General features: G+C 37.4%; 7 protein-coding genes and 1 non-coding gene across 17 annotated transcripts; 4 read left to right on the forward strand and 4 right to left on the reverse strand.

Annotated features, from left to right (window-relative positions):
- Window positions 1-7,697: 7,697 nt before the first annotated feature.
- Window positions 7,698-46,233, reverse strand: LOC127837551 (receptor-type tyrosine-protein phosphatase S-like). Of its 3 annotated transcripts, none has more exons than XM_052364743.1 (17): window positions 46,156-46,233; window positions 44,711-44,773; window positions 41,261-41,356; window positions 36,524-36,619; window positions 26,131-26,280; window positions 24,952-25,089; window positions 24,423-24,549; window positions 23,757-23,980; window positions 21,344-21,400; window positions 20,886-21,087; window positions 16,430-16,572; window positions 14,997-15,231; window positions 14,260-14,357; window positions 13,782-14,008; window positions 12,524-12,697; window positions 9,837-12,377; window positions 7,698-9,403 (listed from the first exon to the last, which is right to left on the reverse strand). In XM_052364743.1, exons 2-17 carry the CDS (start codon window positions 44,757-44,759, stop codon window positions 9,242-9,244), a joined length of 4,719 nt encoding a protein of 1,572 aa, XP_052220703.1. In that variant the 5' UTR covers window positions 44,760-44,773; window positions 46,156-46,233; the 3' UTR covers window positions 7,698-9,241. The 3 variants fall into 3 exon arrangements, with proteins under 3 accessions (XP_052220703.1, XP_052220702.1, XP_052220704.1); XM_052364742.1 differs by lacking the exon at window positions 46,156-46,233 and adding an exon at window positions 45,129-45,356; XM_052364744.1 differs by lacking the exon at window positions 46,156-46,233 and adding an exon at window positions 45,209-45,319.
- Window positions 45,623-66,004, forward strand: LOC127837552 (deleted in malignant brain tumors 1 protein-like). Of its 2 annotated transcripts, XM_052364745.1 has the most exons (13): window positions 45,623-46,014; window positions 48,938-49,106; window positions 51,861-52,111; window positions 52,580-52,736; window positions 53,546-53,745; window positions 54,118-54,311; window positions 54,624-54,832; window positions 55,220-55,402; window positions 56,698-56,757; window positions 59,548-59,735; window positions 60,644-60,772; window positions 61,039-61,137; window positions 64,174-66,004. In XM_052364745.1, the coding sequence occupies exons 1-13, from the start codon at window positions 45,939-45,941 to the stop codon at window positions 64,332-64,334; spliced, it is 2,076 nt and encodes a 691-aa protein (XP_052220705.1). In that variant the 5' UTR covers window positions 45,623-45,938; the 3' UTR covers window positions 64,335-66,004. The 2 variants fall into 2 exon arrangements, with proteins under 2 accessions (XP_052220705.1, XP_052220706.1); XM_052364746.1 differs by lacking the exon at window positions 56,698-56,757.
- A 3,525-nt stretch (window positions 66,005-69,529) lies between these two features.
- LOC127838080 (mucin-2-like) lies at window positions 69,530-100,753 on the forward strand. 2 transcript variants are annotated; one of them, XM_052365647.1, is made up of 10 exons: window positions 69,530-69,700; window positions 71,412-71,525; window positions 73,867-74,002; window positions 74,269-74,444; window positions 75,670-75,786; window positions 80,589-80,721; window positions 81,304-81,497; window positions 81,752-82,240; window positions 84,757-84,892; window positions 100,149-100,753. In XM_052365647.1, the coding sequence occupies exons 1-10, from the start codon at window positions 69,661-69,663 to the stop codon at window positions 100,336-100,338; spliced, it is 1,725 nt and encodes a 574-aa protein (XP_052221607.1). In that variant the 5' UTR covers window positions 69,530-69,660; the 3' UTR covers window positions 100,339-100,753. The 2 variants fall into 2 exon arrangements, with proteins under 2 accessions (XP_052221607.1, XP_052221606.1); XM_052365646.1 differs by having other exon boundaries at window positions 69,531-69,700; window positions 74,269-74,459.
- On the reverse strand, window positions 90,301-90,390 carry Trnaf-aaa (transfer RNA phenylalanine (anticodon AAA)). Its single transcript is given in 2 exon segments — window positions 90,301-90,336; window positions 90,354-90,390. It is a non-coding gene; the product is annotated as a tRNA-Phe (tRNA).
- Window positions 100,754-106,166: 5,413 nt separating the features above from the next.
- Window positions 106,167-109,597, forward strand: LOC127838774 (uncharacterized). Its single transcript, XM_052366763.1, has one exon. It carries the CDS (start codon window positions 107,484-107,486, stop codon window positions 108,417-108,419), a length of 936 nt encoding a protein of 311 aa, XP_052222723.1. The 5' UTR covers window positions 106,167-107,483; the 3' UTR covers window positions 108,420-109,597.
- Window positions 109,598-111,469: 1,872 nt separating this feature from the next.
- On the reverse strand, window positions 111,470-122,686 carry LOC127839307 (DBH-like monooxygenase protein 1). Of its 2 annotated transcripts, XM_052367606.1 has the most exons (12): window positions 122,290-122,686; window positions 121,179-121,323; window positions 117,912-118,061; window positions 117,430-117,606; window positions 117,030-117,116; window positions 116,562-116,747; window positions 116,088-116,190; window positions 115,502-115,674; window positions 113,695-113,904; window positions 113,238-113,297; window positions 112,300-112,560; window positions 111,470-111,744 (listed from the first exon to the last, which is right to left on the reverse strand). In XM_052367606.1, exons 1-12 carry the CDS (start codon window positions 122,421-122,423, stop codon window positions 111,664-111,666), a joined length of 1,767 nt encoding a protein of 588 aa, XP_052223566.1. In that variant the 5' UTR covers window positions 122,424-122,686; the 3' UTR covers window positions 111,470-111,663. The 2 variants fall into 2 exon arrangements, with proteins under 2 accessions (XP_052223566.1, XP_052223567.1); XM_052367607.1 differs by lacking the exons at window positions 121,179-121,323; window positions 122,290-122,686 and adding an exon at window positions 118,974-119,055.
- Window positions 122,687-128,764: 6,078 nt separating this feature from the next.
- LOC127838112 (monocarboxylate transporter 4-like) lies at window positions 128,765-137,736 on the reverse strand. Of its 5 annotated transcripts, none has more exons than XM_052365682.1 (9): window positions 136,035-137,736; window positions 134,204-134,503; window positions 133,825-133,941; window positions 133,410-133,553; window positions 132,685-132,949; window positions 131,792-132,387; window positions 131,158-131,393; window positions 130,457-130,565; window positions 128,765-129,089 (listed from the first exon to the last, which is right to left on the reverse strand). In XM_052365682.1, exons 2-9 carry the CDS (start codon window positions 134,466-134,468, stop codon window positions 128,947-128,949), a joined length of 1,875 nt encoding a protein of 624 aa, XP_052221642.1. In that variant the 5' UTR covers window positions 134,469-134,503; window positions 136,035-137,736; the 3' UTR covers window positions 128,765-128,946. The 5 variants fall into 5 exon arrangements, with proteins under 5 accessions (XP_052221642.1, XP_052221646.1, XP_052221645.1 ...); XM_052365686.1 differs by lacking the exon at window positions 136,035-137,736 and adding an exon at window positions 135,777-135,897; XM_052365685.1 differs by lacking the exon at window positions 136,035-137,736 and adding an exon at window positions 134,994-135,522.
- On the forward strand, window positions 137,386-138,479 carry LOC127839853 (tigger transposable element-derived protein 4-like). Its single transcript, XM_052368243.1, has 2 exons — window positions 137,386-137,582; window positions 137,711-138,479. Exons 1-2 carry the CDS (start codon window positions 137,386-137,388, stop codon window positions 138,477-138,479), a joined length of 966 nt encoding a protein of 321 aa, XP_052224203.1.
- Window positions 138,480-144,179: the final 5,700 nt, after the last annotated feature.

Raw genomic sequence — 144,179 nt, forward strand, 5'->3', positions numbered from 1 at the left:
CTTATGTGCTAGATACAATTTCTGACCAGATAAAGTAATCGGTCTGTATTGATACTTTTTTCTTTGGAAAATTAAGGTAAAATATAAAAAATGTGATTATTTCTGGCTGAATTACATATTGCTGGTGTATTTGAATTTATAAAACTGATCAAATATACCTTTGAATTTAAGATTGTTAATACTTAACGTTTATGTCAACATCAATTGTTAGATTTGTGTAAGTTTCAATGCATTACAACAATAAGGTTTAACTAGTTTGCCAAGTTATGAAAAATATGGTCAAAAGCAGATTGAGCTTGACATTGTCAGGTGTGTTCCACATTGGTTTGACATTGTCAGGTGTGTGTCTTCCACATTGGTTTTGACATTGTCATGTGTGTTTCCACACCGGTTTGACATTGTCATGTGTGTTTCTACATTGTTTTGATATTGTCAGATATATGTCTACATTGAGCTTGCCATTGTCATGTATGTTTCCACATTGCTTTACATTGTCAGGTGTGTTTCTACATTTGTTTTGACATTGTCATGTGGTTTCCACATTGGATTGAATATTGTCACATGTGTTTCCACATTGGTTTGACATTGTCAGTTCTGTTTTCAGATTGGTTTGACATTGTCATGTGAGTTTCCAAAATGGTTTGACATTGTCATGTGTGTTTGCACATTGGTTTGACATTGTCATGTGTGTTTCCACATTGGATTGACATTGTCATGTTTGTTAACACATTGTTTGACCATCGGCAGATCTGTTTCCTCATTTGCTTGAAATTGGCAGGTGTGCTTTCACATTGGTTTTACACTGTCATCTGAGTTTCTACATTGGTTTGACATTGTCATGTGTGTTTCTACATTAGTTTGACATTGTCAGGTGTGTTTGTACATTGGTTTGACATTGTCAGGTGTGTTTCTACATTAGTTTGACATTGTCAGGTGTGTTTCTACATTGGTTCTACATTGTCATGTGAGTTTCCACATTGGTTTTAAATTGTCTGGTGTGTTTCCACATTGGATTTACACTGTCACTTTGAGTTTTCCACATTAGTTTAACATTGCCAGGTGTGTTTCCACATTAGTTTGACATTGTCAGGTGTGTTTGTAGATTAGTTGACATTGTCATGTGTGTTTGCACATTGGTTTGGCATTGTCATGTGTGATTTCCACATTGGATTGACATTGTCATGTTTGTTAACACATTGGTTTGACATCGGCAGATCTGTTTCCTCATTAGCTTGAAATTGGCAGGTGTGCTTTCACATTGGTTTTACACTGTCATCTGAGTTTCTACATTGGTTTGACATTGTCAGGTGTGTTTCTACATAGTTTGACATTTTAGGTGTGTTTGTACATTGGTTTGACATTGTCAGGTGTGTTTCTACATTAGTTTGACATTGTCAGGGTGTGTTTCTACATTGGTTCTACATTGTCATGTGAGTTTCCACATTGGTTTTAAATTGGTCAGGTGTGTTTCCACATTGGATTTACACTGTCATTTGAGTTTCCACATTAGTTTGGACATTGTCAGGTGTGTTTCCACATTAGTTTGACATTGTCAGGTGTGTTTGTACATTAGTTTGACATCGTCATGTGTGTTTCCACATTGGTTTGACATTGTCAGGTGAGTTTCCACATAAGTTTGAAATTGTCAGGTTTGTTTGTACATTAGTTTGATATCGTCATGTGTGTTTCCATATTGGTTTGACATTGTCAGGTGAATTTCCACATTAGTTTTGACATTGTCAGGTGTGTGTGTGTACATTGGTTTGACATTGTCAGATGTGTTTCCACATTGGTTTGACATTGTCAAGTGAGTTTCCACATTGGTTTTACATTGTCAGGTGTGTTTCCACATTGGTTTGAAATTGTCAGATGTGTTTCCACATTGGTTTGACATTTTCAGATGTGTTTCCACATTGCTTTGACATTGTCAGATGTGTTTCCACATTGGTTTGACATTTTCATGTGTGTTTTCCACATTGGTTTGACATTGTCATGTGTGTTTCCACATTGGTTTTACATTGTCAGATGTGTTTCCACATTGGTTTTACATTGTCAGATGTGTTTCCACATTAATTTGACATTGTCAGATGTGTTTCCACATTGGTTTTACATTGTCATGTGAGTTTCCAAATAGGTTTTATATTGTCATGTGAGTTTCCAAATAGGTTTGACATTGTCCAATGTGTTTCACATTGGTTTGAGAATGTCATGTGTGTTTCCACATTGGTTTGAGATTGTCATGTGGGTTTCCACATTGGTTTGACATTGTCATGTGAGTTTTCAAATTGGTTGGAGATTGCCCTGTGTGTTTGAATGTTGGTAAGACATTGTCAGGTGTGTTTTCACATTGGTTTTACATTGCCTTGTTTGTTACCACATTAATTTGAAATCGTCATGTGAGTTTCCGAATTGGTTTGAAATTGTCATGCGAGTTTCCGAATTTGTTTGACATTGCCATGTGTGTTTGCACATTAGTTTGACATTGTCATGTGTGTTTCCACATTGGTTTGACATTGTCATGTTTGTTTCCACATTGGTTTGACATTGGCAGGTCTGTTTCCTCATTGGCTTCACATAAGCAGTATGTTTCAACATTGGTTTTACATTGTCAGGTGTGTTTCCACATTGATTTGACATTGTCAGTTGTGTTTCCACATTGGTTTGACAGAGGCAGGTGTGTTTCCAAATTGGTTTAACATTGTCATGTGAGTTTCTACATTGATTTGACATTGCCATGTGTGTTGCCACATTGGTTTTCCATTTTCAGGCAGGTTTCCACATTGGTTTGACATTGTCATGTGTGTTTCCACATTGGTATTACATTGTCATGTTAGTTTCCATATTGGTTTGACATTGTCGGGTGTGTTTCTACATTGGTTTGACATTGTCATGTGTGTTTCCACATTGGTTTTACATTGTCATGTGAGTTTCCACATTGGTTTGACATTTGCAGGTGTGTTTCTACATTAGTTTGACATTGACATGTGTTTCTACATTTGTTTGACATTTGCAGGTGTGTTTCTACATTGATTTGACATTGTCATGTGTGTTTACACATTGGTTTGACATTTGCAGGTGTGTTTCTACATTGGTTTGACATTGGCAGCTGAGTTTCCACATTGATTTAACATTGTCAGGTGTGTTTCCACATTGGTTTGACATTGTCATGTGTGTTTCCACATTGGTTTGACATTGACAGGTGAGTTTCCACATTAGTTTGACATTGTCAGATGTGTTTCCACATTGGTTTGACATTGTCAAATGTGTTTCCTTATGGGTTTGCAATTGTCTTGTGTGTTTCCACACTGGTTTGACATTGTCATGTGAATTTCCACATTGATTTGACATTGACAGGTGTGTTTCCACATTGGTTTGACATTATCAGATGTGTTTCCACATTGGTTTGACATTGTCAGATGTGTTTCCTCATTGGTTTGCCATTGTCTTGTGTGTTTTCACATTGGTTTGACATTGGCATGTGTGTTTCCACATTGATTTGACATTGGAAGATTTGTTTCCTCATTGGCTTGACATAAGCAGTATGTTATAACATTGGTTTGGCATTGTCATGTTTGTTTCCACATTGGTTTGACATTGGAAGGTCTGTTTCATAATTGGCTTGACATAAGCAGTATTTATCAATATTGTTTTTACATTGTCAGGTGTGTTTCCACATTGATTTGACATTGTCATGTGTGTTTCCACAATGGGATGACATTGACAGGTGTGTTTCCACATGGGTTTTACATTGCCAGGTGTGTTTCTACATTGGTTTGACATTGACATGTGTGTTTCTACATTGGTTTTACATTGGCAGGTTTGTTTTCACATTGGTTTTACATTGACAGGTGTGTTTACACATTGGGTTGACATTGTCATGTGAGTTTCCACATTGATTTTACACTGTTAAGCGAGTTTCCACATTGGTTTTACATTGCCATGTAAGTTTCCACATTGGTTTTACATTGTCATGTGTGTTTCCACATTGGTTTTACATTGTCATGTGTGTTTCCACATTGGTTTGACATTGTCAGGTGTGTCTACATTGGTTTGACATTTTAATGTGTGTTTCCACATTAGTTTGACATTGGCAGGTGTGTTTCCACATTGATTTGACATTGTCATGTGAGTTTCCACATTGGTTTTACATTTTCAGGTGTGTTTCTGCATTGGTTTGACATTGTCATGTGTGTTTCTACATAAGTTTGACATTGTCATGTGAGTTTCCAAATAACTTTGACATTGTCAGGTGTGTTTCCACATTGGTTTGACATTGGCAGGTGTGTTTCCACATTGGTTTTACATTGCCAGGTGTGTTTTAACATTGGTTTGACATTGTCATGTGTGTTTCCACATTGACTTGACATTGGCAGGTGTGTTTCCACATTGGTTTTACATTGCCAGGTGTGTTTCTACATTGGTTTGACATTGACATGTGTGTTGCCATATTGGCTTGACTTTGGCAGGTTTGTTTCCACATTGATTTTACATTGTCATGTGCGTTTCCACATTGGTTTGACATTGGCAGGTGTGTTTCCAAATGGGTTTGACATTGGCAGGTGTGTTTCCACATTGGTTTTACATTGGCAGGTGTGTTTCCAAATCGGTTTGACATTGGCAGGTGTGTTTCCACATTGGTTTTACATTGTTAGGTGTGTTTCTACATTGGTTTTACATTGTCATGTGTGTTTTCACATTGGTTTTACATTGACAGGTGTGTTTCCACATTGGGTTGACATTGTCATGTGAGTTTCCACATTGGTTTTACACTGTCAGGCGAGTTTCCACATTGGTTTTACATTGTCATGTGAGTTTCCACATTGGTTTGACATTGTCATGTGTGTTTCCACATTGGTTTTACATTGTCATGTGTGTTTCCACATTGGTTTGACATTGTCAGGTGTGTCTACATCAGTTTGACATTGTCATGTGTGTTTCCACATTAGTTTGACATTGGCAGGTGTGTTTCCACATTATTTGACATTGTCATGTGAGTTTCCACATTGGTTTTACATTTTCAGGTGTGTTTCTGCATTGGTTTGACATTGTCATGTGTGTTTCTACATAAGTTTGACATTGTCATGTGAGTTTCCAAATAACTTTGACATTGTCAGGTGTGTTTCCACATTGGTTTGACATTGGCAGGTGTGTTTCCACATTGGTTTTACATTGCCAGGTGTGTTTTAACATTGGTTTGACATTGTCATGTGTGTTTCCACATTGACTTGACATTGGCAGGTGTGTTTCCACATTGATTTTACTTGTCATGTGTGTTTCAACATTGGTTTGACATTGTGACAATTTGTCAGGTGTGTTTCCACATTGGTATGACATGGCAGGTGTGTTTCCACATTGGTTTTACATTGACAGGTGTGTTTCCACATTGGTTTGACATTGTCATGTGAGTTTCCACATTGGTTTTACATTGTCAGATGAGTTTCCACATTGGTTTTACATTTTCAGGTGAGTTTCCACATTGGTTTGACATTGTCATGTGTGTTTCCACATTGGTTTTACATCGTCATGTTTGTTTCCACATTGGTTTTACATTGTCATGTGTGTTTCCTCATTGGTTTGACATTGTCAGGTGTGTCTACATTGGTTTGACATTGTCATGTTGGTTTTCACATTAGTTTGACATTGGCAGGTGTGTTTCCACATTGATTTGACATTGTCATGTGAGTTTCCACATTGGTTTTACTTTTTCAGGTGTGTTTGTACATTGGTTTGACATTGTCATGTGTGTTTCCACATTAGTTTGACATTGTCAGGTGTGTTTCCACATTGATTTGACATTGTCATGTGCGTTTCCACATTGGTTTTAAATTGTCAGGTGGGTTTTTACATTGGTTTGACATTGTCATGTGTGTTTCCACATTCATTTGACATTGGCAGGTGTGTTTCCACATTGATTTGACATTGTCATGTGAGTTTCAACATTGGTTTTACATTGTCAGGTGTGTTTCTACATTGGTTTGACATTGGCATGTGTGTTTCTACATTAGTTTGACATTGTCATGTGAGTTTCCAAATTGATTTGGCATTGTCAGGTGTTTCCACATTGGTTTGACATTGTCAGGTGTGTTTCCACATTGAATTGACATTGTCATGTGTGTTTCCACATTGGTTTCACATTGGCAGGTGTTTTTCTACATTGGTTTGACAATGTAATGTGAGTTTCCGCATTGTTTTTACATTGGCATGTGAGTTTCGACATTGGTTTTACATTGTCGGGTGTGTTTCTACATTGGCATTGTCATGTGTGTTTCCACATTGGTTTGACATTGGAATGTCTGTTTCCTCATTGGCTTGACATAAGTAGTATGTTTCAACATTGGTTTTACATTGTCAGGTGTGTTTTCACATTGATTTGACATTGTCATGTGTGTTTCCACATTGATTTGACATTGTCAGGTGTGTTTCCAAATTGGTTTGACAATGTCATTTGTGGTAACATATTGGTTTTAAAAATTAAATAATCATGTGAGTTTCCAAATTGGTATGACATTGGCAGGTGTGTTTCCACATTGGTTTGACATTGTCATGTTAGTTTCTACATTGGTTTGACGTTGGCAGGTGTGTTTCCACATTGTTTTGATATTGTAATGTGTTTTTCAACATTGGATTGACATTGGCATGTATGTATCCACATTTGTTCAACATTTTCATGTGTGTTTTTACATTGGTTTGACATTGTCAGGTTTATTTTCACATTGGTTTGGCATTGTCATGTATGTATCCACATTGATTGGACATTGTCACATGTGTCCACATGGGTTTGATATTGTCACGTTTCCACATTGGTTTGACATTGTCACATGTATATACATTGGTTTGACATTGTCACATGTATCCACATTGATTTGCCATTGTCGTGTGTGTTTCCTAATTGGTTAAACATTTTCATGTGTGATTCAACATTGGTTTGACATAAGGTGTGTTTCCGTAATGGTTTGATATTGTCACATGTTTCAACATTGGTTTCACATTGTCACATGTATCCACATGTGTGTTTCCACATTGGTTTCACATTTTAATGTGTGTTTCCACAATGGTTTGACATCCTCATGTGTGTTTCTAGATTGGTTTGTCATTGTCTTGTGAGTTTCCGCATTGGTTTGACATTGTAATGTGAATGTCAACATTGGTTGACGTTGTCATGTAAATCCACATTGGTAGACATTGTCACGTGTGTTTCCACATTGGTTGACATTGTCATGTGTGTTTCCACATTGGTTGACATTGTCACATTTGCTTATTTTAACTTTTTTACTGTTTCAGAAAGGTGACAACAAGAAAAACAAGTGGCACAAGAGACAGAAAAAAGCTTGAATGGACATAATCATACAAGAACCTGATTCAAGTGCGTCAGGGATAGTACAGAATATGCTGACGACCATCATGCTTCAGTGATATAACTGAGTATGCCTAAGGCATTAATGCATCAGTCAATTTTAACTTGGTTAATATTGTTAAGTATAAAGTTAAAAGTAACATGCAAGGTGTCCCAAGACAAAGGAACCATTTAGATTTGAATAGGATTGCACTTTAATGAAATTCAAAATTTAAGTAAATGAAATTGACCTGGTTTTATGTTCAGGTTATTGTTAACATTCTCTGTCTTAGTTTTCCGTAAAAAAAGTCAATTATAGGCATGATATATTTCACATTTAAAAAAAATGCACAAAAGCATATACTTGCATGTTGTAAATGTATTTATTTTGCTATAATTAACAACAAATGCTACATGAATAATTTTATAAAACTGCAATAAGACACACAGTAAACAGTTGTACTATATACAATGTTAATGACCTCCTTGTAGAGGAACATAAAACGTATGCCTTATGAGATTGGTCCTTACAACACATCAACAAAATGTATGCTGTACTCAATCAAAATATAAAAATAAGGCAGTTTAAATGCCATCATAATGTGGATTTAATTTCAAATAGTAAGACGTAAATGTACATACGGAAGAGAAATTGAGTTACTTTTTGCGCTTAGCAAGTATTTAAATATTGTATTTTTTGTCATCAATCGCTTTCTATGACAATTGATATACTACACACTGTCACTGTTTTAAAGGTTGGTTATAAACTGGGTTCATTAATTTAATGTGTTACTTGTATTTACAGCAACCGTTTGATAAAGCCCCAAATATGGGAAGAATAGTGTTAGTTTACATCATTTTCTGATGACATTATTATAAATAGTCCAGATAGCATGGTATAGGGAATAGGGAAAATAGCTAGCAGCAAAATTCAAATTTAAAGTATGTTTACATGTATTTTAATGATTGAAAAGCATGTATTTTGTGATTATATTCTAAAACAGGTTTAGAATAAAACTTAAAAAGTATTTATACTTTTCACTGTTATTTGTCACTGTTTGAAACAGTTTATCACCAGTTTTAAATCACTGATGTTTCCTTATAAACCACAACAACGAATAATAATCATTGTTATACACCACTTTGGATGCTTCAACTCATTTTTTACACATACAACAAATTGCTAAATTTTATTAGCACCATATTTAACGCAACAAAACAAAGTGAAAGTATGTTTACTAAAAGGCGAACCCTTTTCAGAATTAGCATTCAAGACAACACATGCATACAGTACACATAGTAGACATATACATATCTAGTTCCACAATTTATGTAGATTAGTCGCCAAATATCTACAGATCTATTTGCATAATATATATGATACAGTTGCTAAATTTATATAGATCTAGCTGCAAAATATATATATATTATATTATATATATGGCACCATGTTAAACCAAGTTTGTAAATGACCATAATACATTTGTTCAAAAAAAGAATCATTGAGCAAATCAAGACTGGAAGCAATTATCGTCACTATATTGAACAATAGCATAAATATGAACTGATAGTTTATATTTGTTATTCTACTCAACTATGAACGAAGATATGTAACATGTAATCATTAAGTTAACTAGAATGAACCTATCTTTTAAGTAAATTAACACAAATCCTAAAATTCCAGAGTGTTTTCAATTGAATGATTTCTTTTTATTATTTGATTTTTAAAACAAACAAGCATTTACATAATTTTTATGCAAAAAACCCTGCATTAATTATTTTTTATCTGTGCATAATGTTAAAAGGAGTTCTTTATATTGTCCGTCATCCGTGATAATTCAGTCGCCTTATACGCGCATTGAACACTCTATGACAACAGACATCCAAAATATCGATGACGTTAACCATTCAGTAAGGCATGTGTTCTGCAACAGATTGGTATGACGTCAGACTGAGGCTGTTGAATGGCCTGTCGAACTTCGTTCTACTCATCTGATCCGTAAGCGTTCCGCCGGGCATGCGCATGTTGATAAAGTCCCACAATGCCTTGTAGCAGAACCGGAACTGGTCCTGCAAAAAAGAAAACATTCGTGTCAAGTAAAACTAAAACAATGTTAATAAAATAGTGAATAAGTTATTTGTCTTTTCATATGACATAAATAATTAAATAGGGTTAATTAAAAGCCGTACAGTGACGTCAGCATATTTGCAAAGAAGACGGGGGACTCTTTCATCGAATTAGTGTACGAACTTTGGAATTAACAGGAAACATCAGAATTCTAGTAATTGTCAAAAGTGCCAGAATCCCAAAAACAATTTTGTATGTCAACAACTTAATTTAAGATTACAAGGATCATTGCGTATTTGGCCCGACTATGGGATCCGACGACATAATTGAATTAATACTATGTATTTATACTATGCTAAGTGACTAACTGTTGACTACTGATATGCGATCGCATACGCTGACTTTTACACAAACATAAAACTGAAGTATACTTACTAAGGTGTCGACAATCTGATTACGGCGTCTCTTCAAGTGTTTCACAGTATGCAGGACGTCCACTTCGCTCTCGTCCTGTACCTTCTCGCAAAGAACGCTGACGGCTATAAATAGACCACCGTGCGTAGCGCCATCTTTACAGTGCACGAGAATAGGCGTGGTGTCATTGTTATTGACAGTCTGCCAATCATTTACCAGATCTATCACATCCAGAAGCATGGATTTCGATTTTGGTACAAACTCCGAATCAGACCAAGCATTGAACTGAAACTGACGAATATGGCGCCGATTGCTGACATCGTTCATGTAGGTGAGTTTCAGATTTCTAATCGTTATGTTTTCTTGCTGGTAGACGTCCACAGTCTCAACAAAGAATGGCTCGAATTGCTTCATATGGTCTTCCGGCCAGTATTCCGCGCATGTATCGTCTTCGTGCATCATGGGCTCCATCATGACAATGGTGTATATTTCGAGGTCATAGACGAGCCTCCAAAAGTCGATCACTGTCGTATGCAGAGGTGTCTGAGTAATCACAAAATGGCCGGTTTTTCTGTGACTATCCAAAAACACCGCATTTATATAATCGCTTCGTCCCGGTGTGGTCAATACTGGTCTGTGAACGTCCGGAGGAACTATTTCAATGTAGCGGTTTGTGTTGAAATTAACGGGTAGAAATGCAATTGAACATGAGGTTTGGAAGAGTTTACGGGTGAATAAGGACAGACTTTTGAACTGACCATGCAAGTAGGAATGACCATTAGACGGGTTTTTCATAGTAAGTAAATGATAGCGTTCCTTCAAGTCATCGGGGCCTGTCCACGTATCGCCAGCATGCATAGCCTCGAAAATTGTCTCGTAAATAAATAAGTATTGCTTCACCGTTCGGACCATACATGTTCGATTGTTGCGCATCTTTCTCACGAAGGAAAACACACTGATTCTCCCTTCATCTGCATATTGGGACATCAGCGAGTCGACAGCGATGAAAACTCCGCTGCGACTTACCCCCGTACCGCAGTGGACAACGACCGGCGTTTCGTTCTTGTTTTGGTACAAGCTTACTTTCCTGCGCATTTCTATCAGCGGGATAGGGTCGTCTGGAACGCCGTGTTCCGGCCAGTAAGTGGCCTCAAACTGGTACACGATCTGCCAATCCTCGTCTCCCTCGCGCTTGATTCTAAGCTGACGTATAACGTACGATGCGTACTCCTGTACATCCACGCACTCCAGCAGGAACGACCCGTAGCGCACCCGTCCGTGTTCGGGCCAGTACTGGGTACACTTGACGATGTTGTCCTCCACAATATGGGACATCATGACAATCACCTGCACTTCATACTGGTACACCATCCGCCAGAAGTCAAGGACCGTCTCGTCGTCGAACGGGCTCTGAGCCGCGATATACTCGTGCTGATGCCTGTATCCCTTCACGAAGTTGGCGTTGATGTATGTCGACGATGAGTCAGGGTCGGGGTCAAGAATGACTCGGGTTTGATCGTACGGTATCAGATGACTGAATCTGTTCTTGGTCCGGTTTTCTCGCCGCTCCGCGATCTCACAGGCTTGCGTCAGTCCATGCGGTAAGTTGGCGAATTCGTCGTGAAATGTGATGGGCGCGCCGTCACTTGCGATGACCACAGAGCTGTTAATGTTGGGGTGATTGTCGACGGGAAGGTACTCTCTGCCGGCGGTGATGAACCTGCTTTCTCGCAGCGAATATATTTTGTTCCAAAACTTGTGCGGGTCGTAGTCATCGAATCTGTACACTTTCAGGTTGAAGTCGTCTGCTTCGTTTATGAAGGGATCAAACTTAGGACCCGCTTGACGGCGACGAAGCACCAAGCATATAATTATTGTTATAATTATTGCAACTAATATGATCACTAACACTATGATAGGAATGATCCAGTTCAGATTGGAGGTCGCAAGTACCTCTTTAGGCGCGATTATCGGCAACACAGTTTCCGCTTTAATCGGATTAAGCGTGTTGGAATAATTGTATTTGCAAATATCGCGAAAATAAATAGTGATTATAAAGTATATGCTATATAAGTGATTTTCTGTCAGTGCCCCGTTGGTGTATGGTTCCCGTTCGTACGTTTTGTCACCAATCACGAATACAGTTCTCCTCAGAAGCTCAGACTGGGTAAAATTCCTTATTATTTTGCCCGGAATTTCATTAATCCCAGGGCACGTACTGTTACTATTACTAGTAGCGCGAGCAGGACGCGCCGTAACGTCATCGATTGCGAGCAGGTACCCGTACGCGTAGGCCGTTGACGTCATAACCTCCGGTTCTAGCGCGACGGTTATTGTTGAGGCGGTCGTGTTGAGCACTTCCGGTACCTTTGGCCTGGGAGGATCAGGCTGCTCGGTGGAGAAGGTCAGGATAACTGGTTCCCCGTATCCGGCAGTGCTCCAAGCGACGATTGTGAAATCATAGAAAGTACCGGGCTTCAGATTACACACTAACGCTGAAGTGTTATTTGTCTGCAGAGTATTCTTTGTTTCAGATAGCACTCCCTTTTCTTCATAGCTCACCTGTAAATTAAAGAAACAGAAATTATAGGTCATGGAACATTCGTTTTAAATACGTACATATGTGTGAACATCTGCTTGCAATAAAGACGTATGCGGGTATGTCAGATTTTAAGTAAATACGATGTACAGCACTGAAATGACCGTACGTTATATGACGTCACAGAGTCGTCGGCGTTTTGCCACGTCAGTTTCAGGCAGGTCTCATTTCTGACATCGACGTCGGACGTGACGTTGGTTGACGCTAAGGGAACAGACTTCAGCGTTGTCAGCGACTGGACGTTTGTCGTGTTTCCGGCGCCTGCACGGGTGCTTGCCGTGGCCTGAAAAGTGAGCAAACATTGATTAAGTTCGGGCGACTTTAAAAAGTTCAATTTTACTTTAGTCAATCTTATGTTTGCCTGGTTATGTATACAAACGAAAAAGCAAGCATGTGGTATCGCTTTGATTATAATTATTGGTAGATTGGTATACTTCAAAACAACGCAAACTTAAAAAAAAAATGATATAGTATTTCCACACCATGAATCATTGCATGTCACAGTACATTTAAGGAACATTTACACAATTATACAAAAACATATACTTGGATCTTACAAAGTTGCTTTTGTTAACACAAATTATAGCATTGCTGTCAACATTTGTTGAGATGCTTTTGACATTAAAATCACATTTCATGTTTAAGGATGCTTCTTCAAAAAACATTGAATAAATCAAGCTCTTTAACATTTCTTGACTAACGCATAAGCATTTATAAAAATCAAAGCGCTGAAGGCACTGATTTTTTTCTCTGTTGTATAATCTTAGACGCAACTCTGTTTTCAAAATTATGTTATAGCTTTTTATATCGCAAGTTTGAAATGACCACAACCCATTCAAATTTATAAAGAGTGTCTTAAAGCACAGGTCGAGATGTGTTTTTTTTTTTCAAATCATTGATACAGATAATCAGTGTGCACAGGCTAATCTTATTTGACATGCATTAAGCCCCGTTTTCCCTGAAAGCAGCCAATATGTACAGATTTCAACGATAAACACTAGGCTGGCCAACGTTGTCTTACAAGCTGTGAAATACTTTTGAATACATACACACTATGTAGTGTACCAGTGGGAATTATAAACAGGCAGATGCGGTGGTTAGAGCAGACGCTCCTAGCATTCGTCTCTGCTCCTAACATTTGTCATCTGCTTAATTTTACTGCAGTTATCTACACAGGCAGTCACGGGTTACGGTTCCTAGCGTACTTAACGCAGACTGACTTGCAAAATTGCTTCTACATTATTTGTGAGCTAACGCTCACAAATAACAAACCATACGATGAGTTAAAAAAAATTATAAGTAAAAGTTTCAACAACTCCACCCACGGACTGCCGTTGGTTTCCGACGCGACTCCGAACAAGGCGTACCTCTATGAAATACTCCGTGAGAGGTTCCAATCCAGGCACTGTGAACGTGTAGGAAGTGACACCGGACTGGAAGCTTTGGCTGCGACTCACACTTCCGGTTTCATTGCGCTTAAACACGCGCACGGACAGCAGCGTCAGTACGCCGTTAGTTACGTCAGGAACGCGTACAGTGACGGTGATTGACGTCGCCGCTTCGGTAATTTTCTCGATACTCGGTGGCCCCGGCACTATAGCATACACATTTGCTACTTAAACGTTGAATACAAGAATTCTCAAATGGCTTATATTGCTATACATATGGACAATTGTTTTTAGAAAGTATTTACACAAGTACATGTACTACGAATTTACTCTGTTAACATGTTCGCATTTTAATTGTTATTCTGACACAAATATACCAACCGAGCAATACCACACGGAAACAGGATCACGTCCACAAGTGAAAGGCACGCATTCGTTAGTTGTGACTTAAACATACCTCCTTCTGCAGTCGTGAACTCGGTCAGGTTCGACATGTTGGGGCCTGCACCAAGGCTGTTCTCGAAGACCACGTTTATACCGTACTTCGTGTAAGGCCTGAAAATGTTCGTCTTCAATCTTAGTACAAAGTACAGTATTGCTATTTTCAAGCCAGGAAATCTACCATAAAATTATATGAACAGCCAAAATAAGTATGCAAAGACAACAATATAAGCAAAAATAATAAACTACATGTACATGTTAACTTAACAGACACATTCCATATATTGTGATTAAAAATAGGCAAACCTTCGTACTATTTTTCTAATACAACTAAACAAACTTTTCAATCACGATAGTTTTTTCTCTACGAAGCCGAAAGATAATTCATTAAAAGGTTGACTTTACATAGGTTCATGTACACCATTGCAATTTCTTTTACAACATTCATATAATTTATTAACAAGAGCACCACATAACGGGTGCCACGCTTGGCTGCAAAAGTTTGTCAGATTTTTTAAGAGGTTACCGTGACCTTGACCTAGTGACCAAAAATGGGTGTGGAGTGTATAACTCATCAAGGTTCATCTGCATATGAAGTTTCAAAGTTGTAGGTGGAAGCACTTTTATTTTAGAGCCAATGTTAAGGTTTTAGCACGACGCCGGCGGACGACACGACACGACACGACGATCTGGCTATGGCAATAGCTCGGGTTTTCTCCGAATACAGCCTCGCTAAAATTTTAATAAACGCACTTTAATGCATTCGTCTGGTAGATGAATATATCGCCGGTTGTTGATGTAAACCTCGTGATTGACGTGTCGTTGAGCACAAGCTGGAGTGACGTCATCATGTTGAACACGTACACGCGGTATTGCCGCAAGCTTCCGTGACGTAAGCTGCAGTTTAAGGGCGACCATTGGATGACGCCACCTGTCTTTGTGACGTCAACAACGCGGACATTCTCTACTTTTCCCAAAGGGCTAGGTACTAAATGAAGCAACAATTCACCAGTTATAAAGAGTTGATTCAAACACAGCATGGAGCTTTAGGCCAAAGGCAATGGCAATCTTTTGGGCGATATTGTGTTTTCAATTTAAAGAAGTTGCAATTACATCTCCAAATAGAATATGATGTTTAAAACATCAAGATGTGTTTCTATCGAACAAGCGATAAATTTGTGTTAAAATAAGATAGATTCGTTAGCTGTCGACATTCACTAAACACTATTAGCACAAGACAATTCAAATGATTATATTAAAGGGGCCTTTTCACAGATTTTGGCTTTTTTTTTAACTTATTCATTAAATGCTTTATATTAATAAATGTAAACATTGGATCATAAAAGCTCCAGTAAAAAATCAAGAAAAAAAAATAAAAAAAGGAAAAGAACATTGCCCGGAGCAGGTTTCGAACCAGTGACCCCTGAAGTCCTGCCAGAGTCCTGAAGTAAAAACACTATAGCCTATTGAGCTATTCCGCCGAGTACATATTCTTGACGTATTTTATACCTTATATAAGCAATCTTCGTAGTTTAACAAAATTTAACGACAAAAACAGAACTCTCCAAATTATTCAATCGTTTCGCGTTGCAACGCTTTATAATTTTTAGGTTTTAAAATCGTCAAAAGATGCATATAATGGCTATATTAGAGCATGGTTAATGTTCAGTATTACTGTTTCCTCACAAATATCATAACTAAAACGAAAACTTACGAATCTGAAACAACTTTTTTCAATTTTGTCAATTTACCAAAGCGTGAAAAGATCCCTTTAATCAATAACTTCAACACACAGAATAATAAATGAGCCTCGATCTGGGAGGACGGGTCCTAATGTATGTGCGTAATGTATCGTCGTAATGTCCCAGATTAATGGATGTACGTAAATTGCATTTTCAGATTAGCATGTGCAGTCCGCACAGGCTTATAAGGGACGACACATTCTGGTTTTATGATATTTTTCGTTTAATGGAAGTCTCTTCTTAGCGCAGATCCAGACGGAAAGTGTCGTCCCAGATTAGACTGTGATGACTGCACAGGCGAATCTGTGACAACACTTAACGCACATGCATGAAGCCGAGTTTTACCAGAAATAAGCTTATATACTGAATACACATTTCTCTCGATAGTTAATGGTATTTATCAGACGCCAACTTACAAGGTTCTCTACCCTACAGCACAATTACCGTCTTCAAGAGTTGTCAAAGAGTAAGTCCGGAAGTCAGATATGTTGAGAGTGGAGTTGCTGGCTGAAATATTCAGACTGTACTCTGTCCACGGGGTAACGCCTTCCGTTATTAACTGGGTCCCTTCTCGCGCCAAATCCCGTCTGTATTAATGAAGAGAGGGAATTCCATGTGAGTTACGCTATACATATTTCAATGATTATTAAAACAAAAAGAATTTAGTCAGAAATTTTACCTGGATGGTTTTCAGACGAAATTAAACATGCAATTAAAATGCGAGACAGGTTGAAAAAACATCACAAAATCAACGAGTACAAAAAACAAAGCAACCATGTAACGTTTCTTATAAGGAAATATAAACAACAATTTTATAATAACTCAGTAAAGGAAAATGTGTCAACAAAACATATATGGAAAACAATTAATTTCCTTGCACATCCAAATCCTTCCCTCAATCTGCCATTAACACTTCACGTATATAATACAACCGTTGACAGCATTCCTGAGATCTTAGACACATTCAACACACATTTTACTAACATATCCGATTTGATCACCAAAACTAAATATAAACCATATTATTATAAAAATTTCAAAACATATCTCAATGATAAACTCAAAACACATTTATTTGAAATAGCACCAATAACAGTATTCGAGGTCCGTAAAATAATCGACTGTTTACAAAACAATAAAGCACCTGGCCTTGACAATTTTGGTCCTGATATACTCAAACATTTTGGAGATACTATTGTCGGCTCAATAACATCAATAATAAATAAGAGCATTCAAAGTGGATTTTTTTTCCGGACAGGCTTAAGAATGCATATATATTGCCTGTGCATAAAGAATCAGATAAAAATGACCTTAACAACTATAGACCCATTTCCATACTCCCTACTATTTCTAAGATATTTGAAAGACACATTTCAAATCAAATCAAGTCATTTCTTGAAAAAACATCAATTGTTGCATACTTTTCAGTCTGGCTTTCGTCAAAATCATTCTTGTAAGTCCTCATTGATTCGACTTATAGATTCTTGGCTACAAAACAGATTCTGGACAAATTGTAGGGTCAGTATACGTTGACCTCAAAAAAGCCTTTGACTTAGTAGATCATGATATTTTACTTAAAAAACTTTCTATGTACCATTTCTCTGAGAGTGTGCTTATCTTAATGCAGTCGTACCTATCTAACAGACAACAATGCGTCAAGTCGGAACACAAACTATAAAATCCGGGGTACCACAAGGATCTATTCTCAGCCCTCTTCTCTTCCTTATATATATTAATGTCATGCCGTTTTTCCTTCAAAAGTTAGAGCTATATCTTTATGCAGATGACTCTACCTTACATGTAGCTAATGTTGACATTAAAATCATTCAAAGTACTTTGCAAAATGGCTTAGATATAATAACAAATTGGTGCTCTTATAACAATATGTTAATACATCCAAACAAAACTAAATGTATGATATTATCCAGTCTTCAAACACCTTATTACTTAAAATCAACAACATTGTTATTAAACAAGTTGAACATCATAATTTACTTGGTATAACTGTTGACAAACATCTCACTTGGCAACTGCATATAAATAACGTCTGTCGAAAGCTCAACTCAAAGCTAGCCTTATTAAAACGTATTAAACCCCAGGGTCTTCCCCAGGCCATTTAAGCGCCCCTTGCCGGGGCGCTTGAATTTCGAAATCAGAGTCCCCGGGGCGCTTGAAATTTTCCGATCAATATATTCTTCAGTAAAAGAAAGTGGAGATTGACCAAAAAAATCAAGGTTTCCCTATCAGTGTATCAATATTCCCTGTTTTAAAAGAGCACTCGGTACCTACTTTCACAAGTAATCGCCATAAACACCACATGGGGTAATGGATAATCCACTGATAAGAGAATAGCATGACGCGCGTAACGATTATTCTAGCCACATTACACGGTCATTTAAATGCTGACAAGGATGTATCTGGTAACTTTCCAGTCGTCAAACTGTGAAGTTCATCGTCCAATCGGTTACGCGAATGCTTATGAGGGCGGGGTTAACTATCGACCATTATTTTTGATTGACGTCGGGCATGAAGTAAGAGTTTATCGCAGCTTGATTAGCAAGAAGTTGTACCATTTGAGTAATATAAAACCGGTAATTAGTACAGTACAGAACATTAAAGACGGTTTCGGGCATCATCATCACACCTTTTAACTGTAAACAAGTGTTACCTATGACTCATAATTAATACGAGAAATTAATTGCAAGTGGTAAACAGTTAATTATTATAGCGAGTAAGTTGTGCAAATGACTCCCGGTTACAATTATGTGATAACAGTTTATTTAATTCCAGTACATGTATATTTCAACATGTCCATTTATAGAACTGATTCACCTCGTTTTTCTGACATTTATTCGACACGTAATGCGCTTTAACAAATTTTCGTTGAATTAATTACGCACACTTGTAAATGTTTCGTCCGATAATCGATAGTTAGAACACTGATGATGGCAACCGGCCGTGATCCTCGTGGACAACGTGAATTTCATGCATAATTCCGTCAAAACATTTATTCGACTCGTAAAGTGTGTAAACAAATTATCGTTGAAATTATAACGCAACGGTTAATATTTGTTGAAATCTCAAATGGGAATAATTAAATTTGTAATCCGAAACCCATTACCGTAAGTCGATGTTGACGCGTTTTTAATCCGAAACACACTTCCGAATGTAAATGTTACCGCAACGTTAAATATTTTGCTTCAAATTAGCAGTGCAAATTTATTTTGTGTCGAATCTTTTTCTCAATTAAAAAGAGCGCGAAAATTATGCAGCATGTACACCGTCGCGTCTATTGCATACAAATGGCGTGTATTGAGCGTTTTAACAAGCACACAACAGGTCAGGGGATTGACGCATATTCAGAGGCAATATTTCATCAAATCTATAAATAGTCACTTAAAAATGGCAAGGTTTGTGTTAAAGAAATAACTGAAAGCTTTTATCGTAAATATTTACCAGAAAGAGATTAATAAAAACGGAATAAACGGGATTATCGGGTAATAAATAGAAACTTGAAAAATAGTAAGTATACAGTAATAGAGTCGGGTTGAAACGGATGTATTGGGGAATCGTTCGAGTCGGGATTTTACTATCTGTGCGGAAAAGTTTTAAAACAATTAAACAATATAAAAAAGTATATTTTTAAATGACTGGGGATTTCTTTGAAGCGTCATAGCGCACCAAACGACGTCTTTTGACGCTGTTTTTTTTTAGTTATAACGCACCACAGAACGTGAAATGACACGTTAAATTTAAAAAAAATCAACCCACCCCCGGGGCGCCTGAACAAATTCCTGGGGAAGGCACTGAACCCTATCTAAATTATGAAACAATGAAGTTGTTTTACAACTCATGCATCTTGCCACATAGGGACTATTGTTGTACAATATGGTGCTCAGCTGTGGCTCAAATTTAAAGAAGGTAATTTCGATACAGAAACGAGCTGCAAAAATAATAATGAATAAGCCGTTTTCCTCTATTTCAATTCCGATTTTCAATAAACTGGGCTGGTTGTCATTTGAAAATAGGTGTAAATTTCTTGTTGGGACTTTAGTGTACAAAGTTTTAGATGGCTCAATGCCTACTTATTTTGATGCCGTTATTTTTGTATCGAATAACAATTCATACTCTCTTAGGTCCACCACCCACAACGATTTATCATCTTTTGCATTTAAAACGAATTACGGAAAGCGTACTTTTTCCTGTTGTGCGAAAAATATATGGAACTTTATTCCAAACAATATAAGACAAGCACCTACAATTATTTCCTTTAAACGGCACTTTAAAAATCATTTGCTACAAACGCAAAACTTGTTTTGATATTGTGGATTGTATGGATTAAAATACCGCTTTTGGGTATTTTTATTCTTCTTCTTTATGCTTCGTGATTGTCTGTTGTTATGAAAGAATGAAATAACCGTTATTATTATTATTATTTATTATTATTACTATTTATTATTATTATTATATTTCTATTATTTTATATTATTATTATTTGTATAAGTATTATTATTTTCATTATATATTGCTTTTGTAATTATTTTAAGGCTGATTGCAGTATGCTAGACATAGTTGAGTGATATTTACATATACTGTTATTTTGAAGACCACATTGTAAAAAAGAAATGTTATTTCTTAATGTGTTATCTTCGTGAAATAAAGTAATTATTATTATTATTATTATTATTATTATTATTTCAAGTACTAAACTAATAACGACCCATTTTCACCATGCAACTAGTATCGTATTAGAGTCTCTATAAGATCTATGTGTATGAAATAATTTTACTTTAATAGAACACCATACGTTGTGCACAATAGCTTTATACTTCAAATGTGCAGCATCATTCTTTTAAGTGACTGGGGATTATTTTGATGAATTTATTACGAACTAGCTTACCTGATAACAGCGGTTCCGTTTTCGAACAGCGCACAATCGATGCCCGCGTACTTCACTCTTGAAAGCGTCAAGGTCACGATCACGCGAGTCTCGTTGTTAACCGCGTCTCTAAGACCCCATGTGACAGTAATTTCGTGACGGCCGGAGATGTTGTTACGAAACACTTGGTAACGTATTTTCGAGTCGTCAAGTAAATTTGAATCTAAAAAGTTAATGCCAACCGACAATTAATAAAACCGCTCATTTTTTTTTCAAATTTAAACTTACATTTGAAAATTTACACATTCGGTTATATATATATTAAGAATAATACAACTTGAATGTATCATCAATAATATCAATAAACGAGTTAAAAACATGAACCATAACTCTTAAGTTAATAAAAGAATCAATAAATGAAAACAAACATTTAGCTGAACGATCTTTAAATACACATTATCTTTACATCTTTGATTTACCTGGTGGCTTTTTAGTAGTAGTGGTTGGTTCAGGGGTGGTTGACGTGGTAGTCGTTTCTATGGAAACATAATGTATATTTTAGTCACAATTTGCATTTTCCTGGAATGGCACACATCTTAACGGTCAGATTAAATGACCATGTGGCCTCTCGGTTTAATGTTCATTATATAACCGCTGTCTAACAGACGTTCGCGTACATTTATATCACCTATATCTATCGAAATGCATGCGTGATCGACAATAGCGAGTTCAACGTTCGTGTCCATGTGCACCAAATATATAGCTGTAAGTTATCTTGGACTTTAAAACTACATGTATATAACATAACATGTATATAGTATAATGTCGTAAATGGGAATGATGATTTGTTTAAATTTTATTGAATAACTGGACTGTGTTAAGTAAACAGTATATTCCAATATTTTGGATTTATAGTACATTATATGTTAAACATTGTACTATGAAAAGTATGTAACAACCACCTTGAAAATGGTAGATAAGCTAAAATAAAATACCTGAACGAAAACTTGCATTTTAATATATGGATAATATGTTAAGTGGTTAAATTTTAAGCTATAAAACAACGAAAACATCGCAAGTACCAAACCAAACAACCGCGCCCAAAATATTTGAAAAACGCCACAACTAACTATATGTTGAGCAAAACACTTGTACCTGATATAGCATTATAGCGCAGATAGACCAGTATTTTGCGCAATCATCATGAATATGCTATAAACACAAACTGCCCACTTCATTCCCGGTCCACAGACATTCAACTCGCAAATAAATCAATAAATGGCATTACATTTATGAGCTAGCGATCTGGAGACTGCGATTAAATGTTCACATAAAATGACGTCACATGGAAAGACGAGGCTGACGATCGATATTTGAAGCTCTGAACAAGGGAATAAATACATAAATGGCATCATCGAAATAACCATGTTACGATACTCCACCATGAACACACAAACATGGATTTATAGACGTTATTAAGCAAACATGTATAGGCGGACAGAATGTTTATAAGCCTTCATTCTGTTCTTTAATTGAGGTAACCGTAAAACATAGTGAAAACACATGTAGGTAATGGTAAAATGTATTAGGTGGTTCACTTTTTAGACAATTACCTCAAAAACATTATTAAAAATAGTGTTTACCAGCCAGGTCTGTCCGCAACAGACCTTATTCCTCGGCACAATTTTATATGTGAATGAAAAAAAAAAGATACGTCGAATCAAGGTCGACAAATTACAATAATTGTACTATAGTTTTGTTTAGATTTTGTCAATCTACGTCTGGCATCTTGACCAAAAACGTCGGATGTTTGAAAAATGCCACTTAATGAATTAACTACTAATATTAAAATGCTTGTAACAGTGATAAGATCTGTTTAAACAAATAAATGTACCGCATATTTAAACTGAAAGTGAAACGCATGTCAAACTATATGAATGAGTCGTGTTCTGAGAACACTGGGCATAATGCATGTGCGAAAATTGTCGTCCCAGATTAGCTTGTGCAGTCCACACAGGCTAATCAGGGACGACACTTTCCGCCTTAATTGGATTTTTGCTAGGAAGATACTTCATTTAAACGAAAAATGTCATAAAAGCGGAAAGTATCGTCCCTGATTAGCCTGTGCGGACTGCACAGGCTAATCTGGGACCACACTTTACGCACATGCATTATGCCCAGTTTTCTAAGAGCACGACTCATATAATGGCGTGACATCAACGTAGCATTTAAGTCAAAAAGTTCAGACAATGTAAGTGCCCACCACCAGTCTGCAGTGTTAGTGTGAGTGAAATCTGTCACATGATCAAAACTACACACTCTTAATTGGTTAGCCTGCAGTCCCCGGAAGAAAACTTAAGTACCGGGGGCTTGGCGCTTTAACAAGACGACAACGGGTGCTGAAAGACAATATTCACGATCTATATGAGTATAGATTGACCTACTGGCGCTTTGTACTTGGACATGTAATTTCATAAATATTGTATAAGTTTGAACACATAGTGTTTTTTTTTGTAAAAACAAGCAGTTTTTGGACTTTTTTTATTGGATTGGATTTACAAAAAATGTTTGTTAAAGATATTTCTCAAACTGTATAAGATCCACAACAATCAGACTTGTTTTTATCACCGCCGTCAAAAACAAACAGTTTTAATACATAAAGCATGCAATCAATTATATATTACAAAAACAATAATCGTTTTTCCCTCTATGGCGTTGACAAAAGGTCTTACCACATTAAATGAAGCTAGTCGAGTGCTAGGATGCCATATTACACAATCCTTTCACGTTTGTTTCCGTAATATATTATACTGCAACAAGATGAATTCGGTATTGGGATCTATACAAATCAGGAAGAAAGGACATTACTGATATCTACTTTTCTCGCCTTACCTGTGCATAGGATAAACACGGGCGTAGAATTTTTTCCTGTCATCGCTGGCATATCTTTCCCGCCCGGCGCCTCTTGTATGACGTCAACACGAAATTTATAATCCACGTCTGGTACGAGATTTGTCAGGTTTATTTGATAGGAACCTGCTGTCTTGTTGTGAGTGACGCTGGCTACAAATTTCCAGGGCTCGTAATGTTCTACGGGACGGTAAGTTGAATATAATCTGCAATTCCAATATGTTATATTTTTGTGCGATGGTTAAAAATACATATTGCCGAGGTATGCAGCCACTTTGAGTAAGCTTAAATGTTTTGTTTCTCTTTTTTTGCTGGTATTCGTATTCTACATCTACTAATATATCTAGACGGTGTTAAATATACAATACTTCAGAACGAATATACTCTTTACAAAGCCTTTTTTAACACTCAAAGTTAAAACTAACATTCAACTAGCAGTTCAGTTGATAAATTGTGTTGAAGTTATTTAACATTTGAGCTTCATTGTGAGAAAACTGCACTTAATGCATGTGCTTAAAGTGTCGTCCCAGATAAAGGTCGACACTTTTCGCTTTTTTGCAATATTTTGTTTTATGGATGTCCATTCTAAACGACAATCGAATTAAGGCGGTAAGTCTATCACCCACGTTTGGTCTGTAACTTTCTTACTCATATCTCTTGATAGTTGCCGTGGTCTCGCCCCTGTCCACCCCGCTCCTCCACCCCAACCACGTGACCGTTACGTTTGCGCACGACACGTCGACAGCATCCGGTGGATTGTCAAGTTGCGGTAACTCTTAATGATACAATGTCAAAAGCACATGGTGAATACAAGGTAGAACTAGACAAATGCACAGCATCTTTGGACATTGACTTATTTTTATTGAGATTGGACTTGAAAACAGATACAAATCAATTCTGCCTCGTAATCTATGTGAGATCGTTAATTTTATAAAAGCATAAAAGAAATCAAATATTTTAAAAGCTTATTTTTTCCAAACAATCTTTAAAAAATAATTTATCCGGACAAAATGCATTATAATTATCTGACGGGGGTAAAGATAAATAATTAAAAGCCAAGTCGCCGTTGAACAAATGTTGGTTTAAAATTCATTTCTTACAAGAACATAAAGCGCTCATATACACATTAAATCCAAGCCAAAGTCAGACAGAAACCCTCACAACCGTTTCGACTCACCGTTCTGACATCCTGTACTGGCCCAGCCTATCGCGCATGCTCCGCTGGAGCAGAGACCGTTGACGGGGGAGCAGGTATCACCAGGGGGGCAGTGGCATGCCTGCACACAGCCCGAACCAAACGAACCTTCGCTGCATGCTGCGTAGTAGACGAATGGAGGGCGTATTACCACGGAAAAACCAAACCATTACATGGCACAATGTCAAACGTATTTTCCTCGCTCTGGAAAAATGTGGTTTAATGCATGTGCGTTAAGTGTCGTCCCAAATTAGCATGTGTAGTCCGCACAGGCGAATCAGCGACGACACTTTCCGTTTAAAATGGATTTTCGTTAAGAAGACTTCCTTTAAATAAAACAATATATGAAAGCGTTAAGTCTTGTCCCTGATTAGCCTGTTCGGAATACACAGGCTAATATGGAACGACAATTTCCGCACAGTCATTAAGGCAAGTTTTCCCAGAACGAGGCTCATTTAACATCAAATTACAATGTGATGTAATCATTGCTTGTAGATATCACGTACTGAGCAATCAAGGCATTAAAACAACACGCACGGATGATGTTTTTGATTTCAAAACTAAATCAGTACGAGGTGATGTTTGTAATTTTTGATAAATGAAAATAAATTATTTAACCATAGCAAAGAGTTAAAATATTGGTGTCAAAATCCGAACTTATTATAAATCAGATCTGCGGAAAAGTGCAATTTACATATTGAAAAATGATTGAAAAACACATATGTTTCTACATCTGTTGGTATAGGAATTTAAAGTTAATAAATTAGTTGGTTTATGAACTATACCGCTGAATTATTAGCTAACCAAGTCACTTCTATAGACGAGTCGCACCTACCCAAATGCATAAATGGTTTGAGGTCCGGAAGGTAGCTAGTATTTAAAAAAAACGACTTTGATATTCGTTAAACTGATTTGAAATGAGTCCGCTCATAATTGTTAAAGATTAAAAAATCTTGCAAATTGCTAGGCAGTTGAAGGAAGATAAAACACATGATTTATTGCATCGGCTGATTTTACTTGTATTAGCCATGCACAAGTAACTATTCAATGATGTACACGGGCACAAGTAATTTGTACCAAAACACAAGTGTGTTCGGGCATTGGTGCTTGTACAGATCCGTTTGTGAATAAAAGTCTGGCTACCAGACATGTGTAACGTACGTGTCTGACAGGTGGGTACGCCCTGCCAGCCCTGGGCGCACTGGGAGCTTGCGCAGTGCCCGTTGGCAGGGTCGCACTCAGCGGGGTCTTGGGGGTTCAGGCAACGGCACGTGGACGCACAGTCTGGACCGAAAGTGTTCGGCGGACACACTGTAAACAGGGAACAATAATAATAATGATGATAATAATAATAGTAATAATAATACAATTATTATTATTATTATTATTATTATTATTATTATTATTATTATTATTATTATTATTATAATGTGTTCAATTTTAAATCCATCTTTCAACGTATCGCTGAACAGAACGTCTTTGTACTTTATATATTTAACGTAATCGGGCACTGTCTGTACATGAGGCCGTGTGAGCCAAAAGTCATTTGCGTGGTAAAGCTTTCACTTAGTTTTAAAATATGCTCAAGATTGGATTCATTCACAATGGACTCTTCACTCACGCAGGCACTTGCTTAGGTTCCATGAAGAAGGAGTCATTCGCAGTAGGAGAGTCTGTACTTACACTGATTTGTGACTATGATCCAGACAGGAGTCATTCGCAGTAGGAGAGTCTGTACTTACGCTGATTTGTAACTAGAAATGGCGCGGCAGAGGCCGACGCGTATCCCCACGCCGCATGTTTGACCCAGGGGCGCCCCAGGGTTGGTAATGGGGCCATGCATAGTTGAGATTGACCGTATTGTCATAAGAGAAGTTCAGTATCAATTAGAAGTGAATCGGTGTAGAAATGAAGAAATTATAGTAAAAGACAATTTTGGGTGGGTTTGGCCTATTATGGGCGGGGCGCCCCAGGGTTGGTAATGGGGCCATACATAGTTGAGATTGACCGTATTGTCATAAGAGATGTTCAGTATCAATTTGAAGTAAATCGGGTAGAAATGAAGAAATTATTGTAAACGGCAATTTTGGGTGGGCGTGGTCTCTGTCGGCGGGGCGCCCCAGAGTTGGTAATGGCGCCATGCATAGTTGTGATTGACTGTATTGTTATAAAAGAGATTCAGTATCAATTTGAAGTGAATCGGTGTAGAAAAGAAGAAATTATAGTAAAAGGCAATTTTGGGTGGGCGGGGCGCCCCAGGGCTGGTAAGGGGGCCATGCATAATTGAGATTAACTGTTTTGTTATAAGAGAGGTTCAGTATTAATTTGAAGTGAATCGGTGTAGAAATGAAGAAATTATAGTAAAAGGCAATTTTGGGTGGCGTTGCCTATGTGGGCGAGGCCAACGTGGGCGGGGTGCCCCAGGGTTGGTTATGGCGCCATGCATAGCTGAGATTGACCGTATTGTCATAAGAAAGGTTCAGTATCAATTTGAAGTGAATCAGTGTAGAAATGAAGAAATTATAGTAAAAGGCAATTTTGGGTGGGCGTGGCCTATGTGGGCGTGGCCTATGTGGGCGGGGTGCCCTAGGGTTGGTAATGGGGCCATGCATAGCTGAGATTGACCGTATTGTCATATGAGAGGTTCAGTATCAATTTGAAGTGAATCGGTGTAGAAATGAAGAAATTATAGTAAAAGGCAATTTTGGGTGGGCGTGGCCTATGTGGCCTGGGCGCCCCAGGGTTGGCAATGGGGCCATGCATAGTTGAGATTGACCGTATTGTCATAAGAGAGGCTCAGTATCAATTTGAAGTAAATCGGTTCAGAAATGAAGAAGTTTATGTAAAAAATGAGTGAAAATCTCTGACCCTGCCAGCCCCAACCCCCATAACTTTTGACCCAAGGGTCAGATCAAAATTCCGTCACTGTCACCGTCGCACATATGCTCATAGCTACCATGTACGTAAGTTTCAAGGTTCTAGTGCTAATAGTGTAGGAGGAGCAGGTGGCCAGGACTGACGGACGCACATCACCACAATATCCCCACTTTTTCTCCGAAACAAGTGGGGATAACTATGTCCCAGACTGGATGCATTCGCAGTAGGAGAGTCTGTACTTACGCTGATTTGTAACTATGTCCCAGGCAGGATTCATTCGCAGTAGGAGAGTCTGTACTTACGCTGATTTGTAACTATGTCCCAGGCAGGATTCATTCGCAGTAGGAGAGTCTGTACGTACGCTGATTTGTGACTATGTTCCACACAGGAGTCATTCGCAGTAGGAGAGTCTTGACTCACGCTGATTTGTAAGTATGTCCCAGGCAGGATTCATTCTCAGTAGGAGAGTCTGTACTTACGCTGATTTGTGACTTTGTTCCACACAGGATTCATTCGCAGTAGGACAGTCTGTACTTACGCTGATTTGTAACTATGTCCCAGACAGTATTCATTCGCAGTAGGAGAGTCTGTACGTACGCTGATTTGTGACTATGTTCCAGACAGGAGTCTTTCGCAGTAGGAGAGTCTGTACTTTCACTGATTTGAGACTATGTTCCAGACAGGATTCATTCGCAGTAGGAGAGTCTGTACTTACACTGATTTGTGACTATGTTCCAGACAGGAGTCATTCGAAGTAGGAGAGTCTATACGTACACTGATTTGTGACTATGTTCCAGACAGGAGTCATTCGCAGTAGGAGAGTCTGTACTTACACTGATTTGTGACTATGTTCCAGACAGGAGTCATTCGCAGTAGCAGAGTCTGTACTAACACTGATTTGTGACTATATTCCAGACAGGAGTCATTCGCAGTAGGAGAGTCTGTGCGTATGCTGATTTGTAACTATGTCCCAGCCAGGATTCATTTGCAGTAGGAGAGTCTGTACTTACACTGATTTGTGACTATGTTCCAGACAGGAGTCATGCGCAATGGAGTGTCTCTACTTACACTGATTTGTGACTATGTCCCAGACAGGAGTCATTCGCAGTAGGAGAGTCTGTGCGTACGCTGATTTGTGACTATGTCCCAGACAGGATTCATTCGCAGTAGGAGAGTCTGTACTTACGCTGATTTGTAACTTGAAATGGCGCGGCAGAGGTTGACGCGTATCCCCACGCCGCATGTTTGACCCAGGGGCGCCCCAGGGTTGGTAATGGGGCCATGCATAGTTGAGATTGACCGTATTGTCATAAGAAAAGTTCAGTATCAATTAGAAGTGAATCGGTGTAGAAATGAAGAAATTATAATAAAAGACAATTTTGGGTGGGTGTGGCCTATTATGGGCGGGGCGCCCCAGCGTTGTTAATGGGGCCATGCATAGTTGAGATTGACCGTATTTTCATAAGAGATGTTCAGTATCAATTTGAAGTAAATCGGTGTAGAAATGAAGAAATTATTGTAAACAGCAATTTTGGGTGGGCGTGGTCTATGTGGGCGGGGCGCCCCAGAGTTGGTAATGGCGTCATGCATAGTTGTGATTGACTGTATTGTCATAAAAGAGGTTCAGTATCAATTTGAAGTGAATCGGTGTAGAAAAGAAGAAATTATAGTAAAAGGCAATTTTGGGTGGGCGTGGCCTATGTGGGCGTGGCCAACGTGGGCGGGGTGCTCCAGGGTTGGTAATGGCGCCATGCATAGCTGAGATTAACTGTATTGTCATAAGAGAGGTTCAGTATCAATTTGAAGTGAATCAGTGTAGAAATGAAGAAATTATAGTAAAAGGCAATTTTGGGTGGGCGTGGCCTATGTGGGCGTAGCCTATGTGGGCGGGGTGCCCTAGGGTTGGTAATGGGGCCATGCATAGCTGAGATTGACCGTATTGTCATAAGAGAGGTTCAGTATCAATTTGAAGTGAATCGGTGTAGAAATGAAGAAATTATAGTAAAAGGCAATTTTCGGTGGGCGTGGCCTATGTGGCCTGGGCACCCCAGGATTGGTCATGGGGCCATGCATAGTTGAGATTGACCGTATTGTCATAAGAGAGGCTCAGTATCAATTTGAAGTAAATCGGTGCAGAAATGATGAAGTTAATGTACAATAACATAAAAAATGAGTAAAAATCTCTGACACGGCCAGCCCCAACCCAGATAACTTTTGGCCCAGGGGTAAGATCAAAATTCCGTCACTGTCCTGTTGCACATATGCTCATAGCTACCATGTATGTAAGTTTCAAGGTTCTAGTGCTAATAGTGTAGGAGGAGCAGGTGGCCAGGACTGACGGACGCACATCACCACAATATCCCCACTTTTTCTCCGAAATACGTGGGGATAACTATGTCCCAGACTGGATGCATTCGCAGTAGGTGAGTCTGTACTTACGCTGATTTGTAACTATGTCCCAGACAGGATTCATTCGCAGTAGGAGAGTCTGTACTTACGCTGATTTGTAACTATGTCCCAGGCAGGATTCATTCGCAGTAAGAGAGCCTGTATTTACGCTGATTTGTAACTTTGTCCCAGACAGGATTCATTCGCAGTAGGAGAGTCTGTACTTACGCTGATTTGTGACTATGTTCCAGACAGGATTCATTCGCAGTAGGAGAGTCTGTACGTACGCTGATTTGTGACTATGTTCCACACAGGAGTCATTCGCAGTAGGAGAGTCTGTACGCACGCTGATTTGAACCTATGTCCCAGGCAGGATTCATTTGCAGTAGGAGAGTCTGTACTTTCGCTGATGTGTAACTATGTCCCAGGCAGGATTCATTTGCAGTAGGAGGGTCTGTACTTACGCTGATTTGTGACTTTGTTCCACACAGGATTCATTCGCAGTAAGACAGTCTGTACTTACGCTGATTTGTAACTACTAGTATGTCCCAGACAGTATTCATTCGCAGTAGGAGAGTCTGTACGTACGCTGATTTGTGACTATGTTCCAGACAGGAGTCTTTCCCAGTAGGATAGTTTGTACTTACACTGATTTGTGACTATGTTCCAGACAGGATTCATTCGCAGTAGGAGAGTCTGTACTTACACTGATTTGTGACTATGCTCCAGACAGGAGTCATTCGCAGTAGGAGAGTCTGTACTTACACTGATTTTTGACAATGTTCCAGACAGGAGTTATTCGCAGTAGGAGAGTCTGTACTTACACTGATTTGTGACTATGTTCCAGACAGGAGTCATTCGCAGTAGGAGAGTCTGTACTAACACTGATTTGTAACTTTGTTCCAGACAGGAGTCAGTCACTCGCAGAAGGAGTCTGTACGTACGCTGATTTGTAACTATGTCCCAGCCAGGATTTATTTGCAGTAGGAGTCTGTACTTACACTGATTTGTGACTATGTTCCAGACAGGAGTCATTCGCAGTAGGAGAGTCTGTACTTACACTGATTTGTGACTATGTTCCAGACAGGAGTCATTCGCAGAAGGAGAGTCTGTACGTTCACTGATTTCTGACTATGTTCCAGACAGGTGTCATTCCCAGTAGGAGAGTCTGTACGTACGCTGATTTGTAACTATGACCCAGACAGGATTCATTCACAGTAGGAGAGTCTGTACGTACGCTGATTTGTGACTATGTTCCAGACAGGAGTCATTCGCAGTAGGAGAGTCTGTACTTACGCTGATTTGTAACTATGTCCCAGGCAGGATTCATTTGCAGTAGGAGAGTCTGTACTTACGCTGATTTGTAACTATGTCCCAGGCAGGATTCATTCGCAGTAGGAGGGTCTGTACTTACGCTGATTTGTAACTATGTTCCACACAGGAGTCATTTGCAGTAGGAGAGTCTGTACTTACGCTGATTTGTAACTATGTCCCAGGCAGGATTCATTCGCAGAAGGAGAGTGTGTACTTACGCTGATTTGTGACTATGTTCCAGACAGGAGTCATTCGCAGTAGGAGAGTGTGTACTTACGCTGATTTGTGACTATGTTCCACACACAATTCATTCGCAGTAGGAGAGTCTGTACTTACGCTGATTTGTAACTATGTCATAGACAGTATTCATCGCAGTAGGAGAGTGTGTACTTACGCTGATTTGTAACTATGTCCCAGGCATGGTTCATTCGCAGTAGGAGAGTGTGTATTTACGCTGATTTGTGACTATGTTCCACACACAATTCATTCGCAGTAGGAGAGTCTGTACTTACGCTGATTTGTAACTATGTCATAGACAGTATTCATCGCAGTAGGAGAGTCTGTACTTACGCTGATTTGTAACTATGTCCCAGGCAGGATTCATTCACAGTACGAGAGTCTGTACTTACGCTGATTTGTGACAATGTTTCAGACATGAGTCTTTCGCTGTAGGAGAGTATGTACGTACACTGATTTGTGACTATGTTCCAGACAGGAGTCATTCGCAGTAGGAGAGTCTGTTCTTACACTGATTTGTGACTATGTTCCAGACAGGAGTCATTCGCAGTAGCAGAGTCTGTACTAACACTGATTTCTGACTATGTTCCAGACAGGTGTCATTCCCAGTAGGAGAGTCTGTACGTACGCTGATTTGTAACTATGACCCAGACAGGATTCATTCACAGTAGGAGAGTCTGTACTTACGCTGATTTGTGACTATGTTCCACACAGGATTCATTCGCAGTAGGAGAGTCTGGACTTACGCTGATTTGTAACTATGTCCCAGACATGATTCATTCGCAGTAGGAGAGTCTGTACTTAAGCTGATTTGTAACTATGTCCTAGACAGGATTCATTCGCAGAAGGAGAGTCTGTACTTAAACTGATTTGTGACTATGTTCCAGACAGGATTCATTCGCAGTAGGAGAGTCTGTACTTACGCTGATTTGTGACTATGTTCCACACAGGAGTCATTCGCAGTAGGAGAGTCTGTTCTTACACTGATTTGTAACTATGTCCCAGCCAGGATTCATTCGAAGTAGGAGAGTCTGAACTTACGCTGATTTGTAACTATGTCACAGGCAGGATTCATTCGCAGTAGGAGAGTCTGTACTTACACTGATTTGTGACTATGTTTCAGACAGGATTCATTCGCAGTAGGAGAGTCTGTACGTACACTGATTTGTGACTATGTTCCAGACAGGAGTCATTCGCAGTAGAAGAGTCTGTACTTACGCTGATTTGTAACTATGTCCCAGGCAGGATTCATTTGCAGTAGGAGAGTCTGTTCTTACGCTGATTTGTAACTATGTCCCAGGCAGGATTCATTCGCAGTAGGAGGGTCTGTACTTACGCTGATTTGTAACTATGTTCCACACAGGAGTCATTCGCAGCACAGGTGGTTAGCGTGTGGCTATGATATTAATTAGTGAAAACATCATTTTGAATGATAAATAATCATATTATAACGAAAAATTAACTTTTCTGAAAAAAAATATTTCACTATCAAATATATATATAACAAGGTATGCAACTCAAAATCACCCCAAAACGGGGTGCATCGCTTTGAACAGCCATATCTTCATCAATTGTGCAGCGATTTTCACGATCTCGGTCTTATTCAACGCAGAAATGAATTTCCTTTCTGGAAATGTATATGTCTTGCAATATTTTTACAAATGCTGGGTCAACTTTTAAGAAATAACACGATACACAACACGCATGACCCAGTTGACAGTGATCATGTATTCTTTATGAATGAAATCTCCAGTCGTAAAGACACACCTCCGCATTGGACCAATGAAATCACTCGTATGTTTAAAATGTCAGTTAGTTGAAATGTATGTAAACAAAGGTTTCAAACGGCGCTGGACAGTTAGTCTTGATGCAGAATGTAACGACAAGAACGGTAATAATGTTTTTTCATACGTTTTATTGAATTATGGTATCGAATTACATGAACTTTGTAGGGAAGTTGCCCTTTACTCCGTGAAGATTTCAGTCTTAAAGACAGCATGATCACTGTCAACTGGGTCATGCGTGTTGTGTATCGTGTTATTTCTTAAAAGTTGACCCAGCATTTGTTAAAATATTGCAAGACATATACATTTCCAGAAAGGAAATTCATTTCTGCGTTGAATAAGACCGAGATCGTGAAAATCGCTGCAAAATTTATGAAGATATGGCTGTTCAAAGCGATGCACCCCGTTTTGGGCTGATTTTGAGTTGCATACCTTGTTATATATATATTTGATAGTGAAATATTTATTTTTTTCAGAAAAGTTAATTTTTCGTTATAATATGATTATTTATCATTCAAAATGATGTTTTCACTAATTAATATCATAGCCACACGCTAACCACCTGTGATTCGCAGTAGGAGAGTCTGTACTTACGCTGATTTGTAACTATGTCCCAGGCAGGATTCATTCGCAGTAGGAGAGTCTGTACTTACGCTGATTTGTGACTATGTTCCAGACAGGAGTCATTCGCAGTAGGAGAGTGTGTACTTACGCTGATTTGTGACTATGTTCCACACACAATTCATTCGCAGTAGGAGAGTCTGTACTTACGATGATTTGTAACTATGTCATAGACAGTATTCATCGCAGTAGGAGAGTGTGTACTTACGCTGATTTGTAACTATGTCCCAGGCAGGATTCATTCGCACTAGGAGAGTCTGTACTTACGCTGATTTGTAACTATGTCCCAGGCAGGATTCATTCGCAGTAGGAGAGTGTGTACTTACGCTGATTTGTGACTATGTTCCACACACAATTCATTCGCAGTAGGAGAGTCTGTACTTACGCTGATTTGTAACTATGTCATAGACAGTATTCATCGCAGTAGGAGAGTGTGTACTTACGCTGATTTGTAACTATGTCCCAGGCATGGTTCATTCGCAGTAGGAGAGTGTGTATTTACGCTGATTTGTGACTATGTTCCACACACAATTCATTCGCAGTAGGAGAGTCTGTACTTACGCTGATTTGTAACTATGTCATAGACAGTATTCATCGCAGTAGGAGAGTCTGTACTTACGCTGATTTGTAACTATGTCCCAGGCAGGATTCATTCACAGTACGAGAGTCTGTACTTACGCTGATTTGTGACAATGTTTCAGACATGAGTCTTTCGCTGTAGGAGAGTATGTACGTACACTGATTTGTGACTATGTTCCAGACAGGAGTCATTCGCAGTAGGAGAGTCTGTTCTTACACTGATTTGTGACTATGTTCCAGACAGGAGTCATTCGCAGTAGCAGAGTCTGTACTAACACTGATTTCTGACTATGTTCCAGACAGGTGTCATTCCCAGTAGGAGAGTCTGTACGTACGCTGATTTGTAACTATGACCCAGACAGGATTCATTCACAGTAGGAGAGTCTGTACTTACGCTGATTTGTGACTATGTTCCACACAGGATTCATTCGCAGTAGGAGAGTCTGGACTTACGCTGATTTGTAACTATGTCCCAGACATGATTCATTCGCAGTAGGAGAGTCTGTACTTAAGCTGATTTGTAACTATGTCCTAGACAGGATTCATTCGCAGAAGGAGAGTCTGTACTTAAACTGATTTGTGACTATGTTCCAGACAGGATTCATTCGCAGTAGGAGAGTCTGTACTTACGCTGATTTGTGACTATGTTCCACACAGGAGTCATTCGCAGTAGGAGAGTCTGTTCTTACACTGATTTGTAACTATGTCCCAGCCAGGATTCATTCGAAGTAGGAGAGTCTGAACTTACGCTGATTTGTAACTATGTCCCAGGCAGGATTCATTCGCAGTAGGAGAGTCTGTACTTACACTGATTTGTGACTATGTTTCAGACAGGATTCATTCGCAGTAGGAGAGTCTGTACGTACGCTGATTTGTGACTATGTTCCAGACAGGAGTCATTCGCAGTAGAAGAGTCTGTACTTACGCTGATTTGTAACTATGTCCCAGGCAGGATTCATTTGCAGTAGGAGAGTCTGTTCTTACGCTGATTTGTAACTATGTCCCAGGCAGGATTCATTCGCAGTAGGAGGGTCTGTACTTACGCTGATTTGTAACTATGTTCCACACAGGAGTCATTCGCAGTAGGAGAGTCTGTACTTACGCTGATTTGTAACTATGTCCCAGGCAGGATTCATTCGCAGTAGGAGAGTCTGTACTTACGCTGATTTGTGACTATGTTCCAGACAGGAGTCATTCGCAGTAGGAGAGTGTGTACTTACGCTGATTTGTGACTATGTTCCACACACAATTCATTCGCAGTAGGAGAGTCTGTACTTACGATGATTTGTAACTATGTCATAGACAGTATTCATCGCAGTAGGAGAGTGTGTACTTACGCTGATTTGTAACTATGTCCCAGGCAGGATTCATTCGCACTAGGAGAGTCTGTACTTACGCTGATTTGTAACTATGTCCCAGGCAGGATTCATTCGCAGTAGGAGAGTGTGTACTTACGCTGATTTGTGACTATGTTCCACACACAATTCATTCGCAGTAGGAGAGTCTGTACTTACGCTGATTTGTAACTATGTCATAGACAGTATTCTTCGCAGTAGGAGAGTCTGTACTTACGCTGATTTGTAACTATGTCCCAGGCAGGATTCATTCGCAGTACGAGAGTCTGTACTTACGCTGATTTGTGACAATGTTTCAGACATGAGTCTTTCGCTGTAGGAGAGTATGTACTTACACTGACACGGGCTTTTCACAAGGTTCCACATATGAGCTATTCGCAGTGGTTACTCTATACTTACGCCCACACGTGCCAGACACGTTCCTGTACCCCAGCTTGCATTGCAGACAGTGGTTCTCGCCGTACGATGTACAGTTTGTGCAGGAGATGTGACAGTCTGTAAAATATTATTATAATGTCCTATTTCTGTAAAAAATAAATCAGTATTTAAAATATAATTATTTTCAAAATCAAGTTGCACTAGGCACTCGGCTTACGAATAAATACTAAATGATTTTTAAAATACGGATTTCTGTACCACGCTGCCGAAAATTTATTTTGTCCCAAAACATTAAAAAGCGGGTGTTTATTTGTAAAACAAAGTTGAAAATGAAGTATTGATTAATAATTTTATAGAGAACCTGGAGGACTTACAATAATAAAAAAAACGAGTTCGATTGAACATTTATTTTGACAATGTATGCGTTTCTGAAAGTGATATTATGGGCATTTTTCACTGTTGAATTGAGCTGAAAAGAATTAACAGGTCAAAAGAGTAAGTTAAAATATGGTTACTGACCAATATCTGCAACTCATCTTGCTTCCAGTTGTTTATAAAAAATATATATTATATTCGATATTTTACGTGACTGGTGAGTTCTCTAAGCCGAAATGATCCGTAAAACAAAATAGTGTCCTTGTGTCGTATGAACGAATCGTGTATTTGCCCAGTCCCTGTGATATTTCCTCTGTGATCAGTTGTGGATCAGTTATTAATTAAAACAATTAGCTTTGCATTATTGGCAATAAATGTTGTAATAAATGTAATAGGCACAAATCCAGTACTTATTTACACTAATTTACAAAAAATCACCACTATGCAAGATATTCTTAAAACATAAATATATACATTGATCCGTAAAATAACTTCTCCTCCCATAAGCGAAAAAAACATGCATTACATATATAGTCGCCGCACTCCAGTGCGACGCCAATAAATGTTAACAATTTTTATCCAGTTTTCCTACGGTAAATAATGAAGTGACAACGGATTAGATATAAATCACGATTTGCACATATCTCATTGGAGTTCTAGACGACGATGTTATAGTTATTCAAAAGCATCAGTGTTTAATCAACTATTGCCGGTGGGTATAAGTGTTTAAGATTATTATAAGTAAACGCAAATTGTTTATTGGAAATGCTTTTGTTTTGAAATAAGTTGAACGGTCAGTCTCCAAAAGCTGTGCAACAATGTGTGAATGTTCACACAGCCGCTCGGTGGCAATGTTTTTTTTTATATATTTTTATTTTTTATTTTTTTAGTTACCCGTTTTTTTGTGTTTTTTTCTTTTTTTTTTAAACATTTTTTATTTCCAAAATAGTTACACAACTACAGAACATATATAGAAATACAACTGTTTTGAAAAAAGGGTAGGACCTAAAGTTCTAACAACATTATTGGTGGTCTTTCCCTGTTCTGTTATTTACATTGCATATATTCGTGACGAAAGCGTGATTTTGTAAAGCTATAAGTTACATGGTCAAGATTACATTTGTCTTAAGAAAGCAAAATACAAGTGCGCAAGTAAAATACAAAAGAAAATCATGGTTTGTAAAGCATTGGAAATAAAACATATAGTACAACCTTGAGATAGTGAAGTCCTATCCAGGAGAATAAACATAACTATGTGCTACAACATCATTATGAAAAACGCTTTGTCGTCTTAATAAATATCTGAACATTTTTAAATATGAAGCAGTTGTTGTCATTATCTAACATGTCATTACCAAAAAGCATTGTATTGCAATTTATTTGTTCAATTGCGTGTAGGGTTTCAAAAAGAGTAGTACGTTGATCAGAAAAGCGTGGACAAATAAAAAAGAAATGATACACTGATTCAACTTCTCCACATACGCATAAAGGTGAAGGTTCTAAGTGATTGATGAACAAGTGCAATTTCAAATCGCTTCAGTTATTCCTTAGTCGAGCATGTAAAATGGACGATTTTCTATCACCAACATGAAAATATAAAGGAGTTTCGACATTTGGGAGAAATAATTGTTTTAATTAAATTTTGAATATTGATAGAGAATCTAACAGTCTTATGTCGCGAGGTAAGTTGTTCCATAGATCTATAGCCGACGGGATAAATGAACGTGAGTAAAGTTCCGTCCTTCTAGTAACGATTACATAATCATTTGCGTTCCTCAGGTTCCTAGCAGATTGTTGATAGACAGTTGCTGGTAGTAAATTTTGTAAGTAGTCTGGACATAAGCCATTGTGAATTTTGTACATATGTATAAGTTTTAGATACTTCCTACGCTCGGCTAAACTATGCCAGTTGATTTCTGAATACAAGTTGGTCTGTTTCTGTGTAAATTACATGTACTGTGTAATATGTATACGCATAATCATGTATACGGCGTGAGTGGTGACACGTGAGTTTGTTCGTTATTCACCAATGTTGATTATATAATTTTCTATAAAACGTTTTTTTTAAAGAAAAAATGAACAACACCATTTAAGTTTAATTTATTTCCTGTAGTTTGTTTCACCCATGAACAGTGTAACACAATGTTTAGCCAAGGGTACTGGTCTTTTTGTGCAACCATGAAGTCACGTGTTTCCTTTTTTGAATAATACGTTTCGGTATTTGGGACAACTGCTGTCAACGTTTAAGATAATTTTTAAAATATCAGGTATAAATTAATACAAGTTTACTGCATGTGAAAAAGCAAGACTTATTCAAGTTGAAATCAAAGATTTTCGTTCAATAAATAAATCGTTAGAAAAGTAGTTAGTATACCGTTGTACAAATATATATTCCAAGGAACTAGTTCGCAGATTTTTGTATTTAAAAACAACAACATGGCAGTATTTGGAAAAATAAAATTAATTCTCATTAACAAAGAAAAATATAAAGTAAACAATGTGCCTGCCCTGGGGATCGAACAAGGGAAAGCCAATGCTAATTCGCTGCCTCTATAGCACGCATTAGTTTTAAGGTGCACTGTTATAAACATCGTGATGTACGTCGTTTAAACACATTTATTCTTAAATTATAGACGAAAACGTAACGAACGCTTGTTATTTATTACGATTTGAATTGATGATTATCAATAAACGAATATACGTTTGTAAAATTGTAATATTATTCTTAGTAAGATTTGTTTTAAATTTGTTTTGAATGCATGCGTGCTTATTTTTAATATATGAATTTTTGTTGCAAACTGTCGTGATGTAAAACTGTTAACAAGAACCTTTAAAATCAATACTATAATAGTTCTTTATGTAATTAGTAAAATTAATACCGTTGATCGACATCCAACGTTTAAAAAGCATATACTAGATTGTGACGATGCAGTATATTATATCTAGCTTTGATACGTTGAGTTACTTAGGGTTATTGTAGTAGCACTACTGTACTGAATAATTGAACAAGTCACATATCGATCGATTTTCAAACCAAATGATGTAAATATTGGATTTAGTTAAATTTAATTGGAAATCAATTGGAAAAAAACATTCTTTCATTGAGACTAAGTATTCTGTATAATACATGGACACCAGCATGTAAAGAATACCAATAGGACTTGCGTAAATGCATTTCAATTGACCATGAACGATAAGAATTAATGTAATCACGACTTATGCAAAGCAGTCAGAAATGTACCTGTACTTTAAAGGTAGTACCAACGGCAGTAATTTCTCTGTCGATTCGTCTTTAAACCAACACTATTATTACATCATCTTATTGACTTATCAAATATTTAAACGATTCAAGTTATGTGCTCTTATTTTAGGGTATGACATTCTGTTCCTAATGGTGTGACGCCCATACATTCATCCGATCTCAATGCGTATTCGTAAGCACATTTCCAACATTTCAGAGGTGGTCTTAGAAATAGTCCGAAAAATATAGTATGAACATATCGGTATCTATAAAAAGCATAATAACTAGCATTTTTATGAAAAGTCGTGTTTTGACTTGTTAACGTTAACATTGTATTAACTTAAAGGGATCTTTTCACGCTTTGGTAAATTGACAAAATTGAAAAAAGTTGTTTCAGATTCGCAAATTTTCGTTTTAGTTATGATATTTGTGAGGAAACAGTAATACTGAACATTTACCATGGTCTAATAGAGCCAATATATTCATCTTTGTGTTGTATTCACAAAATCTGTGAAAAGGCCCCTTTAAAACACTGGGAAAAGGGTGTGCTTATACATGTATGTGCAATTAAATGTGTGTACCTCAATTGACATGCAGTTTTAACCATCACTTAATACGTACACATGAATATACATTTGATATGAAACATTCTATAAAAAATCATTTAAATAACGAACATAGCGAATGTATGAACATAGTTACGCATTACATATGGTCCACGGGTTAGATGAGAAGCGGCACAATTTGGTTATGGAGGAAACTTTCTCAAACGCGGCTTTATATTAACGGTCTTTAATATCATCTTACAAGTTGTCGGAAATACTTTGTTATACTAATTCTCCGATTTAAAATGGCTACATTTCAATGTTATTTAAAGTACCCAGACTTATATTAATGGCATACGATATGTATTTAGTTGTATGGCGAATGTTCTTGTTTTCTACTTGAGAATTTAATTATGTCGAAAGTATGTTTTTGGTTTTCTCTTTCAACTTAAAAAATCAAAAACTATATTATTAAAGTTTAAATTCGACCTAAATAGACCTGCATTTGTGTTTATCAGTATTTCATTTTTTTACGCATGCAACTCTGTGATTAAAATTCTATACGAACAAGAAGACCATACTCGCCGCGTCTCTTACCAAAGCAGGCTGGCGTATTAAGAGGACAGTACTGATTGACGCGGCATGTTTTACAGACATCCGACGCAGGCTGCAGAGTTGTGGAACCGCCGACGGCTGGAAATAACATTCAGCATAGTTCGTAATCATACATATGTGTCGCGTTCTGAGAAAACTGGGCATAATGCATGTGCGTAAAGTGTCATCCCAGATTAGCCTGTGCAGTCCGCATAGGCTGTCCGCACGGGCTAATCAGGGACGACACTTTCCGGCTTAATTGGATTCTCGTGTAGAAGAGACTTCATTAAACGAAAAATACTATACAAGCGGAAAGTGTCGTCCCTGATTAGCCTGTGCGGACTGCACATGCTAATCTGGGATGACACTTTACGCACATGCATTAAGCCCCGTTTTCTCAGAACGCGTTACATATTGTTTTCCCAATCAGTGAACTGTTTGCTATGACACAATACATGTACATGCGAGTACCCACAATCCAGCATTGACAGCCACACAATGGCAATAATAACAAGCCGGACTTCAAGTTTTATGTATAGGATGTTCTCATTTTTTATCAAGGTTTATAATATTATGGAAACTAAGCATATGTCTCTCTGTTTGCAGAGAATTTTTTACAACTAAAAACCCTACGGAACGGCGTTTTTCCGTTACAAGTCTGGATCAACTGTTGGATGTAAGACTACCTGTACAAACGTTATCTGTTATTTTGAAAATATTCTTGCGGATTTAAGTTTCAAACTTGTTTACTCCGAAATATAATTATGTGGTTTGCTACATAACCATACAACAGGCCATTGATCTTTCTACCTTATATAATATTATCTGCAAAATACCAGATAAACAAAATACTGCACACTAAGGCCAGTTGGCGCATAAAATCGATTAGTTATAAAAGCAGCTTAGACGCGTACTGTGTCATTAACCTCCTATAGATAGCTTATTGAGAATAAATCTGAATTGTGCATACAGAAGTGTGCATACATTTCATTCAATAACGTGAATATATTTCAAAACAACAGGGCCACAAAACTATGGTGGCTAAGTTCTTCCATATCGTTCTGGCGTGTTGGCGGGTCCGAGGGGTAACAACAAGAGAACATGCAAGAATAACAACAAAGATACCCGCCGAAACGATGTATGAAGGTGTCTGTCGGTTTTTTAATGACCGCGTGATGAGTACGGTACTTAAAAAACATCTCGCCAGAACAACACGTTTGCATCCGCTTGCACGACACTACAACACAATATATCATTATTTTCCCATTTTGAGTGTGTCAGAACAACATGTTTGTACCCGATTGAACGACAATACAACACAATATCGTTCTTTTATCCATTTTGAGTGTGTGCCAGTGTTTGCGCCCCTAACTTGTCGTTCTGGTGTGTCGGCTTCACACGCATCATCACGCGGTCACGCTAAAACGACAATTTAGTAGTTCCAGTGTGTATTTTTATGCTTCCCCAAAATTTTTGGGGGGAGCATATAGTCGCCGCTTCGTCCGTCCGTGTGTCCGTCCGTCCGTGCACAATTTTTGTCCGGGCTATTTCTCTGCAATTAATGACCGGAATTCAACGAAACATTATGGGAAGCTTCACTACCAATAGGAGATGAGCCTATTATCAGTCGGTTATGGTCGGATGATTTTTCACAGAGTTATGGCCCTTTGAAATTTTCTATAAACTGAACATATAGTGCAATTCTTGTCCCCCCCCCAACTACTGACTGGAATTCAATGAAGCTTTATGGGAAGCTTAACTACCTTGAGGAGATGCGCATGTTATTTGTGGGTTCTGGTTAGATGATTTATTTAGAGAGTTATGGCCCTTTTAAATTTTTAAGTTGCTAAACCATCCGTCGTATTATTTTGTCCAAAGTTATGCCCCTCAAGACGTTTCCTTTTATCTGAATATATAGTGCAATATTGTGACAAAAAAACCTTTGGGGAGCATCATCCGTCTCCGACGGTTTCTTGTTTTTTTCTGGTGTGTTTTTTGCCGCCCTTGAAATCCGCCAATCCGCCTGAACGATATGGCAGAAGTAAACAAGCCAGGGCCCTTGCTACACTTTAGGGGATTGGGGTCGGGGCCCTTAGAGGGGGAATTTCGCGTCGTTTCGGGTGAAAAGGGGAATATTAGAAGATCTTTCCACCAACCATTCAACAGTTAAAATTGCTATATTTTAATGTAATATACATAAATATACATATAATCTAAGGTTAATAGCACGATACCAGCAGCTGGCAACTTTTTGGAGGGGGGGGGGGATTTTTAGTTGAAATAGGGGAAAAAAAGTATACTATTTTAAGGGGGGAATGGGCCGAATTTCGGCCCCAAAATCGGCCAAAAGAGGGCCCTGCAAGCGCACAAGACGTTTGCGGACTTTTAATTAAAAAAATACGCGTAGTAAAAGTGCCGTGCGAAATGTACGACAGAACAATACCGCATGTTTATTTCAATTGTCATTATCATATGGCACGTTGTTAAACAAAAAGTTATAAAATCTCCCGTTGAATATTTGTCGTGTAAGCTGCACTGATTAGGTTTTCATAGAAAATTTCAAAATATCTAGTGAAGTTACGAATTCTGAGCATGGCTTGTTTTTTTAAGTATGGAGGTCCTGGAAGAACAAGCATACTCCAAAAATCAGTTGTAAACTAAAATTTTATTTCCGACGTAAGTTAATAAAAACGTACAAACTGTGCATTTTGTTCTACAATCGGAACACGCGGGGATGAATCGGTGGGTGGAATTGGTGGCACAATCAGTCGGCACAAATCGGGCTATTTTAGCGCTGAATCGTAAAATGTCCGACTGAAGTTAAAATGAGTAAATCTAACTTCTTTTTGTGTCATACACGCCTTTAGCTGTAAGATTTTTTTTTAGAATTTGCACATTTAACTTTTTTTTTCTATGTTTTTATTATATGTTTATTTAAGTCCAACAAAAGAGAATATTTGACTCAAAATTGCGGAAACAAAACAACCACAACGGCAGCAGCAATGGCATTATTTTTTCCGGTTGTGAAGTACACTTCCGCTTAAATTCAAACCGCGTTTTCTTCAGCACACAGGCAATGAAGAAAGAGGATTCCAGTATTGTCTTAAAGCAACCGCTTCATGAAGATTATAGATTTAAAGTAAATAGTGCAGCAATACTAATACGCTTTTGGATTCTGAGGCACCGGGTTCCTCGGGAACAATTTCGTACATTTTCTTTGTTTATTATTTTACTTACTAGCGTTTTACTTTCTATCTGCTTAGGTCTCCACATTTAAGGCACTGAATTGAAACGTTTAAAAACAATACGTTTACATGTCCCTTTAAAGACACACCGAAAATGGTTAATAACGGTATGGACAGCCAAAATACATACATGTACTTCGAATTTCATAATAAATGGAAACAATATTAAACAATATCGCGTACAATGCAATCTAGACAGTAATCTCACCTTGAATATGTAGTACTATCACAATCAGGAACCCAGCAAGTGTGGCCATATTCCGATGTAATGCTGAAAACGACATTTACATATTTATTTTAAATGCAACCTTGTTAAAATGACGATGTTTTTAAATCTGCTCACTCAGCCTTTACAATAGAAAGGCGCTTATCTTTAATTTAAATATTTATCTCCCTCATGAAACCAACGTCGATATTGCTCTCAAGTCAATATTAAGAGTGCATTAGCGTGAACATTCATTGTTTACAGTTTATATAAAGACGCCTGCGTACATTAAACACATGCCTTGGCACAAACTGAAAAATCTCTTTCAATAAAACTTCTTTTCTTACAAAGCTGACATTAATAACTAACGGATTCCCTTACGCAAAATAAAATCAACCATTCCTTAATATAGTTCTATTACCTATGCAGCAGTTTAGATCCACTACCATTTAAATTAACACATTATTCAAAAGATCCTTGCTAAACATTAAGAATATCTACTTCACTGTACATTCACACAGTAGATCTACTGTTTACCATAGTCTACGATATGGTTTCATTTAAAGACACAAATCAATATCCGTGCTAGGATTATAAACTCGAATGCAAATTAACAAGTATTGGTTATTCTATGCGACATCTTATTTCAAGAACGGGCATGTTTAATTCGTCATGAAATGGGCGGGTCTGCATTCCGTAAAACATCACGCATTTATTCATCAAAATGAAATGTGGGTACGTAAAGGAGCGGGGAAGTGGAGAGCTATTGATATTTCCATACTCGCAATAATACCAACATCTACATATGACAGTTCATATTGCATTGATAAAAACTAAATGAAACGGCCTTTGATCGATAAGTATTCAAGATGTGACATTTCCTTCTCGCACATGTTTATCGGTTTCCACGTGACAACGGTGCGATAGTAAACATTTCTCCCTTTAATCGCTTATGTCAATATTTTATTTTATAACGCTTAAATCGCGTTTGGTTAGCCTATATCGTTTTTCGATTATACAAAAGTTAATTGAATAAGTGTTTTACGAGATACATTACAGATTTGACGTTGATTGAGCAGAAAAGGAATTAACACTATAGGTTTAACAGGAGAAACGTTCGCTATAAAACTTGAAGCGGTGCGCGGCCGCGGGTACCTTTTGTCAACCGTTTATTGACTTTTATCGCATATTTTGGAAATGATTCGGATTTATATTTAATGGATATACTACAATGATGAAAATGGGTCGACTGAGTTTGTATTATTCATCAATGCTCATCATTGGAATTAAAATCATACAAGAGTGTGGTAAGACTATGAGTTTTGATCTACTGTAGAATTTATCAAACACGTTTGTTATTTTTTTTTTAATCATTTGTTTACATTGTACTGTAGATCTAAGTCGACATAACACTAGATCTTAAAGTCCAAACTGTATTGATTACTTACATCTGCATTTAATCCTTCTTTTTTAGAAATAGACTTTTTGTTTTCGTCATTATTTGCGTATTATGTGAATGTGTTGTAATTCCAAATCATACATTATGACGTCATGATTGTGTTATGCTATATTTTAAATGACGTCGTTGATACTGTCTATTTACTATGGAAGCGTATATGGTAGACCCTGATGCTGTGATGATGTCAACATTCTATGACGGCATGATATGAAAAAGGTGCCATGGCGTAAAAAAATAAATCATCATGCCGACCAAAACTATGATGGCAAGATTTTCACAAGAGCACGACGCCAAAAATTATGTTGATTTGTCGACTTAGGATAAGATTTCAAGACTTAAAGAACCCGCATGTTGGCATAACTATGGAAGCGTATATGGAACACCCTGATGCTGTGATGATGTCAACATTCTATGACGGCGTGATATGAAAAAGGTGTCATGGCGTAAAAAATAACTCATCGTGTCGACTAAAACTATGATGGCAAGTCATTTTCACAAAAGCATGACGCCAAACATTATGTTGATTTTTCGACTTGGATCATGTTGACCAAATATTTTTTCGGGAAAAGCCGGAAACAATTACATTTATTGAAAATTGCATCAAACCAAGTTTCATAGCTTAAGCGCGGACCTTATAAGACCCAGACAATTTCTTTAAACAGATGCAAGTTTCTTCGAGTTGCTAGTTTACTTTAGTTTAGACATTTCTTGCTATTTCTTTTTTTTTTTCGATACATGTTGCCCAAAAGTGGAAGGCTACACCCTTTTCCCAAAAATGTTTGTTTCCACTACCCAATAGACATGTTATTTCATGTATTTTGGCGCTGAACCCATCGTGGTTCGTAAAATTATAACGGAAAGAAGTATGATACATCTTCCCTGTATTGTTTGGATATAATAATAATTAATAAAATAATAACAACTTTATCAAAATATTTTACTTTTTAAGTAGACACATTTAACGACAGACACTTTAGTCCCATTAATGTTCTTGACAAATTACCTGCATGTATTGTCTAACGACCTCGCCCTGTTTAATCGATTAAACACGTGCATTTCCTTGGGTGGACGCCTTGTTGACAATATGAAAGAAATGTTTAAGGCGTCAATATATTACGCGTATATCTAAATTGCTAACGATAAATAGTTATAAATCTGCCACGGCAGGATGATTAGTTTGTTGTAAGTGTTTTGTGTTTTTATTGTCCATCATAAACCCTAATTATATACATTTATTATTAAATGCGATAACTCAAACATCTTTTTTTTTAAATTATACATAATATCGAGAGGCAGACAGCGATTGAACAGTCCATTTTTCCTTCCGCCTGTCCGTCTGTGCGAGGTTAAGACGTTTCGTATAACATCAATATTGCTTCATACAAACCTTGGATACATGAACAGATGTTAATTAAGACGGTCCAACCCCTTGGTTAAGCCAGCATGACACGTTTAGTCTTTGATTAATACCGCCTTCTACAAAGTGTTGATACTTACTGAAATATGTGGTATGTTCTTAATATATAGTACTGAAATATGTTGTATGTTCTTAATATATAGTACTGAAATATGTTGTATGTTCTTAATATATAGTAACTTCGACATCGCAAATAACCCTATTGCTAATATCTATCCATGACAAGCTAGTGCTCACTTGCATAATTTTCTTTTTAACAGTGTAAATGCGGACAATCAATCACTTTTTAATTCTCAAATACCGATATATTAGATATAAGACTATTTTTGGTGTCCAGTCCATTTCTGGTGACGTGAATCCCCGATCGTCCTATAATGACATTGTATGAAAATATCATATCTAAGTTTCTGGAATTTAATCAGGTGTATTCGATAAAACAAATATGAATAGTTTTCTATAATAATGCTTTTCAGTTTTAAAATACATGTTTAATAATGAATTGCATGCAGATGCTGTTGAAAAGAATAGATAATTACTTTTTACCTAACCTTGTACGGAAACCAAATGTTTCCTATCGACAAAATAGCTCAAGCCCTTAATGCTTTCCCTTGCCGGACCTGCAAATGGCGTTAGCTACCATCTTGGTTTAAAGTGGTATCGCCCTTTTTGTGGTCCGTGAAGCACGATAGAGTCGATTTGTAAGCGTGGCTTTTTATTACCATTTCTGGATAAACTCAGGAAAAAATATTTTAACCCGGGCGGGTCGGACCCCTTTTAAATTCGATGATGATGATGAAAATGCTTCTGATAATGATCCTAATGACGAAGACGACGACGATGATGATGATCATCACCATCATGATGGTTATGATGATGCTGATGATGATCATGATGGTTATGATGATGATGATGATGATGATGATGATGATGATGATGATGATGATGATGATGATTATCATGATGATTATCATGATCATGATCATGATGATGCTGATCATGATGATGATGGTCATGATGATGTCGATGACGATGACAACGATAGTTATAAGGATGGTGATGATGATGATGATGATGATGATGATGATGATGATGATGATGATGATGATGGTGATGATGATGACGACGAAGACGGCAACGCAATGATGATTTGAGATACATTTTGAGTCACTTTTAAAATACTGGTAATCCGGCTTTGTATCTTCAAATTGGAAATTGTGAAGGAACATGAACTTGAAAGCATTCTTGTTTGCACAGAGTAAAACACAACATACCCACTCTAAAATGAATTATGAAGTATGTAACCTGCGCTTTATTATTTTTTATTATTCTTACATCGAATGTTTTTCGCTCACAGTGGGTCAATCATCGAACGGTGACATCCGGTTGATCGACGGCGGGAGGCCGTCTCAGTCCCAGGGTCGCGTGGAAGTGTTCTACAATGGCACGTGGGGCACTGTGTGTGACGACAACTGGATAGACCAGAATAACGCCATTGTCGTCTGCCGCCAGATGAACTCGCCCTCGTGAGTACCCATTATAACTCGCCACCATTAGCCTGGCAATGACCTGTATGCATTCAAATATTAAAATGATGTTACGATGAATACCTAAGTTTAGGATTTGGTAAAACTATACAAGAAATATCTTTTTTAAAAGTAATATTGCGTTGATGGTGTCTGTGTTCGAAATTAATAGTAAATTAAATCATTGAGATCAAAGATCACGGATGTTTTTTTAAATATATATCTGCACAGTTCTTACCTGTATTACTCCCAATTACATCAATTACGGGATGCAGCGCCGGTTTTGGTGACTTATTTTTCATTATTAGATATTTTTGATTATGTTTAGTTGGAGAGAAAATAATCATTTTACATCGTTGCAAAACGCTGTGCTGCATCCTAACAATCAAATAAGCCCATGCAGAAGGGGAATTGTGTTTGCGCTATACTGCACAAAATACGTAGTAAATTCAATTATATGATAATGTAAATGAGTCAACATTTCGGAGATTGCACGTTTTCTAGTTCGCGCAGTTTTTTTTTGTATTTTTTTACAAATACGGGAATTCTATTCATTCCTTCTCACCGACTGACGGATGTTTTTTTCGAGAATTCATTGGACAATTACAAAGATTACGAAGGTCAAACATGGGTTAAACAGCTTTGGCGAAATATTCCCTAAACTTACTGTTATGATGTCATTTATCTCGCGAAAGACGTGCACAAACAAAACCGAGTTTCAATATACGACACAATTCATGCGTTTAATTTATGATTATATATTTCACAAAGATCAGGCGAACGAATATGGTCGTGATTTTTGTGTTAAAGCACATATCATTGGGGATGGAGCGAAGGCAGCGCACACTTATACTATCGCTGAACATGGCTTTTTCTAATTGGTTTGTTGATATGATCTACAACCGTGAAATTAGGAATTTAAGCGTCAATTTCCCTTAAATTTGGAGAAAAGTTGTGATTTGGTTTAAACATTTCTAATTATAAGTGATGAAGCTTACATAAAAAAGAAAATACAAAAGATAAACATAAGACATTTATAGGCAAATCATTTCTCTTTCTAAACATCAAAACAGCCAAGCCATCAACTGGGAATGTGTCGACTGAATTTGGGAAATAATACTTTGTGCCATCGGGAATATGACCCAATAACAGGTATACAATCAGCAAAAAATAGTTCTGCTTATCCAAGTCAAATAATAGACCATATTGACTTAATCCCCGACAGAAATAGCCCTGCTTAGCCAAGTCAAATAATAAACCATATTGCCTTAATCCCCGATAGAAATAGCCCTGCTTAGCCAAGTCAAATAATAGACCATATTACCTTAATCCCCGACAGAAATAGCCCTGCTTAGCCAAGTCAAATAAAAGACCATATTGCCTTAATCCCCGACAGAAATAGCCCTGCTTAGCCAAGTAAAATAATAGACCACATTGCCTTAATCCCCGACAGAAATAGCCCTTCTTAGCCAAGTCAAATAATAGACCATATTGCCTTAATCCCCGACAGAAATAGCCCTGCTTAGCCAAGTCATAATATACCATATTGCCTTAATCCCCGACAGAAATACTATTGAACACGCGGACAACTATCAAAACACAAGATGTGTTGGTGAAACACTATGTCCCCCATATATTTGATCTTTGACCTTGAAGGTTGACCTTGACCTTTAACCACTCAGAATGTGCAGCTCCATGAGATACACATGCATGCCAAATATCAAGTTGCTATCTTCAATATTGCGAAAGTTATGGCCAATGTTAAAGCTTGACGCAAACAAACCAACAAACAGAAGGGGCAAAAACAATATGTTCCCCAGTATAGACTGGTTGACATACAAATCAACAAACCAAATGACCCCATAAAAATCACAGTTATCGAAGATTGGCCTTCTAATGGTCGCGACTCTTAATCGTCAATATCCAGTCGGTAATTAACATAAATATAACTTTTAATATAAGAGGGGTTATATCTGTTTTACAAACAGGTCTTGATATTGTTTTTCTTATTTTGTGCAACTATAGCATTTTATAGAGTTATCCCGCTGTGTTAAGGTACACGATAAATAGCAACTTATGTGTACGCATTCGTATTCATACGAATTTATAATCTATTTTCCTGTAGACTCGTTCTGACTTTCCTGTAGCCTCGTTCCGACTTGATGTTGAAAATTGTGAGACCTCTTAATTCAAAACTACCACTAATAATTCACTTAACAATAATCGAACATGGTGTTTGAACATGATGTTTGAACACTTACTTGCTGAATGCAGGAAAAAAAACCTTTAAACTCACGTTTATCATTAACTAATTAGATTTACCTATTCACTATTCAAATTGTATCTTTAGTTCATCATATCACCCGTGTATTGTAGACGGTGTGAGACTCGGAACATCCTGAGAATCGCAGGGTTGTGTGATGTTTCTTCTACACTGTAGAGTCATATCGCCCTTGTGGTGCAAAAGGTACCATGTGACATTGAAATTGGAAGGCACATGGTAACTTTTTGCACCAATGGGGCGATATTATCATACGCATGTTATTGATTGTTTGAGGCACACCAGATAATAATCGTTAAGTCATTTGATTTTCTTTTACAAAAGGAAATTCGCAAAAATTATTCAGACATAGTGTGGATTCTGTCCCATAAACAATAGCCCAGAATCCCCCCCCCCCCCCCCCCCCGAGTTCGTTAAATTATTGGGACTAATGTTGACCCTATATTTGTGAATACGTCCTTGATAACTTACAGACCGAACGGCGGCGTGTGGGTGAACAGCACGCGGTTTGGTGCCGGAAGTGATCCCATCTTGCTGGACGATGTGGGGTGTGCGGCCACCGAACAGCGCCTGGCTGACTGTCAACACAGAGGTTGGGGTCTCTCGAGTGGTTGTGACCACAGCGAGGACGTCGGTGTCATTTGTCCCGTCAGCGCCGTCACTTCCTCCGGCACGCCCTCGCCCACCACCACCAAGGCGCCCGTTATACCGGATACGGGAAATTGTACGACGTCCCGTTTTTTCGTGATATTTTAAGTGGCGTTTATTTGTTCGAGTGTGAAGCGTCGGTAATCGCTCAAAATATTGACATGTTTAAACTCTTAGTTGAACATTTTATATACAAAGTTTCTTATAAAGGTAAATGCGAAATAGTACTAGAATGTATTTTTTCTATAGTTTCACTTACCACAAATAAAGCAAGGTTATAAAAACATAGTAAGTCGATCATATCATATAAGGATGCTTCTATAAGAACAAAAACTTATAATGAATTTCCTCAGATTTCAAATTCCATTTCAACAACGTTCATTGTTGGGAACACTCTTCTATACTCTCCTTTGAAACAAATGAGTTGCTCAACCTTAGAGGTACCTTTGTTTATGAGCACTGATTCCCTTCAAAAGAACCACTACAAATGATACATCGAGCAGTTTTGAAAGCATAAATGTAAAGGTACACATTGCTGTTCAAGGTACCACTCCGGACCGAACGATCCGGTTGAAAGGTCCGTCCAATATGCCCGGGGTTGGTGTGGTGCAGCTTCTCCGGAACAACACCTGGGGCAACATCTGTGACAACGGCTGGGGCTTCAACAATGCCAAGGTCGTGTGCAGGATGCTGTGCTTCAAGTGAGTAGCCGCGATGCGTCAGTGTGTCGTGTGAGTAGCCGTGATGCGACAGTGTGTCGTGTGAGTAGCCGTGATGCGACAGTGTGTCGTGTGAGTAGCCGTGATGCGACAGTGTGTCGTGTGAGTAGCCGTGATGCGACAGTGTGTCGTGTGAGTAGCCGTGATGCGACAGTGTGTCGTGTGAGTAGCCGTGATGCGACAGTGTGTCGGGAGTGAGTAGCCGTGATGCGACAGTGTGTCGGGAGTGAGTAGACGTGATGCGACAGTGTGTCGGGAGTGAGTAGACGTGATGCGACCTTGTGTCGGGAGTGAGTAGACGTGATGCGACCGTGTGTCGGGAGTGAGTAGCCGTGATGCGACAGTGTGTCGGGAGTGAGTAGACGTGATGCGACCGTGTGTCGGGAGTGAGTAGCCGTGATGCGACAGTGTGTCGGGAGTGAGTAGACGTGATGCGACCGTGTGTCGGGAGTGAGTAGACGTGATGCGACCGTGTGTCGGGAGTGAGTAGACGTGATGCGACCGTGTGTCGGGAGTGAGTAGACGTGATGCGATCGTGTGTCGGGAGTGAGTAGCCGTGATGCGACAGTGTGTCGGGAGTGAGTAGACGTGATGCGATTGTGTGTCGGGTGTGAGTAGACGTGATACGACCGTGTGTCGGGAGTGAGTAGACGTGATGCGACCGTGTGTCGGGAGTGAGTAGACGTGATGCAACCTTTTTCGGGAGTGAGTAGTAGAGTGAACGTTACTTATCAAACCTATTATCATTTCTTATCAAATTGTCCATTTTAATATCTTCTTCATGATCGCAGCCCCAACACCGCGCTCGCAGGGTCTGTTAACTTTGACACGAGCACCATAACCGAAAAGATGGTCATCAAGTCAGTGACCTGTACCGGAAACGAGGCCAACATATCCGCGTGCACGCAAGCGCCATGGGCCGACGGAAGCTGCTCCACCAGCGAGATGGCGAAAGTCACGTGCACACCTTTGGATAACTCCGCTCCAACCAGTGAGTCGCAAACAGTTATTTAACATGAAAACGTGCTGTCACTGCTTAAGAATAACAAATTTTACCTGCGTTTATTAAAAATACAATTTCATCCTTTTCATATAAAATTTAAGACATGACTGCACTTTTAAATTTTCTGTTCTTGTAAAGCTGTCATAATAAAAATTATAATAATAACAAATGTACATGTAATTCAGGAAACTTGAGGGGCTCACAAGTGTTTACATTCTGGTTAAAATAGGCGACATAATTGATTTCCTTTGTGCATCTGAGTACATAAGAAGTACACGTGTTTTGTTGTTTCTATCGGGCGGGGATCAAGAGGGGAATGGCTTTATAATGTGCTTACCATTGCGACCGGCTGCGTTTCAGGACCGGAACCGATCCTGGAGTGTTCCAACGGTCTGCTGCGCGCGAGCTTCAACAAGTCACGTGACGTGCACCTAGAGCCTAAGCACCTGCAGGTTGCCAACAGCACGGGATCCTCGTGCACTGCCAGCACGGACGAGAGCGACCAATACGTCTCCATCAGCATCCCCTTCGACGAGTGCAACACGCTGAGAACGGTATGCACAAAATAAGACTAACGCTATCGAGCGCCGCTAAAAGGGAAACGTCTGCCCGCGACATCTTATGCGTTTAGATTCACGTCAATGTCGATTTACACATGAGGATGTCTAGTTTAAATTTTCGCAAAAACAAAGCGAAGTATAGCTTATATTTTCGGATAATTTTTTTAAAGTATATAATTTATATATTCCTATCACACACGCATCATCTTCACGAGATTATAACGATTGTTGTGAAACTGTCAAAACGCGTAAGTTAAAATTCGATTTGTTATAAATGCAATAATAATTTATTTTATGACGTTCAAGTACAACGCGACGCACATTATCTACAAGAATGTGATCATGTATCTGCCCACGTTTACGAGCGGCGCCGTGAGCAACACGAACACGTACATGGTGCAAGTGCAGTGCGAGCTCCCACGTGACCCGATAGCTGATAAGCCTATTTTGCCCCTCACAGAGACCGTCACACAGGTTGCGCAGGGGCAGTTCATTGTTAACATGCACTTTTTTAGGTAAGGACGTGTAAAAGTCGGTTGTGCTATTGCACAATGTGTTTGAATTAGACTGAAAAATTTGCAATTTTCTCAGGAGGAAAATGTGAATTGATTACCCCAAAACAAAGCTTCTTTTTTTTATTTGAAGCTTGTTGAGAAAATGTATTACATATTCTTAGTCACTTGTTGAAGCTTCAATGGCGTGGTTCGGCGTTTCTTGGATAAATAAAGCATCATCAGGAAAAGTGACATGTAATAACTTACGAGAAATTCATATTAAAATGTTCCTAGTTTTTTTACGGGAATGGTCATTTATAGAATGGAATATTTGATAAAGAATATCATGCAAAATGTTTTTATTAGTTTTTTCTAAGCTTGCAATTAATCTGAAAATAATATTTTCAGGAATAACAGTTTTGTGACGGCAGTGACCAATTTCCCCCTAGAGATCCCCCTGGGAGAATGGCTTAACTCCGCCCTCTCGCTCGAGGACGTCGACAAGAACCTACACATGGTGGTGCCCAACTGCTATGCCACGCCCTCTAGTAGCAGGAATGACCTCACGCGCTATCCGCTCTTCACTGACAAGTAAGTCAACGAGTTTTGTATCTTAGCCTCGCTCTGGGAAAACGGAGTTTAAAGCATGTACATAAAGTGTCCTCACAGATTAGGATGTGCAACCCGCACTGTCATTTTTTTCTAAACGAAAAAGACATGTGGAAAGTGTTGTCCCGGATAAGCCTTTGAGGATTGCACAGGTTAATCTAGAATGACTAAACAAAACTGCATTAGACCGGTTTACCAAGATCAAGGCTAAATCGCTCTTGATTTATGAAATTCTGCTACAAGGGAGGCAATCGATGTGTGAGCAGCTTGATACACATGCGAGGCACATGCATACTTTCATTTTGGTATGTAATGCTTATCTATAAATAAAGTACATGTATCTAGTAAGTATACAGCTGCCAAGCCTAAGTAACATTTGTGATACGATAGTTGTAAACACTTAAATATGCAATGCCTCATCTAAAACAATTGTACTATGATTGTATCTATGATATAATAGATATCTATGTATACCCCACGCTATTGAACTACAACATGCTTGTCATGTGTTTTGTTATTCAATACAGTAAGAGAAACGTTCAAGCTCATCGATTGTCACTCTCGAATTGTGTGTCATGTTTTTATCCCGTGCACAAGACGTTATCTCCAATGAATCTTAGTTGATTGTACTTTCATTGCACTTGAGACAAAAATTGGCACGAACGAATACTTTTTCTAGCCTTTATTTGGAAAAATGTATTCGTGTTATCGAGTGTTATTAATTAATATAACATTTGATACTGTATTAAGTTCATAGCGCGACCTTGTATTGTAGGCTGAGAGCTCATCAAGAGGTAACCAGCAAGGCATTCAATGTTGCTCATTCATGTTATGTCTGTGGATTGGTGATTCAAGAGTGTTGCGGGATTGTCCTTGTAATGCAAATGAGCTGCACTGCATTTACTAACTTATGGTGCCCTATGTGTTTGTGAACTATTGTTAACTAACAAAACGCAAACTTTTCTTCCGCTTGGTGTTATAATGTTTGTTTTTTTGCAATGGATGCATGTCCAAAATGAAATACGTGATGTTGCTTTTTACGAACAGAAAAACACGAATTTAGCCGTGCTTGCACAGTTGTAAATAAAATACACAATTCAATGCATGTGTGACTTAGTAAAATTATTATTATCATGCCTTTCCTTATATTTGGCACATCCATATGCATATTTGGTGGCCTTTACATGAATTTAAGATTGAAACTATAGATGACATTCATAAGTCGCGAGGCAATATCTACTAGTATTTGAAGGCGGCTTTCCTTACTCTGTTTGTAGGCCCTGCAATGTATGTGAAAGCGCTTTAGGTGGCAATGCATCTCTTTCGTCTCTTGAAAGGTGTGTGGCACAATGTGTGTTTGGTGCAGTGTTTACTTTTAGTCCAGTTGATCATGTTCTTAAAGAGAGATAATCCCGATATGTATATTAACACATTTTATTGTATATTTTAGAAAACAATGTAGTTTTGACATGTAGCAAATACATATTTTCCTTTAACACTCATTTAGAAAAGGATCGGCAGTATCTCCTTTACACGTTTATTTAGTTTGTTAACTTGCTCGTACATGTAGACGTTTCTTAACCTGTTTCCGTTATACCTCTTTCCCAAAACTAGGTATCTTTCTTCGCGTAACCACGAGTGATGCCCCTAGTGCACATCCGGTGAATTGTATAGCTTCTTATGCATATACATGTTATGATACACCAAGTATGGGTCAATAAATGAGCCGAACTTTGTGAAAATGGGGTTTAATGGATGTGCGTGATGTGTCGTCCCAGATAAGCATGTGCGCACAGGCTAATCAGGGACGAAACTTTCCGCCAAAACTTGTTTTTTGCTAAGAATAGACTGTTTGTGAACGAAAAATACAATAAAAGCGGAAAGTGTCGTCCCTGATTAGCATGAGCGGACTGCACAGGCTAATCTGGGATGACACTTAAAGCACATGCATTAACCCCCCTTTTCACAGAGAACGGCCCAAATATTTTAGCAAGCATATGTATTTTTACGTGTCTCCAAATTCATGTAGTTTAATTTCGTACAACGAGCTTTTTTCAAGCCGTTTCATTTGAGTGATCTTTTACTGAAAATTATCTTAAATGATTGCGTGTGCTCCACAATGTTTTAACTTGAATTTAAAGTTAAAGAAGAATAACTGGATAGCTACAATTTCTTTCTATAAACATGATCACGATGACAACTTTTCGCAAGGCACTAATTCATTTGGAATCTATAGATTGTGCTAATCTAAAATTGTTACCTATTACATCATGTAAAACACATGATAATTTTTAAATTAAATAACGCTTTATTGTCCGAAATGCAAATGTTAATGTCAAGTTTTAGGATAAAGTTGCAGAATAACACATTTTATAAGTCAAATCCCAAGTTTCATAGTTCGTAAAATGTCTTCTTATAATGCGCACATTGAAAGAACTCTTTTTTTTTTCGAAAAATACAAGTGCTCAGTGAAAAAACTTCAACACTGAAGGAAACTACAGTTTGTTTGATATACAATCATTTTAGACAGACATATTGGGGACACTATTTGGCTTTTTAGTTGTCGCCAAATGCGGAACCTTATCATTATAATTATCTGTATAATGCAGTTGCATTGGATTAGTGGCATCAAGCACATATAACACTATGTACTTGTTATGTCTAACTGTGGAGTGTAACCTAGCAAATATGCCGATGGGTAATGAACGCACTTTATGGTTACAGTATACTAAATAACCGTTTTATGAAGGCTGTACTCTCTAAAAAAAATATCATAGTTGATTCGAAGGAATGTTGTACACTTTAAACTATTGTTCTGGCTTTATCATTTGGAGAAAGTAGTAAGGCATCAATAGGTGTTCACTACTAAATACCTGATATATGATAAACTTAGAGACAATACTAAAACATTGCACTGAAAAAGGTTACATTCCACTAAAAATTGGCCGGAAAAAAGTTGCAAGAACAGTCGATTTTCACTTTTGACAAGTTCTTTCTTGGTTTGTACATGACATATCTTTTTTTATTTCACAAATCGACTCCGCCTTTAAGAAAAGGTATGGTTATGGGGGTCTCTATGTGCAAAATGTTGCATTTATTTTCGCTTAAAGATGTCGCTTTTACATTGAATTAAATAGGGAAACTATTTAGAATATTGTGACCTTATAACTTTGTTCTTCTGTGTGTAAATGTAAGTTGTCAATTGGGATCTCGCGGATTATCGCGGGAAATCAACATGTTTTCCGGGCTCTCACCGGTTCATTCTATAATATACTTTTTAAGTGTGATTGTAACTATTAAGATAGGATAGGTATTTGTTTTATTGGTATGTGCCACACAATTTCGCTCGTTTGATACTTATTTGTTAAATACTAGTAAGTCCCTTCACACAATATATTTTAAGCGTAGTCACCTCCCCCTTCTCCCCGTGAAATGTCAAATATTCATTCGACTAAACATGTTTTACTGAATGACGGCAATGGCCCATTCTGTAACGAATGTTTTACTTGCAGAACTGTATATAATTTTAACACTGTAGCGGAATTATGGGTTGATTGGCTAGAAGCGTGTATCTGTAAACATTTTAGTAAAATAAAGTTAAGTAATTGTCTACATTTTCCAGGTGTGTGTACGTTTTACATAACACATTATTGTCTCTACCGGTTTCACCGGAGGGGACTTATGGTTTGCGCTCTGTGCGTCTGTCTGTGAGTCTGTCACACTTTTCTGGATCATTTAAAAGTTCTTCATATTTTTTTCATAAAACTTGAAACATGGATAGATGGCAATATGGACATTATGCACGTCATTTCATTTTGTTCTTACGTCAAATATTCTGGTTGCTATGGCATCAAATAAAACAAAAAATATGACAATGGTGGTGCCGATAGGGGACATATATTGCTTGGCAATAGTCTTGTGTTACTCTGGCATCTGAAAACCTACGACCACGACTACGCGTTACAAGCATTCAGAAATGCTATGGTCGTACGGGAAGGCTCAACCTGCAGAACTTACATCGTGTTCGTTGTTCAAAAATTGAACTCGCTATACTAAAGTATATTACACACATAACATCGTAAACACAGAATTGAATCGCACTTGAGTTTGACGTCATATATGCACAGGTGCGTTAACGACCAGACGGTAGGGTTCTTTCCCATCAACGACACATGGTTCGGCTATCGGTGGCAGACGTTCAAGTTCGTGCAGTTTCCGGCAGTTCACATCCACTGTGACGCATACGTGTGCGCGAAGGACGACCCGTCCCCGGAATGTGACCGCAGCTGCCTGCCTGCCAACACCACCACGCCCAGTGAGTCAGAGATAAGCATATACCCGTACTCGATGCGTAGATATGTGGCTTAGTCTCTTACACGTTGCGTTCACATGTTCACGTTGCATAAACAAGTTTACGTTGCGTACATAAGTACATGTTTCATACACACGTAGCCATGGCTTAGATATGTAGCAGTTGAATTCATACTTAGCCGTGATGTAGATATACAGACGTTACATAGATACGTACGCATTACAGTTATACGTGCCTCAGGCGTAGATATTTTTACGTTAAATAGATATACAGTGTTACATTTCTACGTGCCTCTTGCGTAGATATGTTTGCCTAACATAGATACGTACGCGTTACAGTTGCCGTACGTAATTTCGATATGTAAACGTTGTGTTCATGTGTTTTAAAGGTACAAGAAAAAAAAAACAGCTTTGAATAGTGATTGAAAATTTGTAAATTGTAATTTTTGTCTGAAAAAATGTGTCTGGACAATTTTATTTTATCTTTATAAAATGCGGTGTGTAGTTTATTTTGCATGGCCATTGAAGAGAACATTCGAATTAAACATTGTTCTGCATACAAAGATAAAACGTGTATGGCAGTTATACAACACGTTTTATTTTGTAAGCATTGATTATTTGTTAAATTAATTTGATGTAATTATGGAGATCACACAACTTGTCACTTTCAAGTAGTGTACTGTTGTATGTTATGTAGCTTCTGATTTGATGTAGGAAAATACTGTGTTGTCATTTAAAATTAATATAATTCAAAAATACACACAATCACTTATATTTTACACGCATTTATATTTTGGTTTACATTGAATTTAATTACTTTTTACATACCGATACAACAGCAATAAATTCTCTGTTCATATACTCAGTCTAATCAACTATACAGTCCGCTGATTTATGTTTTCCATTCCGCAGGTTCTGGCCGCCGGAAGCGAGACTGGAACGCCATGCCCCCCACACTGGTTCACGTGAGCAGCGGTACTCTCCTCGTGTACAAGACTGAACAGCCACCGCTGATTGAGAGGCCACCACTTCCGGTGCAACGTAAGTTAATGTCTATTAACGCACATTCTCCACAAGTAATGCGAATAATAATTATTATTTGAACTGTTGTCATATCCAGCTTCTGTTATACTTAATTGTGGTCAGAGCCTGTATGCTGAAGAAAACAATAATATCATGGAACTTTATACGACACGGTTTCATATCTTTACATAATTTCAAATTCATGTGAGGTTTATTGATAACACATTCTCAAGCTTTGCATTGACGGGACAACCTACATGTAGCTATTATTATTCAATTTTCAGCTTCAACCACTCAACGACCGGAAACAACCCCTGCGCCTGGGTCAACCGTTGCTCAAGTGGAACACAGCACTGCTAGATCGTCAACCTCATCGACTTCAGGTACAGTTATTACGAAAAAACTATAGTGCTAACAATTTGTTTTTTTATATTAATAGTAAATACATGCGCCTAATTTTGACTGTAAACATAGTTGTTTGTGTGTATTATTCGTAAATAAATGCATCTAAGTTTGACTGTAAACATATTTGTGTTATATTATTAGTAAATACATGCATCGAATTTTGACTGTAAACATAGTCCATTTTGTCTCCAAAGAGTGCACTGCAGCATTTGTAAAATATAATTGCAATATACGTACATTTCCAGAAAGGAAATTCATTTCTGCGTTTAATAAGACCAAGTTAATGGAAATCGCTGCACAATTGATGAAGTAATGGCTGTTCAAAGCGATGCACCCTATATTCGGGTCATTTTGAGTTGAATACCTTGTTATATATATAACGTTATGAAAAATATGTTTTCGGAGAAATCGATTTTTCGGCGTAAGCTGTATAAAGCCAGCTTTTCACCTCTCCTGACCTTTGTAAGTGTCCAATAAAATTCAAATAAAATATCCCGCGGCTAGGTACGAATGAATACACTTCATTTATTCCATTGGCTGATTTGAGTATTCCACCAGAACATTGGAAACATATACGCGTCTTTGTAACACTGTCTTACTGCATGAAACAATTTTATTATCCCTCGCCAGAGGCGGATGGATATTGTTTTGGGATTGTCCGTCCGTCCGTCCGGCTGTCCGTCCGTCCGTCCGGCACTTTTGTGCCCGGAGCCATATCTTGGAAGTTCTTTGGTGGATTTCATTTAAACTTGGTATGAGTATATATATGCATAAGAGGATGATGCACGCCAAATGGCATTGTACACCATCTGTTAAAAACAGACTTATGGCCCTTTGTATCTTGAAAAAATGCTTTTTAGTGTCCGGAGCCATATCTTGGAAGTTCTTTGGCGGATTTCATTGAAACTTGGTATGAGTATATATATGCATAAGAGGATGATGCACGCCAAATGGCATTATACACCATCTGTTAAAAACAGACTTATGGCCCTTTGTATCTTGAAAAAATGCTTTTTACTATAGGCACTTTTGTGTCCGGAGCCATATCTTGGAAGTGCTTTGGCGGATTTCATTGAAACTTGGTATGAGTATATATATGCATAAGAGGATGATGCACCCCAAATGGCATTGTACACCATCTGTTAAAAACAGAGTTATGGCCCTTCGTATCTTGAAAAAAATGCTTTTTATTATAGGCACTTTTGTGTCCGGAGCCATATCTTGGAAGTGCTTTGGCGGATTTCATTGAAACTTGGTATAAGTATATATATGCATAAGAGGATGATGCATGCCAAATGGCATTGTATACCATTTGTTAAAAACAGAGTTATGGCCCTTTGTATCTTGAAAAAATGCTTTTTACTATATGCACTTTTGTGTCCGGAGCCATATCTTGGAAGTGCTTTGGCGGATTTCATTGAATCTTGGTATGAGTATATATCCCCTGCAAGAGGCGGAGGGATATTGTTTTGGCGTTGTCCGGTTGTCCGTCCGGCTGTCCGTCCGTCCGTCACTTTTGTGTCCGGAGCCATATCTTGGAAGTGCTTCGGCATGATGTTAATGTCTCAACTGCCAGTAAGTAATCCATTAGTCCGTCCGTCCATCTATCATTATGTTCATCCGTCCAATTTGCACCCATCCTCAAACAAAGCATATGTTGCGGGGGATACCTTGGGCCTTTCAGGCCCTCTTGTTTCTAATGAAAAGGCTTAATAGATAGAACAGTTTTACACTCAATTCTCGACATCAATACAGTTTGCGCGTGCACCTTTTATTTTCAGAGAATTACCAGCGCAACGCGTTTATATTTAAAGGATATGTTCTCATATTTAGTACTTACTTTCATATTCTTGTCAACATGTTAACATGTAAAAGTATAAAGAGCAGTGGAAGCGAGGCCTCACTTTAATACATTGCATTTCAACCCGGGTCAATTCGCGGCCAGTGTATGAATGCCAGAGTTTATACAGGTCATCACCGGAGTTCGCGGCCAGTAAAATAATAGTTATATAATAAATACGCTATCCGTGAACTAGGTGACCTGGAATTTTCTTTAGACCAGAAATATGTAGATTCTTAATGGGTTTTCAACAATACAATGATAAATATTATTTTTGATTAATTTAACAATAATTATTCCACCATATTGACCAATGTATTAAGCATGAGCGCGATGATAATCGATACTGTTAATAATCGAATCAAATAGCAATGCCCGACAAACCACTAAAACAGGTTTGTTCGAAGAACGCGCCTATAAATACGGATACTTCTCGTGTGGCCGGTTGACTCGTATGTTTTAATTTCACTTCCATTCTTCTTTTGGTTTTCTGTTTTATATCTATAGGTTTATGACCAGCAATATGTAATAATGTAAAATAAGCCGCGAAACTCCGCGTAACATCCCGTACTGCGTGTGATGCAGCTGAGAACTGCACAGAAAAAAGACATTCGCTATCCTTGATCTCATTCATTGAACTATCAACGCCGTATATCTTTTTTAAAGATATTTCTTGTTCGTTATAATTTGATTATTTTTTATTAAAAATGATGTTTTCATTAATTAATATCATAACCACACGCTAACCACATGTGTATTGGACAACTTCAATTGAGTTTATATTTATTTTGAGACAATCCCGACATTCCTGAATATGGGTCACCACATGTCCGTTATTCACTAAATCCCGAGTTGCAGCTTTCATGCTTATTTTATATGGTACGCCTCAATTTGGTTTCTGAGCATTCTTACTTTTGTAAAGGACACATAATACTAAAATATTACGTCAATGAACATTATGTTTACCAAACAAAATCTGCAAAATTCAAGAGACCATTCGTCTGCACTTTACCTGTCGTCACAAAAACGGTGCGTACATAACGTGACCTTGTTTTGCTTTCGAAAAAAAGAAACAGTTCTAAACATAGACACACGTCAACAAAAAAATAAATCGACTTAACAATGATAGGCTTTTTGTATTCAATTCATAGAAAATGTATTTGTTCTCTTGCAGACAAACCGGAGATCAGCAACGCAGCTCACGTGACCACACCAGCTGACCGTCCATTTAATGTCCCCTTAGTTGTCGAGAGTGGTGCAAGAAAACTGAGTTCTTCCGTTAATTGTGTCACCATATTTTCATCGTTTGTCATTCTTACATTGATACTAACCTAGTCTCCCTGTGATTCTAAGCGCTTTACGGCTCAGTGATTGTCAATGTAAGAACGAAATTTATGTTATGTGGAAGGTATGATAAGAAATTTATTTTAATTGTTTCCCTATTGTTCGGATGTATCACTAAAAAGCGAAACACGGAGGATTTTCTATGTGCTACTGAGTATTACTCCCAATTTAAAGTGGTTTTCTTAAGTTCACTCCAAAACATAAAATAACTGCTTTTTACATTGTAAAAAAAAGTAATCGATCTCAACGTACACTAAACTGACGGACAAATCCCCTACGACCTGTATCACGTTTATTGAGATGTTAGATCAACACCGTGTTGTAACAGCTTTCAACGACGTGTGTCTGTAAATTTAAAGTTAATCCATAAAGTCGTCTTTGTGTGTTGCATATTTTTTGATTGAGCCACGATCTGGGAAAAATGGGCTTAATACATATACGTAAAGTGTCGTCCCAGATTAGACTGTGCAGTCCGCTTTGGGAAATCTGCGACGACACTTTCCGTTTAAAGTGGATTTTCGTTTAGAAGGTACTTCATTGAAACTAAAGATTCAATACAAGCATAAGTTTTCGTCCCTTTTTAGCCTGTGCGAACTTCAAAGGCTCATGTGGGTTGATTCTTTACGCATTTGCATGAATTTCGTTATTCGAGAGCGCGGTTCAATGACATTATTTTGCTTTAAGCGACCATTATTTATATATATATATATATATATATATATATATATATATATATATATATTTGTATGAGATCATATCCGTGTGTTATGTTATCGCGCACACAGAAGGTGTATGGATGTTAACAAAACTGCATTCTGCACAGTTTTAAACCACATACTACTTAAACAAATGCCATTGTAAGTATAAGACATATAACGACGATTATTTTAATTCCATTTTTTTCCAGAAAAGAATACATACTTCGTGTTTAAAGGTTTATATTTAGGTAAAAATTATATTGTTTCATTTTTCAATTAATGTTGGTGAAATATGTGTACATATTCATAATAAACAACAACATTAACCTAGTCCAAGCTGTACTTTCTGTAGTGGTGGTTTTACTAAATGCTTCGTCTTAGCATACACGTTTTAATCGTGCCTGTCTAGTTGTTTCCGCTGCTCAAACTGTTATAGCGCAACTGATCTAGTGTCTTATAAATGTACATATTTTTACATGCTTTATATCTATGCAGTTTTGATTCATAAGTCATTTGTTTTGTTGTTTTTATTTGTTGCTAACTTTTACTTATTTATTATTGTGTAAATTCTAACTTTCTTTTTGAAGTATATTTTAAGTATTTTACTATTGTTTTTTGTTGGGATTATGGAATTAGTTATGTCTCAGTTAAGTTAAATGTTAATTTGTTATATATTGACATGTTCATGTAATGTTTTTAATTCAGCTGTTTGTTCGTTTTTAATTTTGATTTCAGCAAGTTGACGCTGAAATAGATTGGCGTAAAAAGGCAAATTAAAGATAAAAATCAGATTATATATGTCGTATTTATTTGCACATTTTGAAAAATTGTTTTATAAAGTTTACATTTGAAAAAATACATTTGTTAACCTAAGTATTAATTTTAGTTTTGACTTTATTATCTAGTTGGTTGCCTTAAGTTTATATTGCAGCGTAACTAAGCTAATAAAATACACCATCAGTCCTCAAAGTGTTTATCTTTTGGAATGTTTTTACCGATTTTAACTTGAACCAAATTTTAATTTGACAAACACGTGTGTGTTCAGGTATACCCGCATGTGCGTTAATTTTGGCTAAAAACGAGTTTTATAGACTTACACATTAAACCGTTTTCCGAAATATGACCTTTGTCCTATGTTTATATTTCAGACAACATAATGCCTTTGTACTGATCCGCGGAGGTTTAATGGATTGTAGTAAAATTGTGTTAAACAAATTACTATGGGAAAACCGCAGAACGTGTGGATGTGTATTTGTGATTTCCCATCAGATAAAATAGAATAAATACATTTCTCCACCTTTAAATAATTTACATATGGAACGACCGTTAACTGCTCTATGTTTTCATCTTTAAAAAAAACTTAATATTAGTACCTTTTGAATTTTCTCGAAACCATTTTGTAAAACAATTTGTCGGGAAAATTAACACACAAAAACAACAGTACATATTATTTAAAATAATAAATACTACTTATTGGTAGTAATGCAAACAAGTGTATTCTTGCTAAGCTCGAATATGAATAAGAATGTGTAGAATTACGAGATGTATATTATGTAGTCAATTTAATAGAAAATATCAACATCAGAGATTTGACAGCATCTACTGGAAATGATGAAAGGCTCGCTTGTTAATTATACGCAATTACACGCGACCGGAATTCAAGTTAAACAAACATGCAAATTAAGTTTTAAGTACAATATCGCAAATTTTAAGCACTATTGTAAACCGGGAACTGAGCTTAACTTAAATCAACATTTACCTAGTATTACCGAGACGCTAGCTAAACTGACATCAACATTGGCCTGGTATTACCGAGACGCAGGCTAAACTGATATCAAAATTGGCCTGGTATCTCCGGGACGCAAGCTGAACTGACAACATTGGTCATGTATTGCCGGGCCGCAAGCTAAACTGACATCAAAATTGGCCTGGTATTGCCGAGATGCAAGCTAAACTGACATCAACATTGGCCTGGAATTGCCGAGATGCAAGCTAAACTGACATCAACATTGGCCATGTATTGCCGAGATGCAAGCTGAACTGACATCAACATTGGCCTGGTATTGCCGAGATGCAAGCTAAACTGACATCAACATTGGCCATGTATTGCCGAGATGCAAGCTGAACTGACATCAACATTGGCCATGTATTGCCGAGATGCAAGCTGAACTGACATCAACATTGGCCATGTATTGCCGAGATGCAAGCTGAACTGACATCAACATTGGCCTGGTATTGCCGAGACGCAAGCTGAACTGACATCAACATTGGCCTGGTATTGCCGAGACGCAAGCTGAACTGACATCAACATTGGCCTGGTATTGCCGAGACGCAAGCTGAACTGACATCAACATTGGCCTGGTATTGCCGAGACGCAAGCTGAACTGACATCAACATTGGCCTGGTATTCCCGAGACGCAAGCTAAACTGACATCAACATTGGCCTGGTATTGCCGAGATGCAAGCTAAACTGACATCAACATTGGCCTGGTATTCCCGAGACGCAAGCTGAACTGACATCAACATTGGTCTGGTATTCCCGAGACGCAAGCTAAACTGACATCAACATTGGCCTGGTATTGCCGAGACGCAAGCTCAACTGACATAAGTCTGATAATGCGTTGACGCGAGCTTGACTTACATCGAAATTGGCTTGGTATTACGTATACGTGAGCTAACTGACATCGATATTGTTCTGGTATTGCGTTGACGCGAGCTTAACTGACATCGACATTGTGAGGTACACCGAGCTTAACTGACATCGACATGTGCCTGGTATTGCGTTAGTCAGATGACAGGATCTGATGACTTCACATACAAGGTCACTGTCAGATGCGGCGATCTTTGACTTCACATTAGAGGCTATAGTCAGATGACGTGATCTGATGACTTCATATAAGAGGTCACTGTCCGATGAGTGGATCTGATGACTTCACATATGAGGTCACGGCCAGATGAGTAGATCTGATGACTTCACATTAGAGGTCACGGTCAGATGAGTGGATCTGATGATTTCACATTATAAGTCACGGTCAGATGAGTGGATGTGATTACTTCACATTTGAGGTCACGGTAAGATTATTTGATCTGATGACTTCACATTAGGGGTGACGCTCAGATCACTGGATCTGATGAATTCACATTAGAGGTCACGGTCAGTTGAGTGGATCTGATGACTTTTCATTAGATGTCACAAACAGAAGACTGGATCTGATGACTACACATTAGAGGCCACGGTCAGATGTGTAGATCTGATGACTTCACATAAGAGGTCACGGTCAGATGAGTGGATAAAATGACTTCACATTAGAGGTCACGGTCAGATGACTGGATATGATGGCTTCACATTAGAGGTCACGAACAGATGACTTGATCTGCTGACTTCACATTAGAGGTCACGAACAGATGACTGGATCTGATGACTTCACATTAGAGGTCACCATCAGATGAGTGGATCTGATGACTTCACATCAGAGGTCACGGTCAGATGACTGGATCTGTTGACTTTACATTAGAGGTCACGGTCAGATGAATTGATCCGATGACTTCACATGATAGGTAACGAACAGATGACTGGATCTGATGACTTCACGTTAGAGGTCTTGGTCAGATGACTTGATTTGATGACTTCACATTAGAGGTCACGCTAAGATGAGTGGATCTGATGACTTCACATTAAAGGTTACGAATAGATGACTGGATCTGATGACTTCACATTAGAGATCACGGTCAGATGAATGGATCTGATGACTCGATCTGATGACTTCACATTAGAGGTCACGAACAGTTGACTGGATCTGATGACTTCAAATTAGAGGTCACAAATAAATGACATTATCTGATGACTGCCCATTAGAGGTAACGAACATATGACTGAATCTGATGACTTCACATTAAATGGCCTTCAAAATGTTGTGGTATAAACCATAACAAGTTTAGAACGAAAAATCACTTGAGCGTTTGTTTTAGTCATATAATGTACCTCTATTCAATAGTTATACACCTGGAAGTTAACTGTACATTATTCATTCGGAATGATATATTGATATATTGAATCAGCATTACCTTTTATATAATTCTGTGTTTTTAGATTTGATTTGCAATCAATTTTATTGCACGCAGCTAGACCGAGATTTTTAGTGCTCGGAATGTTTGTTTCTTTATCCCATATCAAAGCACGATCTTATTCAATTGCACGTTTCACTGATTGCTCTAAAGTAATTTCTACATGATAGGTTCATTTTGGAAATATCTCATATGATGGATGGCACGTGAAGATTAGTATGTACCTCGGCTATTATCAGCATCCTCCAACCCGATATGTTGATAACTTTCATTAATGTTTAAACAGTGTCAATAGAGATTAATAAATTTTATGAATTCGGTGCACACTTGTCAGCACATCTGATAACAGAAATATTTGGTTGTTAGTCATTGTTAGATACGGATTAGATAGTATTTTTAGAATTTAGTGTAACACTGGCGTATCTGCAAAGCATTTCTATAGAAGGTGCATCGGTGTCAACACGCTATCATCGATTAACATTAAATTTGCTGTATAGTATTATTATACAAAGTCAATAGCGAACCGATAGCTGCTAAATATATAAGGGGAAGGCATGCATTCTGCATGGAATATAATTTGGATTTTACCAATCGGTATGGGATAGAATGTTTGCTAATATAAATTTGTTTTGTTTTTCACATTAAATATATCACTTTTATTTAAGAATGTTTTAAGTGTTACAATGAGTCATTGAAATCATTACATAAATCATTCAATACATGCATATTAAATAATCAAAATGATCCGGGGCATTGTTAAATAAAAACATATCAAAGTTATATGTTTAAATTTCAGAAATGTTGTGCCCTTAAACTTGGTCTCAGTTACTAAGCCTGTCTTCATTTCCATCTTTTAATAGTCGTTTTCATCTGTATTCTTCCTGTGTTTACACGTATTCATCTGTATTGTATCCGTGTTCACATGTGGTCGTTAGTATTTTACTTGTGTGTACACGTGTTCATCTGTATTTTACTTGTGTTTACAGGTGTTCATCCGTTTTCTACTTGTGTTTATACGTTTTCATCTGTGTTACTTGTGTATACAGGTGTTCATCAGTATTATACCTGTGTTTACATGTGCTCATCCGTATTCTACATGTATTCACATGTGTTTATCTATTCGACTGTGTTCACACTTGTTCATTTATATTCTACTTGTGTTCACACGAGATCATATGTATTCTTCTTGAGCTTGTACGTGATCTTGTGTATGCTATTTATGTCCACATATGTTATTCTGTATCATACTTGCGTTTGTCCGTATTCTGTGTGTTCACGCTTACATATTCTGTGTTTATTGCACGAATGCGATATGTATTTTCAATGAGCGAGTGTTAATATAAATTGTACCGGCTTTAATGTACAAAGTACCAAAGTTCATTCGCAATTTATCAGTGTTATTTAATTTGTACATATGTTCATCCGAGATGTACGCCCTATTATCTAAACTGTACCACAGTGCCTTTACAAGTAAGAGAGTAATCCACAATGACGAGTGTTCGTTTACAATTTACTATGTTTACCTATAATGTACCCGTGTTCATCTAAATTTACCAGTGTTTATCTACATGAACCAGTGTTCATCAACACTTATCCGTGTTCATCTACATGCATCAGTGTTCATCTACATGCATCATTGTTCATTTACATGTACCCGTGTTCATCAACACTTACCCGTGTTCCTCCACACACATCATTGTTCATCTACATGAACCAGTGTTAATCTGCATGTACCCGTGTTCATCAACACTTACCCGTGTTCATCCACACGCATCAGTGTTCATCTACATGAACCAGTATTCATCTACATGTACCAGTGTTTATCTACAATGTAACAGTGTTCATCTACACGTGCCAGTGTTCATCTACCTGTACCAGTGTTCATCTACATGTACTCGTTTTCATCTACATGTACGCGTGCTCATCCACACGCATCAGTGTTCATCTACATTCACCAGTGTTAATATGCATGTACCCGTGTTCATCTACATGTACCCGTGTTCATCTACATGTACCCGTGTCTGCATATACCTCTACAATATCTGGACTGTAACTCACACCGAATCGAAGGATTCGGAAATAGATTGGCACACAATTAATGCGCGCAAGAATCGTATCAATATCTTCATGATCAAGGTCAAATGTCAAAATACAGCACTGTTTTGCTTAAACAGTGCGTTTTGAGTTTTCCGTTCTTAATTATAAGACTGCGTATCTCGCGCAAGATTCAAGAGCTACGTTCAAGGTCGGGTCAATATAGAACGTTTAGTTTTTAGTTCTTGATTTCTCTTGATTTCTCTTGAAGCCTGGTTGGTTACAGCCGGGAGCGAGGCTAGGTACGAAGGCGGCGACACCAGAGCGCACTCTTCCGGCGAATCTGTTCGTGATCTATTCCGAAGAGATGTATCAAATGTCACAAGTAAATACCTATTTTATTGGTTTCTTTTTTATAACAGAGACAGAAATGTACCTATCTAAATCTAATGAGACATTTTGATTTATTCACATCCACGTAACGTCTCTGTCACAGACATTGTTCATATTTGAGCTACACTATTAAGATATATAATTTCTTGCAAGTTATTTCAATATTTGATTTTTAATGCTTTTCACTACCTCTTTTCATTTTGTATGGCGTTCTTTGTTTTCAAAACTGCTTTTGAGTAATCTGCTACATGCCAGATTGTTCAGTTTACCCGGGCTATACTTTCTGCGTGGAATACAACCATATATAGATACATAGACAGCCATTACGAATACACGTAACATCTTAAACATGCTAACGATAACATTAAGAAAAGTTTCATTGTTTATTATTTATTTTACTTACCAATCGCACGGCGTTAATTTGGCGATCTGAATTCGTCAACGTCAAATGACCTTATGCCAGTAATGATTTGATAATAATTATTTCTTTTTTTAAAGCAATGGATCAAATTAAAGATATATTTCTTTTAATATGAGCAGTGTGTTTAAAACATTTTTTAGAAGATTTCGATTTTGTTGGATTCCATTAATTTTGTTCTACTATTTATCTTCAGAACATTCTATTGACTACATGCTAATTTCTGTGCTGTTGTTTTTCTGTGACGACAGTGCATTACAAAAATTGCTTAGTAACCACTGCTTACGTCGGTGTCACTAAAAATGTTATTAGTGAGTAGTTCGCACATAACATCTTGGTCGCTACACAACGCAGGGTCGCAGAGCAAGCCTGCCTGTTTGTTTTTGCGAGCGCTAGCATAGCAAGTCATATAAATAGCCGTCCACAAAACTGGCGGTTGCTTGAAACATTTCACATCCTTTTTAATGGACTAGAACACCAACGTGTCTATTCGCTATTTGAGCATGACCCTCAGTAGCTGTGCATGAGGGATGATATACGAAACGTTGTCTCTATTCATATTGTCCGTATGTCTCCTCTTTTTTGGCGAGCATCCATCTGCATAATATCAAGCTTTCACTTACGTAGCTGCATCTTGAGATCTCTTGTGTGGTCGACAATCTCTTTGCGCTGTTATATTCGTCGGAGACGAAAGGCAATACCGCAAGCTAGCCCCGTTTTAGTTGAGGACCGATGGCACAAGGCGTGGTGAAGATACAGATGGATTTATTTTACAACTTATATAGTGTTCCTAAATTCGATCTACTTTTGATTATATCTGTCTAAATCTGTCTTGTTTTATGAATAGGGCTGACTTTTTATGAAAACTGTTGTTCATTCTCCAAAAAACAAGCTATGAGCAAAATCAATTTTTGTTTGGGGTGTTAACTCGTTTCATTTCCTTCGTTATTCACTAACAAACCTTTCCCGTCAATCTGAGGTTAGAGTTTATGTTCTAAAATGAAGATGTTGTCATCCAATACTGTTTCAATCAATTTTATCATCGATGTAACGTTTAGTTGTTTCTATATTCTCCCTGAGTTCCAATGCCGGTTTAGATATTTTTGCTGTGTTGTCGTACCATATAAAAACGACCTTCTACGATTCCCATATGCGTCTGTTGATCTTATGATTGCCTTATACCATTCTAGTGTTAGTATAGCTTTTAAGCCTTTTTTTATATATATTTGTACTGTCTTGAGGCTGTCAATCTCGATGCATGTGGTTGTTTCTACACAATATTTTCTTTGCCCAATCGCTTCCTGAAGTAACTACGTACTTATCTTTACATACAACAACTTAACCCAAGCTCGTGTCTGCCTGTCGTATAAAATTCTTGTCATCTTTCACAATTTCCTAAAAAAAAGTTCTGCTTTTCTTCGGGTAGGTAAAATGGTATGCTTTTCTTAACATTAGAGACAACATCCGTCTTTAAAAGGTAAATATATAATTCCAAGCTGAAGATACGCTTTTATTTTGTATAAACATGCTTCGTTTAGTTATACTTAAATTTCCTGCTATGCCATTTTTCTCACTCCAAGTTCGATATGTTCCTGACCGAAGGTGTCTTCATGAAGCAAATGTTTTCCATTTTGCTTGGTCTGTTAGTGAATTTGCATTTTTACATATGTGTCTTTTTCTGTGAAATCTGGGCATAATGCATGTGCGTAAAGTGTCGTCCCAGATTAGCCTGTGCAGTGCGCTGGTATTTTTCGTTTAAAGGAAATCCCTTTTTACCAAAAATCTAGTATAAGAGGAAAGTGTCGTCCCAAATTAGCCTGTGCGGACACTTTGCGCACATGCATTATGCCCAGTTTTCACAGAACACGACCCATATATTCCTGATGCCTTTTGTTTGAGTTCGTTCTATTTCTAGTGTGTTGTAACTGTATGGACACAGAGGAAAACATCGCCTTCTGCTGCCGCGGTACCAAATCGGATCAATGTATCGCCCCGGCCATTTGCTCCACCACCGTGTACAACAACGGTACAAAGATATTCTTAGCTAAGCAGTAAGTACTTTTCGGTAAAAGAGAAGACATTTTCACAAAACACATTTTTTTATACGAAAATCAAGTCTAGCTGGAAAGTGTAGTCACTGATAAGGCTGTGCGAACTGCACCGGCTAATCTGGGACGACACTGTACGCATATGCATTTAGCCCAGTTTTCCAAAAACTTGCTTATCTGTGACGACATTTTACATTGCTCAAGACCAGTTTTCATAAAACGAGGCTAAAATGTAATTGATAGAATATTTGTCCGTTTGTTATTTTTAGATGCCTGCCGAAAATAGAGTGTATAAATCAGTGGGTGAACTCATCAACTACAACCGAGGGATGTGTCCTAAATGACAACTCACAGATACCCGTGGGCAAATACTGCACCTATTGTTGCGAGAATGAAAATCCGTTTGATGTCGATTTTTGTTTGAAACATACCTTGAGTTTCTCAGGCCAGCAAAACTACAGTATGTTTGATTCAATTATATATACGTATATTTTTAGCTCGGCTGTTTTCGGAGAAAACCCGAGGTATTGTCATAGCTAGCTCGTCGTGTTGTGTCGTCCGCGTCGTGCTAAAACCTTAACATTTTGTCAAGGTTTTGAAGATTGCTACCACCTAAAACTTTGAAACTTCATATGTAGATGCACCTTCATGTGTTCTACACGCCACACCCATTTTTTGGGTCACTAGGTCAAAGGTCAAGGTCACTGTGATCTCTAAAAAAAAATCAAAAAAATCTGACATGCTTTCATTTATTCCAAAATGCACCCGCAGCCGAGCGTTGGCACCCGTGATGCGGTGCTCTTGTTGTTGATACATGTTTATAGTAAGTTTGGCATTCTCGCATATTTAAAAAACTGAAAACAATCATTTACTCTCAATTCAATAACTTCATTGAACACGAATATTTCAACTTTTAACTCGAAAGACAGACCCTTTCCGAATGCATAAACTAAATTAACCAAACCTATTACTGCAATGCAATCGGTTTAACTAGTTATGAATTTTTAAAGGTAAAATTAGATTGAAAGAAAATGAGCCATTAATCCTTTCAAACACATGGCTTGGCTTGAAACACATGGCTTAGCTTGAAACACATGGCTTGGCTTGAAACACATGACTTCAAACACATGGCTGCAAACAGTTATAGTGCAAGTAAAAATATTCGTGTTCTTAAATTATCAAATATAGGCTTGCAACAGTTCATTTATTCCTTAATTGTATCGATAAGCTACTAGAAGTGGTAGTGGATGACTGTTTATATACTCTCAAGACGTTTACATGGGTTGTGTTGATCAAATGAGCTGCGTTCTAAGGAAACTGGGCTTAATGCATGTGCGTAAAGTGTCGTCCCTGATTAGTCCGCACAGGCTAATCAGGGACGACACTTTCCGCTTGTATGGTATTTTTAGTTTCAAGGAAGTATCTCCCTACCGAAAATCGTTAAGGCGAAAAGTGTCGTCCCTGATTAGCCTCTGCGGACTGCACAGGCTAATCTGGGATGACACTTTACGTACATGCATTAAGCCCAGTTTTCTCAGAACAAGGCTCAAATATTGGTGTATTGTGATTCTCCGAGAGTGAGGATCGAGTTTTGGACTTCCTGACCACAAGGCGGACACTAAATTCACTTTGTTTCCTTTGAAAATGTGTATGTTGTGTGTTTCTTTCAGGTTTCACTTCGATCAGCCCTTCAACAACGACCAGCCCTTCAACAACGACCAGCCCTTCAACTACGAGCAGCCCTTCAACTACGTCCAGCCCTTCAACCGGAAGCAGCCAAACCACTCGTGAGCTTAGCGTTTTCTTGTAATTAATCGTGGCCAAACCAAGCTATTTTAAAGTGAAGCGCTGAAATCATTCATGTTGTTACGGAACTGTTAAGTGTTCAATTTATGTAAAAAACAACACTATAAATAATTTATGTATAGGTTGAGCATAGAGCATTATTTTCATGTTGATAATAATAATAAGATTTAACATGAAACCCATTTTTGAATGTTAGGTAGATGTTTGCAATATGTTTATGACAATTCCAGAATTTGTTTTGAATTGTTTTAAATTTGGAACCTCTATTTTCCGCCTGTTTACAAAGCGCGAGGAATGCGCACAGGTTCGGGACTTTTTTGCGTAGTAAATGGGCAGTCTTGCAACCATAATTCATTCTCTATTAAAAGATAAGAGAGTGCCGTGTTAAAATTACAGTTATTTAACAACAATCATTGATAAAAAATATAAATTGAATATAGACACACCATTTTAACGTATTTGAACAATCGTACAAAACTGACATATGTGGGAACCTCTATCATGCGTACATAACTGACATATGTGGGAACGTCTATCATGCGTACATAACTGACATATGTGGGAACCTCTATCATGCGTACATAACTGACATATGTGGGAACGTCTATCATGCGTACATAACTGACATATGTGGGAACGTCTATCATGCGTACATAACTGACATATGTGGGAACGTCTATCATGCGTACATAACTGACATATGTGGGAACCTCTATCATGCGTACATAACTGACATATGTGGGAACGTCTATCATGCGTACATAACTGACATATGTTGGAACCTCTATCATGCGTACATAACTGACATATGTGGGAACGTCTATCATGCGTACATAACTGACATATGTGGGAACCTCTATCATGCGTACATAACTGACATATGTGGGAACCTCTACCATGCGTACATAACTGACATATGTTGGAACATCTATCATGCGTACATAACTGACATATGTGGGGACGTCTATCATGCGTACATAACTGACATATGTGGGAACGTCTATCATGCGTTCACAACTGACATATATGGGAACCTCTACCATGCGTACATACCTGACATATGTGGGAACCTCTATCATGCGTACATAACTGACATATGTTGGAACCTCTATCATGCGTACATAACTGACATATGTGGGAACCTCTATCATGCGTACATAACTGACATATGTTGGAACCTCTATCATGCAAACATAAGTGAGATATATGGACAATCTATCATGCGTACATAAATGACATATGTGGGAACCTCTATCATGCGAATATAACTGACATATGTGGACCCTCTATCATGCGCACATAACTGACATATGTGGGAACCTCTATCATGCGTACATAACCGACATATGTGGGAACCTCTATCATGCGTACATAACTGACATATGTGGGAACCTCTACCATGCGAACATTACTGACATATGTGGGAGCCTCTACCATGGGTACATAATGACATATGTTGGAACCTCTATCATGCGAACATAACTGACATATGTGGACCCTCTATCATGCGTACGTAACTGACATATGTGGGAACCTCTATCATGCGTACATAACCGACATATGTGGGAACCTCTATCATGCGTACATAACTGACATATGTGGGAACCTCTATCATGCGAACATAACTGACACATGTGGGAACCTCTACCATGGGTACATAATGACAAATGTGGTGACCTCTATCATGCGTACATAACCGACATATGTGGGAACATCTATCATGCGTACACAACTGACATATGTGGGAACCTCTACCATGGGTACATAATGACATATGTGGTGACCTCTGCCATGCATACATTATTGACACGTGGAAACCTCTACCGTTCGTACATAAATGACATTTATGGGAACCTCTACCATACGTACATAACTGACTTATTTGGGAACCTCTATCATGCGTACATAACTGAAATATGTGGGAACCTTTACCGTGCGAACATAACTGACATATGTGGGAACCTCTACCATGGGTACATAATGGCATATGTGGTGACCTCTATCATGCGTACATAACCGAAATATGTGGGAACCTCTATCATGCGTACATAACTTACAGATGTGGGAACCTCTATCATGCGAACATAACTGCCATATATGTGAGACCTCTGTCGTGCGAACATAACTGACATATGTGGGAACCTCTATCATGCGAACATAACGGACATATATGAGACCTCTGTCGTGCGGACATAACTGACATATGTAAGATCTCTGTCGTGCGAACATAACGGACAGATGTGAGTCCTCTATCATGCGAACATAACGACATATGTGAGACCTCTGTCGTGCGGACATAACTGACATATGTAAGATCTCTGTCGTGCGAACATAACGGACAGATGTGAGTCCTCTATCATGCGAACATAACGACATATGTGAGACCTCTGTCATGCGAACATAACTGACATATTTGAGACCTCTGTCATGCGAACATAACTGACATATGTGAGACATCTGTCGTCCTAACATAACTGACATATGTAAGACCTTTGTCGTCCGAACATAGCGTTCATATGTGAGACCTCTTTCGTGCGAACATAACGGACATATGTGAGTCCTCTATCATGCAAACATAACTGACATATGTGAGACCTCTGTCGAGCGAACATAACTGACATATGTGAGACATCTGTCGTGCGAACATAACTGACATATATGAGACCTCTGTCGAGCGAACATAACTGACATATGTGAGACATCTGTCGTGCGAACAAAACTGACATATATGAGACCTCTGTCGTGCGAGCATAACTGACATATGTGATACCTCTATCATGCGAACATAACTGACATATGTGAGACCTCTGTCGTGCGAATATAACGGACATATGTGAGTCCTCTATCATGCGAACATAACGACATATGTGATACTTCTGTCATGCGAACATAACTGACATATGTGAGACTTCTGTCATGCGAACATAACTGACATATGTGAGACCCCTGTCGTGCGAACATAACTGACAAATGTGAGACCTCTGTCGTGCGAACATAACGACATATGTGAGACCTCTTTCATGCGAGCTAAACTGACATATGTGAGACCTCTGTCATGTGAACATAACTGACATATGTGAGACCTCTGTCGTGCGAACATAACTGACATATGTTGGAACCTCTATCATGCGAACATAACTGACATATGTGAGACCTATGTCATGCGAAAATAACGACATATGTAAGATCTCTGTCGTGCGAACATAACCGACATATGTGTGACCTCTGTCGTGCGAACATAACTGACATATATGAGACCTCTGTCGTGCGAACATAACTGTCATATGTGAGACCTCTGTCGTGCGAACATAACTGACATATGTGAGACCTCTGTCTTGCGAACATAACTGATATATATGAGACATCTGTCGTGCGAACATAACTGACATATGTGAGACCTCTGTCGTGCGAACATAACTGACATATGTGAGACCTATGTCGTGCGAACATAACTGTCATATGTGAGACCTCTGTCATGCGAACATAACTGACATATGTGAGACCTCTGTCGTGCGAACATAACTGACATATGTGAGACCTCTGTCTTGCGAACATAACTGATATATATGAGACATCTGTCGTGCGAACATAACTGACATATGTGAGACCTCTTGTGCGAACATAACTGACATATGTGAGACATCTGTCGTGCGAACATAACTGTCATATGTGAGACCTATGTCGTGCGAACATTAACGACATATATGAGACCTCTGTCGTGCGAACATAACTGTCATATGTGAGACCTATGTCGTGCAAACATAACTGTAATATGTGAGACCTATGTCGTGCGAACATAACTGACATATATGAGACCTCTGTCGTGCGAACATAACTGACATATGTGAGACCTATGTCGTGCGAACATAACTGTCATATGTGAGACCTCTGTCATGCGAACATAACTGTCATATGTGAGACCTATGTCGTGCGAACATTAACGACATATATGAGACCTCTGTCGTGCGAACATAACTGTCATATGTGAGACCTATGTCGTGCAAACATAACTGTAATATGTGAGACCTATGTCGTGCGAACATAACTGACATATATGAGACCTCTGTCGTGCGAACATAACTGACATATGTGAGACCTATGTCGTGCGAACATAACTGTCATATGTGAGACCTCTGTCATGCGAACATAACTGACATATGTGAGACCTCTGTCGTGCGAACATAACTGACATATGTGAGACCTCTGTCTTGCGAACATAACTGATATATATGAGACATCTGTCGTGCGAACATAACTGACATATGTGAGACCTCTGTCGTGCGAACATAACTGACATATATGAGACCTCTGTCGAGCGAACATAACTGACATATGTGAGACCTCTATCATGCGAACATAACTGACATATATAAAACCTCTGTCGTGCGAACATAACTGACATATATGAGAGCTTTGTCGTGTGAACATAACTGACATATGTGAGACCTCTGTCATGCGAACCTATGTCGTGCGAACATAACTGATATATATATATGAGACCTATGTCGTGCGAACTTAACTGTCATATGTGAGACCTCTATCATGCGAACCTATGTCGTGCGAACATAACTGACATATGTGAGACCTATGTCGTGCGAACATAACTGACATATATGAGACCTATGTCGTGCGAATATAACTGACATATATGAGACCTATGTCGTGCGAACATAACTGACATATATGAGACCTATGTCGTGCGAACTTAAATGTCATATGTGAGACCTATGTCGTGCGAACTTAACTGTCATATGTGAGACCTCTGTCATACGCTTGTTCACAGAGTGTGAGGAGTGTGACGGAGCCAGCTGTGGTCAGATTCCCAGCTCGGTGGTCACGTGTAATGCCTACGAATCCTTCTGCCTCAACGTGCTACTCGTGGACGATTACGGCAACTTCAGCATCATCAAAAAAGGGTAGTCATAATCATACAAATTTGCAAAACATTTCAGCCTCTCTCTGGGAAAACGGAGCTTAAGTATACGCCTTAATTGTCGTTCCATATTAGCCTGCTTAGTTCGCACAAGCTAATTAGGGACGATATATTACGTTTCTCTGTATTTTTCGTTTAAATGAACTCTCTTGTAAGATGAAACCAGTTTATGCGGAAAGTGTCGTCCCTGATAAGCCTGTGCTAGTGCTAATCTGGAAAGAAACTTGACGCAAATGCGTTGAGCCCCGTTCTACCAGAGCGCGACGTATTCAACGGTTGCGTGGAGTTGAATAAAATACATTAAAAATATCTTTTTTTTTCCCCTCTGTTTGCCTTTCTCATACAAGCTGTATAAGATGCATTAAATTGATACTTAGATGAAAGTAGATAATATACGTTAAACATACAGTAATTTAAGATCGGTATTACATAAATAGTCAGAATGTTACACCTTGTTGACTCTCTGTTCATATCGTTTGGAAACGTTAAGGTAACACACTACATGCATTTGGTTTGTTAGCAGCATACTGGTCCACACACCATGACATGTACCTGACTGTTCCAGATGCTCGAGCAGGTATGAATGCCTATACGACCACTCTCACTTGCATGCTGATCCATGCGAATTCCATGGAATTCCCGGTACCCCAAGTTTCGCCCCTGGCACAGAGCGCCTGTGTCAGTTTTGCTGCAACGGCACGGGCATGCGTGGCCCGTGCAATACACAACCCGTGCCTCAGAACACTATCGATTTCGATCGTAAGTTTGTGTAAATTGTCAATTAACTGACCGATGATGATATTAGTTCCTATTCAGAATATATACAATGCAGTTATTCCATTTATGAATCATGACATTTGCTAATTTCCTCATTTTGCATGATATCTTTTATTTTAAATATATTCTAGTTATTTGAATAATATCAAATAAACTTTACAACAACATACAATTATTTATAGTTTTATGATATTAGTGTCATACTTGTGTCGATCTATAAATTACAACGGCATCAGCTAGCGCAACACAGACGACAACGCTGAGTATACATCCTATCACGCAGACGAAAACGTCGGTTACATCTGCTACAACGCAGACTACAACTCTGAGTACACCTGCTACCACGCAGACGACAACTCTGGGCACACCTGCTATCACGCAGACGACAACGCTGCGTACACCTGCTACAACACAGACGACAACGCTGGGTACACCTGCTATCACGCAGACGACAACTCTGGGAACACCTGCTATCACGCAGACCACAGCTCTGGATACAGCTTTAAACAATTCAACTCCGAACACGCAGACCACAGAGCTGATACCTCCAACCCATCACATCGTGATACCCCACACGCATCCCGCACCTACACGAGGCATTTCAACAATAACTAACAGTACGCAGCCTAGTGTTCATACGACGGTAATGCCTTCGTCGTCATCCACGACAAGGAGGACCACGACACCTCCCGCCCCGGGACATTACACCCTTCCTCATGTAGCAAGTATGTACATAGCCGGCACCATAGCTTAGAGTTTTTATTCTCGTGTGCGGCATTTTTATTTAGAATGTTTGCATGGAATGACAGATTATAACTTGCACAATTAAAGGGGCCTTTTCACAGATGTTATCATGTATTGAAGTTTGTCATTAAATGCTTTATATTGATAAATGTAAACATTGGATCTAAACAGCTCCAGTAAAAATCAAGAATACAATTAAAGAAAGAAAAAAGTAACCCTCAACTGGACTCGAACCACTGAACCCTGGAGTAAAAGTTTAACGCTTAGGCCACTCGGCCATACAATGAGTGATGTATTTTATACTTTATATTAGCAATCCTCGCAGTTTCACAAAATATACCGACAACAAAAGAGCTCTCCAAATTATCTAATCGTTTCGCGTTGCAACGCTTTATAATTTTCAGGTTTTTAAATCGTCAAAAGATGCATAAAATGGATATTTTGGAGTATGGTTTATGTTCAGTATTACTGTTTCCTCACAAATATCAGAACAACAACGAAAATTTGCGAATCTGGAATAATTATTTCAGTTTTGTAAATTTACCAAAACGTCAAAAGGCCCCTTTAAGTCCGTATGTATATAATTATGTAACAACTTCTAAACTGAAAAGGATTTTGAAAAGGTAATTGCTTAGCTGACAGTTAAAAAAAAACAAAACAAAAAAAAACGAACTTTTTCGTCATTGTCCTTTCCTTTAGTGTTGGCTAAATTATCTCTCAAACGCACACATGACATACATATTACATACGAGTTGAACCAACGATTACTACCCTTGCTTTCAGCTTGATCTAAATGCATTGCTTACATCGGATATGAGAAAGCGATTGATTGCGAATTTTGCAGTATATGTTGCGACACAAGTAACCAATTATTTTTTTTATTTTGTAAAAGGTGACAAATGGGAACACGACATTAAGGAAGTAAAAGAATAAGTGCCAGTTGGACTGTTTTAAGGTCGAACAGTAGTTTGACAAAGGAATCCCAACTTCTGATATAAAGATATACATTACTGGTTGTTATTTGTGTCATAATGTGTACGTTGTAAACGTAGCTACATCATTTGATGCAAGGGGCTGTTGGTGCAAATCTCAGTCATATGTATGTACCATCATCCCATCAGTTCGAAAAATGAAATGAAACTTTGCCTGTATTCCACTAAATGCAAGATATTAAATATATAAACAAGATAATTTGAAAACGCTTTAATCGGTAGAAGAGTGTTGGGGTGGACACATAGATTGATTTCGACCATCTCAGCTTGAAACGTGGAATTTAGGAACAACTTTAACAAAGGAAATTTATATCAAATCCATGTATTTGGGAGGCAATTAAACGATTCGATTATATAGTCATTTTCTAAATTAAATGGGATAAATAATAAGGTCAGAAAATTAAGTAAAATATGATATGTGTACATTTAACACCATATATACATAAAACAAAGTTTATGAGTACACCCGGTCCATCGAACCTAAAATTCACCTTGACACCAGAACAAAAATTAAAGTCATACAATAATGATGACCAAGAAATCTTAAATCTAAATATAATCACTCAGCATAATCCAAATTAAAAAGTGTCGCATGCATTTTATGTTCCATTACACAATGCAGCCAAACATCGCACCTCATTTTTTTTTTACTTTTTCATTTAACTCAACAATGGATAAATAAATGTTACCAATAAACCATACAGTGTATAAATTGCTTATAGTTATGTTGCTGTTTAAAAAAGCGGCCTGTCTAAATTTATTTCTCACACAATGATGCCATTTTAACTTTTTTGCGGCTGGTTAAACTTGTGGACGGTTTGACTTGCATTCACCAATTATGGTTCCCGAGGTTACTGTTCTATTCCGGAGACATATTTTAACAGTGTTTGGTTAAGCAAACACAGTAAAAAGACATTGATGAAACAAAATATTTATTTCGACCAAATTGTAAAAATTCATCAATAAAATAACAACTCCTCAGAAAAATTGCAAAATAAACATTTCACTGAATAAAGACCGCCGCTCTTCATTTTGGCTCTCCATGAACACTGCCCAATTGGTTGGCTCATTTGTCAAACACAAATGTACGGGTGCAACTACTAAACTAAGTTGACGGACTAAACGATTTAAACAGATACACTCAGTATCGATTTTGTACTTGTCGATTCCACTAAATTTCTGCTAAGTGATACACTTTTGTCTAGAGGTAATCACTCGCTTTACAACGTAAGTCTAAATCCTTGCTGCGCCCAAACATACACATTCATTTGAATTAAGAATTACAACATACTTAGTAGATGTTAAGTCTAATTTTTGTGGTGTCAACAAATTACAAAAAGATACAGGGGCGCAACGAAACGTATCCCACATCTAGCACTATTCGCCATAAAACAAGTACCTGGTAACCAGTAAAATTGTCATATCGTCACTTCAACTTTGAAAGCCAATTGGCTTATCAAATGGACGATATCCCCAATAAATATATTTCACCGGTTGCGTTTCAGCCCAGTGCGCAGTGTGCATGGGACCGCCTGAAATCTGTGAGCAGCTGACTCGCATAGTGCAGTGTAACCCGCCGAACAACTACTGCATCAACACGATCCATAACAGGGTCGACGGTACGCGGTCTGTCAACAGAACGTGAGTACTTTAACGTCTTGAACTAGAAACATATTTAAACCATATTTTACCATAAACTATTAGCACACCATATACCATCACCACGTGCAATGTCACAATCAACAACGCGCAACCAGCAGCAGCACAGCCAATAGCAGCAGCAACACAGCAACATATCCGCTACCTTAACAGAACAGAACACAACTGTATAACGACTAGTACAAAGTTCATCGTCTGGCGTAGCTATGCTATATTATACATACATGTTAGAAAGTGATTATACAGTAAAATGAAGTGTACACAAAATATTAAATAAAACATAATAGTGGTTGGAAACGATCGTATAATTAAACAATATTATTGTGAGGATGGCAATCAATTATTATAATATTTAAAATTATGGGACAAAATGGAGAGTGGATTATCTTTCACATACCATGTGGATGATTATGCTAATAATAATAACGATAGATAGATGGATGGATGGATGGACAGACGGACGGACGGTTTGAGTGAGGGAGGGAGAGACGGAGGGACGGAGGGATTTGGGTGGGTGGGTGGGTGGGTCGGTAGGTGGGTGTTTTGGTGGATGGATGGATAGATTGATGGATGGATGATGGATGGATGGATGGATGGATGGATGGATGGATGGATGGATGGATGGATGGATGCATGAATGCATGGATGGATGCATGGATGCATGGATGCATGGATGCATGGATGGATGGATGGATGGATGGATGGATGGATGGATGGATGGATGGATGGATGGATGGATGGATGGATGGATGGATGGATGGATGGATGGATGCATGCATGCATGCATGGATGGATGGATGCATGGATGGATGCATGCATGGATGCATGCATGGATGGATGGATGGATGGATGGATGGATGGATGGATGGATGGATGGATGGATGGATGGATGGATGGATGGTGAATTTGTTTGCATAGATTAACTAGAGCAACAAGTGTAGCAATCGGATGTACATTTCACATCTGTATAAGAATAGATACAAGATAAGTATTGATGCAAAGCATCAAAGGGCGTCGGGAATTTCACATAGGCGCTCGATGTCAATGTTTATATTTATTATTATTTTTTTTATTTATTATTATTTTGTTTTTAGTTACCCGTTATAATGCATACACATACTAAATCAATACAAATCTTCCGACAAAACGTCTGCTTAAAAAAAAGTTCGACTATGTACATAGAAATTGACAAGGTAAATCACTCGCCATTTTCTGAAGCAACGGAAGTGCATCATTATGCATAATTAAATCGCTGTCACCCCGCTCGCTTATTGAAATGCGCGCGCAGGCCGGGAACCTCGCTCATTATACAATAACAGCAACTAAGCGCCGGATTTGATTTTTGACTAGCTGATTTTTTATCTGGAAATCACCATGCAGACGAAATCAAGTTAAACAATTGGTAAGGAATGATTCATGTGTATGCAATATACAATATATTTTGTTGATTGCCCCATTAATTAAGTGAAACAATAGTTACAAGGATTTATCGAATCGTCTGTGGATGTTTCTGTTGAAACTGAAAGTAGGTAGAGACAGAGCGAGGTTCCCGGCCTGCAAGCGCATTTCAATAAGGGAGCGGGGTGACAGCGATTTAATTATGCATAATGATGCACTTCCGTTGCTTCAGAAAATGGCGAGTGATTTACTTTGTCAATTTCTATTTATCCCATTTTCACAGCGACATTGACGGTATAACACGTTGTGGGATATACTTGCTTGTATTCAACACTGTGGAATATACCTGTCGCGTGCACGGACTACTTTTTAAATGACGTCATGCGATATGCGCTAAAATTAGGTCGATATTGTTTGGTTCATTGATCGAATTTTAAGGTCACCCATTAGAAGAAAATGTGCACATTTTGCAGAAAAACATATATCTGACATATTCACCAAAAGAAATGTTGAAATAAAATATGAAATTACACGATTTTTGTTTTGTTATTTTTTTATTTATAACAAAGTCGACAAAACTTAAGCTTCAAAATTATACGACCTTCAACCTTTAAAACTAGTCATATGACATAATTTTTCGCCATCCGTATAATGAATCAGCTGATTGATGGCGTCATAAAATGGCATACTTGTTGCGTCATTTTCCTCATTTTTTTGACGATTTATTATAAACGCGACTTATTTCACATTTTTTCTACATGTACTGTATGTCGACATATCTGAATTGTCAATTGATCACATTTTCCTTATTTCGTGTAATGTGCATTGCTTATAACCAAAGCATATACTTTTGACATTTAACTTAAATATTAAGAATGTACAACAAGCCATACACATATCGCACAGTTCATGAATAATCTGCTATGTTTGCTTTCCTATTTAATTCACGTTAGGCATAGAGCTGTGTAAAGTATAAGATGGTAAAAATAGCACCACACTGGAATTGGGAACGTCCCATTTTGTACACGGGTATTTTCTACTTATTTATCTGTTGTGTACTGGAATGTTTTCCATTCTTTGTGTATTTATATATTAAATTATTTTCTCGTACAATAAGGGCATTTACCATAGATAAATAAAACATTGTGCAAGTTTAAACATAATTATGTTTGTATGCAGAAATCTGCAAATGCAACCGAGTTTACCAACGGCTATTATTAGATAAACTGCTCCGGTTCATTTGAACAGCAGTAATGTAGAGTACATGACGTAGCGTGTGACGAAGAAGAAAGTTTATCGCGTTCATAAACTCATTTGAATAAAGTGATAGAATGGCATAAGGGTCTTTATTTAACTATGCTAAAATAATTATTAAAGACCCTAGATGCAAAATCGTCAATTATTGAGTTAAATGGATTATTAGATGGATTTTAAAGGATAATTAAAGGTAAGATACTAGTTCTTACGTGTTTTGATTTTTGTTTGTACTTTTGTCGTTCCCTGTTCTCGGGGAAATGATTTTAACATGGGCGCCATTGATGCATCGGATCACACACGGCATACCCATAACATTTTATAAAAAACACGTTCTGCGCGTCCTTAAATTCGTCCGAAGTCGGAAAACGTATTGCCCTGTATATTTTGTCAAATAAAGTGTCAGTCGCTGCAATTGTCTGTTTACTCGTCAAAATTGTCAAGGTCTTCGATAGCTAAAGAAACTTCAGCGTACAGTTTATTTAGTATTGAAAGACCTGTACAAAGTCGCGCCAGTCAAAAATCATAAAAAGCGACATAAAGTTATGGTAGCCAGAACTAGGTCGTCGATGGTGTACATGTATGTTGACATCGACAGCATTTTGTCAGGAGCAATCGCCGCCATATTGGATTTGATCATTTTCTTTCGAAAATAAAATGAATTATAGTAAAGTAAAATCTTCTTTTCGCGGTCGTAATGTGTTAAAATTCGCATACTGCGTAAAATTGAATGTAGGCATATGGTGATATTTTTTACTTGTTTTACAGTTTGTGTGTGAATTGTTTAAAGACTATTTTGCGTACCAGAACAAATACATGTATATCACTACGCATGGTTACATTTGTTAGATTTTAAGCGCTTTTATGACTGAATTAAAATTATTGTTAAGGTTATTAGATCTATTTATGTTAAATGTCACGTTGAAAAAATCAAATGGGATAAATAGAATACTAGGATTAGCGTTGAATACAGAGAAGTTTATGTTGCTCGGCTCGAACACCGAAAGCGCTCGCCAAGGCTCGCGCTTCCGGCGTTCTAAGCCTCGCAACATAAACTTCTCTGTATTCAACGCTAACCTAGTATTCTCTATGTACATAGTCGAACTTTTTTTAAGCAGACGTTTAGTCGGAAGATTTGTATTGATTTAGTATGTGTATGCGTCATAACGGGTAACTAAAAACAAAATAATAATAATAAAATAATAATAATAAATATAAACATTGACATCGAGCGCCTATGGAATTTCAGTGTAAAAGGCACTCAACGAAGTTACATGGAACAATTTTTTTTCTACTGTGAATATAAATATATTTGCCGATTATTTTAAACAAAATAGAAAAAGATACTGGTATAACCATTATCTATGATTTTGTGTTATAACCCCCAAATAACCATTATTTATGATGTTGTGTTATAACCCCCAAATAACCATTATCTATGATTTTGTGTTGTAACTCCCAAATATTTCATAGTTCATTTTATTTACATTGGTTTCCTTTTTTTACTGGTATCCGTGTGCAGTTTTATTAATGGAACAGAACTGTGTAGGTTTTAAAATATCTGCTTCATCTTGTAAGCGTAATTTCATATTGTTCTCAACTTCAAGGGGAGATGATTCTGAACTTATTCTTACGTTGCTCATTTACGATAGGGGTTGAGTACTCATTGATATGAAAACACTGTAAAAGTTTGAACAAAAATGAATGAAAACTGTAAATTGTATAAAGAAGCTGCATTTCACAATACTTTGAAATTCAGTAAAAGATCATAATAGATTTATTGCTCCGATATTCATCATTTTTAATGGGGTTCGAGTAATACTGATATAAAAACACTTAACAAGTTTGGAAAGATTCAGGCGAAAGTTGTGAAATCTTTTAAACAAGTGGAAATTGTTAATTTTGTCAAATTTAATAGAAAAAAATTCTGGACTTATTGTCCCGATGTTTCTCATTTTAAATGAGGTAAAAATGCTCATTGATATGAAGACACTGTAAGTTTGGAAAGAATCTGATGAAAAGTGTTGACATAATCACCTAACCAAGCAGTTTTTCACTTTTATTTTCAAATTCAAAGAGACATAATTCTGGACTTATGGTCCGATATTGCTCATATAGAGTTTGGGTTGGGTCCTCATTGATAAAAAACCCTGTGAAAGTTTGGGAACAATCGGATGAAAATTTTGGACTATGAACAAGGATTTCAAAATTTCTCAAATTCCAAGGAAGATAACTATGGACGTAATGGTCGGACAATGCTATAGGGCCCATACCACCTGGATAGAAAACGTGTCGCGCTTCGCGCTCTATATGTGGTTCTTAAAAAAAACTCCGAGGAGTGCTTGACTCTAGGAAAACGGGTTGCTGGGACACAGCTCCTTCTTGATAAGCGGCTGCTTCCTTTATCGCAGCTCATTGTTACGATCAATAATTCGTGTCGCGCTTCGCGCTCTATATGTGGTAGGGATAGGCCTATGATAGACAACCATAAAAATACATGGATAATAGATGTGTTGTTTGCATTTATTTGTTAATATAAAAACACGTGTATTTTTTAAAAAGATATTTAAGTGATGTAAGAAATTTTAATTAACGTTGTCACCACGTTGCATCCATTAATGTTAATAAAAATGTCAAATTGTAGTCAAATGGATTTTAAAATGTCTACATAAAATAAAGCTTTATTATATTTATTAACCTGACTGAAAAAATTGTCAGCCGCCGAACAGTCCCGTTCGTGCCGGAACCCGGGATTGAACCGGGGGCCTTTAGATGACTGTTGCGTAAACGTTTTTAGTCTAACGCTCTCCCAACTGAGCTATTCCGGCTGACATTCACTTTTATTACCTGATGCCTTATATAAATGATAATTAATTATTTTTTGCTATTTTCTCGTCGAAAAAGAAATTTGCAATGTTTTAAACTGTTACCGGTGAACATCGAACTGTTGACCGGTCAACAGTTTGGACTGTTGCCCGCTGGAATAATGACGTCATTTCGTCAAAAAAATGACGTCATTTTACAGTTAAACCGTCAACATTATTTATTTTATCGATTACTGTTGTGTGTAAATAAAAATTTAGTTTGCTGTTATTTCTATGTTGGAAATTTTATCAGGTAATAAAACACTTATTTCATGGATGCTTGGTGAACAGTCTAAATTGTTGTCCCTCGGTATCAGGGCTGACATTTGGAACTGTTGCCCTCGGCCTTTCGGCCTCGGGCAACAGTACCAAAGTCATCCCTGATACCTTGGGAAACAGTTTTGACTGTTCACCGCGCATCCATGAAATAAGTGTATAATGTACTGCTATTTGGTGAAGTTGTGTATAGCGATCGTTATTATATGTCTATTTATAAACTAATACATTGTACGTTTTCGTACCACTACGCCTTCCAATAAACTTGCTTGCGCGATAGGTCGTCAAATATCGTACTGCATTGATTCTCCACTAAATAAGCAAATTAGAAAAACAACAAAATAAATATATTTTGATTATGTTTTGTTTTTATACAAAATATCATTTGTTTGTATACATAACCAGAAAGTTTCGCGTATTTACCCAGTCCCTGTGATCTTTCCCCTGTGATCAGTTGTGGATCAGTTATTAATTAAAACAATTAGCTTTGCATTATTGGCAATAAATGTTGTAATAAATGTAATAGGCACAAATGCAGTACTTTTTTACACTAATTTACACAAAAAATCACCACTATGCAAGATATTCTTAAAACAAAAATATATACATTGATCCAAAAATAACTTCTCCTCCCATAAGCGAAAAAAAGCATTACATACACGCCAATAATTGATTCCTTATATGAATATAATTGTAGAAGATGGTTAATATTGTAAAGACGATATGGATCATTATGCTGATAATATATATATAACACATATTTATTAAATGTGGAAACACAAGCAGACATTTATATTTCACCTCAGTGTTAGTGCAGGTACTGGTACATCATTATGAGGATTATATAATTAAAAACAATCAAATAAACAAACAAACAACCAAGCCCACGGAACATAACATTTCAGCTGGTATTCTGAACAACATTTAATATGAACTTTCTAATTAACAGAGATTCTTTCACAAAAACAGATCACTTAATAAGAACTTCTTGATAACAAGTGCACATCAGGCTTTAGAATGTATACACTGATGGCCGTTTGGAGATAATTAGATTGATGTGTTTTTTTCTGATATCTGTTTAACATGGGCAGATTAAAAATAAAATTGTATTTGAAGTATTTTTCATATTCAAATGATATTTTAAATTCATTGTAAAAATTATTTCTGGACGTTCAAGTGTGTGTAACCAATATGGTTTAAAACAATCTCTGGCTCTGCCATTTAAATTCAGAGAAAAATGCGCTTTTATCAAGATACTGGGAATTTTCTAACACGTACGCAAACCAATATTTAAATATTCTTATGTATCTTTGAATATATTGTGGATATCTGCAAAATTCGCCGTATACTGCAGCAGAACACGCATAACTTCTTACTCTTTGTAATCGCTAACCAAATTTAAGGTTTATTCCTTCAAATTCTTTAGATTTTGTATAACCACAAACTTCGCACGAATGATTATGTATTGGCGATACAAAGGCATCAAAAAGTTGACAAAATGATGATGGTTAAAGATCAATGTTGTTGCATTTACAGAATAGAACATTTAAGAATATTATTGCCTTTAAGATGTTCAATGTTTTTACCCAAGCTCACAATGTAATTAAAAACAATACATAGATAATTTAAATCATCAACTACGTCTATTGGTTGGCTATTATAGGTATGTTTTCATTTGCTAAACACGCCCTGCGTTTTCGAAGAACATTTTTTTTTTTGAAAAGGAATACGAAAACAAAAGATCTTAGTGCATCTGAGTTTCTTCTGGAGTTTTACCTATAGTAGCCATATCATCAGCGAATGATACACAATAAAAGTTAAATCATCGATAGTTAAGGCTGCATTAAAATTACACTGAAAATAAAGCCCTACATGTTCAACATATAATGAAAAAAAAGAAGTGGCATCATCCCCCTTGTTGTAAACCAACAGCGTTATTAAAATATTCGGAATAAGAAGAGCATACCTTGACACAAGATTTTACTTTTTGGGAACATGTCTTAAACAATTCCTAGCAGTTTTACATCAATACCATTTTTAAACATTTTTTTAAACAACGTGCATTTCTATAAATGAAATAAAAAATATTTAATTATGTCCACGTATATGACGTAGAGCCTCTTATTTCATTGAGGTATTTCTGAACAAGAGAATTAAAATAAAAAGTGGATCACTGTGGGACGCCATTTACGAAATCATTTCGCATTCGAAATACTGTTATTTTCCGGACAGAACTTCTCTACGCATTTATTTAAGACTGTAGTATATAGGTTGGACCAGCATCTTACAAGTGTAATACCAAGGTAAGTATTAACCTCTTTGCCTTTTTATGTAGTGGTATAATCAAGCCTTCCGACCAATTTTCTGGGTAGTACCCTGAATTAAAAATCCCGTTACACATATAACAAAATGACTAGCAAGCATTCCATGAAATACTCATTTAATTGCAGGTCATTGCCTGGAGCTGTATTACCATTGAGTGATTCAACCGCACTAAGGATTTCACTTACGATGATAGGCTGGCCGAGTTCAATATTACAACCAGATTATTTAAATCATGATGTCTACACACATATTCTGCTCCTTCATTGTAGCAGTTAGATAAATTATTACTTAAATTAGCAAATCAATCTTTAAATGAATCAATAGAAATATCAGCATAATCGGATTGTTGTTAACTTTTAAAGTATATCCAAGATTCTTCGGGTTTACATCGTTTCAGATGTTCAATATCTTTCATTATTTTCCTATAACTTGTGTTGTTTTTTTTTACATTTCCTTACGATGTTATTTTATAAGAGGCTTTACGTTCCATTTAAACTACCCTATTTGCGTTATTTTGATCAAAATAAAATACAAGGGGAGGATCTACTAAAGTTACTGGTCTGGCGTAAGTGAGGAAAATAGTTACTGTTATTTACAATAGCCGTCAACGACTGATTTTTCGATGTTTCCGTGCGAACTTGTGAACGGTTTGTACATTAACCATACATATTCAACATAATCCTTACGCACAGGAGTATCTACTGATACATTTAACATCGCTAATCCTGTAGATGCATTATAAATATTAAAAAAAGTTATTTAAGACTTTACAGGCAAGTGCGGAATTGCTTACGATTGACACGGTTTATTGTATGTGCATTTGAAATCATATATAAGGTTTTCTCAGCAGTTTTCGAAAGGAACTCAAGAACCATCATAGCTTACCTTGTTTGAACACCAGGATGCTTCTGACAGACAATCGCAATATATTCATCAAAATTCGAAAATTAACCCCAATTTTCATAACCGGTCAGCACAGTAACCCCACTTTCCGGAACTGGTAAATGACGAGCATAAAGCAAATTTCATGTTACAAATTAGCCCGATTTGCAAATTCATAAATTACCAGACAAAACCATGTGAATATTGCTCTAGTTGTTTATGAAGTTGATACTGAATTACTAGTGTACTTGCAATCTCTGTATGCTTAGTATAATGTAATGTAATTATGAATGTAGTGTTTATTAAAGGGGCCTTTTCACAGATTTTGGCATGTATTGAAGTTTGTCATTAAATGCTTTATATTGATAAATGTAAACATTGGATCCCAAATGCTCCAATAAAAAACAAGACTCAATTAAAAAAAAAAGGAAAAAAAGTTACCGGTACCCTCCATTGGGTTCGAACCACTGACCACTGGTGTCCTGGACTAGAAGTCTACCGCGTTGACCACTCGGCCATCCATGATCATACAATGAGTGATGCATTTTAAACTTTATATAAGCAATCCTCGTAGTATCACAAAATATAACGACAACAACAGAACTCTCCAAATTATTCAATCGTTACGCGTTGCAACGCTTTATAATTTTCAGGTTTTTAATCGCCAAAAGATGCATATAATGGATATTTTCGAGCATGACAAATGTTTAATATTACTGTTTGCTTACAAATATCATAACTAAAACGAAAACTTTTTTTTAATTTTGTAAATTTACCCAAACGTGAAAAGGCCCCTTTAAGATATACTAAAGAAACACATATGGACAGGATATTGGAGACTTAGGAAACTGTAATGGACCACAAACACGCATTATTGGGTTTAAATTGTGATTTGTTATGAAACCACTGCTTTATTAACATGCATAATCAGATTGCATATATATGCATATAATCAATATCAGTAATAACACAAAAACAAAACCCATAAATATACACTAATATTAATACACACACTTTGTTTTGATTATGAAAAAATAAATATTAAACTTGCTGCATAAGAACCAGGTCAGTGTATTTCGATGGAATTCAAGTTCTTACACAGCCTCGCTCCTTAAAATCGGAACAAATCTTTCGACTAATACTTGTCAAGTCTGAAAACAAAACTACTGAATAATAATACACTTTTAACTTAAATGCTTGTACTTTAATGATTTTTATTAAACAAAAGTTGTATGCAAGTAACAAGGCAAATGTATTAATACTGATAATTAAAAAACCAAATAACTAAATTGGGAGATAACATTACATTTAATCATAACATATGTTTGTTAAAAAGACAATAAATATAACTTCAACAGTGTGTTTTATTAAATACGTATGTTCACTTTACATAAATTAGTTGAAAATAAACAATTAATTCTGTATTTATTCATGTAATATTTGGTTAAATTGCTATATAATCAGTACTGACTGAAACACATGTTCTAGAATCTTATCATAATGTGTTCAGATTAATTGCTAGATGAAATTTAGTACACAGCTGCCTTGGGCATTTTTCACTTGCATGCACATCTTGGTGAACAGGACGATCATCATCATGCTAATCTACCATGACAGTTAGGTATATTAGAAGGATGCCAATATGGAATCTGAAACAAAACACATGTGCATAAATTGAAATTTTAAAAAACTAATGAAATGTGTAACATGTAAATACCAAGTTTGCTGTATGCTAGGTATTTACCAGTTACGGAAAGTGGGGTTACTATGCTCACCGGTTATGAAAATGGGGATTTATTTTTCGAATTTTGATGCATACCGGTATATTTTATGTTCACCTTTCCACGAAAACTGCTGAGAAAACCTCATATATGACCTAAACATGCACATACAATGAACCGTGTCAATAGTAAACAATCATGCACTTGCCCATAAAGTCTTCAATAACGTTTTCAATATTGATAAGGCATCTACAAGATTAACACCGTTGTGGAAAAAATATCAGTTGATCATCCTGCGCGTAAAGATGACGTCGAATAAGTATGGTTAATGTAAAAACCTGCCGAAAGTTCGCACGAGAACATTGAAAAATCAGCCGTTTGCCGCCATTTTGAACACCAGTTACTATTTTTCTCACTTACGCCAAACCAGTGACTTGCGTACGATCCAACACCTGTAAATTGGCTTAGTGCTTGACAGTACAATACTCGCGCAGAGTTACAGTAAACCAATCTGCATTTTTAAAACAGTTTTTGTTGAGAATAAAAGGCTTATCGTTAACAAAATAGCACATAGAAAAATAGATAAGCCACGTATTTAATAATTTCAGAAAAATATTTGACCGTTTTATTAATAGATTCCATACAACATATATCAATACTTTGGGTAATAATGTTGAAACGCGGTAAGCACACCATTATACCCGAACGGAAACGCTCCGCGTTTTCATCGTTTCATTTATGTTTAATTTTGTACTGTGTGTAAGCGTTATGATCCGGCTTTGGTCATAATAATGAAAAACGTAACGGTGCGTGGTTACTCAATTCATTAAATGGTTCAGTAATAAAGCCGTTGATTAGTGAAAATTGACGTTCATTTATAAATAAATAATCGATAACCAAACAAATTTTCTTCGAACAAAACGTTTACTTACAAGTAATAAAATACGCCAATTTACAAAACGTAGAGACGGAGATTTGCAAAGATCTATTAATTTAATGCATGTGACAGAAGTTGATATAGATGTTGTAGGGCTACCTTTGAAGAAGTACATTTTATGGTTTTCTAGAAGTTATCGATTTGGTGGTTCAGGAAGCATGGGTAGTGGTTGTGAAAATAAAAAGGCATTTTTTTACATTGGTAGTGGTGTTTATGTTAATAACAAATGGTATGACATGCAACATATAAGAAAGAACTTCCGGCTACGTTTAAGTTGATTGTTGCGAGCCTTCGCGTAGATTTCCAGTACATAAAACATAATAGTGATTTCTTCATGATATCAATGCTTTGCCTGCACACAGGGAATAACAAATCGAATGTCACTAACTGAAAAATGCCCTATAGTTAACCCATTTATGCCTACTGGACTCTCCCATCCTTCTAAATTGGATCAATTTATTTCCAAAATTAGGGATGTCTAGTAAATCTATTTCTATATTTAGAATATTTCTTACAGAAATCTAAGCAAACAGCGCAGACCCTAATGAGACGCTGCATCATGCGGCGTCTCATCTGGGTCTACGCTGTTTGCCAAGGCCTTTTTTCTAGACGCTAGGCATCCATGGGTTAAGCAAGATTTTCTAAAATGGGACTTCATATCGTAAGTTTAAATATTCAACACTTTTTGCCAAAACTTGATGAAATTAAGTACGTTTTGTTGTCTCAAAAATGTAATGTGGATGTTATTGGTTTTTGTGAAACATTTTTAAACAAAAATTTGTCTGATGTAAACTTAAATATTCCGAATTTTACATACATTCGTAAAGATAGAAGTAAAAAAAGGGGTATCTTGCTTTATATAGGTAACCATGCACCATTCAAACATAGACCAGACTTAGAGCCTGATGAGATTGAATCTGTATGTATTGAGATATGCTTTAAAAACACAATTTTTTTTCTATTAAATGTTATCTATCGTCCACCTAATGAGACGCAGAAATGGATAGACAAATTTGATGCATTACTTGATAAGTTTGAGGGTTTAAACATTGAGTATCACATATTAGGTGATTTCAATTTTAAATACATTGCTGACAGCAAGTCCTATGAATGCAAAATGTGGTCAAAAACTGTATTAAAGCATGGCCTCGTGCAACTGGTAAACATACCAACCAGAGTCACAGATAAATCGTCTTCAATAATTGATCATATATATACTAAACGAACAGACAGAGTAAGTACTACTTATGTCCCACAAATATCTATAAGCGACTACTATCCGGTATGCATGACAAGGAAAATTAGCTATAAAATCTCGAAACAAGGCACTCACTCTAATATTAGATATAGATGCTTTAAAAAGTTTGTAATATCTGATTTCCAATTTGATATATCGAGTTCGCAACTAAATTTAATTGAAACTGTTCACGATCCAAATATGTCCCTTCAATCTTTATATAGAATTTTGAATAGCGTTTTAAAAAAGCACGCCCCTTACAAGCAAAAGAGAATAAAAAGCACACATATGCCAAAATGGATAAACCAAGAAGTTATTAAAAGTATGCGCGATAGAGATCATTTCCGCAACACTAAAGACTGGGGCAATTATAAACTGTTACGAAATAAAACTACGGCATTAATTCGCAAGAGCAAGAAAGAATATTACAACAATGCTGTTAAAAATGGTACTAGTACGGCACATATTTGGAAAAATTTGAAAATTATATCTAATAATGACAATGATCAAAACTGCGGAGTGAATTTGCCAAATAAATTTTAGTGAACGGTGTGTATGTTGAGGGCAAAAGTAGGATCCTAATTGCCTTAAATGAGCATTTTACAAACATATCAAACATTGTTGATAAGCTGAAATTTCACGAAGAAAACTTTTTTTATTTAAAGCTATATCTCGACAAATCCTTAAAACAGCATGAATTTTCTATAAATTACATTGCCCCTCTCGAAATAAGTAAAATAATTGGCAATTTAAATGTTAACAAGGCTACGGGAATCGACGGGATCGGTGCAAATATTATAAAATACTGTGGTGAGCATATTATTTTACCAATAACCTCGATAAAAAATAATAGTATTCATACAGGAATTTTCCCCGATTTGTTAAAAGAAGCTTATGTTCTACCAATATATAAAGGCTCAGACAGAGAGGACTGTTATAACTATCGTCCGATTTCAATTTTGCCAACTATATCCAAGATATTCGAAAGACATCTATCAAATGAATTAAAAGAATTATTTCGTGTAACAAATGTGTTAAATAAACATCAGTGAGGGTTTAGAGAAAATCATTCTAGCCAAACAGCACTGATTCGACTCATTGATGAGTGGCTAAAAGATGTAGATAATGGTAATTGTATTGGTTCTGTTTTTATTGACTTGAAAAAAGCTTTTGATTTAGTAGATCATTGATTTCTGTTGTACAAACTAAAACTTCACATCTTTTCAGATGGTACCTTGTCCCTTTTTCGGTCTTATCTTAGTCAAAGACAACAATGCGTTAAACTAGGGACTAGTTTTTCTACCCATCTTACTATTAAGAGTGGTGTCCCTCAAGGTTCTATTTTGGGCCCTCTCTTGTTTCTAATTTATATAAATGATATAGGGTTATTACTAAACCAATCAGACATAGACTTGTACGCTGATGACTCGACACTACATGCTACAGGGGCCAATCCTTCCGAAATTCAGACTAACTTACAAAGTGATTTTTATTCCATACAAAAATGGTGCACCCTCAATAACATGATGATAAACCCAATAAATCAAAATGCATGCTTATTTGCTCAAAACAAAAAAATAAGAATATCAACCTCAATCTAAAAATAGATAATAATTCTATTTAGAATGTCACTAGCCATAATATTTTAGGACTTTATATCGACAAACATCTGCAATGGAAAGTACACATTGATAAAACATGCTCTAAAATATGCAGCAAAATATCTCTGCTAAAAAAGATATCAAATTATCTCACTTTTGATATGAAGAAATTATTTCATAAGCCATATATTCTAACCAATTTCGATTATTGTTGTACGATCTGGGGCAACGCTAATAAAACCAATTTAACAAAAGTGAATGTTTTACAAAAACGCGCAGCGAAAGTCATTCTACAAAAGCCAAAAAAACACCATCCAAAGATTTGTTATAGGTGTAAGAAATATTGTTTGAATGTTTTACTTGTTATAGACCTATGTGTGTATGTTATTTTAAGAAGACCACATTGTAAAAAAGTATTGATTCATCTGCATAATATGTATAATGTGTCATTGTCTTAATGTGTAACCTTCTGTAAATAAAGCTTTTATTATTATATAGGTATAAGAAAATATTGTTTTAATGTTTTACTTGTTATAGACCTATGTGTGTATGTTATTTTAAGAAGGCCACATTGTAAAAAAGTATTGATTCATCTGCATAATATGTATAATGTGTCATTGTCTTAAAGTGTAACCTTCTGTAAATAAAGCTTTTATTATTATTATTTTTATTATTATAAGATGATTTTTAAGATAGAATAGCACTGCACATATGAATTCATCAGTATATTGTAACCTATTTAGGTGCGGTAACATCGACACGTGCTACCGGGACTGGTACGTGGGCACGTCGGACAACGACAAGTGTCAGGAGTTCTCTCAACTGAGAGCCTACACGGTGGAGTTCGACTGCACTTTCTGCTGCGTCACCAACAAGTGCAACCTTCTCCTCAAGCCGCCCGATGACACGCTCTATCAGGACAAGAGGAACTAATGAGCCGTGTTATACATCAACCTCGTTCTGGGAAAAAAGGACTTAACGCAATGGCGTGAAATGTCGTCCCAGATTAGCCGGTACAGGCTTATCAAGGACGTAACTTTCCGCTGTCATGGATTTTTTTTCTTTTAAAGAAATACTCTTCTAAACGACAATACAGTTGAAAGTGTCGTCCCTGATTAGCCTGTGCAAACTTCACAGTCTAATATGGGACGACACTTTACGCACTTGCATTTAGCCCCGTTTTCCTAGGACGGAAAATAACGGTGAATTATTTCCCTAATAATTTCAAATTTTCATAACTAAGCATTAAATAAAACTCTACAAAGAGAGAAAATAACAAAAGGGACATAACCTGTCCATGCCTTAACTATACGCCTACGTGATAATTATGAAAATTATATTGACTGAACACACGATTTGACTTGTTGGAACATATGACGAACAATTCTTAATAGCTTTCCCTGAAATCCATATCTTTACATTTTCATCCGTAAAGCAGTTCTTTATATTCAATCAAAACATTTAACATATCAGTAAAAATAACATAAATAAGCGTTTGTTCTCGTATACCAGGAATAGAGAAAACATAATTATTGCATCAGTAGTACATCTTCCTTTTTGTTAATGTGTTGAAATGTGTGTAAAAGATGTTACTAATACAACGTTATGTTGACTTATTTAATCTAGGGCGTGTTACTAACTGTTTTTTACTGTTAGCATTTGTAATAGCGTCAGTGCGCAGTCGAAATATCTTGTTCCAAAATCAGCAATTACTAAAAATGATAAATCGTTATAGCTGCACTATTTAATAATGCGTTCATATACCAATTGTGATCTAGTTTGAATAACGATGTTCAGTTATTTAAACGCGGCCGTTTGAATTCTCAATATGAAAACCAAGTTGTGCGTCACTGACCATAAAATTAATAAAAATAATTGATTTTATTGTACAAATACGCACTTGACTTTTTATCCTACAACTTCAGAGACGGTAATAAACATTAGATAAAAAATAAACGATCCGATTAAAGAATACAAATAATTATAGTTGTAATCAATCAAAATTAATGAAATATCGCGTAATTGGTTTCGCAATTAACACTCTTATTGGTAGAGTACGAAATGTCGATGAAGGCATGCACAGGTTTCGCATAGAACATATAGGCGCTGCGTTGTTCCTGAAGTTATTAAACCAGTGAGTACTTTTCCAAGATAATACAATTTCGTGAGGAACCTACATTTAATCTCCGTATATGATTTCGTGACTGTAGTTGTAATGCGCTGGGAAAGAAATTGAACATCTAACCAAGCATACATAATTGATAGGACCAGATAGGACTCTGTTAGCGAAGGAGTGTTGGCAAACTGATGTCATTATTTTAGATCAAATGGATATGTGAGGCCAGATTGTTACTTTTGCGATACTTGTTGCATTCTTAACTACGGTCGAATACATGAAAACAACTAGGACACGTAATCAGTGGACACTTCTAAACATCGGAACGTACATATTGTCATGGAGCAAAGTATATTTGCAAAGGATATCATTATACTGATATAACAAGTAAGTTTGTATATGTTCGTAGTTTGACGTATTGTATTAACGTAATATTAACCCATTTATGACTAACGTCTAGAAAAAGGCCTTGGCAAACAATAATATTCACCGCGCGGGGATCAGTATGAAAATCCGTTTTGATCATTTCGGTAATCAAAATTTTGACAGAGCGATTGTTTTTTTTATGATTATTGCCAACAAGACGACAATTCTCAACATCTTGTAGTAAGGTGGAAGAATATTTTTTCTGTATTTTGTCTCCATTATAAACTTAAATTTATCATGGCAAATAGTCGAGTTTGTTCCTTCATCTCAAAAAGCTGTTCAAACAAAATAACCGTCCATTAATGAAAGAAGAAACACGTTATTTATCAACATTTTAATAGGTAACAAGGCAAAAAAGGTCTTTGAACTTCGAAAAGCAAATAACTATATTTGATTTATTTTTCGGTTAAACGCCAAACTATATTAAAGACCATTGCCAATTAATCATTGCCGATATTGGATTATAGATTATAAGTTTCCCAACTAGTTCCCATACAAGTTTGCTGGACTTAAGTTAAACTCTTTGTTTTCTGTGAACCATTCAATGATCCGATAAGACTTTAATAAAAATCCGAGTAATAGTAAGCCCACTTCACCTGAGGATGTAACCTCGTATAACAGATGTACTTACACCTTTATTGTAAAAAATCAAATATTTCCTGTAGCCTTTTAAAAGAGAAATAATCACAGATTGACCAATTGCCCTAATTGAGAAATTTGAAGGGACCATTATGTTGTTATTTCATTATTTGACAATCAAATAAATGTCGAACGTATTCAGGTTCCAAAAAAAGCAAAAATTTGTACATATTTAGTTTGCTCACCGGACCGCTCGGAGCAGTGGCGGGTACACGCGGGTATCACCTTGGTGACTCGGGTTCAATACCCCTTTCTGTTGCATGTGAGTTTAATTGGTGGTTGCCATTCCGGAGAGATGGGATTTCCTCCGTTTACTCGAGTCTCCGCTCCAAACAAGGCCAAGCCGATTTTTTTTTTGTATTTCATGTAAAACTTCACACTTGGAACTTCGTTATTTGTCCAAATTGTACGAGTCTAGTTAATGAAGTAGGAGGTGGGACACTCTTGCTAAAGCCCCTTTAAAATGACCTATACACAGTTGCACGGTATTTTTTAACACGTTTCTAACATAATTATAGGATAACATGTGAGTTTTAACGCGTGCTTAACTAACTGAACTATGTGGTCTAAAGTAGGTTTAAACACGTGTCTCACATACATTTATCCTTTGACCAATTTGTACAAATATAGTTTGTTAGCTATGTGCAATTTTGTGAGAATAGATTTCGGGGTTTTGACGACAATCTTCTGAAGATTATCAAATAAGTCACAATGTATAAGTCAGAGTCGGGAAAATTATAAATGATATTTTTAATATAAATCATTATTCAATAATTTCATTATCAAAACGAAACAATATCAGCAAAATAAAAGTATTGCAATCCATAGCTATAATGACTCTTGCTTGTGACTTGCTTACTTGTTGTGTTTAGTGTTACAAGTTTGTCATGAAACCATTTTTTATATCGCGAAATATGCACACCACTGGAATACGTATTTGATGTCATAGGCAACGGTGAAGTTAGATTTTTAGGGCAAAATGCTGTACTCAATAACTATTCGATATACAAGCGTAGAGATAACATTGCATTATTCATGCGACAGTTAAGATGAAAACGTTTGCAGTTTATGATTTTACGTTTTCTTGCGGAAAAATATATTGCTATTCATATATATCAAATTGCTAATTTGCCAGTTAACCAGAAATGTAACTTTTCATGCGAAAATGTAAAGAGTTGTAATACATTAAGTATAAACATCTCTATCATAATAATTTATTATAATCAATTACATATCATATAAGGCGGACATTTACACTAATAGATTATTTACATCTAGTTACACACATATTTCATCCCCAATTACAAATAATCATTATCGCATCCTCCGTATAAAGAAAATGCAATAACGAGAGATGAATCATTGTTTATCGACCAATAAACAACTTTTTGGAATGATGATGCATATGAACTCAACTTCCATAAACAGTTCATAATTTCATTCCTCCACTAACGTAGTAACAGTTATACCCGAAAATACACATGTATCAACTGTAAAGTAATTTACGTATATAATACATAAGGTAGGACGTCTTAAAATACAAATGTAACATCTGTTAATTAATGCTCGTATATAATACATACGGTCGGACGCCCTAAAATACAAATGTAACATCTGTTAATTAATACTAGTATATAATACAAAAGGTCGGACGCCCGTAAATACAATTGTGACAACTGTTAATTAATACTCGTATATAATAAATACGGTCGGACGCCCTAAAATACAAATGCAACATCTGTTAATTAATGTTCGTATATAATGCATACGGTCGGACGCCCTAAAATACAAATGTATTATCTGACAGTTATTACTCGTATATAATGCATACGGTCGGACGCCCTAATATACAAATGTAACATCTGTTAATTTATACTCGTGTATAATGCATACGGTCGGACGCCCTTAAATGCAAATGTAACATCTGTTAATACATGCTCGTATATAATACATAAGGTCGGACGCCCTAAAATACAAATGTAACATCTGTTAATTAATGCTCGTATATAAAACATAAGGTCGAACGCCCTAAAATACAAATGTAACATCTGTTAATTAATACTCGTATATAATACATAAGGTCGGACGCCCTAAAATACAAATGTAACATCTGTTAATTAATGCTCGTATATAATTCACACGGTCGGACGCCCTAAAATACAAATGTAACATCTGTTAATTAATGCTCGTATATAATACATAAGGTCGGACGCCTTAAAATACAAATGTAACATCTGTTAATTAATGCTCGTATATAATACATATGGTCGGAGGTCCTAAAATACAAATGTAACATTTGTTAATTAATGCTCGTATATAATACACACGGTCGGACGCCTTAAAATACAAATGTAACATCTGCTAATTAATGCTCGTGTATAATACATACGGTCGGACGCCCTAAAATACAAATGTAACATCTGTTAATTCATACTCGTATATAATGCATAAGGTCGGACGCCCTAAAATACAAATGTAACATCTGTTAATTAATGCTCGTATATAAAACATAAGGTCGAACGCCCTAAAATACAAATGTAACATCTGTTAATTAATACTCGTATATAATACATAAGGTCGGACGCCCTAAAATGCAAATGTGACATCTGTTAATTAATGCTCGTATATAATACACACGGTCGGACGCCCTAAAATACAAATGTAACATCTGTTAATTAATGCTCGTATATAATACATAAGGTCGGACGCCTTAAAATACAAATGTAACATCTGTTAATTAATGCTCGTATATAATACATATGATCGGACGTCCTAAAATACAAATGTAACATTTGTTAATTAATGCTCGTATATAATACACACGGTCGGACGCCCTAAAATACAAATGTAACATCTGCTAATTAATGCTCGTATATAATACATACGGTCGGACGCCCTAAAATACAAATGTAACATCTGTTAATTCATACTCGTATATAATGCATAAGGTCGGACGCCCTAAAATACAAATGTAACATCTGTTAATTAATGCTCGTATATAAAACATACGGTCGGACGCCCTAAAATACAAATGTAACATCTGCTAATTAATGCTCGTATATAATACATAAGGTCGGACGCCCTAAAATACAAATGTGACATCTGTTAATTAATGCTCGTATATAATACATACGGTTGGACGCCCTAAAATACAAATGTAACATATGTTAATTAATACTCGTATATAATGCATAAGGTCGGACGTCCTAAAATACAAATGTAACATCTGTTAATTAATACTCGTATATAATGCATACGGTCGTACGCCCTAAAATACAAATGTAACATCTGATAATTAATACTCGAATATAATGCATACGGTCGGACCCTCTAAAATACAAATGTAACATCTGTTAATTAATACTCGTATATAATGCACACGGTCGGACGCCCTAAAATACAAATGTAACATCTGTTAATTAATGCTCGTATATAATACATAAGGTCGGACGCCCTAAAATACAAATTTAACATCTGTTAATTAATGCTCGTATATAATGCATACGGTCGGACGCCTTGAAATACAAATGTAACATCTTTTAATTAATGTTCGTATATAATACATATGGTCGGACGCCCTAAAATACAAATGTAACATCTGTTAATTAATGCTCGTATATAATACATACGGTCGGACGCCCTAAAATACAAATGTAACATCTGTTAATTAATGCTCGCATATAATACATACGGTCGGACGCCCTAAAATACAAATGTAACATCTGTTAATTAATGCTCGTATACAATTGATACGGTCGGACGAACTTAATACCCATGTAACCTCTGTTAATTTAAACCCATGTCACGGACTTTCAAGTGCTATGATTCCTTTAATCTACTTTGATACAACGTTTTCATTTCAAAGGATAAAGGTTAGGTGGTATTAATTCGATATATTAAAAAGGCAACTGTGGACTGTCGAAACGACAAACTACCTATCAACCGGTTCGTAATGACATAGTAGCACTGGGTTTTCTACAATGATGTATTAAATGGATATATTGACTCGGTCGGACAGTTAAGGTATGATTTTATTGTTGTTTACTAATTTAAAGCGTTCTATAAATTTCGTATTCTGTGTCGGATCAAGGATAAAAACGACCCATTCGTACAGCAGAAATGTTTTATGAAAAATAAGTATCGTGCTTACATGTTATGTTTGTGTGCCAGTGCTATTATGTGGTCTTTCGTGACTTTAATGTCGAAAGGTAACGATTTTTCAACCAGATAATATGTTGTTTTTTTTCAAACGTAAAAGTGAAATGTTTGCTAATATATCCAGCACAATGTTAAAATAACATGGATATTGACTAAACTTATTGAGATATTTTACTTACATTCTTTGATACATATACCACTCAAAATTTGCGAAGGATCACTTTTTATTTTCACATTACTGTATCTCCAATTTTGGATTTCGTTCATCTAAATTGTTATATTGCAGGTTTTGATATTAGAATGTGTGTTTTTGATTTTATTGTATGTATTGATTTATCATTGATGCGTGACGCTGGCTGAATCTAGCTAGAGTGAACTTCAAATTACACATACTATAACAAGTGATCCTTAGCGATTTTTGAGTAGTATATATGTTTTCTGTACCTTAGATATAGTTGACCTAAGCATAAGGTTTTCAAAGGGTAAGTACGACACGTTGAATACGTGTACTTTAAGACCGCGTTTCACACATCAGCGATTGTTTACCAAATTATACAAAATAAATTGAATATGAATATTTTATGAAACGTTCGACATTTCCATCGGTTTTTATCAAACACATTTGTGTACTTAACAAGCAAGTTAATTAAAACTTGATATCATTTACTATTCTTTCTGTCAGACTTAGTCCCTGAAGACGAATTTAGACAACATCGAGTGCTGATCACTGGTTTCCGGCATGTCACTCTTTTGCGTACAGACGCATGATCTGTCATGGCAGGATCGAACCGTCAACATCGAGCTCATGATATCGCCTGCTCGCTCCCAACTGCTCTACAACAAGCACAAAGGACTCAAGACGAAGTACGAGCAGGTGGAGAGTAATCTCGAACGGGAAAAGGAGTCGTACTTACGTAGCTATAAGACGGACCAACGCTTGATGGAGCGACAGAAAGAGCAGTACTCAAAGCGGAGGAACACTATCATTCTGAGGAGGGCGGTCGCGGAAAGAAGGCGGTCGAGTTTTGGCGGAAGATCGTCGGCGCCGGCAAGGCTTGAGGCGGATTTTTTGGGCTCGTCCGAGATGAGACCAACTTTTGTAACGGAAATCAACCTGCGCGAATCGAAATCCGCCGACCCTAGAATGACCGTGCCGAGTCGTAACCCGGAACTGACGACGCTGCTTCCGCCACTTACAGCCGATACACCTGACTTTCGAAACCTTTCTCCGTGTACCATGAATACGTCGCCTTCAGCGGGAAAGCCTTTCCTTGAGAGAAAGAAATCTGTGAGATTCGAACGGCTGACTTCCGGTTGTAGACGTGGTGCGAAGATTGACGAAAACACCCAAATTGAAGAGGACAGTTCTGTGCTGCCTATAGAAGACAGAATCAAACGCTTTCTTAAGTCTCAGGGCGATTTCAATAAAAGGGTTCCCGAAAAAATCAATCTTGTTGACAGTAAAAAGCTGCAACCTATCATAAACCGGTCTTTAAACGGAACCCTCTCGGTGAACTTGGGCAAATTGGAAAACGCGTTTGATGAGTTTTGTGTGGACGAAAGTGATGAAGGACTGCACCGGATGGTCCGCTACGCGGCGAGGTTGAAAGCGAACGTGAGGAATGCCCAGAACTCCAGCATAATGCCGCGTCGAGCCAGTGTGTTTGCCATGTAGCGGGGCGTGCATGGCGTATTGCAATACAATATTACAATATTATTGCTACGTATGTGAACGGTGTTTACTTTTATGAAAGCTTTTCAGTATTAAAGTGGAAATGTAAAAGTTCTTTTTTGATAAAAAAATAGTCAAGACCATTAAAAATGACATACTTTAAACTATAATGTAATGCGAGCATTCAAAAAGAAAGCTGGAAAAAATGCAAAACTAAATAAGTAATAAAAATGTTATTATAATTAAGGTGCTGTTTACAAGATAATGGATTTGATTGTATTGCATAATGAGGCGCACAATACAATAATTAAATATTTTGTCAATTAGCAATAAGACAGTGTATTTCTATGGTGTTTATATAACTGACGTGATATTGCGCAAAGCTTTCTTGAAAATGTTAATATTTATATGATTCACCAAATTTGCTATTAAAATTTAATATTTTTCACAAAGATTTTACCTAGCGAGCGAGCGGAATAAACATTTGCGTTATGTTTTATTTATGTGCTAAAACAACATGTTGTGGTCAAATGCTAATATCTTCGTTGCATGTCGGTCATTCACCTCGGAATACACACAACTTGGTTTATTCTCCTTAGGCTTGCTTGTGTTCAATGCCTTAACCCATTTATGCCTTGATATTTGGCGTGCATGTGTATCTCATGGAGCTGCACATTTTGAATGGTGAAAGGTCATTGTCATCCTTCAAGGTCAAAGGTAAAAAAAACAAAATCCAAGGGATGTAACAAACGTTAAAGGGAGATAATTTCTATTTTATATCATTTGGCAGGTACAGATCATTTTCACAAGGAAAGTAATATTTTTTAAACGGGTATAATAAAAAAAATATTCATAGCGGCGCTATATATATATTACCCGACGTCGATCGCTAATGAAGATAAAACAGATTTAATGTTCGAGTTGAATATATACGATGGTTTGTTGAATTGTGTGTTAATGTCAAATTGTTGATATTTCCAACTTACTAAATGTTAATTATGGTAGTTTTATGTTCATTGTATATTATATTGTATACGTAGAAAAAAAACGTATCGATACTGAAACCAATTTATATATTTTCTCATAGTGTGCGTATAATGTTCACTAAAATAGTTTATGTGGACGTTGATGGTTTTGCTCACAATATGAGCCACAATCTGGGAAAACGGGGCGTAATGCATGTGCGTGAAGTATCGTCCCACATTAGCATAGGCCGTCCGCTCAGGCTAATCAGGGACGACACTTTCCGCTTTGATGGAATTTTTAGATTTAAAGAATCTCTTTTTAACGAAAATCCAGTTTAGGCGAAAAGTGTTGTCCCTGATTAGATTGAGCGCACTGCACATGCTAATCTGGGACATTACTTAACGCACATGCATTAAGCCCAATTTCCCAGAATGAGGCTCGTATGATAAGTACGTCATCAGTGTTTGTAAGTACGTTATCAGTGTTTGTAAGTACGTCATCAGTGTTTGCGTGTCCCCAAAGTTTCACCGAGTCTCTTGGAGTCCTTGTCAACAGAAATAACCAAAATAGATTTGGTCGTGTTCTGATATTTTGATCCAGTTACAAACATTAACTCACGTCTTCTGTAATTTAAACACCTGCATTCTAAATTAGCATTACTCTTATATTAGCTGACAATATAATAACTAATTTTGAAGACAAAACATTCGAGGCTGCTATGTTTACACTTTCGATTAGCAACGACTGAGCTGATATTTGACTGCAATACAACAATTTCGCATGTGTTCATATTACATTAATTAACTCGTAAAAATAGTTTGAACGTTCTAATTATTATGCTGAGCTTATCAGTGATTTTTGTAATATGCATGCATCCATGATAACAGTTATCTTTCGCATCTTTAATAATTCATTCGAAAAACTCTCGGTGCCAATTAAGAAAATGTTAAAAGTTTCAAATCCGGACATGGACGTTTATTATGAATTTTAAAGTTAGTTTTCACTCGTAATCCCTTGTATTACACTGCGTTCTGTGTAAGCAAAAAAAGCAGCTGTTAGTTAGTTCGTGCATCCCTGTCATACTCATCGCGTGTTGAGGTGCGTTTACTGTGAACACTAGTGATGTATGAGACAATTAACCATGACATAAACAAATTTAAAATAGCATAACGTCTCAATGCGTTTAAAATGTTAATACAAATAAACAAATAACAAGGAATAGTTCATTTAATAAAGTTGAAAACACATTCTTCAGACTTTAATCGCTTAATGAAACCATATTGTGCTTATTGCGATGTTGAGAAGGGAAGTAATAAAATCATTTAAATGGTAAAGTACAGTGCATTCAGGATAGAATGCAGTTTACTCTATAGCCATATAATCTAAAATTCAATTGAACCAAATGTGATATGTTAATCACCTCACTGTGCTTAATCCGTTTTTTACAAAAAGTCTTATTCAAGATATGTTAAATAAATATCAGTCATTTACTTGATGTCGTGTTTATGAGATTTGTTCACAAACTTATGCTTTTGAAACAAAATGTTATTGTATTCACAAGTATCAGACTTTAAAGGGATCTTTTCACGCTTTGGTAAATTGACAAAATTGAAAAAAGTTGTTTTAGATTCGCAAATTTTCGTTTTAGTTATGATATTTGTGAGGAAACAGTAATACTGAACATTTACCATGGTCTAATATAGCCATTATTTGCATCTTTTGACGATTTTAAAACCTAAAAAATATAAAGCGTTGCAACGCGAAACGATTGAATAATTTGGAGAGTTCTGTTTTTGTCGTTAAATTTTGTGAAACTACGAAGATTGCTTATATAAGGTATAAAATACTTCAAGTATATGTACTCGGCGGAATAGCTCAGTAGGCTAAAGCGTTTTTACTTCAGGACTCTGGCAGGACTCCAGGGGTCACTGGTTCGAAACCTAGGCCGGGCAATGTTCTTTTCCTTTTTTTAATTTTATTCTTGATTTTTTACTGGAGCTTTTACGATCCAATGTTTACATTTATCGATATAAAGCATTTAATGAATAAGTTAAAAAATGCCAAAATCTGTGAAAAGGCCCCTTTAATAAGAACAGCCTCATGTTTTAAATGGTTCTGTAAGTGGGTTATCCGTTTAACACGTTTTTACACGATGATATACATGTTTTCACCATGGCACTCGGGTCAGTCTGTGTTTCAATTAACCGGATATAATAAAAACACTCATGGCACTTTGACGTTATAACGTCATCTTTGATATTACACCCTCTCGTGACGCCATCTAGACGCAGGTGCGTGTTTCTGTGGGCTGGTACGGTGTCTGTATGGTGATATCAGTCTGTTGGAACCAGTCCACGGCGTACTGGAAACACACACAAGAAATATCTTACAAATGTAAGACGCCATTGACATAGACAGTATGACGTCATCATATAAATAGAGCTGGGTTCTGTGAAAACTGGGCTTAATGAAATTGCGTGTCATCCCAAGTTAGGTTGTGCAGTTCGTTCAGGTTAATCGGGCATGACACTTTCCGCCCAAACTTTATTTTCGCTAAGAAGATACTTCCTTTAAACGAAACATTTTATAAAAGCGGAAGGTTAAGTCCCTGATCATATTGTGCAGTCCACACATGCAGAAAGCCCTGTTTTTCCAAAACGAGGTTCAAATCCATGGGAGCTTATATGATCAGAAAGCCGCAAATAAAACCAAACAGCTTAAAGGTAACTGTTTATGACCAGCTATGAAGTTGAAGCAATGCACCATTGTTAAATGCCTATGCAATCTATTGAAATGAAAACTTGCGATTTAAATCCCACAATGCACGAACCTTCCCTTCAAAAGACCACAAAATACCAGGAACCAAATGGTATGATTTGCTACACGAAACATAACACTCCGATTCTATTGTGCCTACCGAGGGATCTTGTCTGGAGGACCAGCACTGGGCGTTCTCGATGGAGTTCTGAAGGGCGTGCTTGAGGTTAACGCGCATCACGTTGTTGTTCGACCAATCAGTGGCGAGCAGGGTGTTAAAAACGTCACTTCCGTTCACCGGCTGGCCGATTTGATTTCGCAGCTGGTCGTAGTTGGACCAGCTCATACATCCCTCTAGCATCTTGCGCGGGTAGTAGAGAACGTAGGCTCGACACAGCTCGTTGTCGGGATGCCACCCACCCTGGAGTAGAGGTGTGAGTTATTAAAATTGCTATCAAACGCCTGGACACATGGGCATCGCCACTAGAGTGTGCGTATGTCATTTAGTGAGAATGGATAGTTCCACGGGGCAAGCTGGCCTCAGGGCGAGCCCAATTAAGGAGCTTCTGTATCAACAGCCGACACAGGTTGTGATTTTTTTATAGAGTTTGTCGAAGCTTTAATGTTAATCTACTAATTGCGTGTATGTAATTAATTACGTGTTATCTTTATAATTACCATCCCCACTTCACGATATATTGACTGTTGAAGACGATATTGCATACCAGATTAAGTAAATAAAATTAATCAATACTTATATGTTTAGCATTATCTACACGGAACGCACAAAAGGCATACTTTTAAACAACACATACTCTTAACCCATGTATGCCTTGCGTCTAGAAAAAATGCCTTGGAAAAACAGCGTAGACCCAGATGAGACGCCGCATGATGCGGCGTCGCATCAGGGTCTTCGCTGTTTGCTTAAATAATTTTCTGTAAGAAATATTCTAAATATAGAAATAAATATACTAGACATCCCTAATTTTGGAAATAAATTGATCCGATTTAGAAGGACGGTAGAGTCCACTAGGCATAAATGGGTTAATATGTTATATCGTTTGTATACAGTATATTCGTACTACAAACATAACTTACCAATGTGGGGAAGCCTCGGGTCGAGGAATCATAGGTGCACTCCAGCATCAGGTGATCAGTCTGTAAGCAGCATCAATACCATCAACATACGTGACATCGACATGTGTTTAATTATATTAATCTTTTGACAAGCTCACGTGTGTATATGTACATAGAATACATAGAGCGTGAATACATGTGTGTGGAAAGCATAAGGGTTGCGGTTTATATTTCTGTTATCCGAACAACGTCCGGCATTCCGAACGATTAAGTATGCGTCACTAGCAGGCGCTCAAAATGTTAAAATATGAGAAATATTATTCATAAGAAGATAGTTAACTATTAACTTTTCACTAAACAAGTATTTGCTCTAGACGAAAAACGCCAGTGGCAAGTGATCTGTTTTCTTTTATATGTATAGCAAAATAAATTGATATTAAGAGTATTCAAAACAGAAGCTTTGTAGACAGCAACTTACGAAAGACACGTTACGTCGCTTCTCTGCCACGCGGAACGCCTGCTGGTCACTGTCGAAGGCGCCGTCATACGCCAACCAGGGGTTCTCCACGTACGCACCGGAAGACGTCTTCGTTACGTGACGTAACTTCATCTCCGTTGCAAGATCGTGCGAGTGGAACTTGGCTCCAACAACTGTCATCGGTAGCGCGTTCTGAGTACTGTTCATTCCCTGAGGAGAGAAATTGCCATTTCATTTACTTCTGTTGCTCCCATTATCTAAAGGGAAAACTAATGGACAATAAGACTGATATGAGGATATTTTTAGATTGATGCATGGATGGTTAACGACCGGGCGGGCGGGTGGGCGGAATGCATGGATGGTTAACGACCGGGCGGGCGGGTGGGCGGACTGCATGGATGGTTAACGACCGGGCGGGCGGGTGGGCGGACGGCGTAACACCGGTGGTTTCTGGTCATCTTTAGTTCTTATCAGCTAATGCTTATGTAAATGTTTTGCATCATGCATTAATAAAACGCATGAAGAGGTATTTGGGATCAGTCGTGTAAGGGTCAATGTGACGTTACTGACGATAGAAAAAAAGCCTCCGCTGAATGAATTCAGTTTGAATGGATGTATAGTGCTGAAATTGTGCATGTAGACAGCTTATATGCAGATCTACATTGCGGCTGAAAGTGTGCATGTAGACAGCTTATATGCAGATCTACATTGAGGCTGAAATTGTGCATGTAGACAGCTTATATGCAGATCTACATTGAGGCTGAAAGTGTGCATGTAGACAGCTTATATGCAGATCTACATTGAGGCTGAAAGTGTGCATGTAGACAGCTTATATGCAGATCTACATTGAGGCTGAAAGTGTGCATGTAGACAGCTTATATGCAGATCTACATTGAGGCTGAAAGTGTGCATGTAGACAGCTTATATGCAGATCTACATTGAGGCTGAAAGTGTGCATGTAGACAGCTTATATGCAGATCTACATTGAGGCTGAAAGTGTGCATGTAGACAGCTTATATGCAGATCTACATTGAGGCTGAAAGTGTGCATGTAGACAGCTTATATGCAGATCTACATTGAGAGTGCAGGTCACAGTTTTTAAAAATAGAAAAATGTCATCACTTGCCAAAATAGAGGATGAGCTACCGGTTGAAATGAACTTGTTTATCTTTATAAAGCTATCAAAGTCGAAGCCAGATCATTGGCTTGCGTTCGAATCAGTGTGTGCGCTCCCCCTGCGTTGGTTCGTCCAGCAGGTTACATGCAATAACATTTTGGCAACATTAGGCGCACCAATGCGGCAAATACTCCTAGATAAGGCAGCCATTATAACAGTAGGTCTTGGAGTTTCACCTGCAGGATTGCATTTTGTTCAATTCTTTCCTAATCAGGAACAAAGTGGAAATTGCTATAATATACTAACAGCATTAAACCAGAAAAAACTTCTAATTACTCACAGACTATTCAGGTTTTATGCTGTTTGCTGCTCATCAGTATCTAAGGGATGAACATATTATCTTTAAACTTGAATATTTTCAGAAAAGTCTTTAATTAATTTGATTTTATCATGGACTCAAAACAGGTAAAAATATTATCTTAGGGGTAAGAGGTTTAAACGGTAAGCAGATTTAAAACCGTGATCAATATTTTTCCGGATAGTCTTATCCATGTTATGCAGCGTTCGATGGCATACATTATTATGGTCATTCTTGCCCATTAAATGCAGCGTCCAATAATATAAGTTTCAATGACATTCTTACCATTGCATGCATTTATCAATGAGATTAGTTGTTTCGAACGTTCTTACCCATTGGATGCAGCGCTCGGAGCAGTATGCCCGCTGCTGGAAGCTCGGCTCGCCCGGGGGGATGTACTGCAGCCAGTTGGGGCTGATGATGTTACCCATGGACAGGAAGGCGGCATCGTTGGTCCGCAGGTCCGCTGTGTACGTCAGCTGGATACCGGAACTGTCCACAAGATCTGCGCGATAGACGGGTTTTTGTAAAAGTGGATTTCCTACTTACGGGATCTTGTCATTTCATGCTTATTGGCTCTCTTAACATACTTATGTCACTATTATGTTTTTAAACGCGGGTTAAATGAAATTCGACCATAAATCGAATTTTATAGATAACCTATTAATGCAGTAATCTATTTGTTATTATAAATTCGAAAATAGATGACAAATACATGCAGATATATATCACGTTAGTTGATGTGTACCCGATTACCGATATGTACTTCTCGCTGATTTTTTACAACATTTTCAATAAAAATATCCTCCTTATTTCCAATAAACATACACACATATTTGTATTTTCAATTAAATATCCGAATGTGGATGTTGAACACTTTACATATCTAGTCCATGCACACGTCTGATGGGTACTTACTTGGTGTTTGCAGCTCATTGACATAGTGTGTGGCCAGCACGTACAGGTTCGATTCCCCCGTGCCCCCGATAGGGATACCAACGTCTTCCGGTAGGTAGAAGTCCTGTAAAGGTAATGTACCGCATATTAAGCTTGTTGTAGATTAGTAGCTGCATTTCGGAAAAAAAGAATCGACATTCTTTTTTTCAGATTATGAAACAATATTACTGGATATAAAATAGATTACTAGTACATCATTCCATTAGATATTTTGTTCAACCGTATTTTATTTCAACAACAAACACTTTTCCAACACAAAAATGCTTTCAACGAACAGGCGTTTGCGTAAAGTAAAGTTATCACAGATAATTACAAATAAAACAGTTACACCAATGTTTTTGCATCATTATCGACAACCGAAGTCATTATTTCGGTAAAGAAATACACCACGATGCCATATTTAACACTAGGATCAGGCGACCACGGTGTGATCACCTCTTTGTTCCTGTGCCCGAAGCTCGCCACGTGCTCGCGGCAGAACTGCACGTGATCGGGCGCGTCCGAGAAGCAGTTGAAGCTCGCACCGTTCACGAGTAGGCTGGCGGGGTCTGCGATGCGGCACCTGTAGAGGACCATGTGGTCCACGTACTGCTCCATACCGGGGCTGAACACCGGTGACATCTGAAAAATAGGCGTCGCATTTTAGCTTTAAAAGTCCGTCATCGCCGGCATACAGCGAGTAATGGTAATAATATTAAAGACGCTTGAGTGCATATTTGCGATAAGCATTTATGCACATAGCATTAGTTATATGATAAAACGTTTTAAATGTATTCATCGATTTAAAAAACAATCATTACAAAGCATCCTAATATCATATAATAAAATGTCCTGTTGCACTAACTGTCTGATCGACATTATTTAAGTTATATCATCGTATGAGCTTAATGGATGTATACGCACCTTGATGATGTGATATTTAACGTTAACGTCGCTGAGGTCGAACAGGCGACAGTTGTACGTACTCGTATTTGCAACCGGGATCGAAAACTGAAAACATCAGGACCCAATTAACAGAAAACAAACCCACCCAAATAATCTGAAAACAAAATCCTTCAAAACCTTATGAACTAAAATCAAATTATCCAAATTCGATCGTTAACTAAAAAATTGAGGTATACGAATTTCGGAGCAACATGTCAAAAACGGCAAAATAATCATAATCGGAGCGCGATTCCAAATTCCGTCATAATTTGATCTTGAAACAACAGATCACAAATGTGACCGTGGCCTTAAAACCCCAACGTGGTAAATGAAAAGATCACAACGGAACAAAATACGAAAGCTAAAGTTACGGACTTACGTTGTCATTGGTGAAGTCAATCACGCTGCTGTCGATAGGAAGCTCCGCGGGCGGATGTGACGTAGTCATGAGAGACACCGATTTCCGGCCTCTCACGGTGTGACGTATCAGGGGGTTGGGGCTGGTGACGTCAGGGTCCTCGGTGTGGTACGCATAGATAAGACGCTGTGTGTCCCTCTGAAACAACCAAGCGCTTTACGTAACGATGCCGCAAGTTTGTTTTCAACAAATCGAGATACACATGTAACAGCTTAAATCGACCCATACAAATCACATGACAGGGATTTACAACTGTTATAGAAACACGTACCGTAAAGCTAGACCATTAAAAAAACGTTGTTCTACCATAAAGCTACTAATAGTTTTGCCAAATAAGGACACAATAAAAAATACTTTTGTTCGACGATCTTCGTCAGCAAAACACATTTAAATAACACATATTGACTTCCAACAAACGTCAAGCGTATCAACATCTGACGTACGGTTATCTTGAAGTCGCCCAGCGTGTCGCAGGTGTCGAGTGCCCGAGTGAAGCCCAACACGGTCCAGCCAGCCTCCTCGTACCCGTAGTCGACCAGCCAGTCCTGGGACGAGTCGACTGTGGGCGCCTCGTACCGCTCCGTGTGGTAGTCCTGAAACAATACACGGAGATCAAAGCACTAAATGGCTTAAACATTTCGACTGATAGTCCTGATATATTGAACAGCGTTGCATCATATGGCTCTGTCTGATAGCCATGACTTAAATGCTATACAATAAATTAAATGGTACATTTATTTTGCACTGCGTGTAGTCTTTAAAATCATTGTAATATAGGCTATTATTCTATATCCAATAAATTCATCCAATCGGCATTCTTCATATGTACCACGTGACCGTCCAATATATTCCGGTATTGGATCCAAAAAGTCTGTATTTTTTCCATATTGGACAGTTGAGTACAAGTGCACTAAGCAATTGTTTTATAACGATAAAAGCCGTTACCGAGAAAAAGTATCCGAATGTACTATAATCGATTAACACAGGCGATATTTTGCTTGTATGTCTCTTTTTAATACTTTCCTATTGAAAATATGAGAGGAAATAAAAAAACGAATCGAGAATGTGATATTTAATTATTTTTTATTGTTAGAAATTAAAAAAAAAATGCAAAAGCAAGTGATATTGTTATTGCTAGAAATTGAAAACAAATATGCAACAGCAAAACAAAATGACAACTTTAATCCAATGTTAGCCTAATTACATCTAAGTTACAATGATATGCATTTCCATTTTCCATTTTCTGTTCTTCCATCCATTTATCGAAATGCATTTTAAACCACAGTATTTGTTGATAGCGTTTGTACACATGCTCACCATTCTGACCCAAAGGCCAAAACACAATTTACGAATTCGTAATGCTGTCGGAGCGAGTTATTTTATTCCTATCGAAGTTAACAATTATGCATGACAAACACACACTCCGAAATACGTTTTGCCTTTTGGATTCGTTCAATGCGATCAAAATGGTATAATTTGCTACTAGATTTATTAAACACTACCACCTCCATATTGTTGTCCCTAAAATGCAGAGTCTTGCTTATCCTAGTATGTTTCGTCAGAGAAATGACGTCACACAAGATACGTCATAAAGTGCGTAATCAATGAATGAAAATAAAAATACGGAAAGCTGGTTTGGTAATGAGGATATAGAATAAAAAGTTTATTAGACGTTTAAACTGTACAATACGTGATATATTTGGACTCGCACACAGTTTGAAGTCATATTGGACTCGCCTAACGGCTCGTCCAATATGACTTCAAACTGTGTGCTCGTCCAAATATATCTCCGTATTGTACAGTGAAACGTCTAATAACCTATAATTACCGGAATTGTTTTCTCAATGATACACGCGATTACACATTACAATATACTGACTATAGCAGACATCTATTGTCTAATGTCTTAAGATCATACTTCTGAAGTTATTGTGTGATGCTTACAATTACCAAAACTCTTTTAACGATATTGGACCTATATGCGTCCATTATCAAATGCAGAAAACATTAACAATTTAGGATGATCTTTTCTTTTTACAATGGCAACTAAACAAATAAGGTTATATATTGGTCGTTTTTTTAAATATAAAACTTATTACACAGTTAGTTTACATGACAATTTTGTTCATTTTTAAAATGCTTCGAATTTAAAACGGTTTATTCACGGCGTTAGATTCCCCTTAATTTAACGTTTAAAACAATGCATGTCTCTTACAATGTTTATTCATAAATTCCAAAATACATTTTAAGTATTTGGTATTTAATGTACAAGTTTTATAACCCGAAACGGACGTCATAGTAATAAATATGCAGACCAAACATAATTAATCTTATTTCAACAATTATGCAACTGAAGACACATTAAAAAGGTCGAGTAGTGTTTACTTTTACACGTTTTTTCTGTCAAATAGTACTATTAAATTTCACGCATGGATTTTCTCCTAACGTTTTTACATTTTATAAATATCCAACGGTGTATAAGCGTGATATTATTTCGATATCCTGTCGGCGTTCCAATACCTTGTATGCCTGAATGTAGAGTGGAACATTCAGTTAATATTTCATAGAACTAGTTCAGTTATCTATAGGCGTTACAGGCAAAATAAATGCACGGTTTGAGAAGAAAAATCGCTTAACATATACTAAGCATTTACAGACACTGTAGTTTACACAGTTTTAATTACAACGTGGACTCCATTTATTTATTCTTTAAACTTTATTTACGCAAATGTTGTTTGATTCGTGAGAACGGTTATGTTTGAAACTATGATTATACTAATTTTCAATATTCTATTATTTATTTTTTAACCAATATTCGATTGTTATGACGAAACTAACTAACATTTCGCCTCTAAATCACAAACATTAAACCTGAACATGAATATGTCATGTTGGCTGACAACAATAGGAATATAAATGTTTAACGGTATATTTACTCGTCAACTCAACATATTTATATACAGAAAAAACAATACTCCTATTGTTTTATTAATTATTAATGGTATCTACGAAGAAAAATTGCAACCAAATGTTTCGTTATTTGACACGTGCTCTTTAACGCAAGTTATGCTTCAGTTGTTGTTGAAGGAGTATAACGGATTGGGTCCAATTTGATAAATATGTAAACTCATTATGTATTACGAATATGGCTACATTGTATACACAAAACGTAAATCCATGAACTGTTACAAGCAACTGTACATGCAAAATAATACAATACTGTTATGCTATGCATATTGCCATACTGCTAATGAGCTATACAGCTTAGGTGACGTTGACGTCGTGTACAAAATCTCTATTTAAGGTCAATTCAGTCCATACATTCCGGATAGCTAAACAAAATTAAACTCAGTTCTCGTGGTAAGCTTAACCCTGTACATGTCTAAACACAAAATCAGTCAAATCTCAAATTAAGGTAAACTGATTCCCTGTATTCCGGATAGCTAAACACAATTTAAGTCAATTCTCGTGGTAAGGTTAACCCTGTACATGCATTCCGCATTGCTTAACACGATGTCAGTCAAATCGCGTGGAAAGGTTAATTGAGTACATGCTTTCCGGATGGCTAAACAAAATGTCAGTCAAATCTCGTGGCACGGTCAATTCAGTCCACGCTTTCCAAATATCTATAAACATTTTATATCAACTCTTATTTAAAAGTCTGCCATTTAGCACGCATATCGCACCCAATCTGCTCAACACCTAGTTACCTGGAAGTGGACCTGGTTTCCGGCTACCCAGCCGATAATGACGTCAGCGGGCACCATGCGTCCGTCACGCGATATGCCGAAGCCGACGTAACCGAGAGTTTTCACTTGAACCTCGAACCAGATATGAGTGGCATTAAGGCCCCATCTGAAAACCAGCGAAACATAGCGGAAACGTGATGAAACAACACAATAGGAACGCCTAAGAAATTATTCAACAAGTTTTTGTATTCTTGCATATTTTCTCTTCTTTTTAACTTCATACTTTTATTTGCCAATTGCTAAATGCTTAACAGAACTTTCAAAAGCAACATACATATTCCAAAGTTTATGTTTACCGATTGCTCGATGATATTTTCCTTTTTATGCTTATAGATAGCTTATAAACCAGGGATGTTTGTATAGGTCCCTGTTATAAATAACCATTTGCCATTTGGTAATGAACAATGCGTATACAGGACCCTTCTCATCGAACATTTTTTTTCTTAAGGTGGTCAATTGGCCGTCTGTTGTGAAGTTTAGTTATTAAAATGGACACAACCAGGAGCTAACATAAGCCGGATGTAAATATGTACAGATTTGGACACATTTTGATATGACGTAATTGTGCTTTTTTTATTGTAGATTCATAATTATTTGTTTAATATGTATATGCCATAAATTAATGTTTTAAGCTATTCACTGAAAGTTTTTATACAAGTATGTTTACCATTTATTAATATCATACATAACGCATGTACACTGGGGCTGTATAGATTTGGTTCACCGTTTGTTTCCTATTGTTAAGAAAATGATATTGATAAGTATTCGATTGTTATAGAAGAATTTAAGTTGAACTGATTTTACTAGCCCAATTGGAATTCACGAAAAAGAATCATTCAACTGTATCCGAGTACATGAGCTTCTGAGAAAGTCTTTACATGTCTCAATTTTTATTAGAACTTAATTGCATTCATAAAAAATCAAGCACCACATAAGGACGTGTCGAGCCATATCTCATCAATCTGTATCGAGGCATTTCGCTTTATCATGTTTTGACAGCAGCATTTTCAAGATTCTTTTGTTAAAATGCATCCCATTTATGCCAATGTGAACATTCCAATGCGTATCTTACCTGAGCACATAGGCGCCCTCATGGTCCATGTCGGTCACATACGGGTACCTCGTGTTAGGGGTCCGGTCCGGCATCTGGCCCCATACCACGCCCACAGACATCAAAAAGGCCGCAAACATTCCGAGCCGCAACATTTCTGTGTGCTTTGTTTTCAATAATGTAACTGTTTTTCAAGTCAACTGTCCTGTAAATCACAGTAGATATGTATTCACTATGTTTTGCAATTAAAGCCGCCCCTTTATACTTTCACAAATAGTGTTTTACCTCGCACAATTAAATGGTATTTTTTGAAACGGTTTTCAAAAGGTTAACAGCAACAAGCACTCTGGCTAATACTATGTCGTTTTAGATATCTTGTTTTTATTAAAAAAATGTACAGATGTGCTGACACCAAAATCACAACAATAAACCTTAATTAAACAGAAACCATAACCACCTTTACCTAATTGCCGACAAAAACTTATGAGCGACACGACTGTATCGCTTTATAAACCACATTCACACACAGTGTTAACCGATCAGTGTCAACGTAAACAGACCACGTGACGTCAATACGTCAAACTTTTACGTAAGATGTTAACGCAAGCTAATTAACGTTTTATTGTTGTTTGTACAATGCAATGATATACAATCATTAATTACTGGCGTAATTTTGACGTATGATGTAAATTCACACTTTGGATACAACAATAATAATATATTTCGGCTGAGATTCAGATAGTAAAATATAAACACATTGTTTAGATAAACTGATCCCATGGAACTTCTGAACATTATTGGAATATGTACTATAACACGAAAGTATACATTTAACATTTGAATATTCATCTTCTAGCAATCCTAAAACATACACTTTTTAAAACGATAAAGAAGCCTAAATAGATTCTTGTACATCTCGCGTTTTCTAAGACACTTAACGCTGACTCGTGTAACGGTACGCGTTCCTTAAGGCTGACTCGTGTAACGGTACGCGTTCCTTAAGGCTGACTCGTGTTACGGTACGCGTCTCTAAAGGCTGACTCGTGTAACGGTACGCGTGTCTTACGGCTGACTCGTGTAACGGTACGCGTGTCTTAAGGCTGACTCGCGTAACGGTACGCGTTTCTTAAGAATGACTCGTGTAGCGGTACGCGTTCCTTAAGGCTGACTGGTGTAACGGTACGCGTTTCTTAAGGCTGACTCGCGTAACGGTACACGTTTCTTAAGAATGACTCGTGTAACGGTACGCGTTCCTTAAGGCTGCCTCGTGTAACGGTACGCGTCTCTTAAGGCTGACTCGTGTAACGGTACGCGTCTCTTAAGGCTGACTCGTGTAACGGTACGCGTCTCTTAAGGCTGACGCGTGCAATGGCGAATGTTCGCGCGAATCGGTACCTGCATTTTAAGGACGGCACGTGTATGACGCTCTAAGTGTGTTTCTAATTACTAAAGTGAAGACTTCGTTGACAATTATTGGCTATATTTGTGCGCATTTCTTGAACCTTTGTAATTTAAAAACAAGGTACACGACGGTAAATAATATTGTATATAATACAAACTTCTCTTTGCTGTATGTTTGATGTTTGTTTGCTGTATAGTTCAGTGCAGTTAATTGCAATCTCTTTTTTTATAGTTTCTCACATAGCATGCACATGTGGTTAACCGTAGTCAAGTGTATTTGCTCCACACGATACTTTCTCACATAGCATGCACATGTGGTTAACCGTAGTCAAGTGTATTTGCTCCACACGATACTTTCTCACATAGCATGCACATGTGGTTAACCGTAGTCAAGTGTATTTGCTCCACACGATACGCCTTGAGCAATCACATTTAACCAGAAGAGTAATGTATTTAAACTAAGCGATCCATTTTTGAACAATGTTTTTGTAAACCTAGTCTTAGATCAAAGCAAGTATGTTTAGGTCCGTACACACAAAATTCACACGAATCGGGCGTCCAAATGATGCATAGCATTGAAGCATCATCGCGTTTTTGAAAACAATTAGTTTCGACTAATTTCTTGTTGAATACCATGCCGTTTAAAAATAAGTTAACACAGTTTATCATACTACTATAGCTAACAATTCAACAAGAGCTGTCTCCATCGGAAGATACATGCCCCCGAAAAACGCTTTTTTCGAAACATAAACGCACACCCTGAGTTCAAAGCCAAGGTCAAGGGGGTCAAAATGTTTGTGCGAATGGAAAGGCCTTGTCCATATACACATGCATACCAAATATGAAGGTTACATCTGAAGCGACATAGAAGTTATGAGCATTTTTCGAAACCTAAACGCAAAAGTGTGACGGAAGGACAGACAGACAGACGGACAGTGCAATCACTATATGCCCTCCTTCGGGGGCATAAAAACTCAATAACTGTCAAGGTCTCAATATAATGGTACATTTATCACATCAATTAAGTTTGCCTAGCAAAAAAATTAACTTTGTTTCGTAACAACATATACAGAACAAAGAAAAAACATGTTTAAAGCTGAGACGTTAACACAAAAGAACAAAAACGTATTGTGATGATTATATCAAATTCGTTCTAGTTTTAATTTTCCTTTGATCCTTCAACTAATGAGGTTGTAGATATTCCCTGTTGCAGGTACATGTTGTATTCCACCGCCGTGGTTGTATATATTCCCTGTCGCAGGTATGCCACCGCCGAGGTTTTATATATTCCCTGTCGCAGGTATGCCACCGCCGAGGTTGTATATATTCCCTGTCACAGGTATGCCACCACCGAGGTTGTATATATTCCCTGTCGCTGGTATGCCACCGCCGAGGTTGTATATATTCCCTGTCGCAGGTATGCCACCGCCGAGGTTGTATATATTCCCTGTCGCAGGTATGCCACCGCCGAGGTTGTATATATTCCCTGTCGCAGGTATGCCACCGCCGAGGTTGTATATATTCCCTGTCGCAGGTATGCCACCGCCGAGAAAATGACTCCACCTCGAAGTAGAACGTCGTGTCGAGCGCACCAGACATATGAGCCTCGATCTGAGAATGCAGGGCTTAATGCATGTGCGTTAAGTGTCGTCCAAGATTGGCCTGTGCAGTCGCAAATGTTAATCGCGGACGACGCTTTCCGCGTTCATGGCATTTTTCGTTTATAGGGATTTTTCCTTCCCAAAATAGATCTCAGATGGAAAGTGGCGCACATGCTTATCTTGGACGACATCTTACACACATGCATTAAACCCCCTTTTCCTATAGCACGGCTCATATCAAATACCGGTATCTTGCCTTCATTATAAAATTTCTATATGAAGGATCATATCCTAGTATACGGTTGCATGATGTACATGTATATTGTGGTTGAATGAACACTCGAAATGAAGACCATAAACAATCTGGACGAATAGAATCAATTATACATAAATATCGAGACGACCTGATTACATACACTATCGTCTTTACACGAAAGAAACAGCTCGCAAGTAAACACAAAAACATGCACATTTTAACGAACATAATTTTACAAAAATAACTTCATGAATGAAGCGAGAAGTAAATATATAAAATTACAACGAGTGCATCACAAATACATTTACTATATTTTTTTTGTAATTACACATTTGACATGTACTTCTACCTCATGTGTAGCAGCTAAAGGCTTCTTCAGGCCCGTAGCCAGGGTTTTGAAAAGGGGGTGCGAATTTTCCCATCAACGATAGTTATTGAGCAACGAAGTGGCGAAGGGGGTAGGTGCGGGAGAGGCTGTCCACTTCCTGCAATCAGGGGTGGGGGTGGAGGTCGTCCCCTTAGAATTTTTTTTAAATGATACTTAAAATCCTGCATTCTGGTGACTTTTTACTTTCTATCTGTCTTTAGAGACTGAAGTTATATAGCATTTTTATATGAAATTTCACTTTCATTGACCTTACTCAGTGACTGATAAAACAGTTTTGGGTGCGAACGCCTCCCCCCCACCCTGGCTACGGGTATGTTCTTTTTAATGCGAACGTGTAGTATACAAAATTGAAACAACAACAAACAATAGCATCATGAAACGGGTTTTTAACTTTATGTGCACATTGGAATTAATTCCAGTGATTATTTTTTTAAGTTGTCCATCTCCGTATTAATACACATTTAAGTGTGAGATGAAAACGTTACAAATGCCCCCGAAAAAAGCCCTCCACGTGTTAAGTCAAAGTGGGTGGAGAACGCGACTTCTTCTGGACTTCGAGGTCCTGGAAAGTGCTTAGGATGCTAAGTTTGTGCGGAGTTGCAAGATGTGCATGAGACGAAATTTGCCAAAATAGAAATGCTTTGGTTTTGCATGGCGCTTTGTTACTTTCTTACACCGTTCAATCTCCTCCAGCGGCGACTTTGGATCACGCGACGGCTGAGATAGTGTATACATGTCGTCGGAAAGCCGAGTGTAAGTATTTCCATATTCTTGATATTTTACGTTTTGGATTGAGCAGGCTTGAATGTGTTTTTGCGAGCCTAAGTAAGAAGGACTTTGCGAACGTTATCCCTATTTTCCTAGCTGCTTACTTTTCAAGAAATCCGTTAGAATGTCACTGTGGTCAAAATCAAACAAAATTCACCAATCTCTCAGTAAAACTCTAATTTCACAAGATTTAGACCGAAGATATATTTTACGTTTTGGATTGAGCAGGCTTGAATGTGTTTTTGCGAGCCTAAGTAAGAAGGACTTTGCGAACGTTATCCCTATTTTCCTAGCTGCTTACTTTTCAAGAAATCCGTTAGAATGTCACTGTGGTCAAAATCAAACAAAATTCACCAATCTCTCAGTAAAACTCTTAATTTCACAAGATTTAGACCGAAGATAAATATGAAAAACATTTTATTGACATTTTTAATATTTTTTCTTCGGTTATTCCAAATTACAGCATCCCACATGAACAAACAACATTTCTATCAACGATTAAATTCGAGTGGGTTTTGAAAAACGCCTCATGCTGACGGCCGTGACTAATTATTAGATGGTCATGTTAACGGCTACGAATATCAAATCATATGCTCTTGTAGTCGGCTGAGACAATGGAAAATGGCATTTTGTTGCAATTTCTTTGCTTTGTAGAGGCATATAGTAAGTGTAAATGAACAGCTAAATTTGTTTGCATTTTAACGACATAAGCAACATTCAACTTTAAAATTTATCATAGTGGGCTGGACTAAACAAATTTCGAACGCGACGTGCGATAATCTCAAATGTGGGCTGCGCTTAAAATTGCTAATGGATGGGGGTGGGGGGGGGGGTGGGGTGGGGGGCGTTATACTAATGTTGGAAATGGGCGGAGTTGAGAATAAAATAAACCTTTTTTTTAAAAATTGATCAGCGTCTCCAAAGTAAATGTGCACTAGAGGCAAAATGAGCGTATACAGGCATTTTTTTTTTAAATGAAATGCCTTTAAATATGTTGAATATATTAACAACATACATGATAATGTGTTTTGTAAATATTATTTCTAGTTCACGTAACAAAACTTGGTCTGGCATTCAAAGCGCGTCATCATATCAATCATTTTAAACAATAATATTATTAAAGCGTTCCGGTATGTATTAACGATACATAACTGCATATTATTAATTAAGGGAAGGGGACTTGTATTCCCTAATATATCTTAAAACATTATGACACACAGATAATTTCAGCCAGTGTATTTTCATGTAACCCCACTTTACGAGTATTTCATTACCGAAAGGAAATAAAATATTATATAAATCATTCTTGACGCTCAACCATCGAACATCACATTACATCATGCAACAATAGGAAAAATAGCCTACATCAATGGAAATTGTATTCCATACAAGCGCCGTTGTCGAAAGCGTGCAGGCGTATTATGGAAAAAATATAATTGAACGTATGTTTTTAAGAAATGTATTGTTAAAGAAAGTAATATATACCATGCCAAATAAATCAAAATAAAATGGTGTCGCTTTAATATATAATGGTATTACTATTTTAAACGTTCATTTTTTTATGAGATTCACTTACGGTTACGCCCCCATTTTCTCTGTTCCAATACAATGCTCAAATAGCAGTTGTTGACCTGGCCTTGCCCATGAAATTCGGCTTTTAAACCTAAATATTTACGGAATGTTCACATAATGTGTAAGAACCTTGCGTTAAACACACACTGCGGTATTTTGTAATCGTAATTGAAGTTTTTTCTAACCGAGTTTCGAGACTTAGATCTCGTAGCTATTGAGATCATGACGTTGTAAATTACTAACTGTGCGATATCAGACGTGGTTGAACAAAAATGAATGCAATCATAGAACTAACCTATGTATTTCTCTCATAGTCAATATGAGGTCACTCAGATGAACTATTGAGAACTAAAAAATGTTCCTTCCTTCCGTCACACTTTTGCTACCGTTTCTCATAGCGCCTTTAATACTTAACCAATCGCTTTCATATTTGGCATGTAGGTACCTTGCATTGACCTCTACCTTTTGATGAGGTTTGAGGTCACTGGGTCAAGGTCACCGAGGCTAATAGATGTTTTAGGTGTTTATTAACACATACATTGACAAAGCGCATCATTTGGGAGCATCCATCAGTTTCACTGATATTCTTGTTTAATAATGAATCATTATATAATACTTTAGGCACCAAGGGCATGAAAACAATCGTTTCCAAATTTCGTTTTCAGTTTTAGTCAATTCTCTTCTTTTCCCTTCTATTTCCCCGCAAGGTTGGATCTTTTCGTTGCGATCTTATTGTAAATATTTCCGATTGCCATGACAACACCCCCTAATAAAATTGAGCTTCCACCGAAGATGAATGCGCCTTCATATGACCCTGAATTGTCGACCAGTCGTCCTGTAACACAGATTATTAACAATAGACGTGTACCAGTCGTCCTGTAATATATAATATGAACAATAGACGGGAACCAGTCGTCCTGTAACACAGAATATGAACAAAATACGTCGCTTAGTCGACCTGAAACACAAAATATAATCAATAAACGTCGACCAGTCCACGTGAAACACAGAATATCAACAATTTACATCGACCAGTCGAATTGAATCACATAATATCAACAAAAGACGTCGACCGGTCGACCTGTTACAAAGAATATGAATATATATATATATAACGACTAGTTGACATGTAACACTGAATATGAACAATAGACGTCATTCATACAACATCTTACACATATTATGAAAAGAACACGTCAACAGTCGATATCGAACACAGAATAATAAAGAGGTCGTACAGTTAGTTGCTCTTTTACCAAAAATATACACAATATATGTTGACAAGTCGACCTCTTAGACAGAATATGAACAAAAGACGTCTAACAGTTGACCTTTTAATACAGAATATGGACAATAGAAATCTACCAGTCGTCCTGTTACACAGATAATATTAACAATTTACATCGACCAGTCGACCTGTAACACATAATATGAACAATTGACGTGTACCATTCGACTTGTAACACAGATTATGAACAATATACGTGTACAAGTCGTCCTGTAACGAAGAATATGAACAAGAATATGAACAATAGACATGTACCAGTCGTCCTGTAACACAGAATATTAATAATAGACGTGTACCAGTCGTCCTATAACGAAGAAAATGAACAAAAGACGTTTACCAGTCGACCTGTAACACAGTACATGAACAATAGACGTGCACCAGTCGTCCTGTATCACAGAATATGAACAACAGACATCGACAGGTCTACCTGTGACACAGATTGTGTGTACAAGACGTTGACCAGTCGATCTGTTACACCGAATATGAACTTCAGCAGTTAACCAGTAGACCGGTCACACAGATGATGAACTAAAGACGATGAACAGTCGTCCTGTAACACAGAATATGAACAAAAAGACATCGACCAGTCGACCTGGCATAAAGAATATGATCAAACGACGTCGACCAGTCGACATGTTATACAGAAAATGAACAATACACTTGATAGAGACGGTCAAACATGTCTGCCATTGCGTAATCTTTCAATGCGCAAGAAATATAGCATCTTTATTTCACCACGCATTCAAGAAGTGATTATCATAAAAGCCCATCGCAGCCTTGATATCAAGGTAATGTATTACTTAACTACCGAGTAGTAAGCAATTTTGAACAGAGAACCTGTCCGCTATTGTGTTCTCGTATAAATAATTACTTCCATTGACTTCGCATTAAGTCTTAAAGTAAGGGATATGTACCAGAAATGGTAGGTCCCACCAGAAGCGACACGCACTGTGCCGCCATCTGTACGGCCAGGGAGCTGGCGAACTTGTCCACGCCCAGCATGTCTAGTAACACAACACTGCCCTTAAAAGTCAAACAAGGAAAATATAAATGGTATAAACGGTTCATGTAATGAGAGAAATATATTGATAAAATGATCGAGATTATTATTATTAATAATTATCAAAAGTTGGGTAGCATGAGGCTTTTCGGAATAATCGTTATACTATTAAGAGCGAATGAGGTTGGTCATAGGAAGTATTTATCATTGAGGACATAGGTTAGGTAAAACATAGTTGAGCTTACTATATAAGAAGAATTCTAACTGATACTGATGTGTAATCAGATATATTTCGGAACGCGTTCATAATATGTTTGTAGCAGCTTTGTTCGTAATAAAATACTATTAACTTAAAGATCGTGTAAACATATAGCGAATATTTTAATATTCAATTTCTTAAATCATCAAATAATTGAAAACCAATCTTAGTTACTGAATAGTTGCCATCAAAAAAAAAATTAATGATAAAAACAGCTGATATTTTCTTCATTCATGAAAAGTTACATGAGGAGTAAACATGTGAACGACAAACATGAAGGAATAAAAAATGTAAACGTCAAACTACGTTGACATATTCAATATGAGGATGTTATTACGAAAATAATAACGCTTTACCTGCGCCTCTTTAATGCCAGTAAAAGCCCCCTCAAGTACGGAGAGCAAGGCGAACCCGGAAAAACTGGTCATGTTGGGAAACAGGAAGAGCACGGACCCTTGAAAGAAGGTCACGATGTTGAATACCAGGGGGCGCTTGTTCCGGAAAAACTCGAGGTCAAGGACGAACCCGGAGATAACCCGTATAACCATGTCACATCCGGCGCTTATAGATAGTATGGTGGCTGCTTGAATCTCTGAAGTCGAATGTTGTTGTTGTTTTTCTATAGTGATGGGTAACCTATTTGGAATAATGTTACCTAGGTTTTAAGGAAATTTGTCCTGAATAAGTATACGCGCCAATGGTATTTCTTCAATCTAAGATTTGTTGAATATGCCGTGTTATAGCTTACAAAAAAGAACCACACATGTAATGTTTTATAGTATTGCATTAATTTTACTTGATTAACTAAAAGAACATGAAAGTCTTTTTTTCTAAAAAAGTTTGACACGCCTGTAATTATATTGCAACACGCAATGAGTGAATGCACATGCAAAAGTATCTTATGTAGATTTTGAAAAAAGAAATTACCGGGTATGTCGTTTTTACATTTTTAAGAGAAAACTCCTATGGGGATGCACAGTAATTACTTACCAGTGCAACCTTTCGATTTGGCCAACGCTGGAAAGAACGTTCCGGAGGCCGGAAGCGAGAAACAGAACATGGCGAACGTATAACACATGAACCTCGGGTTCTTCAATATCGACCAGGACATCCATTTTTGCTTCTTTTTATTGTCATCTTCTTCATTTCGTGTTTGAGTCTCGTCTTCGGACGTTTCATTTGTAGTGTCAGTCTCGGCTCCAAATATTTTAGCGTTCTCGGAAGCTGTTTTGTCTACGCTTAATTTACTTGTTTGACTAGTCACTTCGTCGTGTGGCATTGATTTCTTCTCGTTAGTAGTAGCAAGCTCAATTGTAATTATTTTAGGAAAGAAACTACACGTTTTTGCAGATGCAGACTTGTCTTCAAGTAATATTCCAATATTTTCAGACTGACCGTTAGTAAATGCGAGATCGCTAATAGCCACATTGTTATCACACGTCTTCAGAGCGATGGTTACATCTTCAACGTGTCCATTCACTGCAGAACCATTTACGGCTATATCGTCACTTTGACGTAGTTCATTACTCACTATTGCTGTTTGAATCAGGGCTTGTTTTGCTTCATCTGAGTCCACTTGAGTCTGTCTGTATGCGTTAAAGGTTTATAATAAAAGTGATATGAACGGATCTTATGATGCGAGCGAAGGTTACTTCCTAGCAATCAATACATTTTCTATTTACATGAAACCCATTAGCCGTGGTAAAAAACAACTTATGTACACTTTCAACAAAATACACGTATAAATACATCAACAAATATAGCATAGGTATGATTTTTCAAACATGAAGTTTTTTAACTCTTAATGTCAATTTTATACATTTGCATGCTTAAGTAAGGTATATTTATAACAATTATGCGTACGGTTAAAAGCATTGACTAACTTTGAACACTTCCCCCTTTTACTATCGGCCTGTAATGGTCTGAACAAGACTGCAGCTACGAAAATGTTCATGGTAAAGGCAGTGAGGATGAGAAATGCACCCGAGTAGCCATATTCCTGGAATAGTAGTTCTATCAGCGGAGTGATCGCAAATCCTCCTATGCTGAACCCGGCAGACGCAATACCGAATGCGAGGCTCCTACGCTTATCAAAGTAGTACCCCAGCAGTATCGGACACGGCGTCATCGCCAAGGATCTACCGAGACCTGTAAATGTATACATTCGTCGAGTACTGTTTAATAGATAAAATAAGGAAAAAGCGTAAACGCCTGTACTGAGACAATATTTATATTAAAAAAAATCATCGAACAACAATCCGAATTATGATCTGTCCGCAATTAGGGTAAAATCTTCTTGATTCTACAAAGCTGCATTTCGATTGTTATTCTTGTACGTTACGGTTAAAGTACTAGTAATACATAGCTTAAAATGATGTGAAATACTAGGTTAAAGTACTAGTAATACATAGCTTAAAATGATGTGAAATACTAGCTGAAAACCTTAGAGCTAGATCAAGTTCCGAACCGAAAACATCGAAATGGAGGCTTCATTGAAGAAAACAAAGGGTCTAGTACCAATTGTTACCAATCTTATTGTGTATTTATTTAAAAAACGACTTGTTTTCGACATCGCAAAATGATTTTAGGTCACGTTTTGTATACGAACCTGCAACGAGGCCATAGCTGAAGTAAAGGAACAGCAGGTTCGGGGAATATCCGGTCATGACAACGCCGGCCATGAGGACCACAGTCCCTATGGCGGTAATCAAGCGACATGAGAAGCGGCCGCTGAGAACACTCACAAATGGACCTGAAAACGGATTGACGCATTGAGCTTACTTCCGGTTCAATTTTCGGGATGCAACATTCCGGAAATGGTCAAAGCACTGAATTGGATATGGGGAATTTTACGAACGCCATTAGCTCACTTCCCGAATATTCTAGGATAAAAAATTTCCGTAAATGACAAAAATGTAAGTTCATGTGACACTCAAATATTGAGATATGATTTCTATGAATTTACTAGAATCTTATTTCTTGGAACACATGAAGTCAATGATGTTAAAATATGATAATTCTACCTGATGCCATGCGCACGAAGCCTGTAAGTGACGTCACCAGTGCCGTCTCGGTCGCAGTTCCGCCATATCGGTCCTTGAACCTCAGGTAGAAGAGACCGTGTGAGCGGCCAAACCCACCTTGACACGATACAGGTTATCTTTTTAACGGAGGCGCAGTGTGATAGCAGTTTATGAATTATATATACGTCGTTCATCGCAAGACAAACAATATGTTTAAATATATATATATATATTTAAACATATCGTTTGTCTTGCGATGAACGACGTCATAAAATGTTATGTTTTTGTATACCGGTATATGCTATTCGAAGCATTACAATGTTTTTACCACACTGTATTCCTACGGAAATTAAAAAAAACGCGAGGAGACCGTTATTACCTATGACGGTTCTCATAATAAGCGCCCCAAGAACCACACACCAACCCCAACCTCCGTCGGGCGCCTTTGCCGCCCTTGTCGTCACCTCCGGTACATCCGGGCTCTCGCCTCTCACTTCCACGTGGACCGACTCCATGTCGGCATGATCAAGAATCTGATCCCTGCTGTCCACCGTCATATATCCGTCGTCGCCGTCGTCGTGGTTTAAGCCGTCAATGACCGACATCTTAGCGTCATCGGGCTCCGGGTCATCAGTAACGGTCATGTTTGTCTTTGGTTGGAGAAACCGAGACAGCTATGCTGAAATGCGGAACATGATCACATGTTTAAATATTAATCGGAGTCTTATTATACTTGTATATGTTTCTAGCTTTGGGAAAACGGGTTTAAATGCGTGTGCTTAAGTGTCGGTCCAGATTAGCCCGTGCAGTAAACACAGTTTTTTTTTTACTGAACTTGATTTTTGCTTAGGATATTCTTCTTTTAAACGAAAAATACCATAAACGCGGAGTGTGTGGTCTCTGGTGAACCTGTGTGAACCGAAGAGGCTATTTTTGGACGACCCTTCACGCACTTGCATTAAACTCCGTTTTCCCAGAGCGCGACTCATATACAGTTCCAATATTAGTGAACATATTTACATATATGTAAAAACCGTATTACCTATAAGTTAAGAAATTCCACGTGTTAAATTTTTAATCATGTTGAGCGCCTGTTTGATCACATTCAGTTATGTTCTAGATGTAATCTAACCAATTTATGTCCTGACAGGAAGTGAACTTTCATTTACCCCGGTCAGTGTAGACTGAGTTTATGTTGATGCCGATAATTTATTTTATGAAACTTAATTATGGTCTGAGCCTTATCGTGTTAAGATCGTCGCGTGGTCGGGTTAAGATAACGTGCTCAGGTCACACACTGCCCTAGATGTTAGATAATATAGCTTACAATATACTAAATACTCGTTTCATGTAGGGCTGTACTCTCTAAAAAAAAATATCATAGTTGACCCGAAGGCATGTTTTACATCTTAAACTATTGTTCGGAGTTTATCTTTCGGAGATAATGGTAGGGCATAAATAGGTGTTCACGACCGAATCCCTGAAATATGATAAACTTGGAGACTTAAGTAAAGCATTGCACTGAAAAAGGTTACATTCCACTAAGAAACGGCCGAAAAAAAGTTGCAAAAACAGTCGATTTTGATTAGCGTCAAGTTCTTTTTTGGTTTGAACATGACATATCTTTTTTATTGCATAAATCGATTCCGCTTAGAATGGCCTTTAAGAAAAGGTATGGTTATGGGGATCTCTATGTGCAAAATGTTGCATTTATTTTCGCTCAAAGTTGTCGCTTTTACATTGAATTATATAGGGAAACTATTTAGTATATTGTGACCTATATTTCACTGCAGAGTAACCCATGTATGTCAATATTAACGCTGTTGTACATGGTCAACTTAAATAAAGCAAGAGAAAGGTTATATGCGGTAAAAGTTGAAACCTTGACGCAATCTTTTTTTATTTTTTAGACATCGTTTAAACGCAATATTTTATTGAAAATATATAAATACCTCTTCAAGCTTTTATTTTCTTATGATTGATTTAAACATTGTTTTAGTAACACATTACCGGTACGTTTCAAACAATTATTCTTATCAGCAATAAGTTTCGATTTTTAATTTGCAACATATGTTGTCAAATCGGCTTAGCTGGGGAGACTACAATCAATGGTTTGACACAAACTTTCCCTTAGTTGCCTCCCGTGCAACAAAACTCACAAAATACCGTTAAAATGAGTCCTGTACTATTGGAACGCCGGTATTACTTACATTTTATGGGAGTTTCCGAGAAGAATTCTTCGGTATCACTTTATTGCCAAATTAATCAATAGCCTGAATTATCCTCGGTTGAACAAATTAATGTAAAGATTTAAATACTGTATCATTAACCCTACTAAGTGCAGGTACACGCGTAGTATTTGGCGCAAAGTTATGAGCTCACATATTTATCGCTTATAACTGTAAAATATTAACCGGTCATCTAATTTTATTATACTTAGCAACAACGTTCCATTAGATACTTAGCAACAACGTTCCATTAGAATAACTCATAATACACATTTGATCACAGCATTAAAACAACTAAGATCAATCGTATTTTAGCTGTATTTTACTACGGTCACAAACTCTATCGATTAATGGTCGCTTCTACGGCGTTATGTAAACCAGTTTTGTTATATATGTTGCAAACCAGAATAGAGTTGACATTACTACTTTCAGAAATACTTCGTGATAATAACGTATTGACGTCACCATCTATGTATAGAATGGAAATACTTAGGTTAAGCAGCGGTCGGGGTTTTCCGTAAACCTTTCGCGTATTTCCGTAAACAATATAACCATACCGTAATCATTTCGGACATTTCCGTAAACAATGAAGCCATTCGTCGCTAGTATCTACTTAAATAGAAGCGTTATTAATCAGTTTTTAATGTACTTCTTCGATGTACCATGTAGGTATAGTGGTTCAAAAGAAAATAAAGACGGTTAATATTCAAACTAGCTCGAATGAGTATATGATGAATGAGGCTGTTGTCACATAGTGTTGCTTTCTTGCAAATACAGTCCACTCTCGTTATCTCGACATCGGATATCTCGATATTCTCGATATGTTGAAGTAATCTTAATGTCCGAACTTTTTTTCCTTCTTTACCTATATGAATAAACATCGCATATCTCGATTTTCGTTATTTCGAATAATCCGATATGTCGATATAAAATTTTGTCCCGAGTCCCGATTTTACATGTATTTACTGTGGTTTATCTCGAAGTGCGAGAACTGTCAAAGTGTCGGCAAAAGGTGAGAAAATTTTTCTGTGATACTTCACCGTCCCGCTTCGCCCGGCTGCTCCCGATACTGTGCCGTAGATAATTGATCCGTTGATTGCAACAATGATCACACGTGTGTAATGTCGTTAGCCATTAACACTTGAGTAAGGCCTGTCACTTTAACATCAATTAACTGCAATTAATACGCAGCCTGCCGAAAGGCCGAAGGGCCGAAAGACTAATTGTTTTTACAAACAACATTCCAAAATGCATTGAGTTATATTTTTGCGTATATAAACCGTCGCAAATTTACAGAATGTTGTTCTATCATTGAACTCCAACAGTCATTATCATGGCTAACTTGAAAGAATATTTTGAGTTGTCGGTCGAGCAATCCAGAGAAGGACCCAGTATCCAACCCGGGGGGATATCTGGATCGGCCAAGAGGGGGACTGAGCGGAAGCTTGAAAATCAGTCGTTCAAGGAAAAGTACGAGGCCATCATAGAAGTCGAGAAAGGCCTCAATACCAAGAAGAAGATAGCAGAAGAGTTTGGCATTCCGCAAAATACGCTCTAAACGTGGATTAGGAAAAAGGACGAGATAAAGGCGAAATTCCTGACCGGCGATCACGAGCTCGCAAGAAAAAAGGCGCGGACGTAAAAATTTCCTGATATAGAAGCGGCCCTACTGACGTGGTTCAAAAACGCCAGACAGCAGAATACACCCATCGACGGCGAGACCATGAGGGTAAAGGCAAGATTTATGCTGAGCAACTCGGCGTCTCAAGCACCGAGTTCGACTGTTCCGGCGGCTGGTTGGAGCGATTCAAAAATCGGCACGGCCTGTGTATGAAAAAAATCAACGGAGAAGCCAACTCTGTAGACAAGACCGACGCAGCGTATACCATGTGGCAGTGCCGGCTAAAGACTATCCTAGAGACTTACGCTGCCGACGACATTTTCAAAGCCGACGAGACGGCCATTTTCTACAGGGCACTGCCAGAGAAGACGTTAGAGTTTAAGTCCATAGCGTGTCACGGCGGGAAGGCAAGCAAGAAACGGCTGTCGGTCATGGTCTGCGCCAATATGAGTGGCACAGAAAAGTTGCCTCTGCTGATCATCGGCAAGTCTCTGAAGCCTCGCTGTTTTCGGATCATCCATCATCTACCGACCACCTGCCGGGCAAACAAAAAGGCGTGGATGACGCCACACGTGTTCACCGAATGGCTGAGTACCCTCGACGAGAAGATGTTCCGAAAACGTCGCAAGATCGCTATGATTGTAGACAACTGCCCCGCCTATCCGGACGTCTCAGACCTGAAGGCTATACGTTTCGTCATCCTGCCACCAAACACCACCAGCATCACACAGCCGATGGACCAGGGCGTAATCAAGAACCTCAAGATCCACTACAGAAAACGTGTTGTTTCGAAGATAAACGCCTGAAAACACTTGGTCGAAATAAAGGATGCAAATAAGTATCGTTGATTTTAACTCACCTGAGTAGTAGTAGAAGTAGTAGTAGTAGTAGTAGTAGTAGTAGTAGTAGTAGTAGTAGTAGTAGTAGTAGTAGTAGTAGTAGTAGTAGTAGTAGTTCATGAAGTAGTAGAAGTAGTAGTAGTAGGGCCTCTTGAACAGTATAACTCGAGTCGTATAGGATGGTTTATCATACTACTAAAATTAAACATTAAAAAACTGCCACAGGTGATGGTGTCAAGGTCTCAATATTATGGTACATTTATGACATTAAATAAGTTTGACTAGCAAAACAAACAACTTTTTTTTTCTCGTAACAATATAAACGGAACAAACAAATAACAAAATGTACAAAGCTGACACGTTAACAAAATCGTATTGTGATGATTATATCAAATTCGTTCTGGTTTCAATATTCCGTTGATCTTTCAACTAATGAGGTTGAAGATGTTCTCTGTTGCAGGTATCAATGCATAAAACTACAATGCGTGCATCACAAATACATTTAAATTAAGTTTTTATAATTACACATTCGACATGTACTGCTACCTCATGTGTAGCATCTAACGGCTCCTTTTCAATGCAAACATGTAGTGTACAAAATTGAAAGAACAAAAACAATAACATAATGAAACTGGATTTTAACGTTATGTGCACATTGGAATTAATTACAGTGATTTATTTTTTAAGTTGCCCATCTCCGTAAGATACATTTTTGTATGAGAGGTAAACGTTACGGTTGGCCCGAAAAAAGCCTTCCACGTGTTAAGTCAAAGTGGGTGGGGAACGCGACTTCTTTTGGACTTCGAGGTGCTGTAAAGTCCTGTGGATGTTGCGTTCGTGCGGAGTTCAGAGACGCTGCCAGCTGTGCGTAAGACGAAGTTTGTCAAAATAGAGATACTTTGGTTTTGCATGCTGCATTGTTACTTTCTGGATGAAATGGTGGATTAATTGTTTAAAATTGTTTAATTCTGATCACTGATCTGCATAATATCAGTGGGACAGTGCCATGTATTTTCTGGTCGAGTGGTTGGTAAGTTTTCTTGAAAGGCGAGGGTGAACAAAAAAGAATGCAATCATAGAAATAAACTATTTATTTCTCTCATAGTCAATACCTGGTCACCCAGATTGAACTATTCAAAGCTAACAATTTATTGTCTGCAACAATTATTCCGTTTTCTTTAATTCTGGATCATTATTTAAAACTCTAGACACCAAAAGCAGTGAACACAATCGTTAGCGAATCGATCATTTATGCATTCTTTCGTTTTCAATTAATGTCTATTCTCTTCTGTTCCCTTCCAAGTCTCCGCAAGGTTGGACCTTTTCGTTGCGATTTTATTGTAAAGATTTCCAATTGCCATGACAACGCCCCCTAATAAAATCGAACTTCCGTCGAAGATGAAGGCGCCTTGATATGAACCGGAAGTGTCGATTAGTCGTCCTGTAACACAGAATAAGAACAATAGACGTCGACCAGTCGTCAGGCAACATAATATGAACACAAGACGTGAACCAGTCGTCATGTAACACAGATTAGGAACAAATGAAGTCAATCAGTCGAAAAGCAACACAGAATATTAACACATGACGACTATAAGTAGACCTGTTACACAGAATATATACAATAGACGTCAACCGGTCGGCATGCAACACAGAATATGAACAATTGAAGTCAACAAGTCGACCTGTAACACAGGATATGAACAATAAGCGTGATCAAGTAAACCTGTAACCCAGCTATATGAACAATAAACGTGAACAAGTCGACCTGTAACACAGAATATAAACAATTAACGTGAACAAATCGACCTGTACATAAGAATATGAATAATTAACGTGAACAAGCAGACATGTTACGCAAAACTTGAACAATTAACGTGAACAAGAAGACTTAGCTTTTGCTATCAAATTCACGAATGAACAATTACTACCCAATATTAAGTGTGAAATTCAAGACCATGTACCTGAAATGGTAGGCCCCACCAGAAGAGACACGCACTGTGCTGCCATCGTCACCGCCAGGGAGCTGGCGAACTTGTCCGCACCCAGGATATCCAGTAGAATGACCGTGTCCTAGAGAAAAGAAGGAAGACAAATCATAATAAAACCGTGTCCTAGAAAAAAGAAGGAAGACAAATCATAATAAAACATGTCAAATACGCGTCTTTGTTGAAAATCAGCCGAGTCCGATATTATAGAAAGGATATTATCTAATCATAACTCATAATCTTTTTTGAGAATTACATGTTTGGTGTCCGAAACAATCTTACACCGACAGCAACAAAAAAGACAGTATTGAGGAAAATGTTGATCAACCACCACCAAGCTTTTTAACAAGGCAAAACAACACAGACATTTATAGGTACATTAAATATAACAATATTTTCCATAGAAATACAATACAATAATAAGTATTTAAGTATAAATTGTATTATTAAACAAACTTATATCTGTTATGAAATGTCAATTGTCTCGCATTAAAATATTCTATTTAACAGTATCATTTATATAAGATTCACCTGAGTTATTTTGTCACCACTTCACTGCTCCAAAACAAACATGCTAAATTGAGATTGTTCACCAGGTCCTGCCTGTACAATACGGCCTTTAAACCTAACAAGCTACGATATGTTTAGACGATGTTTAATAACCTTTTGTGTGACATAAAATATGTTAATTGTTAATATATTTTCAGTAAGTGTCTTAATAAAATAGTTTTATTTGAGTTAATTTATTAAGATACGATTTACAAATTGAGTTTCGTGACAAATATCGCATCACAATTGAGATTATGACGTAGTAAACACATCACAGAGCAATATTCATCTGACGTGGGTGAACGAACTATGAATGCAATAATAGAAATAACCTATTTATTTCTCTCATGGTCAAATACGAGGTCACTTAGATGAAACAATATAATTCTAACAATGCATTCTATATGGAAGCTTGTAATGCTGACAAAATATTGCAATTATTTAAGGTAGCAAAATCATGTAGGCAATCTTTCCCAAATCGACGATAAATGCATTCTATCGTTTTCAGTTGATGTCAATTTTCTTCTTTGCCTTCCTGTTTTATCGCAGACGTGGATCGTTTCGTTAGTATTTTATTGTAAATATTTCCCATTGCCATGACAACGCCCCCTAATAAAATTGAGCTTCCACCGAAGATGAAGGCGCCTTGGTATGACCCGGAAGTGTCAATTAGTCGACCTGCAACACAGAATAAGAACAATAGACGTCGACCAGTCGACGAGCAACACAGAATATGGAAAATTGAAGTCAATCAGTCGACAAGCATGACAGAATTTGAACAATAGACGTCGACCAGTCGACAAGCAACACAGAATATGAACAATTGAAGTCAACAAGTAGACCTGTAACAAAGATAATGAACAGTAGATGTCGCCTAGTCGACATGTTAAACTGAGTATGAACAATTGAAGTCAACCAATCGACAAGCAACACACAATATGAACAATTGAATTCAACCAGTAGAACAAGCAACACAGAATATTAACTAATGAAGTCAACAAGTCGACCTGTAACACACAATATGAACAATTGAATTCAACCAGTCGACAAGCAACACAGAATATTAACAAATGAAGTCAACATGTCGAACTGTAAACATGCAACACAGAATATGAACAATGAACGTGAAAAAGTCGACCTGTAAGACAGAATATGAATAATAAACGTGAACAAATCTACCTGTAACATCGATTATGAACAATAAACATGAACAAGTAGACCTGTAACACAAAATATGAACAATTAACGTGATCGAGTAGGCATGTAACACATAATATAAGAATGTAACGTGAATAAGTAGACATGCGACACAGAATATGAACAATTAACGTGAACAAGTCGACATGCAACACAGAATATGAACAATTAACGTGAGCTAGTCGATCTGTAACGCAGAATTTGAACAATTTACGTGAACAAGTAGACATGTAACACAGAATATAAACAATGAACGTGAACAAGTAGACATGTAACGCATAATATGAACAAGTAACGTGAACAAATCCTGCTCTAACACAGAATATAAACAATTTACGTGAACAAGTAGACATGTGACACAGAATATGAACAATTAACGTGAACAAGTCGACATGCAGCAAAGAATATGAACAATTAACGTGAACAAGGCGACGTGCAACACAGAATATGAATAATTAACGTGAACAAGTCGACCTCTAACACAGATTATGAACAATTAACGTGAACAAGTAGACATGTTACGCTGAATATGATTAATAATAAACGTTCACAAGTAGACATGCACTACAGAATAGGACCAAAAGACGTTGAAAAAGTCGACCTGTAAAACAGAATATGAACAATAGACGTTACCCAGTCGATCCGTAACACAGAATCGGAACAATAGACATTGAGCAGTCGACCTGAAACACAGACTATACGCGAAAGACGTCGATGTATCGACATCTTAACAAACTATGAACAATACACGTCGACCAATCGACCTGTTAAACAAATTATAAACAATAGACGTTGATCATTCGACCTGTTACACATAATATGAACAATAGACTTCGAACAGTCGACCTGTTTCACAAAATATGAAAAATAGACATAAACCAATCGACCTGTAAAACAGAATACAAAATAGGTCGTACAGTTGTTTTGTAACACAGAAAATAAACAATAGATGTTGACGTGTTGATCTTAACACATAATATAAATAACAGAAGTCGATCAGTCATTCTATTTTACAGAAAATGTTAAACAAACGTCGACCAGTTGTTCTATAACACAGATTATGAACAATACACTTAATTACAGCCGTCAAACATGCTTGCTAAAACATATTCTAACATTATGTTTGAAATATACATGTATAATCTTTAATTCCTTCATGTATTCCCAAAGTGTTTAACATAGATGGCCGCCTCAGCTAATAACATGATAAAGTATTATTCAATTACTTAGTTATAAGCAATTTTGAAAAGATTATATGCCCGCTATTATGTTCATGGGTTACAAATCACTTCCCTTCAAAACATATAATTAGTGTGAAATTATAGGCCATTACTGGCTGTCTGGTGAGATCAGTGGTTGGTAGACGCGCTTCTCACCTACACGACCCGGATTCAATTCCAGTTCCAAGAAGGATGAGAGTTTGTTTGGTGGTCACCATACCGGACAGGTGCGGTTTCCTGTGGGTATACTGGCTTCTCCACACAACACAAGACCGCACCAACATTGAAAATATTTCAGTAACTACAGAAGATAGCTGGATATTGCAGCTATAATTTAAATTTCGTTACAACTTTCGTGAGTCTAGTATTACCTGGGCACATTCAGGGTCCGCATATAATGCAGCCCCATGCGCGGATGGACCTCATAAACTTTGAAATACACACTTGCCATGTACCTGAAATGGTAGGTCCCACTAGAATAGATAAGCACTGTGCCGCCGACTGCACGGCCAGGGAGCTGGCGAACTTGTCCACACCCAGCATGTCTAGTAACACCACACTGCCCTTAAAGGTAAACAACAAAGGCATACAGGGAAACCCTTGTTGGGTACAAAAGCTTAATGTAATGGGGTACAATAACGGTTACATGGTATAGGTCTAATAGTTGAGATACTAAGGATATCATACAAAGATAAACTAATGGAGTTGATATA

Source organism: Dreissena polymorpha, chromosome 7 (assembly GCF_020536995.1).
Source record: "Dreissena polymorpha isolate Duluth1 chromosome 7, UMN_Dpol_1.0, whole genome shotgun sequence".
NCBI lineage: Eukaryota > Metazoa > Mollusca > Bivalvia > Myida > Dreissenidae > Dreissena > Dreissena polymorpha.

Excerpts from the sequence above, each read along its gene's own strand:
- LOC127837551 (XM_052364742.1), bottom strand. The coding sequence starts at position 45,156 with ATGGTAGTGGATCTAAACTGCTGCATAG. Across the intron at positions 21,401-23,756 it reads CGTGTTTATCCTATGCACAG|AAACGACTACCACGTCAACC; the intron begins GTAAGGCGAGAA and ends ATGTTTCCATAG. Across the intron at positions 14,358-14,996 it reads TACCAGACGAATGCATTAAA|GCCTTACACGAAGTACGGTA; the intron begins GTGCGTTTATTA and ends GAACATTTTCAG.
- LOC127837552 (XM_052364745.1), top strand. The coding sequence starts at position 45,939 with ATGATGAAAATGGGTCGACTGAGTTTGTATTATTCATCAATGCTCATC. Across the intron at positions 55,403-56,697 it reads TATCCGCTCTTCACTGACAA|GCCCTGCAATGTATGTGAAA; the intron begins GTAAGTCAACGA and ends CTCTGTTTGTAG. Across the intron at positions 60,773-61,038 it reads GCCACCACTTCCGGTGCAAC|CTTCAACCACTCAACGACCG; the intron begins GTAAGTTAATGT and ends TTCAATTTTCAG.
- LOC127838080 (XM_052365646.1), top strand. The coding sequence starts at position 69,661 with ATGCATTCTGCATGGAATATAATTTGGATTTTACCAATCG. Across the intron at positions 74,003-74,268 it reads AAGATATTCTTAGCTAAGCA|ATGCCTGCCGAAAATAGAGT; the intron begins GTAAGTACTTTT and ends TGTTATTTTTAG. Across the intron at positions 80,722-81,303 it reads TTCAGCATCATCAAAAAAGG|ATGCTCGAGCAGGTATGAAT; the intron begins GTAGTCATAATC and ends TGACTGTTCCAG.
- LOC127838774 (XM_052366763.1), top strand. The coding sequence starts at position 107,484 with ATGTCACTCTTTTGCGTACAGACGCATGATCTGTCATGGCAGGATCGA.
- LOC127839307 (XM_052367606.1), bottom strand. The coding sequence starts at position 122,423 with ATGTTGCGGCTCGGAATGTTTGCGGCCTTTTTGATGTCTGTGGGCGTG. Across the intron at positions 117,607-117,911 it reads TGGGCGACTTCAAGATAACC|AGGGACACACAGCGTCTTAT; the intron begins GTACGTCAGATG and ends TGGTTGTTTCAG. Across the intron at positions 116,191-116,561 it reads TCGGGCACAGGAACAAAGAG|GACTTCTACCTACCGGAAGA; the intron begins GTGATCACACCG and ends TTACCTTTACAG.
- LOC127838112 (XM_052365682.1), bottom strand. The coding sequence starts at position 134,468 with ATGACCGTTACTGATGACCCGGAGCCCGATGACGCTAAGATGTCGGTC. Across the intron at positions 131,394-131,791 it reads CAAATCGAAAGGTTGCACTG|AGATTCAAGCAGCCACCATA; the intron begins GTAAGTAATTAC and ends ATTCGACTTCAG. Across the intron at positions 130,566-131,157 it reads CTGGCATTAAAGAGGCGCAG|GGCAGTGTTGTGTTACTAGA; the intron begins GTAAAGCGTTAT and ends TTGACTTTTAAG.
- LOC127839853 (XM_052368243.1), top strand. The coding sequence starts at position 137,386 with ATGGCTAACTTGAAAGAATATTTTGAGTTGTCGGTCGAGCAATCCAGA. Across the intron at positions 137,583-137,710 it reads AAGAAGAAGATAGCAGAAGA|AAGCGGCCCTACTGACGTGG; the intron begins GTTTGGCATTCC and ends TTCCTGATATAG.